We start from the raw sequence: 144179 nt of genomic DNA on the forward strand, positions 1-144179 counted from the left end.
TCGAAATGTATATAAGAAATACTCAAGTTAATAAAAAAAAGAAAGAAAATAGAATTTTTAAAAATTTTTTATTAGATATGTTTGTTTATAATATTTCAAATGTTATTCCCCTTGCTGGTTTCCTGTCCATAAACCATCCCCTCCCCTTCTCTTCTCCCATACGGGTATTACCCCCATACATCCCCCTTACTGCCCCCCCCCCATATTCCTCTGCACTGGGGGCCCAACATTGGGAGACCAAGGGCTTCCCCTTCCACTGGTGCCCCAACAAGGCTATTCTATGCTGCATATGCAGTTGGAGCTCTGGGTCAGTCAATGCATAATCTTTTGGTAGTGGTTTATTCCCTGGAAGCTCTGGTTGGTTGACATTGTTGTTTTTATGGGGTTGCAAGCTCCTTCAGTTCTTTCAGTCCTTCCTCTAATTCCCCCAAAGGGACCCCAGTTTTCAGCTCAGTGGTTTGCTACTAGAATTGACCTCTGTACTGGACATGCTCTGGATGTGTCTCTCAGGAGAGATCTATATCTGTCCCTTTCAGCATGCATTTTTTAGCTTCATCAATCTTATCTAGTTTTGGTGGAGATATATATATATATATATATATATATATATATATATATATATATATATATATATATATATATATATATATATATATATATATATATATATGGGCCACATGTGGGACAGGCTCTGAATGGCCTTTCCTTGAGTTGCTGCTCTAAACTTTGCTTCCGTATCCCTTCCTGTGAATATATTTTTTCCCCTTTTAAGGAGTGGGACATCTGCATTTTGGTCATCCTTCTTCTTGAGCTTCCTGTGGTCTGTAGATTGCATCTTTGGTAATTTGAGCTTTTTGGCTAATATCCACTTATCAATGAGTGCATACCAAATGTGTTTTTCTGTGACTGAGTAACCTCACTCAGGATGATGTTGTTGTAAAAATATAAAACATAAAAAAATAGGGTTGTCTTTTATCCTGCTTAGGTCTGGCACCTCAGTGCCCCAAGATATCTGCTAGATATCTTGGCAGAAACATATCACAACTCTGTGGTGGTGGCCCAGTGTCCCAGCTGCCACACACTTTCCCACACTCAAAAAAAAAAAAAAAACCAAAAACAATAAAAACAAAACAAAAAAAAAACAAAAAAGAACACACAACACAATAAACTTTTAGCCCAATTGATAAGATATAATTGCCCACCTAAACATACAAAGCCCAGTAGCATCCATCTCTTAGGAAGATTAATAAGAACCTGTAAATACACAGAGCAGAATCTTAACATCACTTGCCATGGCTTCTCTCTCTCCCTCCTGTCTCTTCCTTTCCATTCCAGTCTCCTCCTCTTCCTTCAAACTCTTCTCCCACCCATCCTTCCTTCTCATCCAATGATAGCCCTCCTTCTAGCTTGTTCCTGCCCTCACCTGTATTTTACAAATTCAATGGGGAGAAGGTTCTGGTAAAGTCACCTGATTCCTGAGTACTTTACTAGGCAGATGACCTTGGGGCAGTGGAATTAGCATCAAAATACAGATAACTTCAGGGCAAACCACCACAGGGCGATATCTTCATTACATTTGCCTATGAATTTCATGAAGTCATTGTTTTTCATAGTTGAGTAGTACTCCATTGTGTAGATGTACCACTTTTTTTGAATCCATTGGAGGGCATCTGGGTTCTTTCCACCATCTGGCTATTATAAATAAGGCTGCTATGAACATAGTGGAGCGTGTGTCTTTGTTGTATGCTGGAGCATCTTTTGGGTATATGCCCAGGAGAGGTATAGCTGGGTCCTCAGGTAGTGGAATGTCCAATTTTCTGAGCAACCTCCACACTGATTTCCAGAGTGGTTGTACCAGTTTGCAATCCCACCAACAATGCAGGAGTATTCTTCTTTCTCCACATCCTCGCCAACATCTGCTGTCACCTGAGTTTTTGATCTTAGTCATTCTGACTGGTGTGAGGTGGAATCTCAGGGTTGTTTTGATTTAGATTGCCCTGATGACTAAGGATGTTGAACATTTCTTTAGGTGCTTTTTTGCCATTTGATAATCCTTAGCTGAGAGTGTTTTGTTTAGCTCTGTACCCCATTTTTAATAGTGTTATTTGGCTCTCTGTAGTCTATTTTCTTGAGTTCTTCGTATATTTTGGATATTAGCCCTTTATCTGTTGTAGGATTGGTAAAGATCTTTTCCCAATCTGTTGGTTGCCATTTTGTCCTAATGAAAGTGTCCTTTGCCTTACAGAAGCTTTACAGTTTTATGAAGTCCCATTTGTCGATTTTTGATCTTACAGCATAAGCTACTGGTATTTTGTTCAGGAAATTTTCCCAAGTGCCCATGTGTTCAAGACTCTTTCCCACTTTTTTTTCTACTAGTTTGAGTGTATCGGGTTTAATGTGGAGGTCCTTGATCCACTTGGACTTACGTTTTTTTACTTGGTGATAAGAATGGATCGATTTGCATTCTTCTACATGCTGACCTCCAGTTGAGCCAGCACCATTTGTTGAAAATGCTATCTTTCTTCCATTGAATGGTTTTAGCTCCTTTGTCAAAGATCAAGTGACCATAGGTGTGTGGGTTCATTTCTGGGTCTTCAATTCTGTTCCACTGATCTATCTCCCTGTCTCTGTACCAATACCATACAGTTTTTATGACTATTGCTCTGTAATACTGCTTGAAGTCAGGGATGGTGATTCCCCAGAAGTTCTTTTATTGTTGAGTATATTTTTCACTATCTTGGATTTTTTGTTATTCCAAATGAATTTACAAATTGCTCTTTCTATCTGTATAAAGAATTGAGTAGGAATTTTGATGGGGATTGCATTTAATCTGTAGATTGCTTTTGGCAAAATGGCCATCTTTACTATATTAATCCTGCCAATCCATGAGCGGGGAAGATCTTTCCACCTTGTGAGATCTTCCTCAATTTCTTTTTTCAGAGACTTGAAGTTCTTTTCATATGGATCTTTCACTTGCTTGGTTAAAGTCACACCAAGATATATTATTTAGGACTATTGTGAAAGGTGTTATTTCCCTAATTTCTTTCTCAGCCTGTTTAACATTTGAGTAGAGGAAGGCCACTGATTTGCTTGAGTTAATTTTATACCCTGACACTTTTCTGAAGTTGTTTATCAGGTTCAGTAGTTCTCTGGTGGAATTTTTGGGTTCACTTAAGTACACTATCATATCATCTGCAAATAGTGATATTGTAATTTCTTCCCTTCTAATTTGTATTCCTTTGACCTCCTTTTGCTGTCTGATTGCTCTGTCTAGGACTTTGAGTACTATATTGAATAAGTAGGGAGAGAGTGGGCAGCCTTTTCTAGTCCCTGATTTTAATGGGTTTGCTTCAAGTTTTTCTCCATTTAGTTTGATGTTACCTACTGGTTTTCTGTATATTGCTTTTACTATGTTTAGGTATGGGCCTTGAATTCCTGTTCTTTCCAGTACTTTTATCATGAAGGGCTGTTGAATTTTGTCAAATGCTTTCTCAGCATCTAATGAAATGATTGTGTGGTTCTTATCTTTGAGTTTGTTTATATAGTGGATTACATTGATGGATTTTAGTATATAAAACCATCCCTGCATCCCTGGGATGAAGCCTACTTGATCATGATGGATGGCCATTTTAAAGTGTTTCTACTTGCTTGATTTCAGTGCTGAGTTTGATTATTTCTTGTGTTCTACTCCTCCTGGGTGTGTTTGCTTCTTTTTGTTCTAGAGCTTTTAGGTGTGCTCTTAAACTGCTGACATATACTCTCTCCTGTTTCTTTCTGGAGGCACTCAGAGCCATGAGTTTTCCTCTTAGCACTGCTTTCATTGTGTCCCGTAAGTAGGAATGTTGTATCTTTATTTTCATTAAGTTCTAAGAAGTCTTTAATTTCTATCTTTATTTCTTCCTTGATCAGGTGATCATAGAGTAGAGCATTGTTCAACTTCCATGTATATGTGGGCATTCTTCCCTTATTGTTATTGAAGGCCAGCTTTAGCCCATGGTGGTCTGAAAAGATGCATGGGATTATTTCCATCTTCCTGTATGTGTTGAGGCCTGTTTTGTGACTGATTATATGGTCAGTTTTGGAGAAGGTTCCATGAGGTGCTGAGAAGAAGGTATATCATTTGAGTTAGGATGGAATGTTCAATAAATATCTGTTAAATCCATTTGGTTCATAACTTCTGTTAGTTTCTCTATGTCTCTGTTTAATTTCTATGATCTGTCCATTGATGAGAGTGGGGTGTTGAAATCTCCTACTATTATTGTTTGAGGTGCAATGTGTGCTTTGAGCTTTAGTAAGGTTTCTTTTATGAATGTCGGTACCCTTGCAATATCATAGATATTTGGGATTGAGAGTTCATCTTGATGGATTTTTCCTTTGATGAATATGAAGTGTCCTTCCTATCTTTTTAAAATGACTTTAGTTGAAAGTCAATTTTATTTGATATTATAAACGCAACTCCAGCTTGTTTATTTGGGCCAATTGCTTGGAAAGTTGTTTTCCAGCCATTTACTCTGAGGTAGTGTCTGTCTTTGTTGCTGGGGTACGTTTCCTGCATGTAGCAAAATGCTGGGTCCTTTGGCAGCTCCGGTCTGTTAGTCTATATCTTTTTATTGGGGAATTGAGTGTGTTGATGTTGAAAGATATTAAGTAATAGTGATTGTTGCTTCCTGTTATTTTCATTGTTAGAGGTGGAGTTATGTTTGTGTGTCTCTGTTTTAGTTTCATTGCAAGGAAATTATATTTCTGTATGCTTTCTGTATGGTGTAGTTTTTCTCCTTGTGTTGGAGTTTCCCATCTATTATATTGTGTAGGGCTAGATTTATAGGAAGATATTGTGTAAATTTGATTTTGTCATGGAATATCTTGGTTTCTCCATCTATGTTTATTGAGAGTTTTGCTGGATACAGTATCTTGGGCTGGCAAGTTACTGGGGTCTATTTGACATCTGTCCAGGATCTTCTGGCTTTCATTGTCTCTGGTGAGAAGTCTGGTGTTATTCTTATAGGTCTGCCTTTATATGTCACTTGACCTTTTTCCCTTACTGCTTTTAATATCCTTTTTTGTTTTGTGCATTTGGTGTTTTAACTATTATGTGACAGAAGAAATTTCTCTTCTGGTCCAATCTATTTGGAGTTCTGTAGGTTTCTTGTATGTTTTTGGGCATCTCTTTCTTTAGGCTAGGGAAGTTTTCTTCTATAATTTTGTTGAATATAATTACTGGCCCTTTAAGTTGGGAGTCTTCACTTTCTTCTATACCTATTGTCCTTAGGTTTGGTCTTCTCATTGTGTCCTGGATTTCCTATATGTTTTGGGGTAGGAGCTTTTTGTGTTTTACGTTATCTCTGACAGTTGTGTCAATGTTTTCTATGAGAACTTTTGCCCCTGAGATTATTCTCTCTTCTATCTCTTGTATTCTGTTGGTGATGCTTGTATCTAAGGCTCCTTGTCTCTTCCTTAGGTTTTCTATATCTAAGGTTGTCTCCCTTTGTGCTTTCTTTACTGTTTCTATTTCCATTTCCAATTCGTTCACCTGTTTGGTTTTGTTTTCCTGTAATTCTTTCAGGGATTTTTGTGTTTCCTCTCCAAGGGCTTCTACTTGTTTACTTTTGTTTTCCTACATTTCTTTAAGGGCGTTCTTTATGTCTTTCTTAAAGTCCTCCATCATTATAAAAAATGTGATTTTAAATCTAAATCTTGCTTTTCTGGTGTGTTTGGATATCCAGTACTTTCTTTGGTGGGAGAACTGGGCTTTGATGATGCCAAGTAGTCTTGGTTTCTGTTGCTTAGGTTCCTGCGCTTGCCTCTAGCCATTGGGTTGTCTCTGGTGTTTTCTTATTTTGCTGTTTCTGAGAGTGACTTGACCCTGCTGTAGGTCTCTGTGTCTGCACTTCTGTAGGATTGTTTTCCTGTTTTCTTTCAACCTTTTCTGAGAATAGGTCCTCTGATTTCAGGTGTGTCAGTGCTCCTGGCGACTCTCTTTCAGCTCTAGATGCAGGCAGGAATCAAAGAGTCCTGCCCCTGATTGCTGTTAGGCCCTTGCACCCAGTGGGCACAGGTCACGCTATGTGATTCTCTCTTAGTTCTGGACTGTGGGCAGAGGGTAGTCTCCTCTGACTTTTTTAGGAGTATCCATACTTCTGAGGGTCCAGTTCTCTCTCCCATGGGATTTGGGTACAGGGAGCTGTTTGGCTGGTTCCGTTCAGTCCTGGGTACAGACCAGAACCACAGGTACTGGTGGCTGTCTGTTCCTATATCTCTGTGTCCAGAGGCAATGTGCAGTTTTTCCTTGGACCAGTGATATGGGGAGAGGTGTGCAGAGGTGGCAGTTTGTCTTGAGGTCTCAGGATGTCTGCACTCCTGGGTGATCAGCTCTCTTCCCCATGGGATTTAGGTGCAGGGAACTGTGGGATGGTGAAAGTTGACTTTTTAATACAATATATTTTTATTAGTGTTCCCCCTCCTTCAACTTCTTCCTCCCAGGTTCTCACATCCCCCCACCCAAATATGCATACTTTCTTGCTTTCTTTCATTAGATAGCAGGCATTTACAAATGACAAAATAGGCTGAAATGGAAAACAAACAAACCTGAATAGGACAAAACAAGCATAAAACCAAGGAGCTGCCCCCCCAAAAAGCACAAAAGTAATGTAGGCACAGAGACACACAGTACAAAAGATAGAAATATTATTAAAACACAGTTTGAAACTATAATATTTATCAAAAGACTCGTAAGTTAAGAAAATCGAAAAATGGAAAGACAAAACATTTATGAGACTACAACAAACACAAAAGCAAAAACAAAACAACAACCCCCAACCCTCCTAATTTTGTGTTGACCATCTACTGCTGGGCATTGGGTTTGTCCTTACAGTGGCCTGTATGCCCAGGAAGACTGTTGCAGAAGACTAACTTTTTATTTGAGAGTGGTTATCCATAGAGGATAGCTTCTAAATTAGGGATGTGAGATTGTGTCCACTTCTGTCAGCACTGGGGCTCTGTCTCGCTCAGACCTGTGTATGTCCTCACAGTCTCTGAATTCATATGAACATCAGCCCTGATGTGTTTAGAAGACCTTATTTCTTTGGTACTCCACATCTCCTTTGGGTCTCACAATCTTTTTGTCTCCTCTTATGCATGTTTTTCTAAACCACAGGGACAAGGGGATTAATGGAAATCATCATTTAGAACCAAGTGTTCCAAGTTCTTTCACACTCTGACCAAGTGTTCTGTTGAGCATCTCTGTATTTTTTTCCATTTACTGTAGCGGAAAACTCTGTTCAGTTTCCAAGGAATACGGATCTATGAGTATAGAAAATGTCACTAGGAGTCATTTGTTGCTATGTTCCTTCTTGGTTTTCCTGTAGGCCCCTAGTCTCAGGTTCTTGGCCAACTGGTCAGTGTTGAAGTTACATTGCATGGAGTGGACCTAAAATCCAATCAGATATTATGCCACTATAGTATGTAGATTACCATTGTAGTTTGAAAGGTCTGTAGCTGGGTTGGTGTTTACCTTTCTCCTTTGAAAGAACATAAAACCAAGGAACCAAAAAAAAAAAACCAAAAAATAATATAGGTAGAGAGAGATATTAGTTAGTAAATGTAGAAATCTTATTAAAAGACAGTTGGAAAGTATAATGTATACCTAGCCTGCCGAGTACCTTCCAATAATCTGAGATTGGGTTTTTGACATACAGAGAAAAAGTATGATACTCTGATGAACATTTGCACCAAGCACTTCCTGTTTTCTGAATGACATCTTGTTTCCCTTCATTCTGCTGCATAAACTGTGCTTACGCTTCAGAGTCTTTGGGAAAACTGAATACATGTGTTTCCTGATTTTTTTTCTCTTTCTAAAATTATATCATATGAGCTTTTCCTTTCCTCCCTCCCATAAACCCTCCATGCTCTCTCTCAAATTCATGGCCGTTTTATTTACTCTTTGTTGTTATAACACAGCACATGATTGTTACACACACACACACACACACACACACACACACACACACACACACACACTTCTAAATACATAAGTACGTACGGTGTGCTCAGGCTGTAAAATTTTACTTGTCTGTATGTGACTTCAGGCCTCATTCTTTGGTATTGGATAAGCAATTGTTGGCAGAAAACATTTCTCCCACTCATAAGAAGCCTTACTTTCCTGCTGTTCTTTATCTAGTCTTGTTTATTGCTGTTGTCCTAGTTCAGCTCAGGTTTGGCTCTCATGTTGGTGAGGCTTTCTATGTGCAGCTTCTGACATTCTTAGGAGGTAGTCACGTCTTAGCCTCTGGCTCTTACTTTTTTAATATCTTCTGCAATGACCCCCAAGACTCTCAGTTTACCTCACCAAAGTAAAAACTGAAACCACAAATGTTTTCTCAGTTGTATACTCCACAGTCAAGAAATAAACTCTTTTTAAAGCATGATAAAAATTCCAACTTTTGTCACATTATGTAATGTTAAAGCGGAGGCTTAAAAGTTAATCCAAGACGTGCTTTCCATTATAAATAGTTAGGAAAGCAGGGAATATACAAGGATCATAATGGGATGTAGTCAGTTTTATTTACTAGGACACATCATATTTTGTTCTAGTATTAGAACTGAGGGAATAAATGCCCCAGAAATTGCTTTTAAAAATGGTGAAGAATCCGTGTACTTCAGAAACGTGCCGGCTCTCATCACAGCATCTTGACTTAAATATAAATGAGTTAAAATGCAACTATCTATTCATTATAGATTTCTAGTATGTAATAATATAAGTCAAAGGGCTAAAATGTATCTATATAAATGTTTCATTTTTATGAGAGTTAATTATATTAATGAAAACACAAATTATTTAAATGAGACTTACTAGAAAATGAAATGTTTGATGTGTGTGTGTGTGTGTGTGTGTGTGTGTGTTTGTGGGTGTGCACATGTATGGAGGTCAGAGGTCAGTCTTGATTATCGTTCCTCAGGATCTATCCATTAGGCTTGTGAGACAGGGTATTTTATTAGCTTGAAGCTTGTTGACTCAACAAGGATGAGCTGTCTTCTGTTCGTTCTGTGTCCATCTCCTCAGCCCTGGGAGATACCACCATGACAAGCTTAAAAAAATGATTGTGTGTGTTTTTGGGATCCAATTCAGAGTCTTATGCTTGGAAGCAAGCATTTTACTGATTGAGTCATATCCCTGCCCAAATTTCATATCGTAAGGAAATAGTTTCTTGTGTCCAATTTTTAATGCTTTAATTTTATTTTTTTGTTTCATTTTTGCCTTTAAGATAAAAAATAGTCTTTTTTTCCTTTTCTTTTCCAGAGATGAGGACTGAACCCAGGGTCCTCAACCCCCAAAATAGTTTTTAATGCTTTATTTTATATTGAACTGACAGATATCACTGGTTGTTTTGTAATTTTTATTTTGTAAAGTATTAATAACATTTTTAGTATTGTCATAATAATTAATAACCCCCAAAATAATTAATAACCCAACTTTGCAAGTTCCCAAGTAAGATTTTCAATTTTATTTGACTAAAGATGTTTTAAAGAGTTTATTTTTAAAAAATAAGAAAATATTTTATATATACATCATAGTTCTTAAATATATATGTACTTATTTCTAGTATATATTTTATATGACTATATTTTTGTTTAAGTTGAGTGGTGGTCTGTTTGATTGGAGACATGAGTCAGCTGCCCACTCATTTATTTCTTCCAGAAATATGCTTTGAGTGACAATATTGAAAATTCTATGGATAAGTGTTATGAACACATATAAAAACAAGACCTAATTTTTTCAACATATGTTGAACAAATAAACTCAGAAAGCAACACAATTGAACAAATAACTTCAAAAAGCAACAAGGCAATGGGTTTACATTTAGTTTGGTCTGTGCTTGCATTTATTTCTGTATAAACCAGCTATGTCAACTACAACAACTATTCAACATCTTAGTTTAAAAGATGAAAGAAGGACTTTGACAGGTTCCTACCCTGATACCTCCTGATACCTGAGATAAACAGGTGTTCAACATGTAGTTACCATCACAGTCTTGCTGGTAGACATAATTAACTTTTATGCTCTCTTATTCTGAAAATGACCTGATTAAGTTCCTCAGAATATTTTCAAGATTCTTTTGACAAAATTATTTAATATTGAATAATAAACAATATTGCCATATGATATTGATTTATAGTTATTCATATCTAAATAGTTTAAGTTAATGAGAATTATATTTACATCTAAAAAGGCAGCTCTGGCTCTGAGAAAAAAAATATTTTAGAGTTAAAAAAGAGAGTTAGATTTCAGAAAGGGCAGGTCACCAAGGGATAGCAACCAAATACGGAAGATATATATGGAAGATATGGTAATAAGGCCAACCATATATCCTATCATATAGTAAGTCTGGACAAGACAACACAGTAGGGGGAAAATGGTTGCAGAAGCAGGGAAAAGCACCAGAGACAGCCCTCTCACCCTGTTGTTTCTATTTCTCCCCCTTTATCTTCCATATTACCTTCAGCAGCTGAGACTGTGTGCCTAAGACCTGTACAGGATAAAACCTGTCAAAATCTCACCATGGCTGAGGGTGAAGTTCTAGCCAATGAGTGGCTGCTATTGGCAAGTGATGACTATGGGGTGGGTGTCAATTTTGTTCAGAGATGTGGCCACTGAAAGGCTACTTATGTTCTAGAAGATGTTCCTGGTTCATGCACATACAAACAACACTAAATTCACTCAGTGGGTTTAAAAAAAGAACACATGAAGTTGGAAGGGCAGAGTAGTGGAGGGTTGGGGAAGGCATAGAGAGGTAAATGAGTTGGTGGATTTGATCAGAACACATTTTATACTTGTATGAAATTCTGAAAGAGAATACCCTGAGAATGGAAAAAATCTTAGTCTATGATATTGATGACTTTGACTCATTTCAAGATCTGAACACTATTCTTACTTTTACATTAAAAGAAACTCCAATGCTCTAAATGTGCATCCATAGCACAGAATCTTGTTCTTATTTATTTCTATTTATTTGTTTGAGACAAGAAGTTTCCATGCAACCCTGGCTGACCTTGAACTTGGAATCCTTCTACTTCAACTTCCTGGGTGTTGGGATTACAGGAGTGAACTATCTTGTCTGTGTAAATCAGAGCATTTTTCTGAAAGATTATTAATAAATGTTGAGATTTCTTGAAGTCTCTTCTGACAGAACTGACTTCTGACAGTGTCCTGGGCCCTGTGAGCCATTCTCTGTGATTCTGATGGGCAGGGGTGGGTTTTCAGCTTTGTAGTTTGCATCAGTACAATTGTCTTTTCTCATGTGTGTCCATGCGAAAAGATCTCTGGAAGATCTTCAATGCCTTTATTCCTTCATGGATAGTCCTTAAAGTATATTTTCAAAATTTCCCACTAACTGAATTTTTCCTGATCCTGTCTAAACACTTCATCGTGTTATGTAAATTTGGAGGCCTTTACTTTAAGGAAATGGGTCACATCATGGTTCACTGAAATGTTAAAATAAGAAGTGATTCCACCAAAACTTACATGAATTCTGCTACCTTTTAAGGATTCTGAACTGAGTAATCAGTAGGGACTCGAGGCGGTAGGACTCTGAGGAAGTCAGAAGCAAAGCTATTACTCATATGAAGACACTTAATATTTGCTTATTAATTTAAAAAGTCACAAACTATGTAAATGGAAAATGATAATGTAGATATTTTGCTCTCAGCTTTATGATCCTTCAACTAATTTATAGTTTAAATGTGTTCAAAACCTCTTAAAAGTTAGGCCTATTATATGGTCTACTGAGTTGGATAAGTCTCATAATCCTGGGACGTTAGGATGTTTCTCCAAGCAGTCTTAGCGTTCTTACTCACTGACCACAACTGTGTCTCCTTTTCATTTTTATTAACCATTTTAAAAGAATATTTGTCTCTAAGCTATCTTTACAAAATTTGAAAAATTTCAGGATCAGAATGGTAACTTTTTTCATATTTGAATGGTATTTTGGAAGAAATTAACCACAGGTCAGAATATACTTAAAAGTCAACTTGTTGAAATTTAGTTTTAAGAAACAGAAATTTCATGTCAATTTAAAATCAGGTTGCATTTTAGTTCCTGATGTCATATACACAATTACTCTAATCTGAGTAGAATTCATTTTGATACGTAATAGTTCCACTGTATCATATTCAAAATTACATTTCTGGCTAGAAGGCTGACTGAGTCTTCAAACATGCCATCACTCAAAGCTATCCATAATATTAATTTATCTGCAACATAATGTACAAATGATTTGTTTCAAAATTGTTTTGATACTATATTCTTATTAATTTAGCCTCTAGATATTTATTGATGTTATTACATAATGGGTATCATTTCAAGCCACAACAGCAATCTGTGATTTTAAAACTTTCCAAACAGCAAATCATGGTAATGTAGAATAATACATGAGCTTTCTGATTTATACATCTGTAAAATCCTACTGAGCAAGAATGATCTCCTTTCTATCTTCAGTGAGAAATTCTGAAATATAGAGAAATGAAATAATTTTCTCACAGGCATGTGAACAATAACAGGTCAAGAATTCAAACTCAAACAGATTTGGTGTCATTATAATTAAAACTATATTGGTTTGTTTATCACCCTTAGGTTTGTTTGATGTAATGTCATACATGTATATAACCCACTTTAACCATCCTCCCTTCCTATTGTCCCCTCTATCCTTCCTCTCCCACCCTGTGTGTTCCTTTTGGCTATCACATCCTTTTTCTTTGTACTGCAATCATATTTGTGAGAGAAAATGTGGCATTTGCTTCTTTAAATTGGCTTATGTCACTGTGGTGGTTTGAATAGGAATGGCCTCCATAGACTCATATATTTGAATGCTTAGTCATTACGTAGTGGAACTGTTTAAAGTGATTACAGAGATTAGGAAATGTGGCCTTGTTTGGTCTTTTTGGAATGAGTCCCTTGGGGTGGGCTTTGAGGATTCAAAAGCAAGCCCAGATTCTCTCTTTCTGTCTAATGATCAGGATATAGAACTCTCATCTACTTTTCCAGGAGGGTGTCTGCCTGTATACCACTGTGCTCCCTGCCGTGGCTATGATGGCAGTGTATCTCTGAAACTGTAAGCAAGCCTCCAATTAAATGATTTTTTCATAAGGCTTGCCTTGATCGTGGTGTCTCTTCACAGCACTAGAATAATGACTAGGATAGTCACATAATGCTGACACCTAGCTCCATCCACTTTCCTACAAATTATATGTTCTTTCCTCCTTCATGGTTGAATAAAATTCCATGTGTATGAATATAGCTGTTCATATCTTTATTTACACACACACACACACACACACACACACACACACACACGAATACAAGTATTTAGGAAGCCAAAAGACAGCATTGGATTCTTTAGAGTGAGAGACATGGACAACTGTGACATGTCCAGTGTGGGTACTGGGAACCTAATTCGTTTTCTGGAAGAGGATTAAGTTCTCTCAATTGCTGATCCATCTTTCCAGCTCCATTCATTAATCTGTCTATGGGAATCCAGGCTTTTGTGGGTAGTGTTGTCATAAACATTGGTATGCAAGGAAATGTTTCATATGCTGACCCAAGTAGAATTTTATTCATGAGTCTATAAGCTGATAAATGATACTAGGATACCTATTGATTATAATTAAAAATTTAAATGTGCTAGTGTTCATATTTTTTAAAAATATCTAGGTAAAGTATTATGTTGGCTTAGGAACAAAATTTGAGGAGGTGTCAAGCCATGGAGAATTGCTTTTAACTTATTAAATATAAAAATTTCATAATATCTATGTAAATTAGATAAAACGTTAAATTGCTATTATTCTTAAATTCCTGTTAAGAGATATGTATGTGGGAATGGGGCCTATTGGGACTACATTCTTTTCTCTCAAATTTACCGTATACCTAAAATTGCTCTCAAAATACACATGTGGAAGATGGATAGTGAATGTTAGTGTCAATTCGAACTGTATCAGAGACAAAAATAAACCCTTCAAAGATAAGCAATGACTTTCTGGAGATTTATACAGCCCAGGAAATTACAGCAAGAAATAGCACCCAGAATTCTGTCACACTAAAGTGAGACAGTTAACAGTGTGAGGAGACAGCCCATAGAATGGGAGGAAAGCTTCTTAGTTATTCATCTAAAAGATAATTGATATCTAGAATATGCACGAGAACTCAAAAACTATAACCCCAACAACTGACACAAAATCATCTAGTCAGGACACGAACATATGAATAACAGTTATCAACAGTTATCAAGAAAGTACCAATGGATACAAAATGTGTGAAGAAATCTTTAACATTCTTAGTCATTAAGAAATGCAAACCTTCCAAAAGACCCAACATGCAGCTGAAAGATTCAGATGCAGATATGTGCACTCAACCAATGAACAGAAGCTGCTGGTCCCTGTGGTTGAATTAGGGAAAAGATGGAGGAAGCGAAGGAGTAGGGCCACCCTGCAGGAGGACCAGCAGTCTCAGTTTAATCTGGACTCCTGAGTTCTCTCAAACACTGGATCACCAACTGGGCAGCATACACCAGCTGACTGGAGGCACCCAACACATGTACAAGAGAGGACTGCCCGATCTGGGTTCAGTCAGAGAAGATGCAAGAGACTGGAGGCCCCAGGGAGTTTAGAGGTCTGGTGGGGAGGGGGACGGGGACATCTTCATGGAGACAGGGGCAGCGGGGAGGCAGTATGGGATGTGGGACAGTCAGAGGGTAGACCAGGAGAGGAATAAAACCTGGAGTATAAAAAAATTAAAATAAATAAATAGACAAAATGAAATGCAAACCATATATGATGTTTAATTAAATCCCAGACAAATGGCTATCATGAATAAAACAATTAAGGAGTTATAGTGAGAAGGATATGGGGATTGGGTGGGAAGTGTGTGTTTATGTGGGAAATTACTCTGATACATTGTAAACTGTCATAATCACCATGGGGGACAGCATGGAGGCCCTTAAGAAATGAAAAGCAGATCTGGCACTGATGTAGCACACACACACACACACACACACACACACACACACACACACACACACAGACACACACACACACAAAATCAGGGGGGAGAATTTGTACAGGGAGACTGATGAACTTTCCACTCTGTGGATTTTAGGAGTGACAGTGCTCACCTCCTCACATGTGACTTATCTTAGCTAGTTTTCTGCCTGCTCATTCACATGAGTCATAGGATTTGTGTTTTTAGCAAGTAGACTGATATATGCATCTCGTTCCCTGCATTTTCACTTCTTCTCTGCTAATTTCATTCTTCACTTGCTCGATTTCTGCTTCTAGCATGTGCTCCAGCAGGCTCCCCGGAAGACAGCTCATGCTTCTCTCCCTTACTTGTAAGCACCGAGGGACACATGTAGTCAGGTAACTGTTCAAGTCAAGCCTAGAAATTGGAAAAGCACAATCAACACACGAAACAGCATGACGCCCATTCCTGAACTCTGACCTAGACACTGGTCTGGAGAATGGGGACAACAATGTGACAGTGGATAATGCCTGAAGATTGTGATTTTGCTCTGCTGGGGGAAAAGAGATGTATCATTGTTTTCTAACAAACACATATTTAGTCAATTTAAAAATTTTAACATTTTGGAATCATTCCTCCCTCTACTTTACCTTGATTTATAAGTTTTGTTTATTCTTAGTACTGAGGAGCAAAATCAGGGCTTCTCTGGTTCTAGGCATGTGCTAGACCAGCAAGCTGAAACACAATTCACATTTATTGATTGTTATGGGTCACAAATAAAATATTGGGACTGTTCAGAGAAAAAAATAGACAAGTAAAGAAGAAAAGAAAACTTTTCATCATCATTTGGGTTAACCAATTATTTTAGTTTGATGTATATCATTGAGAATTATTTTAAGTTCTTTAATTTTGTAAACTATTCTACTTGTTTTCTAGACATGGAATTTACGTCAGAGCTGCTACTGTGGCAAGGGGAAGGAACACCACCAAAGCAGTTGGATTTCAGAGTGGAGATCAGAATTAAGAATTCAAGGCAGAGCACCAGTGTTTGGTGACTTCTAAACTTTAGTAGCTTTTCATACCTTACTTCACTACTTGACACACATTCCATCGAGATAAATGTGACATTTGCTTCATTTACTCTTACTGGAACATTACCCAGTAGCAATTTAGAATCCAGCAGATTTTATTACATTAGTAATTTTTCATTATGTCTATGAATTAGCTGATGTTTCTCTTTCTGTGCAGCGTGGTCTTGTCTATCCCTGGGGCTTAGCCCATAGCGACTCTGCTCCTAATTGAACATTTAATGAAGATTGAAGGTGTCAGTTTTTCTTTCCCATGAATTACGTCAGTGGCTGTAAATAATGCTGTTTTTTCTTTCTTCATTTAATATCATATCACTGAGGATTAAATTAAAGTAAGAAGACACATTTAGACTGATATAAGTGATCTAGACATTTCTAGGTGCAAATTGGCTAACTATACTTCTAATATAAGGTTTTTCTCAATTTGGCCTAGAATATAGAGACAGATGTAGCAGTAGTTATTCCAAATGTTTTTAAAACTTGGATTATATTAAAAGAAGTCTTTGGCAAACCTTAAAGAAATAATGAAGTGACATTGATTGATATTCTCTCTACTTCAAGACTATCAGCTGATCTACTTAATAAAAATAAAAAGTAAATATTATATAAGCTAGTAATTTTGAAAGAATATTCAATATTAATATTGTAAGTTACCGAAATAAATATCTCTTGAAAAATAAAAACAAATATAACATGGCAATTTTACCCAGGTTAAAAATAATTGAAAATTCTGGATATGCACTGAAGACTTTTTCTAAAAAAATTTTTTTGTAATAAATGAATTTCTCCTAAGCTTGATAAATGGTAGGACATGAGTATATCTTAGGGTATCTACTGCTTGATAAAATACCATGAGCAAAGAGGAACTTACTAAGGAAGAGATTTTTTTTTTCATTTTAGAGCTCAGATCCCAGTCCATCTCTGAGGGAAGTCAGTATAGGAACTCAAGGAAGGACCCTGAGGAAAGAACTGAAGCAGAGGCTGTGGAGTACTGCAGCTTACTGGCTTGCTCCCTGAGAGCTTTCTCAGCTTGTTTCCTTACAGTACTATCTGCCCAGGGATGGAAACATCTACAGTGAGTTGGGCCTTCTCATAGCAATCGGAAATTAGGAATTACTAATTAGGACTTGCTTACAGGTAGAGTTTTTCAATAATTTATTTTTTTAATTTACTTGACATCCTAATCACAGCCCACCTACCTCCTCTCCTCCCAGTCCTGCTAATACAACTCTCCTATTACCCCTCCCCTTCTCTGAGGAGAAGGGGAATCTCCCCTTGGGTATCACCCCATCCTGGGATATCTAGTCCCAGCAGGATTAGCCATATCCTCTCCAGCTGAGGTCTAAGCAGGCAGTCCATGTAGAGGATCCAATAGCAGGCAGCAGAGTTCCAGACATCATGAAGTTCAATTGTTAGGGACTGATATGAAGACTAAGTTGCACATCTGCTACAAATGTGTAGGGAGCCAAGGTCTAGGTTAGGCATGCTGTTTGGTTGGTGATTCAGTTTCTGTGAGCACTTGTGGACCCAGCTTAGTTGATTTCAGAGGTCTTCTTATGGTGTCCTTGATCCTTCTTACTTGCTTAATTCCATTTCCACTCTTCCTCAAGAATCCCTTAGCTCTGACTAATGTTTGGCTGTGGATTTTTGTATCTTTTTCCATCAGCTGCTAGATGAAGCCTCTTCGGAGACAGTTATGCTAGACTCCTGTCTGCAAGCATGACAGAGTGATTAAGTATCATTAATAGTGTGAAGGATTGCCTCTCCCATGGAATGAGTCTCACGTTGGAAGAGTCATTGGTTGGCTGTTCTCTAAATCCCTGCTTCATCTTCATCCCTGTGCATCTTGTAGGCAACACACATCTTAAGGATTTGTGGGAAGGTTGATGTCCTATCTCCACTAGAAGTCATGCTGGGCTACAGGAGGTGGCTACTTCAGTCCCTATGTTCCCTACTAGAAGGACTCTCAGTTAGGGTCATCCCTGCAGCCTCCATGTTGCCTCCCCCATGTAAGGCATCCAGCTAATCCCAGGGAGGACCCCCTGACGATTTCTATTCTCACCCCCAGCTTTCTCCCGTCCTGCTCTCCAAACCTGGTCAACAGCCTTTTTCCTCTCTTTACCCTCTCTCCTACCCAGTTCCTTTTCTCCATGTACCTCTGAAGATCATTTTGTTTCCCCTTCTGAGTGAGATTCATATATCCTTCCTTGGGACATCATTACTACCCAGTTTTGTTGGGTCTGTGGATTGTAACATGGTTGTCTTGCACTTTAGAGCTAGTGTTTACATATATATATATATATATATATATATATATATATATATATATATGTGTGTGTGTGTATGTGTGTGTGTGTGTGTGTGTGTGTGTGTGTGTGTGTGTGTGTGTGTTTTGGAGCTGGGGACCAAACCCAGGGCCTTGTGCTTACTAGGCAAGCGCTCTACCACTGAGCTAAATCTCCAACCCCTAGTGTTTACTTATAAAGGAGTACAAACCACATGTGTCTTTCTGGTGCTGGGCTATGTCACTCAGGATGATATGCTTAAGTTCTTTCTATTTTTTCTGCAAATTTCATGATCTTTGTTTTTAATAGCTGAAAATTATTCCATTGTGTAGATGTACTGTACTTTCTTTTTTCATTTTTCAGGTGAGGGACATCTAGGTTGTTTCCAGTTTTTGGCTATTAAAAATAAAGCTGGTATGAACATAGTTGAACAAATGTCTCTGTGGTATAGTGGGGTGTCTTTTGAGTATATGCCCAGAAGTGGTGTAGCTGGTTCCTCAGGTGGAACTATTCCTCATATTCAGGAAAACACCAAATTGATTTCCAAAGAGGTTATGAGTTTGTACTCTGACTAGCCATGGAAGAGCATTCCCCTTAGTCTACATCCTTACCAAACTGCCACTTGAGATTTTATCTTAGTCATTCTGAGGGGCATAAGATGAAACCTCAGAGTTGTTTTGATTTGCATTTCCCTGATGACTAAGGACTTTTAACATTTCTTTAAGTGTGTCTCAGCCATTCAAGATTCCTTTGTTGAGCAGGCAAATGTACAGATCTTGAAAATACCATCTTGAGTGAGGTAACCAAGTCTCAAAAGGACATGCATGGTATGTACTCACTCATAAGTGGATACAGGATACCCATGCTATACTCTACAAACCCTCAGAGTATGGATAGGAAGGAGGGCAAAAGCAAGAATGGTTATGAATAGAAGGGTTATGAAAGGCAGATGGAGAGAAGGAACTGGGTAGGAGAGGGGATGGGGAGGGGAGTGAGACGTTCTGCGTTTGGTATAGGCAAGGGCAGGGCAGATGGACACATGGCCATGAGAATGAATGGGAATCTGTAACTGACAGGCTTAGGGTACGGAGATAGGGAATATCTCCAGGAAGAGACAGAGACCTGGAATAGGGAAGGCACCCAAGAATCAATGGGGGGGGGGTATCCTCACAGCATTGGAGATACGGAGAGTGGGGAGGCTGCCACTTGTGGCCAGTCAGAAAACATGGTGGAGTGATAGGGACACCAACCCACCCACAAAACTTTTGACCCAAGGCTTATCCTGTCTACAAAATTCCAGGGATTGGAGATGGAGCAGAGACCGAGGGAATGGCCAACCAATAATCAGCCCAACTAGAGACCCATCCCACAGGCAATCACCAATCCCTGACATTATTAATGATACTGTCTTATGCTTGCAGACTGGAGTCTAGCATGGCTGTCCTCTGATAGGCTCCATCCAGCAGCTGATTCAGACAGATACAGATAGTCACAGCCAGTGGATGATTAGACACACTTATGGAAGAATAGGAGGAAGGATTGCAGCCCCTAAGTGGACAAGAACTCCACAGGAAGACCAACAGAATCAACTAATCTTGATCCTTTGGGTTTTGGTAGACTGGATTTCCAACCAAAGAGCATACACTAATTAGACATAGGCTTCCCTGAACAAATGTAGCAGATATGCAGCTTAGTCTTCATGTGGGTCCCTAACAACTAGAGTGAGGCCTGTCCCAAAAGCTGTTCATGGGAGATATCTTATAGCTGGGCTGCCTTATCTGGACTCAATGGGAGAGGATGAGCCTAGCCCCAAGGAGACTTGAAGTGCCAGAGTGTTGGAATACACTGACTTGCCCCTTAGCTGCTCAGAGGAGAGTGGGGTTAGGAAAGGATTAACAGGAGGGGAGCAGTGAGTGAGGTATAAAGTGAATAAGTAAAAAATACCATGAAGCAAAATACCATGAAGCTGGATATTCATTGGCATCAGAAATTAATTTCAATAAGTATTCTAGTAAGTTCAGACTAAGAGGCAATGTTTTTGGATGGAGTCTTAGGGGAATGCAGAGATAAAGAGCAAGGATTGGAAGCAGAAGTTAGTGCACTTTACATTGGTAAAGAATTTATTTGAAACAAATTTAAGGCTTTCATTGGTATAATCTCTTATTGATTTAAAACTGAGATTAATATTGTTACTTTCATGTAAGCATTGTGCCTATACAATACATTTAAGAATAAAAGTCTTAGGCCCAGTCCTATAACTGTTTTTATTTGATTAACCAACACAAGTTAAAGGCCAGATAGCAAAGTCATAGTTGTGAGTCAATTAGAAATGGCCAACAGTAGTCAATGCTTAACAGTTCAGAAATATTTTATGTAGATAGATAATCATCAAGGGCATCAGAGGTCTACAGAGTATCATGTTTATGGACATTCCTTTATTAAAGATCATTTGACTAGAGACCTGTCTGCTCCTGACAGCACCCCTTCTTGGAATTCAAGAAGAAATTGAACATTAATGGAGTTGCTCCAATTGTGGCGAGACAGCCACTAGGCAAGAATTACCTCAATTCATCTACAGACAAAATACTGTCCAGAAAAAAGTCAAATTATGCAGAATAGTTGACTGATAATCTCTGCGAAGACAGGGTAATCAGCCTTTTAAAATTCTGCATTACAAAGGTTGGTCAGATGATCCTGAGCCAGAAGGCTGAAGACTGATGCTTTGACATTTTGAGAAATGGGGAACTGTCCAGGTGATCAGCGATCTCTACAAATTGGCTAAGTTTTGTGCGTCTCATATTTTCAGGTAATATTAACTGTTCCTGGATTTCTGACATGGTTGAAGACTGGTAGTCTCATAGGCAACCTAAGCTGTTCAGCATTGGGAAAAATAATGTAGATTTGAAAGGGTGATTTTTCAGATGACATACAATCTAAAACTAGGATATAAGTCAGGTGTAGAATTATATAGTCTTTTATGATAGATGGCAAGGTGCTTTAATTAATGGACAAAATTAATGGACTCAGTGTTAAGTGTATCTTATATTTCATAAATTTTAGAATGGTAATAGTTGTACTCAATTTATATTTGAGGGAAAAGAGTTTTTAACTGGACAAAACAGGTGAAATGTGGTTTGCCTTGGAGTTGTCTGTATTTTGATGCTAATTCTGCTTCCCCAAGAAGGGCTGCCTAGTTACTAGTAAGGACTGAGGTGACTTCAACTGACCCTTCTCTCCATTTTAACTTGTAAATAAAGGTAAGGGCTACTGATTGAGCAGGGGAAGGGAAGGTGGAGTGGAAGTGTGGTGAGAGGGGGCTGTCAACAGGAAAGGAGAGGTGGAAGGAAGAGGGAGCTGAAGCACATGGCCTGGAGAAACTTCAAGTTATAAGGGATCTTATAGCCAGGTGTATAGAGCAGTGTAGTGGTAGATCTGTTCAATCTAGGCATGAACTTGCATTCATATTAGTTTAGTTGTGTTTTCTTTGCACAGGCTTATTAGGGTTGGAGAAGTTACTGCAACACTTGTTAACCTTTTTGAGTTCTGTGGAGTGTATCTGGTTATTCTGTACTTTTTTCAGCTAATATCCACTTACTAATGAGTTCATACCATGCATGTCCTTCTGGGTCAGAGTTACGTCACTCAGGATGATATTCTCAAGTTCTATTTGCCTGCAAAATGCATGATGTTCTTGTTTTTAATAGTGGAGTAGTATTCCATTGTGTAAATGAACCACATTTTCAGTATCTGTTCTTCAGTTGAGGGACATCTAGGTTGTCTCTAGTTTCTGGCTATTACAAATAAAGCTTCTATGAACAACAACAACAAATAAAAACAAAAAAAACCCAAAACAAAAAGAGTTCTTGTATTTATTTATTAAAGCAGCTTCTTATTATGTAGGCCTGGGTGTTCTGAAATGCATAGATCAGGCAGACTTTCAACTTACACAGATCCATCTATCTCTGCCCCAAGTACTGGGACAAAATGTGTTTTACACTACAACTGGCTAACCTCTTCATTTTGAATTATTAAAAATATTTAACTGTTCAAGTTTAACAGCAATATTTTATAATATTTTGAGAAAGAAAATGTTTACGTCAAAGATAAAATAATATAACAGTCATACGAAGGGTAGAAAAAAGAAACAAAAATATATTTTCTTGCTTATGAATGGTATAACTACCTGGCTATACTGAAATCTTGAATATAAGGGAAACATCAGAAATATTCCAAGAAATCATGAAAGTAGGTCTAATAATAAACCAATTGTGAAAATAAGATGAATACTAATAAAACATTTAATAAAATATGAAGACAGAACAAATGGAAAATAAAAGATGCTTCATTAAATTAATTATTAGAATTATATTAAATATGAATAACTAAATAACTACAAGATAAAGAATATATTATAGGGGCATTAAATAAAAATAAAAATGAAAGCTTGGTGTGTTGGTGCACAACTTTAATTATCACATTCTGGTGTAGCAGTGAATTAGTTAAACCACTTTGTCTCTAGTGAGTTGCAGGTCTGTACCCTGCCCAAGAGCTCTCTGAATTTGCAAATGAAAGACATACATATGCCAACTAATTTTGATATACCTTGACTAGCTCAATGGTTGGGCATTTCTAATTTTCTCTGGAACCAACATTCATTTCTCTCTGGTATTTCTGACTTAACACCTTCTAAATCTATGTTTATATTTGCTGCACTGTTACCTTCTGGGCAGCCCCTTACCCTCACACACAGTAGGACTATATTCCTTTTCCACTTATATTGTTGGATGTTTTCTCTTCTGCAGCTATTAAATCTGATCCTTCTCTCTCCAAATCATGACGATTGTCCATCTCTCCTCTCTCTCCTGACACCTAACAATCTGTAAGTACCACTTCTGGCCTCTGTCATTCTGCCATTGCTGTGTCTGTCTTGGTAGGTCTTAGGTTCAGGTAGGTGATCACTGCAGGTATGATATGACTAGGAGCCATTTGCAGGGCAGATCCCCACAGTGCTTCATCACACATTAGTGACTATGAAAGAGGCATTTGAATATTAGTCCTACAAAAGGACTCCTGGGATGAATTAGTTCATCAGCAAGCCTCCTGGTTTACCATTGTCATGATTGTCAATTTGTGATAAACTTGGGTTTGTGGTGGATTTTTTTTCTATTTTTTTGTTCTATTTCTAGTACTGAAATGGTGCTGCCCAATGGTGAAAGAATGGATGTGTCTACTACTGCAAAGAAAAGAAGGTTGGTAAAAATAAGCACAATGCCAGACTAAAGAAGACTGGCAAAGATGTTTTTAATTGTACAGTACTCCATGTGACCATCAAAGTATAATCAGAAGTGCTTACAGAGGAAAGCCAGTTTTCGCCTTGTCCTTATGTTCTCAAGATCACACATTGAATAGGAAACAGCAGCAACAACAGAAAACTTGGTGAAATAGAAGTGATTAAAATCAGATAGAATTCCTTGGGATAAAAACTACACTAAGCAAAGTTTTAAAATGTGTTAGAGGACAGTAGCAGCTGAAGAGACAAGACAGAAGAGAGAATTAATGAGCTCACAGGTAAGGCATGTGACAATGTGTAGTCAGAGCAGTAAAAGAATGATTAGGACTAAAGAGAACTTGTGATTAATAGAGAAAGATTTACTATTTGGTTAGTGATATGGGGAAGTACATAAAAAGGTGGGAGAGGTAGAAACCTTATTCAATTAACTTAAACACACAAATTTTCAAACCTAAAGAGGGAAGCAAATGCACAGTATAGGAATGTCAAACGTTATTAGGCAGATGGAATTCAATAGGCCTATGGCAAATATAATCGAACCCACAGTGATGAAAGAAAAGGACAGTTTCCAAGCCTGCAAGCGAACCAGGAAGAAAAATAAACAAATAGTCATGTTCTAGGTAATCCAACTTCAGGCTTTTTAGTCATAACTTAGCACACTAGGAGGGAGTGTATAGCATTTTCACAGCACTGAATGAAAAATGAAGAAAGGAAAAATTCCACTATGCCAAATTTTCTTTTAAAAATTGAAGAGATAAAACCTTTATAGATAGAAAGAAGAAGCTGGGGTTGGGGATTTAGCTCAGTGGTAGAGAGCTTGCCTAGCAAGTGCAAGGCCCTGGGTTCACTCCCCAGCTCTGAAAAAAAATCAAATAAAATATGAAAACAAATATTAAAGAAAAAAAAAGAAGAAGCTAAGTGAATATGTTCCAGATGTATACTAGAAGAAATGCTAACAGAGGACCTTGAAATTGAAATGAGGAGATGGCAGTGAGTAAGAAGAAACAGTGGAAGGTGCCAAATATCACTCTATTTTTGGAACCCAATAGGAAAAAACAAACCATCTTGGGGACATCTATCTGCTATAAGATCCAACACAGCAAGTACCAACAAAAACAAATTCAGAATGACATAATATTATAGTCCAGAGCATAAAGCTTTCATATCTTCAGCATAAAGACTGTCAAAGAAAGTTGTAAAAACTAACAATTACATGGCCTCGGGTTATGTTTAGGATTAGATGTATTGATGATATATAATTGGCGCACCAATATGTCAAAGTCTGGTAAGGGATTAAAGATAGGGGCACTGGAGTGGCAGCTCCCCTGCTGTCCAGACACTGCCCGGACCTGATGGGACACAGTCAACAGTTCTCTGCACCTAAATCCCATGGGAGGGAGAGCTAAACCTTCAGAGGGGCAGACACACCTGGGAAGCCAGAAGAGACTACACTCTGCCCACATTTCTGACTCCAGAGGAAAACACCTAACACCATCTGGGACACCAGTGCATGGGGGCTCCCAGAAAAAGTGGCACAGGCCCTCCTGGTTGCCGCCCTCACAGAGAACTCAAAAGCAGTCCCCTACGAGCAAACTTGAGCCGCAGGACCACAGGTAAGACCAACTTTTCTGCTCCAAGCGACCTGCTTGGTGGTCTCAGGACACACAGAGGCAGAATTCCTCTGGGACCGGATACTTCCAGTTTTTAGCTGGAGCCCTAACCTTGCTGATCCTGGTCTACAGCTCACTGCTCCCAAATCCCTTGGGAGAGAGAGCTCAATGCTTGGACAGGTGGGCACTCCTGAGACTGCAGAGCGGAGAGACCACCAATACTGCCTACCCCTGCCCACATCCCTGGCCCAAGAGGAAACTGTATACAGCCTCTGGGAACCGGAAGATAGGGGCACTGGAGTGGCAGGTCCCCTGCAGTCCAGACACTGCCTGGACCTGAAGGGACACAGTCAACAGTTCTCTGCACCCAAATCCCATGAGAGGGAGAGCTAAACCTTCAGAGGGGCAGACATGCCTGGGAAGCCAGAAGAGACTACACACTGCCCGCATTTCTGACTCCAGAGGAAAACACCTAATGCCACCTGGGACCCGGGTGCATGGGAGCTCCCAGAAAAGGCAGCACAGGCCCTCCTGGTTGCCGCCCTCACAGAGAGCTCAAAAGCAGCACCCCACGAGCAACTTGAGCTGCGGGACTACAGGTAAGACCAACTTTTCTGCTCCAAGTAACCTGCCTGGTGGACTCAGGACACAGGCCCACAGGAACAGCTGAAGACCAGTAGACAGGAAAGACTACATGAGCGAAAGCAGAACACTCTGTTCCCATAACTGGCTGAAAGAAAACAGGAAAACAGGTTTACAGCACTCCTGACACACAGGCCTATAGGACAGTCTAGCCACTGTCAGAAATAGCAGAACAAGGTAACACCTGAGCCAACGTGATGGTAAGAGGCAAGCACAGAAACCCAAGCAACAGAAACCAAGACTACATGTCATCATCAGAGCCCAATTCCCCCACCCCTGCAAAGCAAACACTGAATATCCAAGCACACGAGAAAAGCAAGATATAGATTTAAAATCATATTTGATGATGATGCTGGAGGACTTCAAGAAAGACATGAAGAACTCCCTTAGAGAAATGCAGGAAAACATAAATAAACAAGTAGAAGCCTATAGAGAGGAATCACAAAAATCACTGAAAGAATTCCAGGAAAACACAATCAAACAGTTGAAGGAATTAAAAATGGAAATAGAAGCAATAACGAAAGGACACAGGGAAACAACCCTGGATATAGAAAACCAAAGGAAGAGACAAGGATAATAAATGGTAAAGCCCAACGTAAGGAGGCAAGGTACACCCTAGAAAAAGTAAGAAACTAATCGTCTTGGCAACGAAACAAAGAGAAGAAAAGCACATAATCTCACATCCAAATATGAATATAAGAGGAAGCAATAATCACTATTCCTTAATATCTCTCAACATCAATGGTCTCAACTCCCCAATAAAAAGACATAGATTAACAAACTGGATACGCAAAGAGGATCCTGCATTCTGCTGCCTACAGGAGACTTATTCAATATAGTTCTTGAAGTTCTAGCCAGAGCAATCAGACAACAAAAGGAGATCAAGGGGATACAGATTGGTAAAGAAGAAGTCAAAATATCACTTTTTGCAGATGATATGATAGTATATTTAAGTGATCCCAAAAGTTCCACCAGAGAACTACTAAAGCTGATAGACAATTTCAGCAAAGTGGCTGGGTATAAAATTAACTCAAATAAATCAATAGCCTTCCTCTACACAAAAGAGAAACAAGCCAAGAAAGAAATTAGGGAAATGACACCCTTCATAATAGACCCAAATAATATAAAATACCTTGGTGTGACTTTAACCAAGCAAGTAAAAGATCTGTACAATAAGAATTTCAAGCCTCTGAAGAAAGAAATTGAAGTTCTCAGAAGATGGAAAGATCTCCCATGCTCATGGATTGGCAGGATTAATATAGTAAAAATGGCCATTTTACTAAAAGTGATCTACAGATTCAATGCAATCCCCATCAAAATACCAATCCAATTCTTCAGAGAGTTAGAACAATTTGCAAATTCATCTGGGATAACAAAAAATCCAGGATAGCTAAAACTCTCCTCAACAATAAAGGGAGTTCTGGGGGAATCACTATCCCTGAACTCAAGCAGTATTACAGAGCAATAGTGATAAAAACTGCATGGTAGTGGTACAGAGGTAGACAGATAGACCAATGGAACAGAATTGAAGACCCAGAAATGAACCCACACACCTATGGTCACTTGATTTTTGACAAAGGAGCCAAAACCATCCAATGGAAAAAAGATAGCATTTTCAGCAAATGGTGCTGGTTCAACTGAAACTCAACATGTAGAAGAATGCAGATCAATCCATGCTTATCACACTGGACCAAGTTTAAGTCCAAGTGGATCAAGGACCTCCACATAAAACCAGATACACTCAAACTAATAGAAGAAAAAATGGGGAAGCATCTCGAACACATGGACACTGGAGAAAATTCCTGAACAAAACACCACTGGCTTGTCCTCTAAGATCAAGAATCAACAAATGGGATCTCATAAGACTGCACAGTTTGTGTAAGGCAAAGGACAGTGTAGTTAGGAAAAAACGGCAACCAACAGATTGGGAAAAGATCTTTACCAATCCTACAACAGATGGAGGGCTTATTTCCAAAATATCCAAAGAACTCAAGAAGTTAGACCGCAGGGAGACAGAAAACCCTATTAACAATTCACAGCTGAGGAATATTGAATGACTGAGAACCACCTAAATAAATGTTCATCATCTTTAGTCATAAGGGAAATGCAAATCGAAATAACCCTGAGATTTCACCTCACACCTGTGAGAATGGCTAAGATTAAAAACTCGGGTGTCAGCAAATGCTGGCGATGATGTGGAGAAAGAGGAACATTCCTCCATTGTTGGTGGGATTACAGATTGGTACAACCATTCTGGAAATCAGTCTGGAGGTTCATCAGAAAATTGGACATTGAATTACCTGAGGATCCAGCTCTACCTCTCTTGGGCATATACCCAAAAGATGCCCCAATATATAAGAAAGACACGTGCTCCACTATGTTCATAGCAGCCTTATTTATAATAGGCAGAAGCTGGTAAGACCCCAGATTCCCTTCAACAGAGGAATGGATACAGAAAATGTGGTACATTACACGATGAAATTCTCAGCTATCAAAAACAATGACTTTGTGAAATTCATAGGCAAATGGATGGAACTGGAAAATATCATCCTTGAGTAAGGTAACCCAATCACAGAAAAACACACATGGTATGCACTCATTACCCTAGATGCACAGAACACATGAAACTCAAGAAGGATGAACAAAATGTGAATGCTTCACTCCTTCTATTAATGGGGAACAAGAATACCCTTGGCAGGGAATAAGGAGGCAAAGTTTAGAACAGAGGCAGAAGGAGCACCCATTCAGAGCCTGCCCCACATGGGGCCCATACATATACAGCCACCCAATTAGATAAGATGGATGAAGCAAAGAAGTGCAGGCCGACAGGAATCAGATGTAGACCTCTCCTTAGAGACACAGCCAGAATACAGCAAATACGTAGGCAAATGCCAGCAGCAAACCACCGAACTGAGAACGGGACCCCCGTTGAAGGAATCAGAGAAAGGACTTGAAGAGCTTGAAGGTGCTCGAGACCCCATATGAACAAGAATGCCAACCAACCAGAGCTTCCAGGGAACTAAGCCACTACCCAAAGAGTATACATGGACTGACCCTGGGCTCCAACCTCATACGCAGCAATGAATAGCCTAATAAGAGCACCAGTGGAAGGGGAAGCCCTTGGTCCTGCCAAGGCTGGACCCCCAGTGAACGGGATTGTTGGGGGGAGGGCGGTAATTGGGGGAGGGTTGGGAGGGGAACACCCATATAGAAGGAGAGGGGGAGGTGTTAGGGGGATGTTGGCCTGGACACTGGGAAGGGGAATAACAATCGAAATAAATACTCAAGTTAATAAAGATAAAAAAATCTTGAAAAATGGTATTAAATACAAGTGTGCAGTTTCTAGTAGTTTAATAAAAAACCAACAAAGAAACAGCAGAGTTAGTTTGCACACTTTGACAAAAAAAGCCAGCATTTATTCACAGAAATTTCATCCAGTATTTGCAAAATACGTTCTCTTCTCAGCACACAAAGCATGCTCAGAACAGGCCACAGAACAAGTCTCAAAAAGTTGGGAAATTGTAATCATATTTTTATTAATCACAATACTATAAAGGCAGAAATTAAAAAAAAACCATGAAAATCTTGTGGAAATAGTTGAAATATGTGGAAGTAGTATAACTTACTCTCTAATATCAGTTAAACAAGGAATAAACCAAAAATGAATTAAAAAGATTTCTTAAGACAAATGACAGTGAAATTACAATGGGTAATTGCAAAATGCAGTATAAACAGGAGATGGATGTTACTACAAACAGTGACTGCCTTAAAGAAGCAGAAAAACTATATAAACTATCTATTACTGTGTTTCAGGAAGCTAGGCAAGTAAGAACGTACAAGACCCAAGTGAGGAGAATGTCAGACTTTATAAAGAGTAGGGAAGCAACCAAGACGATTGAGACTAAAGCAGTAAAAACTGAAAACAAGAGAAACACAGATGACTAATGAAAGAGCTGATTCTTTAGAAAGGTGGATGAACCTTTAGACTAGACTAAGAAGAGGACACAGGAAACAGAGCTGGAGTTAACAGAGAGACATTAGATGTGGTACCACAGAAATACAAGGAACCGTTAGAGAGTGCTGTGGTCAACCTACATCCGAAGAGATGGGACGACCTCGAAAAATGGAAAATTCCTGGATACATTACCAAGACTGAAATGAGGAAACAAAAACTATGAACAGATTAAGGCTGAGTAGTAATAGTGAGTCAGTAATAAAAGTCTTCCACTGAAGATCAGCTCATAATCAGACAGCATTTTTATTGCTACAAATAAAATATTTAGAGATTAACTAATAGCAACTCTATTACTAGTACTACTACTACTGCTGCTGCTGCTGCTGCTGCTGCTGCTGCTGCTGCTGCTGCTGCTACTACTACTGCTGCTGCTGCTGCTGCTGCTACTACTACTACTACTACTACTACTACTACTACTACTACTACTACTACTACTATTTCAAAAGTTAGGAGAAGAATTTCTCCAATCACATTCTATGAGGCCAATAGTTACATAGTATTATCAATTCCAGACACATCAACAACAACAAATTCTACCATAGGCCTGTGACCTTGGTGAACGTAGATGCAAAAATCCCCAATAAAATCAAGCAACCCAATTCCAACAGAATAAAAAGATTATTCACCAGGCTCAAGAAGGATTCATCTCAGCGATCCAAGGAGGTGAAATCAAGCATAATGCTATACACTAATAGAGCAGACAGAAACCGTGTGATTATCTCAGCAGGTACATAATGAGATAGCGCTTTCTCTAGCAAGACAGGTAATTACAAAAAAAAAAAGACTAAAAATCTCGAATATGCAAAGACATAGTGAAAATGAATCAGTATGCACTGCTAGAACTATAAATTAATGCAATCATTACACTAAGTAGCATAACTGTTCAAAAGAAAAGAATGAAATCTAATTACCTTATGGTTTTGCAACCCTGCTGTATGTTTGTACTCAAAGCAAATGAAGTCAATATTTTGAAGAAATGGTGAAATCATTACTGTTAGGTCTCCACTTTGGTATAGATGGGAGAGCTTTTCTCTACTGGGTTTTTATTGGGAGTGGGTGCTTTAGCTTGTACAAAACCATTAACATATGTGCATACTTTATGACCTTTACTACTTAAAACCAAAATTTTTATCGCAAAATTGAACATAACAGTTATTGGTGAGTATTCAAGAGAATAATACATTATCAGTATTTTTTCACCTAGTAAATGATAGTTGTAATTGAGTAATAAATAAAGGAGACATAGCTAAAACAGTACAGTGAGGGAGTTTTATGTAACTGAGTTAATAAAATTAATGTTGCCTTAAACTTGTATATTGAATCCACAAGAATATAAAACTAAATCTGAAGGAATAAAAATAAAAGTAGAAATGTAAGGAGTAGAAGAATGGTGAGCTCAAAGGCTGCTTAATTTTTAAAAGATTAATGAAGCTGATGTCTTGTAATATAATGAAATTGGAAAGAAAACAAGTTGCCAGTGTCAGAAATAAAACAGAAACAATTGTAGATTTTATAGACTTCAAAAAGGTGAAAGATAGTATTAGCAACAATATGATGACCAATCTGAGATTTTAGATGATATGAACAAGTATGGTGAATGGCAGAAATGATAAAAATGACATGGAGACATAAACACATTAATTTAATTAGTTACACTTAACTAGCACATAATTAAAAATAAATCTAAAAATGCTCTCATAAAATTAGGAATGGAGGAAAACTCTTTGGTTTGACACTAATTGCTATGTCTTGTGCAGATAACATTTAGTAACTAAGCTCAGAATTCTTTTATATACACTCATACATACAGTAAGAATGCACAGTCTTAGCAGTTTGTGGAGGATATAAATAGGGAAGGAGAAAGTGAAACTGTATTTGCTCATAGAAATGTCATACTACATGTTGAGGATCTTAAGAAATTTAAAGGATCTTTCAAACCATTAGGTTAGTTTGGCAAGGTTTCAGTCTTATATAGACTCATTACTTCTCTATGTAATAACACGTAGTTACAACGCAAGAATCTTAAAGTAATGAATGGTATAAAATGTGTGCATGTGGTATAAAACATGTTATAATGAAATAAAGGTTCTAAATAAGGAAAGAAATATAAAATATAATCAAGATTTCTAAAGCTCAAGAAAGCTGCTTAGACAGCATATTGAAAACAACCCAATTAAAAATTTATCCAGTTTTATGGTAGAAATCAACAGACCATATAATATTTATGTAGAAATGCAAGAACATTTTGAAAGTTGAACAGACTTTAAATTTTCTATTATCTGACGAGTCTCATAGTCAAAACATAGCAATCAAAACAATACATTTGCATATAGTTATGTATTAAAAAGAAATGGATATAAAACAATTTAATGGAGATGCACTTCACTAAATATTATACTTATATTTTAGTATTTCTACTAAAAATGTTGTACAAGGTTTTTGTAATATGATTGTTTCGTTTTCTATTGTAAATGCAATATTTCATTTATTGTATGAAGAATGAAATTTATTTTTGTATCACACACCACATGGTGGCGCTGTTGACTCAGGAATTGCTAAACAGAAGTGGCTGCTACAAGATTAGCAGCCTTTAATCTGCTGTATCCTTTTGTGTCTTCAGATAGGTATTCAGATATTTACCAGTGAGTAAATATGCTCTATGTTCTTAAGGGAAGAAATGGAGTGTTCTTTTCATTATAAATATTTATGTATAAGGAAGAGCAGTACCTATCATAGACCCCGGAAAACACTTTTAGTATTGTTAGATTTTGTTTGCTGTTTGTCCATCTGCTCCAGGACAAAGTGGGGAATATGCTTTTGGTGAAGGCTTGGCTTTGCCACTAATGTTCATTTTGAACACACACACAACGGTGTTTGGCTGTGTTCTGGTAGGAGAGGTGCTTCAGTGCAAGAGGTCAAAGCCCTTTTATATGAACACAGATTAGTTGTCACTGCGGACCGCTGGCACCAAGAACAGGATAGGGAAATCTAGCTCTGATGATCTCTTCACTGCCACCCCACTGTATTTTGCTAATAACTTTTTTTTTGGTTCTTTTTTTCGGAGCTGGGGATCGAACCCAGCGCTTCCTAGGCAAGCGCTCTACCACTGAGCTAAATACCCAACCCCGTTTTGCTAATAACTTATCATGGAATATTTTCTGTTCTGTGTAAGTAACACATTCTTCTTCTGAGACTTTGAATGTGTATATACATGCTTTGAAAATGTTTCATTGTTTATCTACCTCCTGTAGCTTATACATCTATCCCAAGTTAATATCTAAGTAACTATCAGCTTTTATGACCTTCCAACCCACAAGATAATGATGCATATGATGCATTTCTAAGTTTATGTCATACATTTAAATAAATGATAAGGCAGTCGTGGGTAGCGGGATATATATTAACTTTAAAGAAAGCAATGTTAATAAATAATGTGAAATGATTTCTGTTGAGGAAGTCCTTGAAGCAAGTCCATAAACTCCAGCAGGAAAGGTTCTTCATCTCCTGGACTGACTGACATACTTAGTTACACACTGGCTCTCAGATAGGACACAGGTGCCCAAACACTGTCTCATATAGCCCCAACTAATCTGGAATTCATTGTGTAGCCCAGGTTGACTAGGACTTCAATCTTCCTGCCTTGGCCTCCTGAGTATTCAGTTCACTGGTGAGTACTTCACACTCAGATCAAAAAATTACTTGGGAGAAATTGAATGGACAAATGCATCTTTGAATTTTTTCCTCAACATTTTCAAATGCTCACTTGTTAAGACTGTTAAGAGGTCCTGGGTTGAGAAAGTTGAGGAAGCCCTGACCTTAAATCGTAGGCAATCTTTTGGTGAGGACTAGTTATATGGAGGCCCTTGTTTAAAAACAAACAAACAATGACAAAAACAAAATCCGGATCTCTTGAGTATTTCTGGGGAATCACAGCAATAAGACCCAGTGTGGTCCAACATCCATGAAGCTGGTTCATGCCCTTGTAGTGTGGAAAGTTCTTCTTCATTTTCAAGACCATACGAGACTCTGTGAACTGTTTAGTCATCTTTTGAGGACTGATTACCAAGCTCTTGGTAGACCACCAATATCTAGATTGTACTCTTTTTTTGTGCTTTTCAAAACTATTGTTAGTGACAAGTAAATATATCTGTATATTTTGGCAGCACAAAATAACACCATTACAAGAATGTGTCTATCATTTAAAGGACATAATTACTTTCTTAACCAAATTGCTTATTTTTCCTTAAGTAACATATTCTAGATTACTTTTTTTCCCATGATAACTTAGGCAGTATGACTAAAATTGTTAGCCATATGCTTTGCTTTCCTGATTGCTAAGATCCTTGATCTGAGTTCTCTGGCTTTGGATCTGACTGTTCGCCATCCATAGGAAAGCACATGTAACAATCTGAGTAGAGTCGATTTTGGAATTTTCTTGATGGCATCCCATCCACTATGGAAATGTGCTTCCTCCTTCTCTGCCAAGTACACAGTAAACTATATCCTATTTTCAGACCAGAGATTCATCTGTTCATGTAGTAACAGAGGGAGTTCACAATCCCTAGGGTCATTTCTTTAAAGCTGGTTGAGGTATCCTGGAACTAAGATATACAAAAGATGAGCAGTGTAGCGTTGTGTTCTTAACATCATTGTCATACATGCAAACTTTGATTCTGTAATGACTCATTCTTATTTATTTATCATTTTGTTTAGGAACTATTGGTGGCTAAACCTGTCAATATTGTCATTGAATTTTTTTCCGGGTTTTTTTCTCCATCTTTAATAAATTGGGTATTTATTATTTACATTTCAATTGCTATTCCCTTTCCCAGTTTCCAGGCCAACATTCCCCTAACCTCTCCCCCTCACTTTCTATACAGTTCTTCCACTCCCCATCATCCCCCCATTACCGCCCTTCCCACAACAATCATCTTCACTGGCGGTTCAGTCTTGGCAGAAGCAAGGGCTTCCCCTTCCACTGGTTCCCTTACTAAGCTATTGATGGCTACCTATGCAGTTGGAGCCCAGGGTCAGTCCATGTATAGTCTTTGGGTAGTGGCTTAGTCCCTGGAAGCTCTGGTTGGTTGGCATTCTTGTTCATATGGGGTCTCGAGCACCTTCAAGCTCTTCAAGTCCTTTCTCTGATTACTTCAACGGGGGTCCTGTTTTCAGTTCAGTGGTTTGCTGCTGGCATTTGCATATGTATTTGCTGTATAATGGCTGTGTCTCTCAGAAGAGATCTACATCCAGGTCCTGTTGGACTGCACTTCTTTGCTTCATCCATCTTATCTAATTGGGTGGCTGTATATGTATGGGCCACATGTAGGGCAGGCTCTGAATGGGTGTTCCTTCTGCCTCTGTTCTAAATTTTGCCTCCCTATCCCCTCCCAAGGGTATTCTTGTTCCCCTGTTAAAGGAGGAGTAAAGCATGCGCATATTGGTCGTCCTTCTTGAGTTTCATGTGTTCTGTGCATTTAGGGTAATTCGAGCATTTGGGCTAATATCCACTTATCAGTGAGTGCATACAATGTGTGTTTTCCAGTGATTGGGTTACCTCACTCAGTATGATATTTTCCAGTTCCATTCATTTGTCTATGAGTGTCATAAAGTCATTGTTTGTGATAACTGAGTATTATTCCATTGTGTAGATGTACCACATTTTCTGTAACCATTCCAATGTTGAAGCACATCTGGGTTTTTTCCAGCTTCTGGCTATTATAAATAAGGCTGATATGAACATAGTGGAGCATGTGTCTTCATTATATGTTAGGGCATCTTTTGGGTATATGCCCAAGAGATGTATAGCTGGGTCCTCAAGTAGTTCAATGTCCAATTTTCTGAGGAACCTCCAGACTGGTTTCCAGAATGGTTGTACCAGTCTGCAATCCCACCAACACTGGAGAAGTGTTCCTCTTTCTCCACATCCTGGCCAGCATCTGCTGTCACCTGAGCTTTTGATCTTAGCCATTCTGACTGGTGAGAGGTGTAATCTCAGGGTTGTTTTGATTTGCATTTCCCTTATGACTAAAGATGTTGACCATTTCTTTAGGTTCTTCTCAGCCATTCAGCATTCCCTAGCTGTGAATTCTTTGTTTAGCTCTGAACCCCATGTTTTTGCTCTTTGTTATCTTCTTTTCTTTGTTTCTTTTTTTCCTTTTTTTTAAATTAAATTGAGTATTTCTTATTTACATTTCGAGTGTTATTCCCTTTCCCGGTTTCCTGGCAAACATCCCCCTAATCCCTCCTCCTCCCCTTCTTTATGGGTGTTCCCCTCCCCACCCTCCCCCCATTGCTGCCCTCCCCCAACAATCATGTTCACTGGGAGTTCAGTCTTAGCAGGACTAAGGGCTTCCCCTTCCACTGGTGACCTTATTAGGATATTCATTGCTCTCTATAAGGTCAGAGTCCAGGGTCAGTCCATGTATGGTCTTTAGGTAGTGGCGTAGTCCCTGGAAGCTCTGGTTGCTTGGCATTGTTGTTCATTTGGGGTCTCGAGCCCCTTCAAGCTCTTCCAGTTCTTTCTGTGATTCCTTCAATGGGGAATTCCAGTTCAGTGGTTTGCTGCTGGCATTCGCCTCTGTATTTGCTGTATTCTGGCTGTGTCTCTCAGGAGAGATCTACATCCGGCTCCTGTCGGCCTGCACTTCTTTGCTTCATCCATCTTGTCTAATTGGGTGGCTGTATATGTATGGGCCACATGTGAGGCAGGCTCTGAATGGGTGTTCCTTCTGCCTCTGTTTTAATCTTTGCCTAGAGTATTCCTTCCCAAGGGTATTCTTGTTCCCCTTTCAAAGAAGGAGTGAAGCATTCACATTTTGATCATCCGTCTTGAGTTTCATGTGGTCTAGGCATCTAGGGTAATTCAAGCATTTGGGATAATACCAATTATCAATGAGTGCATACTATGTGTGTTTTTCTGTGATTGGGTTACCTCACTCAGGATGATATTTTCCAGTTCCAACCATTTGTCTATGAATTTCATACAGGCATTGTTTTTGATAGCTGAGTAATATTCCATTGTGTAGATGTACCACTTTTTCTGTATCCATTCCTCTGTTGAAGGGCATCTGGGTTCTTTCCAGCTTCTGGCTATTATAAATAAGGCTGCGATGAACATAGTGGAGCACGTGTCTTTTTTATATGTTGGGGCATCTTTGGGGTATATGCCAAGAGAGGTATAGCTGGGTCCTCAGGTAGTTCCGTGTCCAATTTTCTGAGGAAACTTCAGACTGATTTCCACAATGGTTGTACCAGTCTGCAATCCTACCAACAATGGAGGAGTGTTCCTCTTTCTCCACATCCTTGCCAGCATTTGTTGTCACCTGAGTTTTTGAAATTAGCCATTCTCACTGGTGTGAGGTGAAATCTCAGGGTTGTTTTGATTTGCATTTCCCTTATGACTAAAGATGTTGAACATTTCTTTAGGTGTTTCTCAGCCATTCGGCATTCCTCAGTTGTGAATTCTTTGTTTAGTTCTGAACCCCATTTGTTAATAGGGTTATTTGTCTCCCTGCGGTCTAACTTCTTGAGTTCATTGTATATTTTGGATATAAGCCCTCTATCTGTTGTAGGATTGGTAAAGATCTTTTCCCAATCTGTTGGTTGCCATTTTGTCCTAACCACAGTGTCCTTAGCCTTACAGAAGCTTTGCAGTTTTATGAGATCCCATTTGTCGATTCTTGATCTTAGAGCATAAGCCCCTGGTGTTTTGTTCAGGAAATTTTTTCCAGTGCCCATGTTTTGGAGATGCTGCCATAGTTTTTCTTCTATTAGTTTGAGTGTATCTGGTTTGATGTGGAGGTCCTTGATCCACTTGGACTTAAACTTGGTACAGGGTGATAAGCATGGATCGATTTGCATTCTTCTACATGTTGACCTCCAGTTGAACCAGCACCATTTGCTGAAAATGCTATCTTTTTTCCATTGAATGGTTTTGGCTCCTTTGTCAAAAATCAAGTGCCCATAGGTGTGTGGGTTCATTTCTGGGTCTTCAATTCTGTTCCACTGGTCTATCTGTCTCTGTACCAATACCATGCAGTTTTTATCACTATTGCTCTGTAATATTGCTTGAGTTCAGGGATAGTGATTCCCCCTGAAGTCCTTTTATTGTTGAGAATAGTTTTAACTATCCTGGGTGTTTTGTTATCCCAGATGAATTTGCAAATTGTTCTGTCTAACTCTTTGAAGAATTGGATTGGAATTTTGATGGGGATTACATTGATCTGTAGATTGCTTTTGGTAGAATGGCCATTTTTACTATATTAATCCTGCCAATCCATGAGCATGGGAGATCTTTCCATCTTCTGAGGTCTTCTTCAATTTCTTTCTTCAGAGTCTTGAAGTTCTTATTGTACAAATCTTTTACTTGCTTGGTTAAAGTCACACCGAGGTACTTTATATTATTTGGGTCTATTATGAATGGTGTCGTTTCCCTAATTTCATTCTCGGCTTGTTTCTCCTTGTGTAGAGGAAGGCTACTGATTTATTTGAGTTAATTTTATACCCAGCCACTTTGCTGAAGTTGTTTATCAGCTTTAGTAGTTCTCTGGTGGAACTTTTGGGATCACTTAAATATGCTATCATATCATCTGCAAATAGTGATATTTTGACTTCTTCTTTACCAATCTGTATCCCCTTAATTTCCTTTTGTTGTCTGATTCCTCTGGCTAGAACTTTAAGAACTATATTGAATAAGTAGGGAGAGAGTGGGCAGCCTTGTTTAGTCCCTGATTGTAGTGGGATTGCTTCAAGTTTCTCTCCATTTAGTTTAATGTTAGCAACTGGTTTGCTGTATATGGCTTTTACTATGTTTAGGTATGGGCCTTGAATTCCTATACTTTCCAGGACTTTTATCATGAAGGGGTGTTGAATTTTGTCAAATGCTTTCTCAGTGTCTAATGAAATGATCATGTGGTTTTGTTCTTTCAGTTTGTTTATATAATGGATCACGTTGACGGTTTTCCGTATATTAAAAGATCCCTGCATGTATGAGATGAAGCCTACTTGCTCACCGTGGATGATTGTTTTGATGTGCTCTTGTATTCGGTTTGCCAGAATTTTATTGAGTATATTTGCGTTGATATTCCTAAGGGAAATTGGTCTGAAGTTCTTTTTCTTTGTTGGGTCTTTGTGTGGTTTAGGTATAAGAGTAATTGTGGCTTCATAGAAGGAATTCGGTAGTGCTCCCTCTGTTTCAATTTTGTGGAATAGTTTGGATAGTATTGGTATGAGGTCTTCTATGAAGGTCTGATAGAATTCTGCACTAAAGCCGTTTGGACCGGGGCTCTTTTTGGTTGGGAGACCTTTAATGACTGCTTCTATTTCCTTAGGAGTTATGGGTTTGTTTAACTGGTTTATTTGTTTCTGATTTAACTTCGGTACCTGTTATTTGTGAACAAATTGTCCATTTCCTGCAGATTTTCAAGTTTTGTTGAATATAGGCTTTTATAGTAAGATATGATGATTTTTTGAATTTCCTCTGAATCTGTTGTTATGTCTCCATTTTCATTTCTGATTTTGTTAATTTGGACACACTGTGTCCTCTCGTTAGTCTGGCTAAGGGTTTATCTATCTTGTTGATTTTCTCAAAGAACCACCTTTTGGTTCTGTTGATTCTTTCTATGGTCCTTTTTGTTTCTACTTGGTTGATTTCAGCTCTGAGTTTGATTATTTCCTGCCTTCTACTCCTCCTGGGTGTATTTGCTTCTTTTTGTTCTAGAGCTTTTAGGTGTGCAGTCATGCTGCTGACATATGCTCTCTCCTGTTTCTTTCTGCAGGCACTCAGAGCTATGAGTTTTCCTCTTAGCACAGCTTTCAATGTGTCCCATAAGCTGGGGTATGTTGTATCTTTATTTTCGTTAAATTCTAAGAAGTCTTTAATTTCTTTCTTTATTTCTTCCTTGACCAGATTATCGTTGAGTAGAGCATTGTTCAACTTCCACGTATATGTGGGCGTTCTTCCCTTATTGTTATTGAAGACCAGTTTTAGGCCGAGGTGGTCTGATAGCACGCATGGGCTTATTACTATCTTTCTGGACCTGTTGAGGCCAGTTTTTTGACCAATGATATGGTCAATTTTGGAGAAAGTACCATGAGGAGCTGTGTAGAATGTATATCCTGTTGTTTTAGGATAGAATGTTCTATAGATATCTGTTAAGTCCATTTGGTTCATGACTTATCTTAGTCTGTCTACGTCTCTGTTTAATTTCTGTTTCCATGGTCTGTCCATTGGTGAGAGTGGGGTGTTCAAATCTCCTACTGTCATTGTGTGAGGTTCAATGTGTGTTTTGAGCTTTAGTAAGGTTTCTTTTATGTATGTAGGTGCCCTTGTATTTGGGGCATAGATATTTAGGATTGAGAGTTCATTTTGTTGGATTTTTCCTTTGATGAATATGAAATGTCCTTCCTTATCTTTTTTGATGACTTTTAGTTGAAAATTGATTTTATTTCATATTAGAATGGCTACTCCAGCTTGCTTCTTCAGACCATTTGCTTGGAAAGTTGTTTTCCAGCTTTTCACTCTGAGGTAGTGTCTGTCTTTGTCTCTGAGGTGTGTTTCCTGTCAGCAGCAAAATGCAGGGTCCTCATTGCATAACCAGTTTGTTAACCTATGTCTTTTTATTGGGGAGTTGAGACCATTGATGTTGAGAGATATTAAGAAATTATGATTATTGCTTCCTGTTATATTCATATTTGGATGTGAGGTTATGTTTGTGTGCTTTTCTTCTCTTTGTTTTGTTGCCAAGATGATTAGTTTCTTCCTTTTTCTAGGGTGTAGCTTGCCTCCTTATGTTGGGCTTTACCATTTATTATTCTTTGTAGTGCTGGATTTGTAGAAAGATCTTGTGTAAATTTGGTTTTGTTATGGAATATGTTGGTTTCTGCATCTATGTTAATTGAGAGTTTTTCAGGATACAGTAACCTGGGCTGGCATTTGTGTTCTCTTAGAGTCTGTATGACATCTGTCCAGGATCTTTTGGCTTTCATAGTCTCTGGCAAAAATTTGGTGTGATTCTGATAGGTCTGCCTTTATATGTTACTTGACCTTTTTCCCTTACTGCTTTTAATATTCTTTCTTTATTTTGTGCATTTGGTGTTTTGACTATTATGTGTCGGGGGGTGTTTCTTTTCTAGTCCAATCTATTTGGAGTTCTGTAGGCTTCTTGTATGCCTATGGGTATCTCTTTTTTTAGGTTAGGGAAGTTTTCTTCTATGATTTTGTTGAAGATATTTACTGGTCCTTTGAGCTGGGAGTCTTCACTCTCTTGTATACCTATTATCCTTAGGTTTGATCTTCTCATTGAGTCCTGGATTTCCTGTATGTTTTGGACCAGTAGCTTTTTCTGCTTTACATTACCTTTGACAGTTGAGTCAATGATTTCTATGGAATCTTCTGCTCCTGAGATTCTCTCTTCTATCTCTTGTATTCTGTTGGTGATGCTTGTATCTATGGCTCCTTGTCTCTTCTTTTGGTTTTCTATATCCAGGGTTGTTTCCATGTGTTCTTTCTTGATTGCTTCTATTTCCATTTTTAATTCCTTCAATTGTTTGATTGTGTTTTCCTGGAATTCTTTCAGGGTTTTTGTGATTCCTCTCTATAGGCTTCTACTTGTTTATTTATGTTTTCCTGGAATTCTTTCAGGGATTTTTGTGATTCCTCTCTGTAGGCTTCTATTTGTTTATTTATTTTTTCCTGTGTTTCTCTAAGGGTGTTCTTCATGTCTTTCTTGAAGTCCTCCAGTATCATGATCAAATATGATTTTGAAACTAGATCTTGCTTTTCTGGTGTGTTTGTTTATTCCGTGTTTGCTTGGTGGGAGAATTGGGCTCCAATGGTTCCATGTAGTCTTGGTTCCTGTTGCTTGGGTTCCTGCACTTGCCTCTCGCCATCAGATTATCTCTAGTGTTACTTTGTTCTGCTATTTCTGACAGTGGCTAGACTGTCCTATAAGCCTGTGTGTCAGGAGTGATGTAGACCTGTATTCCTGTTTTCTTTCAGCCAGTTATGGGGACAGTGTTCCGCTTTCAGGCATGTAGTTTTTCCTTTTTACAAGTCTTCAGCTGTTCCTGTGGGCCTGTGTCTTGAGTTCCCAGGCAGGTCGCTTGCAGCAGGAAGGTTTGTCTCACCTGGGGTCCTGAGGCTCCAGTTTGCTCGTGGGGTGTTGCTTATGAGCTCTCCGCGGGGCAGCAACCATAAAGATCTGTTCTTCCCTTCCTCTGAGGTTCTGTGCACCAGGGTTCCAGATGGTGTTTGGTGTTTTCCTCTGGAGCCAGAGATGTGGGTAGATTGTAGTCTCTTCTGGTTTCCCAGGCGTGTGTGCCTCTCTGAAGGTTTAGCTCTCCCTCCCATGGGATTTGTGTGCAGAGAACTGTTTATCCGGTCAGTCCCTTCAGGTTCCGGTGGTGTTTCAGAGGCAGTGGAAATGCAGCTCCTGTGCCCTTATCCAAGGGAGCCCAGTGGCCGTATACAGTTTCCTCTTGGGCCAGGGATGTGGGCCGCGGTTGGCAGGGGTGCACAGTGTTGGTCGTCTTTTCTGCTCTGCAGTCTCAGGAGTGCCTACCTGTCTCAGCGGTGAGCACTCTCTCCCACGGGGTTTGGGAGCAGTGTGATTCTTTTTTTTTTTTTTTTTAATCTTTATTAACTTGAGTATATCTTACATTTCGATTGTTATTCCTCTTCCCGGTTTCCAGGCCAACATCCCCCTAACACCTCCCGCCCCCCAAAAATCATGTTCACTGGGGGTTCAGTTTTGGCAGGACCAAGGGCTTCCCCTTCCACTGTTGCTCTTACTAGGCTATTCATTGCTACCTATGAGGTTGGAACCCAGAATGAGTCCATGTATAGTCTTTGGGTAGTGTCTTAGTCCTGGAAGCTCTGGTTGCTTGGCATGGTTGTTCATATGGGTGAACCCCATTTTTACTAGGTTTATTTGTCTCCCTACAGTCTAACTTCATGAGTTCTTTGTATATTTTGGATTGGTAAAGATCTTTTCCCAATTTGTTGATTGCCATTTTGTCCTAACAATAGTGTCCCTTGCCTTACAGAAGCTTTGAAGTTTTATAAGATCCCATTTGTCCATTCTTGATCTTAGAGCATAAGCCCTTGGTGTTTTGTTCAGGAAATTTTTTCCAGTGCCCATGGGTTCAAGATTCTTCCCCACCTTTTCTTCTATTAGTTTGAGTGAATCTGGTTTGATGTGGAGGTCCTTGATCCTCTTGGACTTAAGCTTTTAACAGGGTGATAAGCATGGATCAATCTGCATTCTTCTACATTCTGACCTCCAGTTGAACCAGCACCATTTGCTGAAAATGCTATCATTTTTCCATTGGATGGTTTTGGCTCCTTTGTCAAAAATCAAATGACCATAGGTGTGTGGGTTCATTTCTGGGATTTCAAATCTGTTCCACTGATCTATTCGCTTGTGTCTGTACCAATACCATACAGTTTTTTTTATCACTATTGCTCTGTAATATTGCTTGAGTTCAGAGATAGTGATTCCCCCAGAGTCCTTTTATTGCTGAGGATAGTTTTAGCTATCCTGGGTTTTTTGTTATTCCAGATGAAGTTGGAAATTGTTCTGTCTAACTCTCTGAAGAATTGGATTGATATTTTGATGGGGATTGCATTGAATCTGCAGATAGCTTTTGGTAAAATGGCATTTTTACTATATTAATCCTGCCAATCCGTGAGCATGGGAGATCTTTCCAACTTCTGAGAACTTCTTCAATTTCTTTCTAAAGAGACTTGAATTTCTTATCATACAGATCTTTCACTTGCTTGGTTAAAGTCACACCGAGGTATTTTATATTATTTGGGACTATTATGAAGGGTGTCATTTTCCTAATTTCTTTCTGAGCTTGTTTCTGTTTTGTGTAGAGGAAGGCTACTGATCTATTTGAGTTAATTTTATACCCAGCCACTTTGCTGAAGTTGTTTATAAGATTTAGTAGTTCTCTGGTGGAACTTTTGGGATCACTTAAATATACTATGACATCATCTACAAGTAGTGATATTTTGACTTCTTCCTTTCCAATCTGTATCCCTTTGATGTCCTTTTGTTGTCTGATTGCTCTGGCTAGAACTTTAAGAACTATATTGAATAAGTATGGAGAGAGTGGTCAGCCTTGTCTAGTTCCTGATTTTAGGGGGATTGTTTCAAGTTTTGCTCCATTTAATTCAATATTAGCTACTGGTGTGCTGTATATGGTTCTTACTATGCTTAGGTATGGGCCTCGCATTCCTGTTATTTCCAGGGCTTTTATCATGAATGGCTGTTGAGGCTTGTCAAATGCATTCTCAGCATCTAATGAAATGATCATGTGGTTTTCATCTTTCAGTTTGTTTATATAGTGGATTATGTTGACGGTTTTCTGTATATTAAACCATCCCTGCATCCCTGGAATGAAGCCTACTTGATCATGGTGGATGATTGTTTTGATGTGCTCTTGAATTCAGTTTGTCAGAATTTTATTGAGTATTTTTGCGTCAATATTCATAGGGGAAATTGGTCTGAAGTTCTCTTTCTTTGTTGGGTCTTTGTGTGGTTTAGGTGTAAGAGTAATTGTGGCTTCATAGAAGGAATCAGTAACACTCTGTCTGTTTCAATTTTGTGGAATAGTTTGGATAGTATTGGTATGAGGTCTTCTATGAAGGTCTGATAGAATTCTGCACTGAACCCATTTGGACCTGGGCTCTCTTTGGTTGGGAGACTTTTAATGACTGCTTCTATTTCCTTAGGAGTTATGAGTTTGTTTAGATGGTTTATCTGTTTGTGGTTTAACTTTGGTACCTGGTATCTGTCTAGGAAATTGTCCATTTCCTCCATATTTTCAAGTTTTGTTGAATATAGGTTTTTGTAGTAGGATCTGATGATGTTTTGAATTTCCTCTGATTCTGTAGATATGTCTCCCTTTTCATTTCTGATTTTAATTTGGACACACTGTTTGTGTCCTCTGGTTAGTCTGGCTAAAGTTTTATCTATCTTGTTGATTTTCTCAAAGAACCAACTTTTGGTTCTGTTGATTCTTTCTATGGTCCTTTTTGTTTCTACTTGGTTGATTTCAGCTCTGAGTTTGATTATTTCCTGCCTTCTACTCCTCCTGGGTGTATTTCCTTCTTTTTGTTCTAGAGCTTTTAGGTGTGCTGTCAAGCTGCTGACATATGCTCTCTCCTGTTTCTTTTTGGAGGTACTCAGAGCTTTGAGTTTTCCTCTTAGCACAGCTTTCATTGTTTCTCATGAGTTTTTGTATGTTTTACATTTAATTTTCATTACATTCTATGAAGTCTTTAATTTCTTTCTTTATTTCTTCTTTGATCAGCTGATCATAGAGTAGAGCATTGTTCAACTTCCAGGTATATGTGGGCGTTCTTCCTTTATTGTTATTGAAGGCCAACTTTAGCCCATGGTGGTCTGAAAGGTTGCATGGAATTATTTCCATCTTCCTGTATGTGTTGAGGCCTGTTTTGTGACCAATTATATGGTCAATTTTGGAGAAGATTCCATGAGATTCTGAGAAGAAGGTATATCCTTTTGATTTAGGATGGAATGTTCAATAAGTATCTGTTAAATCCATTTGGTTCGTGACTTCTGTTAGTCTGTCTATGTCTCTGTTTAATTTCTGTTTCCCTGATCTGTCCATTGATGAGAGTGTGGTGTTGAAATCTCCTACTATTATTGTGTGAGGTGCAGTGTGTGCTTTGAGCATTAGTAAGGTTTCTTTTCTGTATTTAGTTGCCCTTGTTTTTGGGGCATAGATATTTAGAATTGAAAGTTTATCCTTGTGGATTTTTTCTTTGATGAATATGAAGTGTCCTTCCTTATCTTTTTTGATGACTTTTGGTTGAAAATTGATTTTATTTGATATTAGAACGGCTATTCCCGCTTTCTTCATCAGACCATTGACTTGGAAAGTTGTTTTCCAGCCTTTTCTTTGAGGTAGTGTCTGTCTTTGTCTCTGATGTGTGTTTCCTGTAGACAGCAAAATGTTGTGTCCTCATTGTGTATCCAGTTTGTTAATCTTGTCTTTTTATTGGGGAATTGAGTCCATTGATGTTGAGAGTTATTAAGGAACAGTGATTGTTGCTTCCTGCTATATTCATGTTTGGATGTGAGATTATGTTTGTGTGCTTGTCTTCTCTTTGTTTTGTTGTAAAACAATTAGTTTCTTGCTTTTTCTAGGGTGTAGCTAGCCTCCTTGTGTTGGGCTTTGTGGAGAGCTGCAATAACATTCGCCATCACAAGATGGCGCTGGCTTCCACTGCGCCCCACGTGGAAAGCCGGGATAGCATTTGCCATTACAAGATGGTGCTGGCTTCTGCCACGCCAGCCCGAGTTCCTTTCAGGAAGTTAAGTGTGTGCGCATGTGCGAGAGTGTCTTCGTGCCAGGTCTTTGCCCACTCCGGGGAGTGCCTATGAGATCATGGGTAAGTGACCAATCAGGTGTGGATGCGCCGCGCTAGGGTGTATATAAGCCGCGCCATGCTAGCGCCCCGGGTTCCCTCTTTAAGATACAATAAACGCTTTGCTGCAGAAGGATTCGTGTGTACGTGCATGCATTCCTGCTGGCGAGACGATAGCGAGGGACATCTGGTGCCGAAACCCGGAAGAAACGCCACACCATCTCCAGGCACCAAGTGGGCCCTCCGTCCGCGGAGAGGATCCAGAACTGCAGTGTCTAGAATAAGCTCTGAGAGATATGTTTGGTCTTGACCTCTTTCACTTCTTTCCCCCACTAGAAGATACGGCGGAGGCTTTTGTTATTGTTTTAGCAGCCTTCATTCTTTCTCTTTTGGTTTTTGATTTTGTGGCTGCTCCTAGGCACCATCAGAGGTCGTGCCTACAAGATGGGAAATGCCGCCCAACAATAATAGCAGGACAGAGAGTGCTAGGGGAGTTACAAGACAGCATGTCAGAAACAGGGTGGGATAAGAGATTAAAGAGCTCAAAGATAAAAGGTGCAAGTAAGAAGACAGACCCTTCCAAAGACTTTAGATCTGAGGGAGTGAGAGATTGGGCAAAGAACGCCCTGGGAGAGAAACAGAGAAAGGAGAAGAAAGCTTTGAAAAGGGAAAGCCTTTATCCGGTAAAGGAGTTAGAGACTTTAGAGCTTGATAGTTCAAAAACAGATGAGCTTAGCTCCTCTGAAGAAGAGGATCTAGAAGATGAGGCAGCTCGCTATGAAGAAGAAAGATATGGGCCTAGGTGGAGAGCCACTGTGAAGAAACCGAAAGTTATGAATCCTTTGTGGGCAAGACTGGTAATTTTGTTTAAACTTCACAGAGTCATACTGATCAGATTTGATAGAGGTAGATCGCCTGAAAAACTTATTCAGGAGAATCAAACAAAAAGATTCACTTCCATACCATTTGTGAATGTCAGTTGTGCTGCTCAGATATTCCATAATATATCTCAGTATCTTACAGGAATTTGGTTTCAACACGTTGATGGACTAGTCCAGGAATTGAGACAATCCATCGCCCATATCAACTCCACTAGAGTGGATGGTCACCGAGGAAGTGGTGGGAAAGGGGAAATCCTACCTCTCTGCTGACTCCTATTGGAATGTGGGTCCCTTTTGTGGAACACCATCTAGTTTTTCCCCTTTGTCTATTGTCTGTCCTTGGTGCCCCAAGCTGTCCATGTATGTCAGGTTATGTCTGTGGTTTTTGTTTCTTGTTGTTTAAATGTTTCATGTTTCATGTTCAAAAGAGAAAATGGTAAAAACTTTATCTGCCAGTCGTTCACACCTTGATTTGGTTTTAACTTGTTTCAAAAAAGGAACAAATGAATAAAAAGCAGTTTCAATCAGCACTTGGAGCCCTGTACCTGTAGCCAGGTGTCTAGGTCAGCTGGAGAAGCTGCCCAGGGGTGAGCGTCTGCATGAGCTGATTATTAGACTCAACAGATGACAAGGTGCTTCTCTTAAAATCATAGCTAAAAAGGTAAAAATGGTGCTTGGTCTAAATATTAAGGATATGAGTAGCCACTTCAATTTTGTTTCTCATTGGTTTTAAATGTATAAACATGCTCTACATGCCTTGGTCATGGGTTATTGGCTTTTAAGTTATTAGATATGGTTAAAAAGGTATAACATTGGTAACAGAAAATTGGCTTAAAACTGTAATTTGGATAAAGTCATTCTAGACAACATGTGACATGGGCCAACCTAGGGAAACAGGTCTAAATTGAGGTAATATTTTTATGGAATTCTTATTCTAGAAACCAGGCTTCTAAAAGAATTTAGGACAATGTCTCTTTGTTGAGGTATCAGAAACCGCACCATCGTGCCTTCATATGTAGGAATTGGCAGTCAAACTTTGTAGCATGAAGGACAGACTCGGTGTTTTGGAGACTGGATTTTAGAGGCTAGTTTGTTAGAAGTTGAGTTTTGCTTTCCAAAGTTGTGTTTTGCCCTGAAGTTATCTGTATTTTGATGCTAATTCCACTGCCCCAAGAACAGCTGCCTAGTCACATACTCAGGACTCAGGTGACTTTCCAAAATTGTGGCTGTGCTCTGGTGTTACAAGGAGAACTTAAAGATTGTGATTAAGGATTGCCAGTGTTACATTGACTAACTCAAACTTATTTGTAATTAAGAAAAAAAATCAAACAGGTAGAGATTTGAAAGACCCCAGCTTAGCAGCAGTAACGCCATTTTGCAAGGCTGGACTTAAGATGACTGGTTCAGGGAAAGGTTAGAACACTGATTACACAGCGGCTGCCAAGCAGGATGTGTTTGGTTGAAGGCCTGGCAACAGGACGACTTCGGTTGAGCACCTGACAATGAAAAAAAGCCCCGGGAGAGGTCCCACACCCTGGTGGGGGGCCAAGTCAGCCATTATGTTTCAAGAAGGTAGCTAAGAAACTTGCCCCCGGGCTAAACCCTTGCCACATTAGAATCCACCAATTATATCCCTGTAACCATGCATCTGCTTCTGTATGCTTGCTTCTGCTCCCCAGAATCCTATAAAAAGCCCATCCTTGGTTCCGTGGGGCGCGCCAGTCCCCCGAGTGACTGAAGCGCCCGCAGGTGCCTGTGCCTGTGTATCCCGACAATAAACCAAATCCTCTTGCTGATTGCATCCTGTGGTGTCTCGGTCTGGTCTTTGGAGTTGGAGGGTCTCCATCCCGAGGGAAAGTTCTCCCTGAGAGCTTTTCAGATTGTTACAGGATTTACGAAGGATTGATGAGGTTTTGAAACTTGTGAGAGTATTACAGCCAGTTTGCTTACTCCAACTGCCATTTCAAGATAGATTTAGAGGATTGTTTTTATGCAATTTATTTACGTCCTGGCGATTGTGTGTTTTCATTTCGTGAGCTTGCTTATAATTTTAGAGAGCCCATAAAGTGATATCATTAAAAATTTTACAAAAGAATGGCTAACAGCCTTGTATTATGTAATTTTGTCGCTTCTTCAATGTTAGAAGTTAGAACTTTAAATCTTTCAGTGTATATGGAAATTTTTACTACAAACTTTTGCTCTCAAAATGAGCTTTAATATTTGGGGAGTAGCTGTTAGACTACTCCAGAAAAGAATATTTGAAACTAATTTTAAGCTACTAAGGATATGTTAATTGGCTAAGTACCTCACCTTACCAGAGGACTTAGGTCCTTGTTTGTTATCCACATTGGAGAAAAAGCTTCAGTTGTGTTAATACAGAATTGTAGGCTAGAGTCATGGAAATATTTTAAAAAGAAACCTGCTAAAACATATCTTATTCCAAACAACAGTAAATTGGTTATTACAAAATACTGATATTTGGCCTATTACATATACAAAATTTTCAGGCAAAATTGATAATTTTACTCTTTGCATGCTTTTGTACTTCCTGTATATTTGTGCATGCAATCCATAGGAAATGTGCTTACTGTATTTATAGGTGGTTCATCTAATGAAAAGGCTACATGTATGATTGGATCACTTGTTTATTCTCGAGTTTCTACTGCTTCAGCACAGATTATTAAATTCCTTGCTTTAGCCACTGTTTTTAAGATGTTTAAAAAAATCAAGCTTTCAATTCATATACTGATAGCCAATGTGTGGCTTGTGGTTTACAATTGATTTCAATTTCTTAATGCTTTACTAGAGACAAGTTTTCTACATGAAATCAGTGAGTGATGATTTCAGTGTGAATTGTCTGACAACTCACTGTCCTTTCAGTGCTCTGGCTCAGACAACTAAATTAAACCTTAGACTCATACCTAGCTTTAAAAATGGTAATGGAGTTGATATGAAAAGAGGAAGACTCCAGTTGCTTACTTTCAACACCCAGCCTCACCCTGCCAGCTCAGGGATTTCTAGTAAGACTAAAATTGGACAATATTTACAAGATTTGACATTTCTAATTAATGCTTATGTTTAGGTAAATAAAGTTTGTGAAGAGCTAGAGAGATGGCTTAGTGGTTAAGAACACTAAGTACTGTTCCTTTATAGGACTTTAAGAACTAAAACTGGATTGCCTAGACCCCTTAACGAGGGAGGACAATGATACTAGACAGTTTATATCTTAATAAATAAAAAGGGGGAGTTATCACTGTATGCTAAATAATGCTCCTTTTATTTCAATTTTAAAATTTGGATGCCAAGGAACCCTTGAGTGTTTATGGCACCCTACAACTAGGCATACTTCTGCCTAGGTGAAATAGAAAGATGCACGTATTGGCATGATCCTGTCCAGATATTTTATATGGGGAAGAGGGAATATTTGTGTTTTTTCTACAGGATGCTACAAGAGTGTGCCAGCTGCCAGAGGTGGTTGCTGAGACTTGCTGATCCTGGGAGCATGAAGATTCAGCTCTTGTGGTTCGGGTCCCTGGAGTCATTCCTCTGCCCTGAGAGGAAGATGGAAGATCCCCCCTCATTCCTGGTGACTCTTGCTGCCTTGACTGGTGTTGTTAGTTTGCAGTCTGTAGCTTCACAGGAATGCCATCTGCGTGAAGCTGCTGTGGACTGGGGAACTCTGCCCTGGTTGTGCAGATCTCAGACATGGTTCCCTTGCCTGCTGGTTGTTCCATAAAAGAATGGTGATCCTGAACTCTCCTAGGAAAGACCTTGTTATTTTCGCTGCTATTGTAGCAGCCATTACTGCTGCAGCCATTGTGTCTGCAGTGTCTAGAGTTACCCTCCCCCAATCTATTGTTAGGCAAGCACAGTGGGTAAAGTTTCTGGAGTAGTTGCTAACAATTGGGAATTCTAAATTTTATTATAGGAGCGGCTTGACTACGGCCCTTGGTGGTAACAGCAGAGGAGAACCAGATGAGGTGCCCACTACTTATCAGGAGTGGATCTGTTTGGTGCAGCCCTATGCTGTGGATTAGTGTTCATGCTATGGTTGGTTTGCAAACTCAGATCTCAACAGAAACGTGGCAAGGTCGTTATCACTCAAGCACTTGTGGCCATTGAACAAGGGTCCTCCCCTGGAATTTGGTTATCTATGCTCAGGAATTAGTCAGTATCTGAGTTCTCTGCTCTTGCACCCCATGGATCTGTGGATCCATTGCACTGGGATGAGAGAGACTCAATGATTCTTTGATCAGCCCTTCTACATCGCTGAGGTTTCCTCATTGCACGCGATAGGGTGATTGTGATTTCCCCACTAACTCATTTTCTGGCTGGCCTCTTTTGTAGAGTTCGCCCTAGGTCGTTTAGCAGTTACTGTCATGCAGCACTGCGGTATCCAGAGACAGGCAACTTTCCTCATGCACAGACCAATTTAAGACACGGGGCCCGGTGGCGATAGGGTTACCCTACGACGGATAAGGCTGTGACATAGAGGAACAACCTAAGACAGGAGCCACAGCAGATGGACGTAACTGCAGGGACCTAGACCAGTCTCATACTAGTAAAACAATAAGGGGGAGATGTGGAGAGCCGCAATAACATTCGCCACCACAAGATGGTACTGGCTTCCACTGCGCCCCACGTGGAAAGCAGGGATAGCATTTGCCATTACAAGATGGCGCTGGCTTCTGCCGCGCCAGCCCGAGTTCCTTTCAGGAAGTTAACTGTGTGCACATGTGCAAGAGTGTCTTCATGCCAGGTCTTTGCCCACTCCGGGACGTGCCTATGACATCATGGGTAAGCGACCAATCAGGTGTGGATGCGCCGCGCTAGGGTGTATATAAGCCGCGCCATGCTGGCGTCCCGGGTCCCCTCTTTAAGATACAATAAACGCTTTGCTGCAGAAGGATTCGTGTGTCCGCTCGTGCGTTCTTGCTGGCAAGACGATAGCGTGGGACAGGGCTTTACCATTTATTATCCTTTGTAGTGCTGGATTTGTAGAAAGGTATTGTGTAAATTTGGTTTTGTCATGGAATATCTTGGTTTCTCCATCTATGTTAATTGAGAGGTTTGCTGGATACAGTAACCTGGGCTGGCATTTGTGTTCTCTTAGGGTCTGTATGACATCTGTCCAGGATCTTCTGGCTTTCTTAGTTTCTAGTGAGAAGTCTGGTATAATTCTGATGGGTCTGCCTTTATATGTTACTTGACCTTTTCCTTTTACTGCTTTTAATATTCTTTCTTTGTTTTGTGATTTGGTGTTTTGAATATTATGTGACGGGAGGAATTTCTTTTCTTGTCCAATCTATTTGGAGTTCTGTAGGCTTCTTGTATGTTTATTGGCATCTCTTTCTTTAGGTTATCGAAGTTTTCTTCTATGATTTTCTTGAAAATATTTACTGGTCCTTTGAGTTGGGAGTCTTCACTCTCTTCTATACCTATTATCCTTAGCTTTGATCTTCTCATTGTATCATAGATTTCCTGTATGTTTTGACCAGTAGCTTTTTCCATTTTCCCTTTTCTTTGACAGTTGTGTTGATGATTTCTATGGAATTTTCTGCTCCTGAGATTCTCTCTTCTATCTTATGCATTCTGTTGGTGATGCTTGTATCTACAGCTCCTTGTCTCTTCCTTTGGTCTTCTATATCCAGGATTGTCTCCTTTTGTGCTTTATTTATTGCTTCTATTTCCATTTTTAATTCCTTCACTTGTTTGATTTTGTTTTCCTGTAATTCTTTCAGGGATTTTTGTGTTTCCTCTCTATAGGCTTCTGCTTGTTTATTTGTATTTTCCTGCATTTTTCTAAGGGAGTTCTTTATGTCTTTCTTGAAGTCCTCCATCATCTTGATGAAATGTGATTTTAAATCTAGATGTTGCTTTTCCGGTGTGTTTGGGTATTCAGTGTTTGCTTTGGTGGAAGAATTGGGCTCTGATGCTGATACCATGTAGTCTTGGTTTCTGTTGTTTGGGCCCTTGTGCTTGCCTCTTGCCATTACGTTGTCTCCGGTATTACCTTGTTCTTCTATTTCTGACAGTGGTTAGACCGTCCTATAGGCCTGCGTGTCAGGAGTGCTGTAGACCTGTTTTCCTGTTCTCTTTCAGCCAGTTATGGGAACAGAGTGTTCTGCTTTCAGGTTTGTAGTCCTTCCTGTCTACTGGTCTTCAGGTGCTCCTGTGGGCGTGTGTCCTGTGTCCACCTGGTAGCTTGGTGCAGAAAAGTTGGTTTTTACCTGTGGTCTGGGGTTTGAATTCACTCCTTGGAACTGGGTTTCAGGTCTCCATGATAGCAGCAACCAGAAGGGCCCGACCCGCCTTCTCTCTGGTCCCTGTGCACAGGGTCCCACATGGCACTAGGCATTTTCCTCTAGAGTCAGAAATTATATCCAACATATACAAAGAACTCAAGAAGTTAGACTGCAGGGAGACAAATAACCTATTAAAAAATCGGGTTCAGAGCTAAACAAAGAATTCACAGCTGAGGAATGGCAAATGGCTGAGAAACACCTAAAGAAATGTTCAACATCTTTAGTCATAAGGGAAATGTAAATCAAAACCAACCTGAGATTCCACCTCACACCAGTCAGAATGGCTAAGATCAAAAGCTCAGGTGACAGCAAATGCTGGTGAGGATGTGAAGAAAGAGGAATGTTTCCTTCCTTGTTGGTAGGATTGCGGACTGGTACAACCATTCTGGAAATCAGTCTGGAGATTCCTCAGAAATTGGACATTGAACTACCTGAGGACCCAGCTATACCTCTTTTGGGCATATACCCAAAAGATGCCCCGACACATAACAAAGACACATGCTCCACTATGTTCTTAGCAGCCTTATTTATAATAGCCAGAAGCTGGAAAGAACCCAGATTCCCTTCAACAGAGGAATGGATACAGAAAATGTGGTACATCTACACAATGGAATATTACTCAGCTATCAAAAACAATGACTTTATGAAACTAATGATGGAACTGAAAAATATCATCCTGAGTGAGGTAACCCAATCACAGGAAAACACACATGGTATTCACTCATTGATAAGAGTCTATTAGCCCAAATGCTTGAATTACTCTAGATGCACAGAACACATGAAACTCAAGAAGGATGACCAAAATGCAAATGCTTCACTCCTTTTTTAAACGGGGAACAAGAATACCCTTGGGATTCAATAGGGAGGCAAAGTTTAGAACAGAGGCAGAAGCAACACTCATTCAGAGCCTGCCCCACACGTTGTCCATACATATACAGCCACCCAATTAGATAAGATGGATGAAGCAAAGAAGTGCAGGCTGACAGGAACCAGATATAGATCTCTTCTGAGAGACACAGCCAGAATACAGCAAATATATAGGCAAATGCCAGCAGGAAACCACTGAACTGAGAACAGGACCCCCGTTGAAGTAATCAGAGAAAGGACTGAAAGAGCTTGAAGGGGCTCGAGACCCCATATGAACAAGAATGCCAACCAACCAGAGCTTCCAGGGACTAAGCCACTACCCAAAGACTATACATGGACTGATCCTGGGCTCTAACCCCATAGGTAGCAATGAATAGCCTAGTAAGAATATTAGTGAAAGGGGAAGCCTTTGGTCCTGCCATGACTGAACCCCCAGTGAAGGTGATTGTTGGGGGGGAGGGTGGTGATGGGGGAGGATAGGGAGTGGAACACCCATATAGAAGGGGAGGGTAAAGTATTAGGGGGATGTTGGCCGGAAACCAGGAAAGGGAATAACAATCGAATTGTAAATAAGAAATACTCAAGTTAATAAAGATGGGAAAAAAATTAAAGAAGAAATGTGGGCAGAGTGTAGTCTCCTCTGGCTTTCCAGGCGTGTCTGCTCCTCTGATGGTCTAGCTCTCCCTCCTATGGGATTTGGGTTACAGGAAGCTGTTTGACTGGGTCCCTACTGATCAGGGCGGAGTCTGGACCATAGCATTCTTGCATCTTGAGTGCCCCTATCTTCCTGTTCCCAGATTCCCTATATAGTTTCTTCTTGGGCCAGGTATGTTTGCAAGGGTGGGCAGTACTGGTGTTCTCTCCTGCTCTGCAGTCCCAGGAGTGCTCACCTGTCTGGGCTGTGAGCTCTTTCTCCCACGGGGTTTGCGAGCAGGGAGCTGTTGGCCGGGATCATCAAGGTGGTCATTGTACATTTTAAAAGTCATTCTATGGCTAGGATCTGGTGGCTCACACCTTTAATCCCAGCACTTGGGAGGCAGAAGCAGGTGAATATCTGTGAGTTCAAGGCCAACTTGGTCTATAGAGCAAGCTTCAGGACAGCCAGAGCTATATCTTGAAAAACCCAAACACCAAAAGAAAACAAAACAAAACCAAGCAACAAACTAAAAAAACGCACAAATTAAGAACAAACATTCAACAACAAAAAAACCCAATAACAACAAAATGTCATTCTATGTATCTAAAGCCACATGTTACAATTTTAGTGTATAAATAATGATCACAGGAAGAAATTAGTTAGGTAATGTATGTTCTGGGTGTATTGGCTGGACTGTCTCTGGTCCCAAAATTGCCCTGTAAGGTACCCAGGAAGCTGGCACGATACTTAGTCCAGAGTTATGCAAATTACTAAATCTTAAAGGAACTTGACAGGATAAATTAGAGTTCAGCAAACATAAATTAGTAAGAGATGAAAGATAGCTTTTATTTAATTAGCAGCCTTAGGGGATGAAGATGAAATAAATGGCAGATGTTTGTGTTCTTCCTGAATGAGTTAAATACATTTGATGATTTAAAATGCAGAACAACATCAACTTTATAACTGGTAACCTGCACAACAGTTCCTGCTGGTTAAATAATCTCTTAACATTCATGTCCTCATATAAGTTGGAAGTTTAAATTAAACCCATAATTTGTTAGTTAATATATGCCTAATATGTGTTTGGGGTTATTTTTGTGGGGATTGTGTAAGGTGAAGCATGTACAATACAAACTGAGCTAATATTCAGCAAAGAAGTTAATAATTACATGTCTATAAACTAATTAATGCTCAGTTCAATAAAAGAAAAACACAGAATTGGCTTTGTAAAGCTAATACCCCATAGTCATGGCTCATAGTCACCTCTTAATAAAAAGTATTGAATATGGTGGCAGATGGGAATTTGAGTTTACATTTTAAGACATATCCATAAAATCTCCCTTGTATCACGCTGCATACTAATGTCCCCTGCTATGCTTTAAATCAAGTAAATCCTAAGCTCAGTAATTCTATCCATTCTTCTAATTTTCTAATTATTCATTTTCTAGTTTTTCTATACCTACTATTGGTGTTAACTATACAGTTGAATTTTATTCTAAACAGTAGTTCAGAAAATGACCATTCAAATCATTCCTTTTGGAGCATAGGCCTCAGTGGAGAAGGTATTATTTCCTACCTTGTCATAATGTCATCAAGTTCTAGTGGGTACAAGTAAGCATGAATCATGAAAAATCAAATGTCTGAATGCTCGTAAAGTCTTTGATATTAACATCTTGTTTTACTATATTTTATCTGTAGTAAACACCACAAGTAATTTCTTTTACCATGCCTAATTCCTCACCCTGAGGAACTAACAATTTATCTTTATCACCCCTGAGAGATAAAGATGAGATTTACTTTTTAAGGATGTTAGAGAAGAAATTTAAACATTAAAAAGTACTTTATGTTATTTGAATTTTGGAACTATTTTTGCATTAGACACCACTCTTTTTCTTTTGTGAACTCCAGATATGAGTATAAATTGTGGCATATCTATATTTAGAATCCAGGCAACATGACAGGACATAGAACATCTTAAAATACTCACGTATGGCATCTGTGTGGGAAAAGACACTTTTCCGGCCCTACTGTTCTTGGTTATGTGTTCATTCCTTTAGAGGAATTTGGTTCATTGTTTCTCCACAGTGCTGTTCTTCAGCTATGAAATTAGATAATTCTCATTTGTAAGCTCCACACTTCCTCCTTTGCTTAAAACTCCTTTCTTCTACCAGAAATCCCTGTAGACATGTTTTTTTGATATTTTTCCTTTCCACCCAAATTTTTACCCCAACTAGCAAAATTCTAGGGCCCTCTCAGCTGATCTGAGAAATCCTAGGCGGCAAATACTGTCAGACATTTTGTGGACAGGTCTCTGTTCTCTGATTTCTGTAGTGTCTAGAATTAATGGCAGTGGAGAGGATATACTGAGGGAAAGCCACCTCCTATTCAACAGAACTATGTTATCAAACCAATTACTGATTAATATTCCAACCTTGTCTCTCTACCACTTTGTCTGCTGGTCATTCTCGATTACACCAACGAATTTGAACTCTTAGACATTGTTCCTTCTCCAGTGCTTCCTTTTCTCTAGCTCCCGAGATTTTAAGGATAGAGTGGGTAATACTGGGGCAGGCAGAATAAAACAATCCTATTTGATAAATATGCTTTCCAGTTTCTTTTGTTTACAACCTGGTGAAAGTCTTTCATTTTTAGAGCTGTACATAAGTTATTTTAAATGTTCCAGAATATATTTGGGACAACATATCTTTCCTATATTTCTTTTCTATTTTCTTTTTTAGATATTCTCTTTTCTTTTCCTTTTTTAAATTGGATATTTCTTTATATTTGAAATGTTATTCTCTCTCCTGGTTTCCTGTCCATAAGCACCCTATTTCCCCCCTTCTTCTATAAGGGTGTTCACCTCCCCATTCACCCCCCATTACTGCCCCCCACAAAACCCTACACTGGGGCTCTTACATTGGCAGAGCTAGGAACTTCTCCTTCCACTGGTGCCCAGCAAGGCCATCCTTTGCTACATACACAGTTCGAGCCATGGGTCAGTCCATGTATATTCTTTGGGTAGTGGTTTAGTACTTAGGAGCTCTGGTTGGTTGGCCTTGTTCAATTTTTTTATATAAATTTATTATTAGATATATTTCTTTACTTACATTTCAAATGGTATTCCCCTTCCAGGTTTCCTGTCCATAAGCCCCTATTCCCTCCCTTCACCCTCCCACATATGGGTATTCCACCTATACATTTTCTTACTGCCCCCCATCTCCATATTCTCCTGCACTGGGGGTCCAACCTTGGCAGGACCAAGGGCTTCCCCTTCCACTGGTGCCCCAACAAGGCTATTCTCTGCTACATAAACAGTTGGAGCCCTGAGTCAGTTCATGTATAGACTTTTGGTAATGGTTTAGTCCCTGGAAGCTCTGGTTGATTAGCATTGTTGTTTTTATGCAGTTGCAAGCTCCTTCACCTCTTTTAATACTTCCTTTAATTCCCTACAAGGGGGTCCTGTTCTTGGTTCAGTGGTTTGCTGCTAGCATTGACCCCTGTATTGGACATGCTCCGGATGTGTCTCTCAGGAGTGATCTCTATCTAGTCCCTTTCAGCATGAATTTTTTAGCTTCATAAATCTAATGTAGTTTTGGTGGTTGTATATATGGGCCACATGTGGGGTAGGCGCTGAATGGCCTTTCCTTCAGTCGCTTCTCTAAACTTTGCTTCCATATTCCCTCCTATTGATTTTCCCCCTTTGAAGAAGGAGTGGGAGCATCCACATTTTGGTCATCCTTCTTCTTGAGCTTCCTGTGGTTTGTGGATTGCATCTTGTAATTTGAGCTTTTGGGCTAATATCCACTTATCAGTGAGTGCATACCAAGTGTGTTTTTCTCTGATTGAGTTACCTCACTCAGGATGATATTTTCTATTTCATTCCATTTGCCTATGAATTTCATGAAGTCATTGTTTTTGATAGCTGATTAGTACTCCGTTGTGTAGATGTATCACATTTTTGAATCCATTCTTCTGTTGAAGGGCATCTGGGTTCTTTGCACCTTCTGGCTATTGTAAATAAGGCTGCTATGAACATAGTGGAGCATTTGTCTTTGTTGTATGTTGGAACATCTTTTGGGGATAAGCTCAGGAGAGATATAGCTGGGTCCTTAGGTAGTAGAATGTCCAATTTTCTGAGGAACCTCCAGACTGATTTCCAGAATGGTTGTACCAGTTTGCAATCCCACCAACAATGGAGGAGTTTTCCTCTTTCTCCACACCTCGCCAGCATCTGCTGTCACCTGAGTTTCTTATCTTAGCCATTCTGACTGGTGTGAAGTGGAATCTCAGGGTTGTTTTGATTTGCATTTCCCTGATGACTAAGGATCTTGAACATTTCTTTATGTGCTTTTTGGCCATTTGATAATCTCAGCTGAGAGTGTTTTGTTTAGCTCTGTACCCCATTTTTTAATAGGGTTATTTGGCTCTTGGAAGTCTAATATCTTGAGTTCTCTGTATTTTGGATATTAGCCCTCTATCAGATGTAGGATTGGTAAAGATCTTTTCCCAATCTGTTGGTTGTTGTTTTGTCCTAATGAGAGTGTCTTTTGCACTAAAGAAGCTTTGCAGTTTTATGAGGTCCCATTTGCCGATTCTTGATCTTAGAGCATAATCCATTGGTGTTTTGTTCAAGAAAATTTCCCCAGGGACCATGTGTTTGAGACTCTTCCCACTTTTTCTTCTATTAGTTTGAGTGTGTCTGGTTTGATGTGGAGGTCCTTGATCCACTTGGACTTAAGCTTTGTACATGGTGATAAGAATGGATTGATTTGCATTCCTCTACATGCTGACCTCCAGTTGAACAAGCATCATTTGTTGAAAATGCTATCTTTCTCCCATTGGATGGTTTTACCTCCTTTGTCAAAGATCAAGTGACCATAGGTGTGTGGGTTCATTTCTGGTCTTCAATTCTGTTCCACTGATCTATCTGCCTGTCTCTGTACCAATACCATATACTTTTTATGACTATTGCTCTGTAATACTGCTTGAAGTCAGGGATGGTGATTCCCCCAGAAGTTCTTTTATTGTTGAGTATAGTTTTCACTATCCTGGATTTTTTCTTATTCTGAATGAATTTGCAAATTGCTCTTTCTATCTGTATAAAGAACTGAGTAGGAATTTTGATGGGGATTGCAATGAATCTGTAGATTGCTTTTGGTAAAATGGCCATTTTTACTATATTAATCCTGCCGATCCATGAACATGGAAGATCGTTCCATCTTCTGAGATCTTCCTCAATTTCTTTCTTCAGAGACTTGAAGTTCTTGTCATACAGATCTTTCACTTGCTTCGTTAAAGTCACACCACGATATTTTATATTTTTGGGACTATTGTGAAGGGTGTCATATCTCTTACTTCTTTCTCAGCTTGTTTATTCTTTGAGTAGAAGAAGTCTACTGATTTGTTTGAGTTAATTTTAAACCCCGACACTTTACTGAAGTTGTTTATCAGGGTAAGTAGTTCTCTGGTGGAACTTTTGGGGTCACTTAAATACACTATTATATCATGTGCAAATAGTTATATTTTGATTTCTTCCCTTCCAATTTGTATCCCTTGACCTCCTTTTGCTGTCTGATTGTCTAGCTAGGACTTCGAGAACTATCTTAAATGAATAGGAAGAGACTAGGCAGCCTTGTCTAGTCCCTGAATTTAGTGGGATTGCTTCAAGTTTCTCTCCATTTAGTTTGATGTTAGCTACTTGTTTTCTGTATATTGCTTTTACTATCTTTAGGTATGGGCCTTGAATTCCTGATCTTTCCAGGACTTTTATCATGAAAGGGTGTTGAATTTTGTCAAATGCTTTCTCAGCATCTAATAAAATGATCATGTGGTTTTTATCTTTGAGTTTGTTTATATAGTGGATTACATTGGTGGATTTCCATATATTGAACCATCCCTGCATCCCTGGGATGATGCCTACTTGATCATGATGGATGGTTGTTTTGACGTGTTTTTGGATTTGATTTGCAAGAATTTTATTGAGTATTTTTGTGTTGATATTCCTAAGGGAAATTGGTCTGAAGTTCTCTTTCTTTGTTTGGTCTTTGTGTGGTTTAGGTATAAGAGTAATTGTGGCTTTATAGAATAAATTTGGTAGTCCTCTATCTGTTTCTATTTTGTGGATTATTTTGGACAGTATTGGTATGGGGTCTTCTATGAAGGTCTGATAGAATTCTGCACTAAACTCATCTGGTCCTGGGCTCTTTTTGTTTGGGAGATTTTTAATAACTGCTTCTCTTTCTTTAGTAGTCATGGGTTGTTTAAATCGTTTATCTCTTCCTGATTTAACTTTGGTATGTTGTAATTGTCTAGAAAATTGTCCATTTGCTCCAGATTTTCAACTTTTGTTGAATATAGGCTTTTGTAATAGGATCTGATGATTTTGTGAATTTCCTTAGATTCTGTTGTTATGTCTCCATTTTTATTTCTGATTTTATTAATTTGGACACACTCTCTGTGCCCTCTGGTTAGTCTGGCTAAGTGTTTATGCATCTGTTGATTTCTTCAAAGAACCAACTTTTGGTTCTGTTGATTCTTTCTATGGTCATTTTTGTTTCTACTTGGTTGATTTCAGCTCTGAGTTTGATTATTTCCTGCCTTCTACTCCTCTTGAGTTTTTTTTTTTATTCTTTCTGCCCTAGAGCTTTGAGGTATGCTGTTAAGCTGCTAATATATGCTCTTTCCTGTTTCTTTTTGGAGGCACTCAGAGTTATGAGTTTTCCTCTTACACTACTTTCATTGTTTCCCATAAGTTTGGGTATGTTGTACCTTCACTTTCATTAAATTCTAAGAAGTCTTTAATTTCTTTATTTCTTCCTTGACCAAGTTATCATTGTGTAGAATGTTGTTCAACTTCCATGTCCACATAGGCTTTCTGTTCTTATTGTTGGTATTGAAGATCAACCTTAGTCTGTGGTGATCTGAAAGGAGGCATGGAATTATTCTATCTTTCTGTATCTGAAGAGGCCTGTTTTGTGACTTATTATATGGTCAGTTTTGAAGAAAGTACTATGAGGTGCCAAAAAAATGGTATGTCCTTTTGTTTTATAATGGAATATTCTATAAATATCTGTTAAATCCATTTGGTTCATAACTTCTGTTAGTATCTCCATGTCTGTGTTTAATTTTTGTTTCCATATCTGTCCATTGATTAGGGTTTTGTTTCCATATCTGTCCATTGGGTTGTTGAAATCTCCTACTATTATTGTGTGAGGTACAATGTGTGCTTTGAGCTTTAGTAAGGTTTCTTTTATGAATGTATATGCTCTTAGATTTGGAGCATAGATATTAAGGATTTCAGAGTTCATCTTAGTGTATTTTTCCTTTGATGAATATAAAGTGTCCTTCCTTTTCTTTTTTGATGAATTTTAGCTGAAAGTTGATTTCAGTTGATATTAGAATGGTTACTCCAGTTTATTTCTTCAGATCATCTGCATTTCTTTTCTGTTTAAATGGTAAACATTTTCTATATAAAATCAAGTTTATGGTTTAAACTATATATTTTCATAACTTTACCAGATTTAAATTTCCTTGTATTTGTTTATTTCTGAAAAGAATGCATCTAAGTTGATTGATACACATTTTCTTTTTAAAACTGTAAGGCATCCTCCATAATTTAATGGTCCAAGAAAACTTGTGTTTGCTACAATTACTTAGCATTCCTGATTACAGCTTTTAATACTTGTAAAGAAAACTTATGTCAAAACTGATCCAAATAAATATATTTAAAACAGTTTTTGTAAAGTACTGCATTTTGACTAAATATATAAACACTTTTCTTACAAACTAATGGGATTAAGATTTTCTTTTAAAAGCCAGTCACTCAATGACACATATGTCTGTCCATCTTAGTGTAATGATTGCTAAACGGATGCTCTTTCTTTGTTTGTCTCATTTATAAAATGTTTATACATATAAATAATTGTTTTATCTGGCTAGTGCCTGTTATCTCCGTGTCTTGTGATTTTTGAATATTCTCTAGTGATTAATATTTTCCTCTTAATATTCCCACTTACCTCTTTTAGCACACTCATGGGCTGGCCATATATTCTCTAGTGCAGTCTGCAAGGTAACACAATGTTGTTTTCCTTTGTTGACATTTTGGTTAGCAACACATAATGTTACATTTTATTTTATTTTTAATGGGAAAGAGTAGTAGGAGTTTAAACAAAGTTTGCCATAGGCAATGGCATGGGCTATGTTGAGGAGTGCCCTACATTTCTGGTCTCTTCAGAACTGCTTTGTGAAAGGCTTCATACATAGATATCTGATAGCTGAAGCTATTTGAAGGACTTGCTTTGGTGATCTTGATTCTGAAATCTCTCTCTAGAGCATTTGCTGAATCTCTGGAGGTGGGAATAGTGTGGAGAACCATAATCTTTTTAGAGCCCATAGATTTATATCCTCTAAGCTTCCTATATACTGCATTATTTTTCCTGTTTTTAAACAGGCAGAGTCAGATAATTTGGAGTTATAGACAGATATAAAAAGGAACTTTTGCTCATGCCATACATCTTCTAAAATTTTGTTGAGATTCTGTGTTTTCATTTTATATTTAGTATGTTAGATTTTTTGGTTTTTAGATTACCCGTTATTAATTTTCTTTCTTTTTTTTCTTCATGAGAATATTTTTATTGGACATATTTCTTTTATTTTTATGCTTTGTATCTTTTTCCTCTCCATCTTTATTAACTTGGGTATTTCTTATTTGCATTTCAATTGTTATTCCCTTTCCTGGTTTCCAGGCCAACATCCCCCTAGCCCCTCCCCCTCCCCTTCTATAGGGGGTGTGTGTTTCCCCTCCCCATCCTTCCCCCATTACCGCCCTCCTCCCAACAATCCCGTACACTGGGGGTTCAGTCTTGGCAGGACCAAGGGCTTCCCCTTCCACTGGTGCCCTTACTAGGCTATTCATTTAGTGCACTTTATCTAGCTACCCAAAATGGTGGGAACCACCTAAATATACATGATAGAAGTTTACGCTCTAGCACAAAAGAACACAATTGAATGACAGTTCTTGATAGGATAACCCTGAGAGAGATACTTGCACACGTCTCTTTCCCCTGTAGGTCATCTACCCATTGAAATAACTTAGATTATGGATAGGGAGTAAAACAAGGCAGCTGGATCAAAATATTCCTCAAAATATAATTGTGTATAAGTGAAACATCAAAAAGGTATATTTTATCTGAGGGTAGAGTTGTTTATAAAAGCCTGTAGAAGCTTTTGCTGAGGGACAAAAACACTGTTGGATTTGAGTGAACCAAAGAACAACATGTAGCTTGCTCAGGCTAGGGTGCAAAAGCCCCAATTATTGAGCCTGTTGTTAAGGTTTTAACTTTAATCTGATGCTTCTACAGTAAGATGCTATTTGAGTTGATGGCTACTTTTAATAAGGTGACCAATGCAGATTCATACATATAGAAAGCATCAAGGTAGTTACCTGAATATGGGGTGATTTTCTAACACAAAGGATGTTATTTTTAAAAGTCATTCTGCTTACATTATTAGATCCTAGTAGAGAGAATGAGCACACTGGCAATAGAACATTAGGTGACCCTGAATCTAGAACATCTCATTATGAGCTAGTTTCTGTTAGATTGACTAAATGAGGTGCTCATTATAAAGAAACATATGGAACTAAACTCAGTAATGAACAAGGCTGTGGACCACAAGAAAGGTGGTTCACAGAGGTCTCAACTTCTATGAAACTGATTGCTGTTACACTGACACTGCTTTATCCATTCATTATTGTGGCTGTAGTAGGATGCAAAGAGGTTGTGAGTCATGATAGAGGGGAAGATGAGATTTGCTTCATAGGTTGGTTGACTTTAGGTGTGATGCTCATGACAGTAATTACAGTTGCATGACAAACACTTGTGAAAGCATTTCTGAACAATTGTGAGGCATGGAAAGCTATTCCAATCTACAAAAATAGATTGGGAATAAAAACCTGAAGTCATAGTTTGTAGAGACTGGTTCATGCAGCTGGATAGGGGAATCAAAGAAGATAGGGGAATCAAATAAAATTTGAACTGGAAACCTTTCAATCAATATAAGAGATGGTCATGTAAATTGGATGATTACTGAAACTGAATTCATCATATACCATGAACAAATTTAAGTTCAGGAAGTGAAAAACCAAGAAGTTAAGTAGGTGAACCAAGTAGTTTTTTCACTGGTCAGTAAACTGCTATCATAAGGTACTTAACCCTACAAGCAGAACTTCAAAGATAAATATGTTATATATGTGCTCAGAAACAGTTCCAAGAACCAATATAGACTTAGCTGGGGCAGAATATTAGTTTTACCATCACAGACTGATGATACGTTCCAAGTTTTGTCTTTCCTTGTACCATTAAATAGTAAGTAAATTAGCTCATTTTCAAGCATAAATCAAAATTACTTAAACATATTTAAATAAATTATCATACTGTTGAGAATATTTATATCTGTCAAAATCAAACAAACAAAGCAAATAACTCCCCCCCAAATCCTCATAGACACTGTGATTCCACTTTTTTCTATTCTTCCCTTGGGATATCCAGACTCCAAGTCACACCAGGCAGTTGTTCACAAGGCAAGGAAGGTTGGAGTAAAGTCCAGAAAAGCAGAAATGTGGGACAGAATCCTGGTATGGCATGGGGACTGGGTGGGGTGTTGGGGTGGATGTCAGTATTACAATATTAGAGTTGCTTTAGAAGCTATTTGATGAAGCAGCTCTTTTAAATGAAGTTCAATGAAAAAGCTTGTGATTTGTTCAGGATGAACATGGACTATAGAAACCTTGGAAAGTGGGAGGGGTTTCTGAATTTTTATTGGCTCAAACTGAAGGTTCTGAGGATACCTCATTTGCATGGAGAGGTGTACCAGGAAGGTGAACCTATAATTTCACCAAGGATTACATGACATCCTCTAACAGAGTGTGGGAGTTGGGGCTCCCCAGATAAGGTAAAGAAGAGAAATCCGTGTAGAGAAAGTAAATCCTCCATTTTGCATCAAGCTCAGGGGAGCTATCTGAACCTGGTTGATTTTGACCTTAAGTAGGAGGGTTTTCCAACAAGACATTATGCATTTATACTCCTGGAAATACTTTGCAATGAGATAGATGCTGAATTTAGTGGTCATGTGTAGTAGATGCAGTCAATGGCATACATTCCCAGTGGTGAGAATACATTGATATTAGAACCAATAGATGAAACTAGAATGGGCTCTTGCTGTTGTTTGTTAGAGGCGGTATAATTGTTAAGACAAGGAAGCTATCGGGAAGTGTCGTGCCCAGATCATGAAAAATCCAAAGAGACCACCAGGAATCAAAACTCAGTGCAAGTACATGAAAGTCTTCAGGTAGGCCTGGCTTACTATAAAAGGGGCTCTTTGCCCCCTCCTCACTCTCTTATTCTCTCTGACTCTTTTCTATCTGACCCCTTTCTCCCTCTCTCCCCAACCCTTCTCACCCTCATGTTCCTCTCTCTCTCTCTCTCTCTCTCTCTCTCTCTCTCTCTCTCCCTCCCATTGCATACTATCCTGTCTTTACTCCCTTCTCAACTCCCCTTTCCATGTCCTGCTGTTGCCAGATAACTGTGGGCTGGAGCCTAGAAGGAATGAAGACTAACACTTGAAGTTGGACTAAGTGTATTTTGTATTGTTCTAAGTTTAGGTATGGCCTCTATAGACTCATATGTTTGAATAAGCATATTTGGGGCCTAGGAGTAGATTATAGTGGTTTGAATATGCTTGGACCAAGGGAGTGGCACTATTAGTAGTTTGACCTTGTTGAAGTAGGTATGACCTTGTTGGAGAAAGTGTGTCATTGTTGGGGTGTGCTTTGAGACCCACCTCCTGGTCAAGTGGGAGCCAATCTTCTGTTTGCTTTAAAACAAGATTTAGAACTATCAGCTCCTGAAGCACCATGACTGCCTGGATGCTGCCATTCTTCCTGCCTTGATGGGAATGGACTGAACCTTCAAACATGTAAGCAACCTCCAATTAAATAATGTCCTTTGTAACAGTTGCTTTGGCCATGGTGTCTGTTCACAACAATGGAAACTCTAAGACAGGACCTGAGGTTAGATTTCTTTTTGAAACAAAGGATTTGTTTAGCTCACTGTTCTGGGAAGACCAAGGGCAATATCTTATGTCTAGTAAGGACTTTGTGGGTGGATAGTATGCAATGGCAAAGGCAAGCAGATAAGGAAGACAAGAGGGTGAGCCTGGCTCTTTCTATTTACTTACAACACATCACTAACATTGTAGCTATTGATATGAATGAAAGAACCCTTTCATGAGCTCATGAAAGCCACCAAAAGAACTGTGAATGCATTCTAATTATGATGTCCCGAGGATCCTAACCTCTGTAGGGATTAAAGTATCAGAATACACTCCAAATAAGACAAAAACCATCAAATAATTCCAAAACCATCCGTGCAAACTCCAAACTCTACATGTCCATGTCTGATGTTAAAGATCTTCAGAGCTCAATTCTTTTTATTATTGTTGACTATAGAAGAATTCTCCTGGGCTGGTTCCACTCACCATTAACAGCTTTCCTCAGTAGATATCCCGCAGCTCCGGCATTTTGAATATCTTGGGGTCTACAAGGTAACTTCAACTTCACATTTTCTTGTTGCAATGTGTGAGATCCACATATAATCTTCTGGGCTCCTGAAAGGGCTGGGGTCACATTTCCTGCTCTGCTTTTTGTATTAGTCTAGGCTCTGGTTAACTCCACTCCACTCCACTGCTGCTACATTCTTGGAACTGGCATCTCCAATACACTGGGTTCTTCTATTGTAACTAAGTTTCACCTCTAGCCTCTCATAGGCTCTCTTCATGGTGCCAAGCGTTTTAGTTTCTTTGCATGACCCCTTCAGTCCTGGGCCATCAACTGCAACTGAGGCTACACCTTGACCAGTGGCCTCCCTGGTCTCTCACAGTGCCAAGTTTCAGCTATTCTCAATGACCCCTTCATACCTTTTAAGCAAGCACCACCTGGGTGATTCTTACACATTACCAAGTCCAGTTGCAGCATGAGATACAACCTTGGCTATCTCTGGAACACAGTTTCTTTGTGCTTTCAGAAAACACTTCCCGGATTTCACCTCAGTGATGTGCTTATTTCTTCTTAATTACCCCTAATTTCTTAGCTTCAGGAAACTTGCATCAATTGCCCTTTTCTTCTTGACACTAAAGCCAGAGCCACATGGCTGAAGTTGCCGAGTTCTGCTGCTTATTGGAGCCAGAAAAAGGGCCGCCTTCTATTACATTATCACCACCTTTATGTTTTTCAATTCTTTCACTGCCTAAGCTTGGCTGTCTTAGAAGTTGCTATGTAAACTGACTGATCTGCCTACCTATGTGTCTTGATTTCTGGAATTAAAGGTATGTACCACCACTCCTGGACCTAAGCTTTTTTTTTTTTTTTTTTTTTTTTACTTAGAACTTTCTTTGTAGCATGCTGGCCTTGAACTCAGATCTACTTGCTTTTGTCTCTTTGGATTAAAGATGTGCACTACCATGTCTAGGTCTGAGCTTTTTATGGCTACTATTCCTCAAGATCTTGATCAAAAGCCTGTGTCTTCCAGCCTCAAGATCTGGATCAGGTTGTGTGCTTTCCATGTCTGGATTGTAGTTAAATTCAGATTCAAAGTCCAAATGAAAACAATACCAAGTAAAAATGCCTAACAAGATATAACTATTCTTTGTTCAAATGCAAACATATAAACAATAAGCCTAGCTGAGTGGGATCTTGCTCTGAGATCACTACTCTCTTAGTCTGTTTATCTCTTCGAATATAAGATTCAGCTCCATTGCCCTTTCTGGTGCCTTTTTATTATTTGAACGACATATTTTGTATTTTTTCTCTCTAAACTTGCAGCATAACATCAAAACACTCTTCATGATACTAAACAACAGCACAGAGTCAAAACTGGATTGTTTTGAGACCCCCCTTTGTCAATACAATTAATTTGACTCTCTTCACCTTAGGGTCAGGTAGACTCTGTGGACCATGGCAAAAAGCAACTACAGTCTTCTTCGAAATATCACAAAGACAGTCTCTCAGCCACATACAAATAATCTTCTTCTCTGATACTGTTGTGCCAGGAAACATTCATGAACCCCAAAAGACCACTAAGGAGCCAATTCTGATATAATCCCATTAGAGTCTCTTTCAAGCTCAAGCTTGGGCTCCCTACCAATCCTGAAATGGCAGGAAGGCACAACATTTTGGTGTATTAGCTGGGAAACCCAAGGCCTCCAAGACCCAACTCAGAGGGTCTCAGTAGTAGTCTGTCTGAGTCTGTGAGCATGTCCATGTATTCATGTATGGTATTTCCTGTCTGGGCATTTGTCTGTTCATAAAATCTGAGTGGTGCCATACCTGTAATTCTGTTCTGAAAAAAAAGGCCCTGTGATGGGTTGCATATGCTTGGTCCAGGAGGTGGCACTATTAGAAGGTGTGGCCTTGTTGGAAGAAGTGTGTCACTGTGAGGGTGGGTTTGGAGACCCTCCTCCTAGCTGTCTGGGGATGATCAGTCTGTTCCTGGCTTCCTTTGGGTGAAGGTGTAGAACTCAGCTCCTCCTGCACCAAGCCTCCCTGGATGCTGTCATGCTCCCATGCCATGCCTTGCCTTGAAGGTTATGGACTGAACCTCTGAACCTGTAAGCCAGCCCCAGTTAAATGTTGACCCTTATAAAACTTACATTGGTCATGGTGTCTGTTGACAGCAGTAAGACCCTAACTCAGACAGGCCTTAAATCTATATCCATGGCTTGACAGATTAAAGCAGACTTGCCAGGGGACCTCAGCCATGTAGGACCAGAAGACATTCTAAGTTTCAGTCTGGAGTGGGTGTGAGCTCAGAGAGCCAAGGACACCCACCAATCTGGTTATTTTTACAGACCAAAAAGAAGGGCCAAGTTTCCTTTCTTGTCTAAGAGCATCACTTTCTGGTTGTTTTTAAGATGATGGGTTGTAGTAGGTGTTGTAGGTGGCCTGTTTGGAATTTTACTTGCATTTTTCTTTTTTGTTTATGTTACTGGGCAACTTTTTGATGGACTTTTAACATGGGATGGACACCTTCAACTCTGCTATGTTAAAACTAAGGGACAGAATCTTTCTGTCATCTTAGGAAACCTTTTTCTATGTTAAAACTAAGGGACAGAATCTTTCTGTCATCTTAGGAAACACTTTTCTCCCCAGACAACAGGCAGCCCTACCTTTGTCAACCCCTCAGGCAGAATGGCAGCTCTGCCATAAGCAGCCCCACTGCAGGCAGGGGAGAAGAGACCTGTTGCAAGGACAGGAAGCTGCAGGGGGCTGCCTTTTGTGTCTGAGACTGTGAGACATTTGGTGATCAAGGAAACCAACTTCACTATTGTCCCTTTGCTACTAGTGACATTTATAACTGGAGAACTCAGAACTCCCTCTTTTCAGTAAATAATCTCTTGGAAATAGTCCTCTTCACCCAACATCACACTTGGGATGACTGCTTACAGCTTTTGGAGGCACTCCCAATCGCAGAAAAAGAGAAAAAATATTTAGTCAGAGGCCAGGAAGCTGGTTCCTAGCCCCACAGGGGAACTCACGGGAGAACTCATCAAGCAACCATTGATGTTTGCTTTCCCTTAAATGTATCCAGACTGGGACTTCAACACAGCTAATGGAAAGGAGAAACTCTAAGTCTTACTGCCAGTCTCTGTTGACAAGTCTCAAAGAGGCTGTAAGGCAGCCCACCAATTTGGTCAAAGATAAATAAGATGTTAGTCAGAGAAATAAAGTTCTGCAGTTTCTTAGAAAGGGTTATAGAGACATTCCAAAGTGAAAACCGCAGTAGGTCTAGCTTTATCAACCAAGCAGTACCATATACTAAGAAAAAAACCCAAAAAACCCCAGAAAACAACAACAACAACAACAACAACAACAACAAATCCCAGGGGGTTGAGAGGTTAAGAGATAAAAGTCTGAGAGACATGATAATGGCAAAAGAATGTTTAATAAAAGAGAAAGAGCAGGGAAGACAGATGACAGAGCAGAGGCAGAGGCAACAGGCTTGTGACCTGGCAAAGATAATGTTGGCTCCCAGCACCAGCTAGTTATGTTAAAGGACACAGTAGCCTCCCAATTAGATTCCAGGCTAGAAAGTCTCACCACTTGCTTGCTATTTTCTATAAAACCTTGCCCCAGCGAGAGATCATGGTTTCTTCACCAAAACCATCCTGTGGGTTGGTGGTGAATTAAACCCAAACGTGAGCTTGTAAATAAAGACCCTAGTATGATTGCATCAGATTGGCTCCTGATTGGTCTTTTGGGGTTTGTGAATGCTCTCTCGTACTACAATACCTCCAGAGCCAGACTCACACTATTCTAATTACTCTCAGCAACAAAGTCTCCCATATTCCCACTGGTATAGCACATTAAGCTCCAGTTAAAGCATTCCACTGCTTGACAAATCCAAAGTACCAAAATCCACATTGTTCCAAACAAAAGCATGGTAAGGCCTATCACAACAATACCCCAGACACTGGTACCAACTTTTGTCTTGGGTTTTTTATTGCTGTGAAAAGACATCATGACCAAAGTAACTCCAATAAATAATAACATTTAATTGGGGTTGACTTACACATTCATAGGTTCAGTCCAGTACCATCAAGGCAGGAAGCACAGCAGCATCCAGGCAAGTCATGGTGCTGGAGGAGCTGAGAGTTCCTGTTCTGAGCCAAAAAGAAGAATGGCTACCACTTGACTAGGAGGGGGATCTCAGCGCCCATCCCCACACTGACATACTTCCTCCAAGGCCACACCTACTTCAACAAGGCCACATCTCCTAATAGTGCCACTACCTGGGCCAAGCAAACTCAAACTACAATAAGTACCTTGTTAAATTAGTGAAAAATGAATTGACATAAAATTTTTACTATCAGGTCAAGAAGTATTTGCCTCTGTCTCTACTATTTAGGACATGTTTCTTGTATGCATTATCCAATATTATTGTATTGTGACATAACATTTCCTTCCATAAAGTTTATGTTTAATATACGCACGATTATGTTACAAAAAGAAATCACCCAAAACATCTTGGAAGGTTTTAAGTTTATGAATTTGTGTATTCTGCCACTTGTGACCACATAAGGCCAGTGGTCCATGGGTTGTGTGTATCAGCATGATTGATTTTGGTTTTTGAATGGGGTTACTTTGCCAGGGATCACATGTGTTATACATTTGTTATCATCGTCCCCACCATGCTAAGTATACCTTTTTTTTAGAGTGGTGTGCCAAAATCTCTTGAAAATCAGGAAGAGTTAGAACTCTTTTTTACACTTCATGGTTAATGAAGAAATGACTAGAACCTAGCCGATTTGCCGAAATGTTTGAATTATTAGTAAGTACACACAATCAGAAATAATGTCCTAAAAATGTGATCTGTAGGAATCTAGATATCTCGGGGATAAAGAGTCTTGTCCATTCTGCCAGACGATCTATCTGTGCCAGCAGAAGTACTTGCTGTTCACATGGAATGGGTAGTACAGGAGGAAAGTGGTGATTCCTAACCAACCCGAAAGCACCTGAAGTTATAGGGACTGAAGTTTGTTCCACTATCATTTTTCTTAGATAATGAGACAAATCAAATCCAGGAGGGGCTACACTTAGAGTAAATTTACCTATGAAACAAGTGGATGCACAAGAGACAAGTGGGCACTACAGTTTACTAACTCATGGTCTATTTACTGGAATGGGCTTTTCCAAGGGAATGATATTTTCTGGGAAGCTTACACATGAATGTCCCTTGCAATTGTCTTCAACCAGTGGAACTTCCCTTGGTTTGGTTAGAACACCTTACTAGAGCATTCCATGTCCTTGTTCCATGTCTAACTCCTAGTCAGTGTGTAAGTTTAGGCCTATCTGTTAATTTAAGGCATCTCTGAAGTACTACCTTTTCTGTAGGGCATTCTTAAAGAATGATTCAGACCTAATGTATAAGAAGTATATCTTGACTACTCTCACCCTTTAGAGCTGTTGCTCCAAAGTAAAATCTGTAAAAAGCATTTGCACTTAGTTCTCTGAGAATGTTTACTAGAGACCTTGCGTCAGACTTAATTTGCCTTAAAAATTATAGACAATGATATATTTACCTTTGTTTGTTTCTTTTGAGACAGAGTCTTTTTATGTAGCTCAAGTTGGCTATGAACTGTCAATTTTCATGTTTCATAAAGTAAGCAGACAATAGATATAACACCAGGTAGAGCATGATGCTAATTAAGAATGAACTGTCAATTTCCTTGTTTGATAAAGTAAGTATATATTAGGTATAACACTAAGTAGAGCATAGTACTCATTAAAAATCTATAATTCTATTGTCTCAGTCTTCCAAGTATTGTGAATACAGATATTTAATACCACGTCTCACTGAGGGGTTTGCCTAGATTTCATTACCCAATATATACATGCATTGGATAATCATGTTATGTTCTATAAATTGTGTAATATTTTTATGGCAATTTAAAAAAATTACATGGCATGTTAAAACTGGCTCAGCTCCAAAAAGTAAATTGAGCAATTGATTTTCTAGTAAATGTAAGATTGTAAGCAATCAGAAAGTTAATATAGTCCTACTCACTTGATTATCCTTCTTTTGCCTAAGAAGGAGATTTATTAAAGAACTGATTCAGTCTATGGCTTTACCATTTGGAGCATGCCTGATCTTGTCTAAAAAAAATTGATTGAATTTTCTAATTCCTAACCAATTAAAGAGTGCTCTTTCAGGGTAGATGTCTTTTACTTGTATTCAATGAATTTTATTTTATTACTATAATTGACATACTACTAAGTAGAATATGAAATCATTAATAAGGTACAATATACCAAAATTATTGCAAGATGAATCTATTCCAATGAGATTTCACACATAATTATGTGGCTAGTTACCTCTTTGACAGAGTTATGGCTAGATTTGTTCTAAGAGACAAATCACTGAATGTTCATCAACTAGTCAGACAAGAAGTCATCTTGTAAAACACATTAGCATTATGTTAGTGCATACCATTGTTGACCTCAACATTAGGACTGCATTTATTATTTGCTTATAAGTAGGAGTTACTGTCTTCTTATATGCTTTTGATTTAAGTACACTAAGGTCATGTGATTTGGTAGTTTATTAAAGTTACTAGAAGTATGTAGCAATAATGTACTGTATATTACAAAAAAAGTAGGAAGGACAAAGGGTTTTGAAAATGTTTGCCATAAAGAAAAGATAAAGGTTTTAGTTGGTAAATATGCTCAATTTTAATTAAATATTAAGCAGTTGTATACTTATAACAATGTTTATATATTATATATTCTTACTTATAGATTAAAATAAATAGAAAATGAGATTAAATTGATACATAATTAAGAATCAAAACTTGTGCAACCTTGTGAAATAATTATACACATACAGATTCTACATAGTCACATCTACTACATAATTCATTGTTTAAATGTAATAATACTGTAACTGCATAGCAAACCAAATTTCCAATATAAGATGACATATAAGTAACGCTATTATTTTGAAGTAGGATAAAGTACAAAAGCCTTAGAATGCAAAAGCAGGACACAGTTCAGCTAATGTCTCAGCAACACTGAGAAACACCTGGCTGTGTGCAGCCAGGAATATTTTATCTTTTCCTGTTTTACATAGTGCCTTAGTTTCATTTTCTGTTGCTGTGATAAAACACTGTGACAAAAACCACCCAAAATGTGAAAAGGTTTATTGTGGCTTACAGTTAATTGCTGGAGTCTATTAGAGCAGGGAGGTCAAGGCAGCAGGGGCTTGAAGTGGCTGCTTATATCATCCACATGCAATGGGGAAGCAGAAAGTGATGAACACTGCTGTTGCCCAGATACCTTCCTCCTCCCACTGCTTAAGAATTAAGCCGCTCAGGATTCCAGTCAGGAAATGATTCCACCCACAGTGGGTAAATCAAGATTGTTTTTGAAAGCCCAAAAGCTCATTTCTCAGGTTAGTCTAGGTTCTATTAACTTGACAGGCAGCTAACACAGATAGTTACTTACTAAAAGGGAAAGGATCTTGACTGAATCCCCACACTATCAAAAGTCAACCCAAGACAATTTGCTGTTAGAATGGCTCAGATTAGCTACAGTATGAGGAGAAAAGGGAATACTCATCCATTGCTGACAGGAATGCAAACTTGTACAGTTACTATGGATATCAGTGTGAGAGTTCCTAAGAAATTTGGAAGTCCATCTACCTCAAGGTGCAGCTACACTACTTTTGGCCATATATTCATAGGATGCTCCATCCTTGCTTAAACCATGTTTATTGCTGCACTATTAATAAAAGCCAGGAACAGGAAGAAACCTAGATGTCCCTAAACAGAAGAATTTAGAAATAAAATGTAATACATTTTATAATAAATTTTATAAATAAAATGTGATATATTTACAAAATAGAGTATTGCTCAGCTGTTAAAAAGAATGGCATCATGAAACTTACAGGCAAATAGATGGTACTAGAATAAATCTTCACAATTGAAGCAACACAGACTCAGAAAGATAAATATGTATTAACTTGTTAGTGACTATCCGCCAACTAAATATTAGTCAAATAAATAATAAAAAGTTCAATTTGTATATCTAAAGAGGTTGGGTATAGAGGAAGGGTTAAGAGAGGGACATGTGGATCACTCTGGGAGGGGAAAACAAAATAGATTTTACATGAGGATTGAGGGCAGCTGGGGACAGGAATGGGAGGATCAGGTGGGGAGACAGAAGAGAGATTTGGTTGTAGGACAAAATGAGGGGAGAGATGGCTGGAATTGAGGGGACATTTATGAGATGATATGGAAATCTAGTGTAATGGAAACTTTCTAAAATATATGAAGGTGATCCTACTGAGGTCTCAAAATTGTGAGGGATGTGGTGTGTCAGTTGGCCATTTCTTGTCATCTAACAAGGCTTCCAGTAATGGGACTAGGTTGTATTAAACTGATTTGTAGGCCAAGGGGTTCCATTGAAATCCCTAATCAATGAAGAGTGATGCTAAGGCAAAGGGATGCTCTTGCAATAATGACAGTGGGACCTGCTATCAAGGACAGCACACATACTACTGTTTAAACATGGAGATGTTCATCTTGTGCCCATATGGAGTCTTCTCCCTTACATACTTATGTCTTCAGTACAGAAAAGTATTTTGCAGGTTACTGAAAGAGAAGTATGGATACCAACACAGCCATGAAACATTTAAAAAAATTTTATTGGATATTTTATGTATTTACATTTCAAATGTTATCCCCTTTCTTCCCTCTCCCGTCCACCCTCCCCCTTCCCCTGCTTCTATGAAGATGCTCCAACTCCCACCCACCCACTCCCACCTCAACACCCTAGCATTCCCCTACACTGGGGAAATTAATCTTCGCAGTACCAAAGACTTCTTCTCCTATTGATGCCAGACAATGCCATGTGCTGCTACACATGCAGCTGGAGCCATGGGTCCCTCTATGTGTACTCTTTGGTTGGTGGTTTAGTCCCTAGGAGTTCTGGGGGATCTGGTTGGTTGATATTGTTGTTCTTCCTATAGGGTTCCAGACCCCTTCAGTTCCTTCAATCCTTTCTCTGTCTCCTCCACTGGGGTCCCAGTGATCAGTCCAATGGTTAGCCGCAAGTATCCTCATCTATATCAGTAAGTCTCTGGCAGAGCCTCTCAGATGCTCCAACATATAACAAGGAGATATGCTCCACTATAATCATAGAAGCTTTATTTATAATAGCCAGGAGCTGGAAAGAACCCAGATGTCTCTCAAGAGAGGAATGGATAAAAAATGTGGTACATTTATACAATGGAGAACTACTCGGCTATTAAAAACAATGTTTGTATGACTATCTTCATTTGGGTTTGTTGAAAGAAAACTGATTTTTTGCTTTTTCTGGGGCATAGTTTCCTGTCTTTTGTTGGAGTTTTCTATCTATAATCCTTTGTAGTGCTGGATTTGTGGAAAGATATTGTGTAAATTTGGTTTTGTCATGGAATGTATTGGCTTCTCCATCTATTGAGAGTTTTGCTGGATATTGTAGCTTGGACTGGCATTTGTGTTCTCTTAGGGTCTGTATGACATCTGCTCAGGATCTTCTAGCTTTCATAGTCTTTGCTGAGAAGTCTTTTGTAATTCTGATATGTCTGCCTTTATATGTTACTTGACCTTTTCCCCTTACTGCTGTTAATATTCATTCTTTGTTTTGTGCATTTGGTGCTTTGAGTATCATATGAAAGGAGGAATTTCTTTTCAGGTCCAATCTATTTGCAGTTTTGTAGGCTTCTTGTATTACATGGGCATCTCTCTCTTTAGGTTAAGGAAGCTTTCTTCTATAATTTTGTTGATAGTATCTCCTGGCCCTTTAAGTTGGGAATCTTAGTTCTCTTCTATACCTATTACCCTTAGGCTTGGTCTTCTCATTGTGTCCTGGATTCCATGATGTTTCGGGTTAGGAGTTTTTGCTTTTTGCATTTTCTTTGACAAAATATTGTGTCAATATTTTCTATGGTATCTTCTGCTTCTGAGATTCTCTCTTCAATTTCTTGTATTTTGTTGGTGATTCATGTCTATGACCCCTGATCTCTTTCCTAGGTTTTCTATTTCCAGGGTTGTCTTCCTTTGTGATTTCTTTATTGTTTCTATTCCCATTTTTAGATCAAGGATGGTTTTGTTCAATTCCTTCATCTGTTTGATTGTGTTTTCTTGTAATTCTTCAAGGGATTTTTGTTTCTCCTCTTTAAGGACTTCTACTTGTTTACATGTATTCTCCTGTATTTCTTTAAGGGAGTTATTCATGCCCTTCTTAAAGCCCTCTATCATCATCATGAGATGTGATTTTAAATCCAAATCTTGCTTTCCCATGTGTTGGGTTATCCAGGACTTGCTGTGGTGGGAGAAGTGGCCTTGGTTTCCATTGCCTAGTTTCTTGCACTTGCCTTTTGCCATCTGATTATCTCTGGTGTTAACCGGTCTTGCTGTCTCCGACTGGAGTTTGTCCCTCCTGTGGGCCTGTGATCCTGTGATTTTTGGAGTGAGAACACTCCTGGGAGACCAGCTTACTCTGGGCAGGATTTGGATATGCAGAGCTGTGGGACAGCCTTAGCTCTGGGTGCATTTGGAGACTGAAGGATCCTGTCTAAGGCTACTCCATGGTTTCTGTTCCCTGTATGCTCCTGGGGGGTCCTGCTTTGGACAGTTATTGGAATGAAAATTGTGGTCTCACCTCTGGGCTTAGGAGTGAGAGCACTGCTGGAAGGCCAACTCTCTCCAGGCAGGTTTTGGTTCTGGAGCTTGTGGGACAGCCTCTGGGTGCAGATGGAGACTGGAAGGAGTCATAAAATCTTTGACCTAAAGTCTGTTCTGTCTGCAAAATATGCTAGGACAATGATGGTACAGAACTTGTGGGAGTAGTCAACCATTATTTGATTTGACTTAAAGTCAACCACACCACGAGAAGGATCCCATTCTTGACACTGCTTGGTTGGCCAAGAATCAAAGAGTAGATATCCCAGATAAAATTAAATACTACTGGTCTAAAAAAAAGTATCAATGACTCCTAATGATAGGATATAATATTCATAGATCAGTGCTTTATACATCATCAGATAAACTTCCTCCTGTAGCAGATGGGAATAAATTTTATACTCTTAATTTGAGAATATAAATATGATTTGTTTGGGGGTGTTTGCTGCATTAAAAATGGTAAAGCAGGAGTTCTGGGCATGAGAGGATGTATGGTGGCCTAACTAGGTCAGCGTCAGGTTACCTAGTTTCTTTTTTGCCATCCTCATATTTTTAAGCAGAATCTCTTTCTAAATCTGCAGCTCCTTGATTCAGCTAAGGTGGCTGGAAGGAAATCTACGGTATCTGATGTCTCCTCCTTATCAGCATTGGAATTAAAACCTGATTGTCTATTGTTTTTGACTGGCAGCTGGATTGGGCTTCTAAAGACAGAATTTGTATATGCCTATAGTGGTCTTGGTAGTAGAAAGTTTAGGGATTATAATTTGCAAACACTGGGTGATCTGTTTTAGGGTTATCTACATTACTCACTAATAAAGTCCTCAATAATCACTTCTAAAATTATAAGAACAGGGGTTAGTGAGAAGGCTCAACTATTAAAGTAGTCGTATGCAAACACAGGGACCTGAGTTCAATACTTATAACTAACATAACAAAACAAAGCCAAAACCAAGCATCAGGAATGATGTGTGCTTGTAATACCAATACTAGATAAATAAAGACAGGCACATCCCTGGGATTTGTTGGCCAACCGGCTTAGGCACACAAAGACCCTGCCACATAAAACAAGGTTGACAGTGCCTGAAGAATGACACGTGTGACTGTCCACCAGCCATCACATGCACACACATACATGTACATACCCACCCTCTAACTAGGATGCATTTGTACAAACACACACACACACACACACACACACACACACTGAAAGAGAGTGGGTGTTATGACTAAATCAGTGGCTTAGGGATATGTCACATGTATTGCAAAGGTTAAACTCAGGATGAAAGTTTTGTTCTATTTTTTTTATTACTAGGGCTTATGTCCAGTCATTGCCTCTAATATTGAAATGTTTCTTCTCCTGTTTTGCATATGTTGTAAAAAAGAAAGCTGTTAGTAACTTGAAAAAGAACTTTCAACTGCAACCCTTTCCTCTAATAACTTGAGTGAAAACCAAGACTGCTCAGAAACACATTGTTTTTCAAGTTTCAAAGACTAGGATTGTTCATGTTAGAAATAGTTTTAATGACTTTGATATAAAACAATTTATTAAGTCCATAAACAGATACTTCCAATTGTGTGTTTCAAGTTGATCAAGTTTTTGTTTTGTTTTGTTTTTGTAAGACATACCAAGCAAGGTCTCTAAAGATAACTGAGATTTTGGATTTGACCACGACATGCATGTAGAGAACAATAACAAGAGTCTTCTAAGGGGTGTTAGAATTACAATTGCATCTCTTAAAATATCTAAGAATTAGATCGATCAAATTGCATCAGACCTTTGTCTTTTCAGATGAGTATTTGAAAAGTACTAACACAACACTTGTATAATATAGTGTTAATAATTGGTGACATTTCAAACTTAATTTTCTTTCATTCTCTGGTAGAAGTGGAATCCTTTCTTCCTGTTTGTTAAGCCATGTAAAGGAAATGTTTATGTGTATGTGGTTTGTGGAGGGAGTTGGCATAAGCATCATGAATAAAAAAATGTAGTTTAGAGTTCTCAAAAGTGAAAGCCACTACATTTTAAAGAGGAAAACAAATTCTAAGCTATAGATCACAGAGACAGAAATAATATTACAGCCTCTATAGTTGTATTGCTATAAGAAAGAAAGGTATACTCACTGTGTGTGATATGTTGTCATAGAGGATAAAATGCTGGAAATGTGTATGGAATAATATTTATCAAACACCCTAATTAATTACAGAGAAAAATTTTATCTGTCATATTGCTTAAAAGAGTTTAATAACACCAGAACCATCCTATGTGCTTCATAATGAATGAACACAGTTAAGGAAAACCCTAATATAGATTTTGCTGCTCTGTGGTAACTCTCATTACCATATTATATTAGTTTTATCTAGGTTAACAACAGGGTAACGTCCTTTATTGCTCCACTGTGGCACTCTAAAGAAAATAATTATATAAGCCACTCGGGAGCAGATTGCTCTTTTCATTTTAATAAACCAACATGAGGAATGCTTGAGGTCTTGACAAAATGTGTCCAAGTCAGTAAATCTCACCTTTGATGCTTGTGTATAAGTAAGCATGAACGTATTTTTCCAAGAGTCTTAAACAAGAAAGAGCATGGTGGGTTCCTGGGTCTGAATAGCAGGTGTCAGGGTTGGGCAGTACTTTGCACTCAGGAATGTGAGTTCTAATACAGACTCTTCTGAGGTTTGATGAGTAAGGTGAAATCACTTTGAGATTTACTGTTTTTATCTAGACATGATAATCTTTGAGGCTTTTCTCAGCATTTTACAGTCAACTTTATTGATCTTAATGGAAATAGGAATTGGATTATTTTTATTTTGTTGTTATTGTTTTTAATCCTGGTTTATTTGTGAAAACAGATAAAAATGAATTGTTAAGGTGTGATTACTTGCTTTGTGAGGTGTTTGCTAGCTTTTGGGGTTATTTGCCAAATATACAAGAAAGTTTTCTGTGTTCTTATTATAGAAAAAATTTGAAGTTCATGAAATGTTCAGAATAACTAAGTACAGCTTCAGAGTAGAAGAGTAAAGTTAACTTGATGGACTGTGCCATGGAGTTTTGAGACTAGTGAAGAAAAGCCAGTCCTGGAGGATTTGGACATCACATTGGAACCATCTATAGTTATTTAGGGTGAATAATTGTTAAAGTTCATGACCATCTATCATCAATATAAGATCAATGGAATGAATTCCAGTTAAGCAGAGGTACTAAATACTCTCACCCAAAAGTTTTGGCCCTGTTGGTCTTTAAACCATTTAGGCAGAGAGCATGTATTAACTTGCAAAGTTGTATTTTAAAAACATAATATTCCTGTTTTTGCCTAGTCTATAGAATTGCTACAAGTTTTTAAAAGAATCATCTTTTTCCTCTTTCCTGTCTTTTGAGATAAGATCTTACTGTAGCACTAGGTGGCATTACAATAACAATTCTCCTGGAAAAATCCAGGAATCTGGATTTTATTTCATATTTAATGACCAACAACAAAAATTTTAGTAAGTTTTGAATCGAAATTTTTTTTACAACACTTTCGATGCTCAAGTAAAAAGAGTATATTATGATCAGAGACCTGCCTTTATGGACACATTGAAGTAAAAAAATAAGAAAATGATTTGAGAATGGTTTAGATGGGACGCATACTTATATCTGAATCTGTATAGAGGAATCAGATATTTTAGCAATTTATTTTTCTAGGTACAGTGCTTATATTAGTTTGGAATGTGGAAAAATGTGCACATATACCAAAATGTTAGAAGAGGGGGAGGAAGATGTTAGAGAAGGAAGATGAAGTAGAGGAGGAAGAGAAGGAAAGAGAAGGGAATATATTAAATGTAAAGATGCTCAGATAAAGAGGAAAATAACAGAGCTGGTGTTTCTGTTGGAAAGAAAAACAAATTAGGCATACTTGGAAGCATTTTTTTGCTGAACTCTGCTCATTGAGCAGCACAGAAGTGAAGGGAATTGTTGCTGTAAAATTTTAAAAATCGACCCTTGTCCTGGTTACTACTAGTTCCCACTCCCGAGGATCCGTGCACTCTAGCTGTTTCTGTTTCTGCTTTTACACACAGTCCCCTTGGCAATTGTTTCCACACCCGAGACTCACATAGTGTTCCTCTGGCCATGCTAGCCCCAAGCAATCTATAGAATAACACTGCTTTCTGTCACAAACCCTGTTCATACTCCCAACACCAGTAAAATCATCATCACTCAACAAACTGGAACCCAACAACCAGATTTATGTGTTAATACTCAATGTACAGTACATCTACACAATTAACTTACAACTAATTGATAATATATAATTGTCCACCTAGACACACAAAGCCCTGTATACATCCATCTCTTAAGAATATTCATAACAACCTTTAAAGGTACAGAGAGGAGTCTTAATATCAGCCTTCAAGTTCTCCCGCTGCTTCCCTTCCTTCCTCTAGTCTCCTCCTTTCTCTAAAACTTTTCTCCTGCCCAATCCTGCTTTCTTGTCCAATGACAGGCCTTGTTCTATCTTGTACCTGCCTTTACCTGCATGATGACCTCATCCTACAGGGAGCAATCATGTGTGCTGTAAACTGAACTTAAGGAAGCAAGTGATGGCTGAACAAGCACTACTGAGCTCTCTCTCACCTGGAGTTTGCCCTGGAGTTGTCTGTATTTTGATGGTAATTCTGCTGCCCCAAGGATGGCTGCCTAGTCATGTACTCAGGACTCAGGTGACTTCATTAGAACCTTCTCCCAACTTAATTTGTAAAATACAGGTGAGAGCTGGTACAGGACAGAATGAGGCCTGTCACTGGATGAGAAGGAAGAATGGGTTGGAGAAAAGTTTGAAGGAAGAGTAGGAGATGGGAATGAAAGAGGGAGGAGACACAGAGAGAGTAGCCATGGGACAACGTGGAAGCTGATGTTAAGATTCCTCGCTGAACCTTTACAGGTTATGAATGTTCTTAAGGATTGGATGTGTACAGGATGTGTAAGGATTGTATGTTTAAGTGGGGAATTATATCTTACCAATTGGATCAAATGTTATTGGGTTGTGTGTTCTTTCTTGTGAAGAATTAAATTTGGGAGAGTGTGTTGGACGCCTTGGAATTAGAATATATATTTCTTCCCTGGTGGTAGCCTGCCTTGGGAACTGGATGGGTAGAGAGATTGGTGCCAGGCTCAGAGAGAGGCCTTTGGCCGCATGATATGGGATGGAGAAGAGCAAGTGAGACACTTTGCTGACTGAGATTAAGATATCTATCAGATATCTTGGGGCACCCTGTGCCGGACCTAGAACAGGTAAAAAGACTGTTTTATTTTTTATATATTTACAGCAATAGATAGGTAACCAGCATAATGGGCAAAAATCCACTAGAAATCCTAAGAGTTGAGAGAAAGCTTTACTTTCTAAGTAAGAGGAGGCCCGCCCCATGTTGAGTCACATGATGTCTCAAGTGCGGGAACTTTAAACAAAGAATCACAGAAGCATACTGTGCACGCAGGCTGTAGGTCCCCTGCTGTGAGATAGGTAGTTACAGCTCAGAGATTTAGAGATAAAGCTGCTTTTTCAAGAAAGTCTTTCAGGATACTCATATTCCTTCTAATGTGGACTCCACGGGAATTTTGGGTTGAAATCCTAGTTAGACAAGCTACTTCTTAATAACAGGTATTATTAGAAGGTGATTAAGTTTGTTTTTAAAAAGAAGACAGGACAGAGATTACCTGAATCATATGGGGATTTTCATCCATGGTTCAGAACTTAGATAGGGAAAAATTAGTCACTGACTCCAAGTAGAGTATTGTGATATTTACAAGCTATTAAGGTTAAATAAAAATCTGTGGCTCCAGGTGGAGAGCTTAACAGATGGATATATTTTGAGCTAAAGTCCTGGTTTGATATGTTGCTTATTCATATTAGAATTGTTAGAAGGTGTTTAGTTTGTTTTATGAATTACCCCCCTAAAGGCCATATGGCTCGTTGATGCCAGCTATCAAGAGTTAGTGGTTATTTTTGATATTTACCGCAACAGGAAGCCCAGATTCTCTTAATGTGGGCTTAATTTGGGTTAATTTCCTGATAGTGCAGAGTACAACAGTCTATCAGGCTCATTATTTAACAGTATTGTTTAGCTTACTTCCTTTTTTAAAGAATTATTTAATCTTCATAATGGGTGTGACTTTGAGTTTTATGGTTATATTATTATTGTGGGAGAGAGTGCAAGATACAAGCTTTTCTGGTTACAGACTAAGGAACATAATATTTTGGGAGAAAGATTTTGTCTTTTTGTTTTTAAAAAGTGTCATTAGGCTCTGGAAACCTCACAGAGTCATACTGATCAGATTTGAGAGAGGTAGACATCCTGAAAAACTAGATTCGGGAGAATGAAACAAAAAGATATCTCAATTCTAAACTTTTGTCTTGAGAGTTGTATTTTTGCAGAGTGCCTACTTGCATTCCTGGTCTCAAGGACTTTCAGCTGGGTCCAGTCATGACACATCTGGCTACAACATTTGCTTCATTCTTCCTACCTGCTACCCCTAAGGATATCTCAATGCCCATGTACAGCTTGAAGAAGTTACGAAGAAGATGTTTCCCAAATTCCCTGGACTTTTGGGGGCTGAAAGTGGTTATTCTAAAGTTGTTTTTATGAGAAATTTAGAAATGATTGTAATTTAACAGGGTGGAATGAGTTATACGGTCATAATCTCATTTGGTAGCTAGGTTGGGATCATATCTTTGGTTTCGTGTAGAATTTATTTGTCAAAAAAGTTTAAAAGTACAAGGTTTAGAGCTAGTCCTTCTGTCAATGTCATTACAAACTTCTGAGTTGATTACACATGTGAGTTAAGGGCCAAATAGCAAATTCATGGCTCCACATTTGTTAGAATACTTTCAAGATAATAGATAGTGAATGGTCAACAGTCCAGATTGCCTTATATAGATAGATGGTTTTCAAAAATGTCAGAAATCCACAAAATATGAGATTTAAAGTTATTTATCGGGGGCTGGGGATTTAGCTCAGTGGTAGAGCGCTTACCTAGGAAGCGCAAGGCCCTGGGTTCGGTCCCCAGCTCCGAAAAAAAGAACCAAAAAAAAAAAGTTATTTATCTTTTGTTGAGATTACCAAATATCTGCTTCTAACAGTTCCCCTTTGGCAGATTTAATGAAGAAGTTGAACATCTCTATCTCCAGGTGAGGCAATACTTTGTGGCTAGGCAGCCACTGGACAAAACTGCCTGTTTCATCTGCAGACTAGTACTGTTCAAAAAAGGACAAATTATGCAGAACGGTTGACTGATAAGTTCTGCCAAGATAGGGTGATCAGTCCTTCAAAAATCTGCATTTCAAGAGTCTGTCAGTTGATTTTGGTCCAGAAGGCTGAAGTCTGGCACTCACATGTTGCTAATAGAGGACTGTGCTCATGGAAACTTGTCTGTTAGGCTTCCTATGTGTATAGATACTTGGTCATTCTCAGATTTCTGACATGGTTGAAGACTGGTAGTCTCATACAAACCAAGCTATTCAGCATTGAGAAAGATAATAAATTTGAAAGGGTAGTTCTTCAGATGGCATATGATCTCAAATGAAGATATAAGTCAGGTATAGAATTACAGTCTTTTAGGATAGATGACAAGGTGCTTTAGTTAATGGACAAAATTGATGGACCAGGTGTTGATTGTATTGTATGCTTTATAAAAAAATAAATTGTAGAATGGTAATATGAAGTTGAGAATTGCTCTTTAAGGTCTATAAAATATTTTGTTCGAATTTTGTTGGAGATTGCATTGAATCTGTAGATTACTTTTGGTATGATGGCCATTTTCACTATGTAAATCCTAACTGTTCATGAGTATGGGAGATCTTTCCATCTCCTTATATCTTCTAAAATTTTTTCTTCATTGATGTCAGATTCTTGTCATGTAGATATTTTACTTGCTTTCTTAGAGTTACACCAAGACATTTTATATTATTCATGGTTACTGTAAAGGGTTTTTCCCTAATTTCTTTCTCGATCAAATTATCATTTGTATAAAAGAAGCCTACTGATTTCTTTGAGTTAATTTTGTAGCCAGCACCTTTGCTGAAGTTCTTCTGTTTCTTTTTTTCACTTTAAAAATCTTTTTACTAGATATATTCCTTTACTTACATTTCAAACGTTATTCCCCTTCCCGGCTTCCTGTCCATAAGCCCCCATTTCCTCCCTTTCCCCTCCCCCATACGGGTATTCCCCCTATACATCCCCCCTTTTTTCCATCTTTATTAATTTGGGTATTACTTATTTACATTTCGATTCTTATTCCCTTTCCTGGTTTCCAAGCCAACATCCCCCAGATCCTCCCCCTCCCCTTCTATATGGGTGTTCCACTCTCCATCCTCTCACCATTACCACCCTGCCCTCCAACAATCATGTTCACTGGGGGTTCAGTCTTGGCAGGACCAAGGGCTTCCCCTTCCACTGGTGCTCTTACTAGGGTATTCATTGCTACTTATGCAGTTGGAGCCCAGGGTCAGTCCATGTATAGTCTTTGGGTAGTGGATTAGTCCCTGGAAGCTCTGGTTGGTTGGCATTGTTTTTCATGTGGACTCTCAAGCCTCTTCAAGCTCTTTCAGTCCTGTCTCTGATTCCTTCAACGGGGGTCCCATTCTCAGTTCAGGGATTTGCTGCTGGCATTCTCCTACGTATTTGCCGTATTCTGGCTGTGTCTCTCAGGAGAGATCTACATCCGGTTCCTGTCGGCCTGCACTTCTTTGGTTCATCCATCTTATCTACTTTGGTGGTTGTATATGTATGGGCCACATGTGGGGCAGGCTCTGAATGAGTGTTCCTTCAGCCTCTGTTCTAAACTTTGCCTCCCTATTCCCTCCCAAGGGTATTCTTGTTCCCATTTTAAAGAAGGAGTGAAGCATCTGCACTTTGTTCATCCTTGAATTTCATGTGTTCTGTGCATCTAGGGTAATTTGAGCACTTGGGCTAATATCCACTTATCAATGAGTGCATACCATGTGTGTTTTTCTGTGATTGGGTTACCTCACTCAGGATGATATTTTCCAGTTCCATCCATTTGGCTATGAGTTTCATAAAGTCATTGTTTTTGATAGCTGAGTAATATTCCATTGTGTAGATGTACCACATTTTCTGTATCCATTCCTCTGTTGAAAGGCATCTGGGTTCTTTTGAGCTTCTGGCTATTATAAATAAGGCTGCTATGAACATAGTGGAACATGTGTTTTTGTTATTTGTTGGAGCATGTTTTGGGTATATGCCCAAGAGAGGTATAGCTGGGTCCTCAGGTAGTGGAATGTCCAATTTTCTGAGGAACCTCCAGACTGATTTCCACAATGGTTGTACCAGTCTGCAATCCCACCAACAATGGAGGAATGTTCCTCTTTCTCCACATCCTCGCCAGCATCTGCTGTTACCTGAGTTTTTGATCTTAGCCATTCTCACTGGTGTGAGGTGAAATCTCAGAGTTGTTTTGATTTGCATTTCCCTTATGACTAAAGGTGTTGGACATTTCTTTAGGTGTTTCTCAGCCATTCAGCATTCCTCAGCTGTGAATTCTTTGTTTAGGTCTGAACCCCATTTTTGATAGGGTTATTTGACTCTCTGCTGTCTAACTTCTTGAGTTCTTTGTATATATTTGATATAAGCCCTCTATCAGTTGTAAGACTGGTAAAGATCTTTTCCCAATCTGTTGGTTGCCGTTTTGTCCTAACTACAGTGTCCTTTGCCTTACAGAATTTCTATAGTTTTATTAGATCCCATTTGCCGATTCTTGATCTTAGAGCTTAAGCTATTGATGTTTTGTTCAGGAAAATTTCTCCAGTTCCCATGTATTTGAGATTCTTCCTTACTACTTCTACTATTAGTCTGAGTGTATCTGGTTTGATGTGGAGGTTCTTGATCTACTTGGACTTAAGCTTTGTACAGGGTGATAAGAATGGATCGATCTGCATTCTTCTACATGCTGACCGCCAGTTGATCCAGCACCATTTGCTGAAAATGCTATCTTTTTTCCATTGGATGGTTTTGGCTCCTTTGTCAAAATCAAGTGACCATAGGTGTGTGGGTTCATTTCTGGGTCTTCAATTCTATTCCACTTGTCTATTTGCCTGTCTCTGTACCAATACCATGCAGTTTTTATAACGATTGCTCTGTGATAGTGCTTCAGTTCAGGGATAGTGATTCCCCCTGAAGTCCTTTTATTGTTGAGAATAGTTTTAGCTATCCTGGGTTTTTTGTTATTCCAGATGAATTTGCAAATTGTTCTGTCTAACTCTTTGAAGAATCGGATTGGTATTTTGATGGGGATTGCATTGAATCTGTAGATTGCTTTTGGTAAAATGGCCATTTTTACTATATTAATCCTGCCAATCCATGAGCATGGGAGATCTTTCCATCTTCTGAGGTCTTCTTCAATTTCTTTCTTCAGAGTCTTGAAGTTCTTATTGTACAGATCTTTTGCTTGCTTCGTTAAAGTCACACCGAGGTACTTTACGTTATTTGGGACTATTATGAAGGGTGTCATTTCCCTAATTTCTTTCTCGGCTTGTTTCTCTTTTGTGTAGAGGAAGGCTACTAATTTATTTGAGTTAATTTTATACCCAGCCATTTTGCTGAAGGTGTTTATCAGGTTTAGTAGTTCTCTGGTGGAACTTTTGGGATTACTTAAATATACTATCATATCATCTGCAAATAGTGATATTTTGACTTCTTCCTTTCCAACCTTTATCCCTTTGATCTCCTTTTGTGGTCTGATTGCTCTGGCTAGGACTTTGAGAACTATATTGAATAAGTAGGGAGAGAGTAGGCAGCCTCGTCTAATCCATGATTTTAGTGGGATTGCTTCAAGTTTCTCTCCATTTAGTTTAATGTTAGCTACTGGTTTGCTATATATTTAGGTATGGGCCTTGAATTCCTATTCTTTCCAGGACTTTTTGTGGGGAGCGGGTGTGGCCGCAGTCCCAAGATGGTGCCCTGGACTGCAGCTAAGTCTCATGACTAGCACCTGACTTCCTCACATATCTGAAACTAGCCACATCCATTGTGAGAGCTTCTCAGACGCACCATGATGCAAGATCAGGCCATGTGACGTGTACCTATGAACTGAGATTATGAAGTCTGGACTGAGGAGCCAGAGTTGAGAGAGGATATAAGGGAGTGTGCTCGGGGGCAGAGGAGGAAGAAAAGAGAGGAAGGGGAGAAAAGAGAGATTGCTGCTTGCATGAAGAAAGAAAGTTTCCTGAATAAACTGCTTTGAGAAGAACATTGTGGTGTCACTCCATTCTGCAGGACGGAGACGGAAGCTACAACTTTTATCATGAAGGAGTGTTGAATTTTGGTCAAATGATTTCTCAGCATCTAATGAAATGATCATGTGGTTTTATCTTTCAGTTTGTTTATATAGTGGATTAAGCTGATGGTTTTCCTTATATTATATCATCCTTGCATACCTGGGTATTAGCGTACTTGATCATGACTGATGATTGTTTGATGTGCTCTTGTATTCGGTTTGCAAGAATTTTATTGAGTATTTTTGCATCGATATTCATAAGGGAAACTGGTCTGAAGTTCTCTTTGTTGGGTCTTTGTGTGGTTTAGGTATAAGAGTAATTGTGGCTTCATAGAAGGAATTTGGTAGCGCTCAGTCTGTTTCAATTTTGTGGAATAGTTTGGATAGTATTGGTATGAGGTTTTCTATGAAGGTCTGATAGAATTTTGCATTGAACCCATCTGGACCTGGTCTCTTTTTGGTTGGGAGACTGACTGCTTCTATTTCTTTAGGAGTTATGGGATTGCTTAAATGGTTTAGTTGTTCCTGATTTAACTTCAGTACCTGGTATTTGTCTAGGAAATTTTCCTTTTCCTTCAGATTTTCAAGTTTTGTTGAATATAGAATTTTGTAGTAGGATCTGATGATGTTTTGAATTTCCTCTGTCTCTGTTGTTATGTCTCCCATTTCATTCCTGATTTTGTTAATTTGGACACACTCTCTGTGTCCTCTAGTTAGTCTGGCTAAGGGTTTATCTATCTTGTTGATTTTCTCAAAGAACCAGCTTTTGGTTCTGTTGCTTATTTGTATAGTCCTTTTTGTTTCTACTTGGTGGATTTCAGCTCTAAGTTTGATTATTTCCTGCCTTCTACTCCTCCTGGGTGTTTTTGCTTCTTTTTGTTCTAGAGCTTTTAGGTGTGCTGTCAAGCTGCTGACATATGCTCTCTCCTGTTTCTTTCTGAAGGCACTCAGAGCTATGAGTTTTCCTCTTAGCACAGCTTCCATTGTGTCCCATAAGCTTGGGTATGTTGTACCTTCATTTTCATTAAAGTCTAAGAAATCTTTAATTTCTTTATCTCTCCCTTGATGTGGTTATCATTGAGTAAAGCATTGTTCACCTTCCATGTATATATGGGCGTTTTTTCTTTATTGTTATTTAAGACCAGCTTTATCCCATGGTGGCCTGATAGGACACATGGGATTATTTCTATCTTTATGCATCTGTTGAGGCCTGTTTTGTGCCTTATTGACATGGTCAATTTTGGAGAAAGTAGAATGAAGTGGTGAGAAGAAAGTATATCCTTTTGTTTTAGGATAGATTGTTCTATAAATACCTGTTAAGCCCATTTGGTTCATGACTTCTCTCAGTCTGTCTATGTCTCTGTTTAATTTCTGTTTCCATGATCTGTCCATTGATGTGAGTGGGGTTTTGAAATCTCCTACTATTATTCTGTGAATTGCAATGTGTGCTTTGAGCTTTAGTAAGGTTTCTTTTATGTATGTAGGTGCCCTTGTATTTGGAGCATAGATATTTAGGATTGAGAGTTCATCTTGTTGGATTTTTCCTTTGATGAATATGAAGTGTCCTTCCTTATCTTTTTTTTGATGACTTTATTTGAAAATCGATTTTATTAGATTTTAGAATGGCTACTCCAGCTTGCTTCTTCAGATTATTTGCTTGAAAATTTGTTTTCCAGTCTTTCACTCTGAGGTAGTGTCTGTCTTTGTCTTTGAGGTGTGTTTCCTGTCAGCAGCAAAATGCTGGGTCCTCATTGCATATCCAGTTTTTTAACCTGTGTCTTTTTTGGGGGGAATTGAGTTGAGAGATATTAAGGAATAGTGATTGTTGCTTCCTGTTATCTTTGTATTTGCATGTAAAATTATGTTTGTGTGTTTGTCTTCTCTTTGTTTATTTTGCAAAATGATTAGTTTCCTGTTTTTTCTAGAGTGTAGCTTGCCTCATTGTGTTTGGCTTTACCATTTCTTATCCTTTGTAGGGCTGGATTTGTAGAATGATATTGTGTAAATTTAGTTTTGTCATGGAATATCTTGGTTTCTCCATCTATGTTAATTGAGAGTTTTGCTGGGTACAGTAACCTGGGTTGGCATTTGTGTTCTCTTAGGGTGTGTATGATATCTGTCCAGGATAGTCTGGCTTTCATAATATCTTGTGAGATATCTGGTGTAATTCTGATAGGTCTGCCTTTACATGTTACTTGACCTTTTTCACTTACTGCTTTTAATATTTTTTCTTTGTTTTGTGCATTTGGTGTTTTGACTATTATGTGACTGGAGGAGTTTCTTTTGTGGTCCAATCTATTTGAAGGTCTGTACATTTTTAAATATATTTGTGGGCATCTCTTTCTTTAGGTTAGGTAAGTTTTCTTCTATGATTTTGTTGAAGATATTTACTGGTCCTTTGATTTGGGAGTCTTCACTCTCTTCTATACCTATCATCCTTAAGTTTGATCTTCTCATTGTGTCCTGGATTTCCTGTATGTTTTGGGCCAGTAGCTTTTTCCAGTTTACTTTATCTTTGACAGTTGTGTCAATGATTTCTATGGAATCTTCTGCTCCTGAGATTCTCTCTTCTATCTCTTGTATTCTGTTTGTGATGCTTGTATCTACAGCACCTTGTGTATTTTTTTGGCTTTCTATATCAAGGGTTGTCTCCCTTTGTGCTTTCTCTATTGCTTCTATTTCCATTTTTAATTCCTTCACCTGTTTGATGTCGTTTCCTGTAATTCTTTCAGGGATTTTTTTGCTTTCTTCCTATAGGTTTCTTCTTTTTTGTTTGTGTTTTCCTGCATTTCTCTAAGGAAGTTCTTTTTGTCTTTCTTGAAGTCCTCTATCATCATGATCAAATGTGATTTAAAATCTAGATCTTGCTTTTCTGGTGTTTTTGGATATTCAGTGTTTGCTTGGGTGGGAGAATTGGGCTCCCGATGATGCCATGTAGTCTTGGTTTCTGTTTCTTGAGTTCATTCGCTTGCCTCTTGACATCAGGTTGTCTGTCATGTTACCTTGTTCTGCTATTTCTGACAGTGGCTAGCTTGTCATGGAGGCCTGTGTGTCAGGAGTGCTGTAGACCTGTTTTCCTGTTCTCTTTCAGCCAGTTATGGGAACAGAGTGTTCGGCTTTCAGGCGTGTAGTTGTTCCTGTCTACTGGTCTTCAGCTGTTCCTGTGGGTGTATGTCCTGAGTTCACCAGGCAGGTCACTTGGAGCAGAAAAGTTGGTCTTACCTCTGGTCTCAGGCCTGAAGTTGCTCCTTTGTGCTGGGTTTCAGCTCTCTCTGTGAGGGCCGCAACCATAAGGGCCTGTCCCGCCTTCTCTTGGGTTCCTGTGCATAGGGGGCCCAGATGTCACTAGGCGTTTTCCTCTAAATTCAGAAATGTTGGTAGAAAGTTGTCTCCTCTGGCTTCCCAGACATGTCTGCCCCTCTGAAGGTCTAGTTCTCCCTCCCATGGGATTTGGGTGCAGGGAGCTGTTTGACCAGGTCCCTTCAGATCCGTGCACAGTCTGGTCTGTAGGGCACCTGCAGCTTGAGTGTCCCTATCTTCCTGTTCCCAGAGGCCCTATACAGTTTCCTCTTGGGCCAGGGATGTGGTCAAGGGTGGCCAGTATTGGTCTCTCTTGCCCTATAGTCTCAGGGGTGCCCACCTGTCTGGGCGATGATCTCTCTCTTCCACGGGTTTTGGGAGCAGGGAGCTGTGGGCCAGGATCAGCATGGTTTGGTCTCCAGCTAGAAACTGGAAGTATACGGTCTCAGAGAAATTTTGCCTTTGTGTGTCCTGAGTCCTACAGGCCTGTCACTTGGAGCAGTAAAGTTGGTCTTACCTCTGGTCTCAGGCCTGAAGTCGCTCCTTGGGCGTGAGTTTCAGCTCTCTGTGAGGGCAGCAACCAGAAGGGCCTTTTCTTGTGTCCCTGTGCACAGGGGGCCCAGATGGAGCTAGGCATTTTCCTCTAGAGTCAGAAATGTGGGCAGACAGTAGTCTCCTCTGGCTTCCCAGGCATGTCTTCCCAGTAAGCTTCTTAAGAGTAGCATCTTTTATACCTGTCTGGAGTTCTGATCTTGTCTGAGCTCCCCTCACAGCCCCCTGAAGAGTCATTCAGAACATACCACTCAGAAACACTCATACACGCTGACTTACCGAAAGGTATTTTCAGACCTTGTACCTCCTTGTGAAGAATTCTTAAGAGTTAGGATGACTGTAAGGAAGATAGGGACAACAAAAAAGGAAGGGGTAATCCCAGACTGTACTTTATGCTTGCAGTCAAGGAAGAGAACATCCTTCCAGAGGTCAGGGTCCCACATGTTCCCTGGAGATATCTAGGGGGACAAAATGATGCCTTTTTTTCCAAATTGGTCTAAGTCATGGGTTTTAACATTGAGACTGAGTGTCAAAGACTGGTTTTCTGTTCCCTAATCTGGGGTTCCTTGATTATGGGGAGGGAGGAAGTCCATAATAACAAGGGCAAATGAAACAAGACAAACAAACAGATATGACTGAAGAGGTCAAAAAATCTGTACTAAGCAGGTGCCTCTCTCAGGTCACTCTGAGGCTGTTCACCTGTTTGTAGTCTGAGGGAAAGAAAGGTCATCAGGAGATATCCCAGTACTGCTATCTGAGAGACCAGATTAGAGGACAAAGACAGAGAAGACATAGAGGAGAACCATGCTCATACTGGACCCTAAACTGAAAGTGAAGTCTGTTAGTTGCTTGGGGAAAATGGGCAATAAAACACTAAAGGGCAAACTCATTGAACAAGCAATCAAAGGGGGGCACAACAGCAGTGCCTCAAGGAGAAGAGGTGTTCAGGCCAAACTATGGACACAGTCCTTGTGGCAGCAGGCAAAAATACCCCCCCAAAGGAAGTTTACAAGCAGTCAAAAAACAAGGATAAGGAAGTAGTTCATAGACCATATTGGAGGCCAGATGTTGCTTTCTGTCCTGAACAGCCTGCCCAACCATATTTATCCTTGTGGGTTGGTGATGAGGTGGTGTTGAATTAGTGACTCAGACTCCAGGAGAAGGTGAGTATGCTGCTGCAATCTTTTTTTATTAGTTCTCAGGGGAAACACCCTTTATATTCTCCACCCATATCCCATTGGTTCCAAGCAAGTACATTTTCCTAGTGGTAGTTTCTGATTGACTGTCACTGTCTATGTCACCAATCTTTAGACTCTTGGGCAGTCTTCAATTTGGTCTTTAAGTGGAAATTGCCTCCCTGGCTGCATGGCCCCCAACATTTATGTGGATGTGGCCACCACTTCATCAGCGAGCTCTGCTTTTTCTTCTACAGTCTTTATGTTGCAGACTTTGGGATACTCTCTGAATCTAGTGTCCAAATCTTGGATGACTTGTCCAATGGTGGACTACATCTGTTGTGAGGTTTTCACTGTAAGCTGTGCCCTTATTCCCAGAAATAATGACTCTGAGGCTTTATTATATTTACAAACACCTTGGCCATAGCTTTGGCTCCTTTTCCGACTAGCTTATAACATAATACCCCATTTATTCTAATCTAAGTTCTGCCACTTAGCTGGTTACTTCTCCTCAGTTTTCATGTCCCTTGGGTGAATTTTTTTGTGCTTGGTTCTATCCCTGATTTCTTTCTGCCTACCAGATGTCCCATTTTCTATTATACCCTTCCTATATGCCATAGGATTTTTATTGACAGTGATATATTCATTTAGTAAACAAGAGGTTCTCTCTACATACAAAACTGAAAAGTTTCTGTAAATAAAGATTACCATCAATGGGGCAAAATGGCAGCCTGCAAAGTAGGAAAAGTTCTTCAACAATCCTACATCTGACAGAGAGAAAATATCCAAAATATATAAAGAACCATAGAAACGAGACACCAACATACCAAATAATCAAATTTACAAAATGGGTTACAGATCCAAGCAGAGAATTCTCAATAAAGGGATCTCAAATGGCCAAGAAGTACTTAAAGAAATGTTCAATATTCTTAGCCATGGGGAAATGCAAATAAAAACAACTCTTGAAATATAAGCTTACACCTGTTAGAATGGCAGTGTTAAAAAACACAAATGACTCATGCTTGCTAGGATATAAAGCAAGGGCAGAGTCCTTTATTGCTGGTGGGAGTACAAACTTATACAGCTCCTTTGGAAATCAATAGCGAAGTTTCTTAGAAAATTGTGAATTGATCTACCTCAAGATCCAACTACACCACTCCTGGACATATACTCAAAGGATACTCCATTATACCACAAGGGTACTTGCTCAATTATATTCATAGCAGTTTTATTTGTAGTAGCTAGGAACTGGAAATAACTTAGATACCGCCCAACTGAAGAATAGATAAAAAATGTGGTAAATTTAAACAAGGAGTATTGTTCATCTGTTAAAAAATGACGTCATGAAGTATGCAAGCAAATAGATGGAAATAGAAAAAGAATTTATCTGTGTCATTTACTTAATGTCATGGTTATTTTTACATCATTTTTATCTTAACCCATTCTAAGATTCAGTACCACTCATGTTCCCTGTATGTAAATAAATATTTCATTATTTTCAAATGTGGGCAGAGTCAGATTTTTGTGTCACTTTGGATAAAACCTCCAAGATTATTAATTTTTAAAATATGATTTCTCATGTTAAAACTTTATCAATTTCAATGTCTAAAACCAATTAAAAAATTAAGAACATACATAAGTCTGTGATTCCTTCTCCATATCTTTCCTGTCCTTTCTGCCTCTGTTAAAACTTAGGAGCAATGCATGAGGCCATGCAAGCTTTCTAGCCCTTACTTCTTAGGTACATCCTTTCCCCTTAGTATACAGCCAAACATGTTTTGTCCATTACTTCCATAATTAAAATCAAAGTATATAATAAAAATAACCTTAAATCATTGTTATCATCATTAAGTATACCAAATCTCCCACATATGTAAAAGGATGAGTGCATTACTTACAATAACTTAAGACTTGAAACAATGTAAATATTTTAATTTATAGAAATGGATGCTTTGCCTTATGTTAATCAATGTAATATTAATACCATTTATAATAATATTTCAAGGATGAGTTCATAGTAAGTAAAGTGAGGAAATCCCAAAGTAATCAATACAACCCCACTGATTAAAATATATGGGCAGGTATCCACAATAAAAATATTAAGAATACTGGTCTCTTCTGATTCATGCCTGGGATCATCAGTCTCTTCCGATTTTTGCACATGTAATCATTAGGCTCTTCTGATTTGTCCATGTAAATGCTGGTTTCTTCTGCTTGGACAATGTAAATATTAGACTCTTCTGACTGATTACACTGGGATGAAGGTTATTATTGGAAGGATGTTTCCAAGCATGGTAGGTGCCATGTTTTTAGTGTGATCACAAGAACCCTCCATTAGTAACAACAACAACAACAACAACAACAACAACAACAACAATAACAACCATAAAAAGGAACTTGGACAGCTACTACAAGGTTTGTAACTGATGTTTGAAGTAGCCTCCTTTATTCATCTTTCAATGGTTTTCAGAATTTGCACATTCTAATTTGAAAACAAAGACCTCTTCCTAAGCTTTATGTTTTTTTTTAATTACCTTAATGATGTTGCTCTTCCATTTAATGGGCAAAATTTACACAGCCAATGTACTAAAATTCGTAAGTCTTAAATCTCTTTGCCACTCAATTGAGTCCATTATTAAAAAGTAGCATGGTACTGAGAAGGGAAAGTTTAAATGTTGGAGTTATAGCTTGTATAAAGGAAGATAGACCCTCAGTAATAACAGACAGACAGAAGTGATAATGGCCACTTATTAGTCTATTCAATGAGTAATAAATTCATACCTCTACGTACTAGCCTCTAAGCTAAAGTGTGATAATAAGGATTTGAAAAGGATAGAATTTTGGTCCTTGTAGACTACCTGGATGACATCACAGAAATTGAGTAGTTTCTTTAATGGCTGAAGCATTTTCTGAGACTCAAATGGGAAAATAAATCAATAGCTGACAGGCTTGTAGTGAGGTATGTCAAGATCAGATGGCCCCCAAAAGCTAATTCTAAGCTTCTTTAGAAACAAGAGTTTTTGAACTCAGTGATAGTACCACCGTTCAAATCCAAACAGAAAATAATTAGAAAAATATAGGACAAAGTGTTATTGACTCACAAAACCACATTACTCCAGACTGATAGAGGTTATGGTATTTATTGTGTTAGACAAATTTCCTGTCACTTTGATAAAATGTGTGAAGCAAACCATTTAAAATGAGGACAGATTTTGATGTGGTGGCCATACCAGAATCTGTGGACAACTGATTTTTGATAAAGAATCCAGAAAATACTCCGGAAAAAACAGCAGCATCTTCAATCAATGGTGTGGGTCAATCGTGATGTCTTTATGATATTTTCAAGAATAAAATAGATCCATATTTATCATCCAACCAAAACCTTGAATCCAACTGGGTCAAAGACCTTAACATAAAACCAGACACACTGAACCTAGTAGAAGAGAAAATGGTGCATAACCTTGAATGTACTGGTAGAGGAAACAACTTCCTGAATAGAACACCAAATAGTCCAGGCAGTAAGATCCAGAATTAATAATCAGGATTTCATGAAACTGAAGCATTTCTGTAAGGGAAAGGATACCATCAACTGGACAAAAAGGCAGCCTACAAAATGGGAAAAGATTTTTTTACCAACTCCACATACAATAGAGGAGCAAAATATAAAATAGTTCAAGAAATAAGAGAGCAAAAACAAATAATCCAATTAAAAATGGGGTAGAGATCTAAACAGGTGACTCTCAATAGAAGAATCTTACGTGGCTGAGAAACACTAAAAGACATGTTCAGCATCCTTAGCCATCAGGGAAATGCAAATCAAAACTACTCTGAGATTCTATCTTATACTTGTCAGAATGGCTAAGATCAATAAAACAAGTGAGCTCATGGTGTTGAGGATGTGAAGGATGTGAAGTAAGGGGAACATACCTCCATTGCTGGTGGGATTGCAAATTTAGACCCAGTGGAAATCAAAAAGTTGGGATTCAATCTACCTCGAGACTCATCTATTATCACTCTTGGGCATGTACATAAATGATGCTCCTTATTACCATAAGGACACTTGCTGTGAGCTGTGTTCCTTTTCTATTTATTCATAATAGCCAGAAACTACAGGATCTAGCATAGAGAGTAACAAATAAAGAATGCAACATCCACCAACAAACACAAAACCAGACATTTCACCAAGAAGTGCATAAGGCATTCTAACTCCAGATGCCACAGTCCCAATGAGAACACACAACAGTGACACTCAAAACAATATGTATCTTTCAGAAACCTGCAACTCGATTACAACAGATCCCAAGAAAAGCAATTTAGCTGAAGAAGACAAAGACTTCAAGATAGCAATTATAAATATATGCAAAAGACCTTAAATTAAAAATGTTATGAGTAAATGCCTGAATATAGATCAAAAGTAGTTGAGTGAAATTTGAAAAATGAAAGATATAGGTGTAGAAATATACCAAATAGAAATTGAAATTGAAAACTTAGGGTGTCAAATAAAAACCTCAGAGATGAGCCTTATCAACAAAATGAGAGACATAGAAGAGAGAATTTCAAGTCCCGAAGACAAGGTGGAAGAAATAGATAGCTCAGTCAAGGAAAGCGGTAAATCTAAGATAAAGTCAGGCCCAAAACATTCAGGAAATCTGAGACACCATGAAAAGACAAATCATAAATAACAGTGATAGAGGAAGAACAAGAAACTCAGGTCAAAGACAGAATGTATTTTTAAAAAATCACAGAAGAAAACTTTCCCAATCTAAAGAAGGAAATGTCTATCCAGATAGAAGAGGCACGGAAAACCCAAATAGACAGGACCAGACAAGAAACCACTGCAACACATAATAATCACAACAGTAAAGGTACAGAACAAAGAAAGGTTATTAAAAACATCAAAGGAAAAAGGACAGATTCACATATGAAAGCAGAACTATTATAATAGCACCTGACTTCCTGGTGGAGACTCTAAAAGACAGAAGGCTCTGGATAGATGTTCTATAAACTCAGAGAGGCCACAGATACCAGTCCACATTACTTAGCAAAACTATCAATTACAATGGACTGAGAAAGAAAACTGTTCCAAAATAGAACCAAAATAAGCAGTATCTATCTCTTAAGTCAGCTCTCTACAAAAGGTACTAGAAGAAAAACTTTGTCTGAGGAGATTAACTGTATACTAGAAATCCAAAACACTAAATCAAGGGGTATGTGGAGGGCAGCTTTCACCGCACAGTAAGCAGCTGCAGCTACCATTTTAATATCTGACATCACAGACTTCAAAAGAAACCAATCAGAAGATAAAGGGATAGACACAGCACATACCTTATAGGCAAAACTGAATGAATATTGCAGTTCTAAACATATATATATATATATATATATATATATATATATATATATACATATATATACACACCAGAACAGGGGCACTCAAATTCATAAAAGAAATACTACTCCAGCTAAAATCATATATAGACTCTCACATAGTAATAGTTGGTGACTTCAATACCACATACTCACCAATAGACAGGTCACCCAGGAAACAAAACAAATAAACAAACAAAAAAACAAAACAAAACAGAAATGCCAGAGTTAAATAACATTAAAAATCATATAGAACTAGTAGACATGTACAAAATATTTGACTCAAGTACAAAAAGTGTATTTTATTTTCAGGAGCTTTATAAAACATTTCCCAAAATTGACCAATCAAAATGATTATGCTTCTTTTAAAATCGGACCTTATCATGCCTATTCTCCACTACCCTTTAGAATAGACAAGAGGATGCCTTAGTTGACCAAAAGTCATTTGCTCATATGGAAGAAAAAGATACTTCTCTCTAGAAATTCTTCTTTCATCTGTTGTCACCATACTTGTTGGAACCTGATAAGCTTAGCTTGCACATCACCAAGGATGGCTTCTTGATATAATCAATGCCTATCCTCATGGTCCTGGCAAGAAGGGCTCTTTCCTATCCTAGGAGCTCTGGATATTATCCTTGGAAATGACAAACACCCTAAGCTTTGCTGAGTCTCTAATGGCTGCTGTCTACCCTAAGTGTTAAGCAGGGCTAGAGGTTTTTAGTTTTAAGTACCATTAGTCCCTAGCTTCTTTCTCTTTCTTAGTTTGCTTCGCCTAGATTCACTGAAGGCTTTAAATAGGCTTAGTCAAACTCTATTTATGTTCATTTGTCTCAAACTTGTATCAGAAGAGTGGCATTCTGGGCACAGGCCCATAGACCTATAATTGGAAGGCGAAATGCCACCTGCTCTATTCTCTTAAATGGTGAAATCCTCAAATCAGTCTTTTCTGACAAATCCATTTGCTGACCCACGTTTAATCCGGTGCTAACTTTGCCCCTCTGAAAAGTTTTCTATTGGTCTCTGACAACATATTTCTTACTTCTTTCTTATGAGTCACTCTCATTAGCTCAGAGAAGTGGCCTATTTACTCTTAATATTAAATATAGATTCTGCTATTTGTAGATCTAATACTGACTTTTCAGCTAATTCTAAGTTACTTTGTTTTAATGAACAATTGTCTTTATAATATGTTCTTGAATTTTAACCAGTATACTTTTCCATGAATATTTTTTAATATATACTATGTGATGACATAATTTTAAATGCTAGAAATGTAGCAGTGGAAAAACCTGCACCGATCCAGACTCTGGTGAAATTTGTACTCAGTTTATAAAAAAAGCAGAAAATAAACATGTAATACATTAGAAATTATAAGTTCAATTTCTTCCCCTGCTTGATTGTGTTTTCCTGTATTTGTTTAAGGGATTTATGTGTTTCTTTTTGAAGGACTTCTGCCCGTTTATCTGTATTTCTTTAAGGAAGTTACTGATGTCCTCCTTAAGGTCCTCTATTATCTTCATGAGATGGGATCTTAGGTCAGAATCTTACTTTTCAGGTGTGTTAGGGTATCCAGGGTCTGCTGTGGTGGGAGAACTGGGGTCTGATGGTGCCAAGTGGCATTGGTTTCTCTTGCTTTTTTTGTTCTTGTGCTTTCCTGTCACCACTGGACTAAGCCAGAGGACCCCAATGGAAGAGCTGGGGTAAGGACTGAAGGAGCTGAATGGAATTGCAACACCACAGGAAGAACAACAGTATCAATTACCTGGGCCCCTCAGAGCTCCAAGGGACTAAACCACCAACCAAGGAGTATGTACGGGTGGGTCCATGGATCTAGCTACATATGTAGTAGAGGACTGTCTTATCTGGCATCAGTGGGAGGGGAGGCACTTGGTCCTGTGGAGGATTGTTGCCCCAGTGAAGGGGGAAGCTAGAGGGGTGAGGCAGGAATGGGTGAGGGATCACCCTCTTAGAGGCAAAGGGCGGGGGGGGGAAGGATGTGGGGTTTGTGGAGGGGAGACCAGGAAGGGAAACAGCATTTGAAATTTAAGTACCATTATTTTATAAATAAAATAATTAATAAAAAGAAATTGTAAGTCCCATAACAAAATAACCCAGGAGGAAATGGGCACTGGGAGCGGGAAATTAAGGTAAGGCCAGTTAGTGTTTTCCATAGTCAAGCAGGGGAGGAGCTGCTTGGGAGATGCACAGCCAGAGCTTAAATAAGATGTATGGTGCAGAAAGCGGAAGTGATAAGAAAAGAGCCTTGATAAGCACAAGTCAGTGTGTGGGCTGTGTTGTGGGCAGTAAAACCCCGACATTGGTGATCTGGTGGAGGCTCAAGCTGAATATTGTCTCTCAGATATGTGTGCTTTTACAGTCCTTGAGTGAGTGAGACAGAGTTGGTAAGTTGGAATTATCCAGAGGGAGGTGAAAACCTTTGTTTTGATTCATGTGTGAGATCTGAACAGCAGAGTTGCTGGTACTCTGTCAGTTGATCAAGGTCTGTTCCAATGTTGGAGCCATGTGCAAAAAGGGCATGAGTTGTTGTGCCGTTGAGAACAGGCCTGGGGACATCGAGTTTTCTTGCATCCATAAATAATTTCTGGAGTCACATTTGTAAACTTTCAGATGAGTCACCAAGTTCCAGACAAAGCAATGGAAGGATAATGAAATCACCACTGATGGCTTAGAAACATTGTTCAGGGAAAATAACCTAAACTCCAATTAAAGGATGCCAAACCTAAGGAGAAAATTCTACCCGTTATGTAAGAGCGAGGATTGCCTGTTTCCAACCACTTCTAAATATGTGGGCAGACTGCCTGTAATTAATTACCGCTAAGTCGGCCAGCATTTGCCCATACTGCACCCACCCACAACAGCCTCCGCACAGCTGGGGGTCATCGCGCTGACCATTTTTCCGGGAGTATTAAGCAATTTGTCAGAGAACAAACATCTGTGAAGATGCCTATGTTAGCTAAAATACATCTTAAGTTCTACAGAGTATGCTGCCTCTCTCCAGACCTTGTCATGACTGCTTACTTCCTACATCATTTGAAGTAAAGCAGCACTGGCAGGAAGAATCGTAGCTTCAAATGCAACACTGTGCAGTGAATCAAAAGCATTTAAAGGCACATTACTCAAGAACAGCAACATTGCATTTTTGCACATATTGACAATAAAGTAGAAGTGACAAACTAACTATTTGTTCTTCACACAGGGAGCAATGAAGATTTAAATTTTTTATAAATTAAATTTCTGTATGTACAGTATGTATTTAATTGATTAGCTCCATAATCATTCTGGACTCCCAAGTCAGTCTTCACTGATATAGTGGTATATTTCCCTTCTGTATAATATACTGTATTTTGGTATTTACTTTTTACAATATTAAAACATTTACAACTTATATTACACATGATTTCATTTTATTATTTTATTTAAAACGATGTCAAACATTTTCTTTGATCCTGTTTAAAATACAGTTGTAGTTCTAAGCTTATAAAATATCAAATGATTGTGTGCTCCAGTGCTAAATTCTTCACTAGCTCTCTGCTATTCTCAAAATAAATTTATGAGTTCTTTAGTAGATAATCTTGATCCTCTAGATTTTTTGGTATAATTTCTCAAACATTTGTTAAGATTTACATGTGAAATCTTCCCCTAATATTTATTAAGAAGTAATTTTGAATATGAGGGTGCTGGTTTAATTGACCCATCAGTCTAATGATTTAACCACCAAATAGAATATTGAGAGGCAGTAGAAACTGAGAAGTAGGGCATGGCTACAGGAAATGGGCCAGTAGTGGTGACCCTTTTGTGGGTGTATCTTGCCCCTGGTCTTTTAATTTCTCTTCAGCTCAGTTGTAGATAAACAACTTTCCGATGATACACGCTTTTGTCATGTCATACCTCACTGTAGGTGCTCAGAAAGTACTGTGGACTGACCTCAGAGACTATTAACCAAAACAAGTATTTTCTCTATTATTATTATTATTACTACTACTACTACTACTATTATTATTATTATTATTATTATTATTATTACTATTATTTTGATACAGAGTTTCACTACATGGCCTTGACTGTCCTGGAACTCAGTATGTAGGCCAGACTGGCCTTAGTCAGAAGATCCACCTGCTTCTGTTTTCTGAGGGCTGGAGTCAAAAGCATGTGCCACCACATCAGGATCTGTTCTCACTTTAAATAGTTTGTGTCACATATTGTATCAAACTGACAGTAAACTTGTCCCACACCGTTATACCATAATCTCTACCAATCTGGAACAATGAAGTTTTTGTGAGTTAATCATGTTTTGTCCTAGGTTTCTCTAATTATTTTCTGTTTGGATTTGAAGAGTTGTACTATCTTAACTGGGCTCAATACTCTTACTTCTTTCCAAAGAAGCTTAGAATTAGCTTCTTGGGTCATCTGATCTTCATACCTCACAAACACCTCAATTTCTCTGATGAAGTCCAGATAGTCAATGAGAAACAGGATACTATCTTTTCCATATCTTGATTATCAGCTTTTAGTTTAGATTCTGGTACATAGAGGTATGAGTTTATTACTAATTATATAGATTAATAAGTGGTCATGAACACTTTTCTTGTCTGTGTATTATTACTGTGGGGCTATCTTCTTTGATATAAGATTTTTCTCCCACAGTTATAAACTTTCCCTTTTCAGTACTGTGCTGTCATTCTTATCAATGAACTCACTTAAGCTGCAGAGTGATTTATGACTTACAGTTTTTAGTACTTTGATTAGTAAATTTTGCCAATAGAGAGATACTAAGGTAATTTTTTTTTTAAAAAAGGAAAGCTTAGAAAAAAGTCTTTGGTTTCAAATAGAATGTGCAAATTTTGACAACCATTCAAAGCTGAATGAGGGAGGCTGCTTTTAACAATAGTTACCAGCCTTGTGGTAGCTGTCCATATTTCTTTCTATTGTTCTTACTAATGAAGGGCTTTTGTGACCACACTACGAGCATGGCACCTACCTGGCTTTGAAACATCCTTCCAGGAATAACCTTCCTCCCAGTGTAACCAACCAGAAGAAACTAGTATTTACATGCACCAAGCAGAGGAGACTAGCATTAACATCAGTCAGAAATGACTAGCATTTTTATGGACAAATCAGAAGACACTAATATTTACATGTTTACACACTCATGGTATGGGTCTCAATCTGAATCTGCTGTGTTTCGCCACTCCCACAATGTCTGTGTCTGTGTAATATTACAGGAGATATACAGTTCAGCCTCCACCTCCCCCTTTGCTATGAGTCTTAGCTAATGTTACGCTTGTAGATTCCTGGGAGTTTCCTTTATTCTGGGTTTCTAGTTTGTCTGTAAGTTGCCCCACACCACTGCAGTTCCAGTTGTCTCTCCAAGTACTCATTCCTTCCATCTTCCCCTAACCTGATCGATCGATCGATCTATCTATCTATCTATCTATCTATCTATCTATCTATCTATCTACCTATCTACCTACCTACCTACCTACCTACCTACCTACCTACCTACCTACCTACCTACCTACCTATAGCTTTTAATATTCTCTCTTTCTTCTGTATGTTTAGTGTTTTGATTATTATGCACTTGAGAGACATTCCTTTCTGGTCCAATCTATTTGGTGTTCTCTAAGCATCTTGTACATTTATTAGCATCTTCTTTAGGATAAGAACAGTCTCTTCTATGATTTTATTGAAAATACATTTTGGCTTTTGGGCTTCTCCTTCTTCTATTCCTATTACTTTTAGGTTTGATAGTGTTCCAGATCTTCCTGGATGTTTTTGGTCATTCAGGAGATCTTTAGATTCAACATTTTTACCACTATATTACTTCGTTTTATAGTATCACCTCTCGTATTCTGTTGTTGATACCTGTTCACTTACTTAGATTTCTGTCTTTAGGATTCCCCCAATTTGTGTTTCGTTTCTTGCTTCTATTTCAATTTTCATGTCTTGAACAGGTTCATTCATATTTTTCATCTGTTTGTGTTTTTGGACTTCTTTAAGGGGTTTGTTTATTTATTTCTTATTTAAAGACCTCAATCGTCTTCATAAGATTGGTTTTAAGATCATGTTCTTGTGCTTCAGCTTGGAGTACCCAGGGCTTGCTGTAGTAGGATAACTGGGCTCTAGTGATGCTATGTTGCCCTGACTGTTGTGATTGTGTTATCGAGCTTCTCTCAAGTCATCTGGGTTTGTGTTATAGGTTTAGGTGCTGGTTTTTTAGTTTATTTTGTTGGATATTTGTTTTTTGAATGTTTTCCCTCTTGGTTTCTATCTTCTCTTTGGTGTTCTGGCCTGAGTGCCCTGTGGTTTCAGTGAGCAGCAAGTCTTCAGACCTGGTACTGTGTCTCCACTGGGGTTTTGGTGACTTCTGTGCCATCTGGGGTTTTAGGTATCTGCATTGCCCCTAGGATCCTAAGGCTCTGGGACTTGGCATGGTTTCTGGAGTTCTGGGGACTGGTGTGGTCCCTGCTGTTTCAGGTACTTGTGTGGACATTGGTACCAGCTTGGCCTCTGGGTTTCCTAGTACTTTCCTGGTCTCTGTTAAAGCAGAAGTCTTTTTTTATACTTGTGGACCAGTTTATGATGCCAAAGGGATGCGGTGCTTTGGTGGACTGATGGACACGATCTTAGGAGTGTTAGAGGCTGTAGGTGATGTCTTAGCTGGGGTTTGTCTTACTCCTGTGTCCCCTGATAGAGCAGGAATAACTAAGAATTTTTACTTTGTGTAATAAAAAAAAATACAAAAACCAGAATAGCCATCAGGTGGCGATGTTGAACAAGAAATGAGAGCCCACAGCAGCCGCAGTAGTGTTTCATTTGGCTAGCAATTTAGGAAAGGCACATTGAAACTGTTAAGTCATAAGGAAACAAATACTGGAGATGGAGAGGGACGAATTACTAAAACGGCTCCATCTACCTCATTTCCTTAGGCCATTTGAGTTTTTGAAACATCTTGCAAATAGATGAATGTGTGGTTTTCTGAAACTGGAACGATGGCAAGGCTTGAAGACATAGAGACTACAAGCTTCCTGTTGTGTTAAGGACCCAGTGGGCAGGCTAGACAGGAGAACATGAGGACAGAGGTTCCTCTCTTTGTACAGTTTGCATCTGTCAGCTTCTCCAGTGGGTAAAGCACCTCCAACGGTTTGGCAGAAAATAAGTTTGGACTGCAAGAGGCACTGACTGATTTATATAAACGAGAAATCAAAAGCTCGAAAAAATGGGGCATAGTGATTCTCTAAAAAGAATAGTTCTGTGTTAGCAACCAAGAATGTTTGCAGTAATTTTAAATTTTTAAATCTTTTATAAACCATAGGTCACATAGTTAATGACTATAAAGTTCCTTTGAAGCCTGTTGGATTAAATCAACTTTGTCCTTCAGAAGAAATAACCTTTGGAAATGGTACTACAGAGGGAAAATCTCACATATACTTTCTGTTCCATCAAAACACACAATGCCAACTGGGACTTTCAAAACACTTTAGGAGATACCTAAGAGGAAGGGAGATCAGGAAATCTAGTTGGAGGTAAAGGAAGCTCTCTGGGGACTGCACAACCACAGCAATAAAAATAAGAAACATGAAAGAAGTTCAGTTTGGAGCATGTTTGGGGAAAGAGCTCTGTGAAGTTTAGTGGTATTATTGAATTGGACAGGGATCTTGTTATTTACATAAAATGGGATAACGGATTTTTCTTAACAGTGGGCAATCTATATCCCCTTTAACATCAATCCCTCACATGCATTCTGGCCTCTGGGCCTTCCCTAATGCTGATTTTCAGTCTTTTGCTTGGTTCTCTAAAAGGAAATAAAGGAAAACAAGAATGGGAACTTGTATGAGAAGGGGCAGGATACAAAAGGGGAATGGGAAAGGGAGGGGATTATTATCAAAGACAAGTTTTGACCGTCCTGGGTTCCTGACTAGGGTACAGAAGGTCGAACTCATGCCATGTGTGTTCTGATTCTGGTGCTTCCTTGAGCTGTGAGCTTCCTTTTATTCTTTTCATTGAAGCTACTAGAAATGTTCCTGTTTCTTTATGTTACTGACTGTTTTAGTTGTTTCTGTTGTTAAAATATACTCTAACAAAAATAGCTTAAGGGAAAAAGGATATTGGTTCCCAGTTTTAAGGTACAGTCTGCCATGGTAGAAAATTCTGAGAAGAGGGAGCAGAAGGAGATGTCACAGTGTGTCCAGAGACTAGAAGCAGAAAGTGGGGAACTCAGCCCACTCAATTTCTTCTCTCTCTCTCTGTCTCTTTGTGTGTATATTTTGTAGTTTTTTTTATTATTTTATTTCTAGAATTTTTTAATTCTTAAGAGTTTCATACATGGACACTGATTACTTTCTATATTTAAAAATATTTATGTTTTTTTTTTGCATGAGTGCTGTGTCACAAGGTATACCTGTATGTCAGAAGAGGACATCACATTCCATTGCAGATGGTTGTGAGTTACTATGTGGTTGCTGGGGATTGGATTAAGGACCTCTGGAAGAGAAGTCAGTGGTCTTAATCACTTCTCAGATCCTTTTTTTTAAAAATGCATCCCAGGACCCATGCCCATGAGACTGTGCTACCCACATTAAGGGTGGGTCTTTCCTCATAGTCATGGCCAGAGGTGAATCTGATCAAGAGGCTAAGAATTGACTCCCTAAAGTTTCTCCTTTAACCTTCACATTCAAGCTATGAAATGCACACATGTACACACACACACACACATACACACACACACTAAGTATACAAATAAGCAAAATCTACTTAGTGTTTTGTTTTATTTTTAGTTATTTTGATACCTGAATTAATCTCCCTTAGAAATTTGGCTTCTTCTGGCTTTTCAGGGATCTCCTTGTCTCTCCTCCTGAAGTTTTAAACATCTCTGACTCATCTTCAACTTTTGCTCCATGATTGCTCACATGGGTAAGTTGCTTTTTCCATCTCTACGTACATTTACAAAATGAGTATCTTTTTGGCTAATCTCCCTGTTCTTTGCTGGTAACCCTCAAATTCATGTTCTGCACTAACCTTCCCAGTCGTATGAACCTAGATATGGCAGGTCCTCATGAGGACCCCTGTGGTCAAGTCTCCTCTCACTAGCTGGACTTTCTCATGGAATCTTCCTGGTCTCAGCTTGATTCCTCTCTTCTTCTAAACTCTAACCCATTGTTGTCAGTTAGTCTTAGCAATTATGTCTGCACATGTTGCACTCATCTAGTCTATTCAAGCTTTTTTGTTACTATTTGAAAATATTACAGTAGCTTCATAATTGGATTTTCTTTAGTTCATGTTTGACTCTTCATTTAAACTACCACCAGGCTCAACTTTCTAAAAGACTACTTTGATTTCATATAACACTTGTTTTCCTGAAAATTTTAATCCATGTTTTAAAGTCAAATATGGGCCGCTGAGATGGTTCAGTGGATAAAGGCATTTGTCTCCAAGCCTGATGTGTTCAATCCTAGGACTCACAGGGAGGAAGGAGGAAAGCAACTTCTGTAAATCGTCTTTTAATCTCCACAAATTAGCCATGACATGTGCTGGATAACTCATACAACACAAATGCATACAAATTGAATAATAAATGCCAAAGAAAAGAAGGTTAAAAAGATTTATAGCTCTTCACTTGGAATTTAATATTATTCACAATTTAGCCCTAATTGGCTTTTTTGGCCCTAACACACATAACCTTCAAACACTTTGTATTATAATACTTGTATCTCCCACATTATATAAAGACTCAATTCTAATACCAATGGAATCATGATCCTAATATATTTTAGTACCTAAGGTAATGTGGATTAATTCATATTTGTTACTTTTATAAAGTTATAAGTCTGAAACTAGTACAAGATTCTAAATAATTAAAGACTTATTTTTTTTCTCATTAACTTTCATGAGGAAGCTATGTCAACTACTGTTCTAGGCATAAGAAGACAAGAAAATAAAGACCAACATTTGCTTTTGAGGGAAATAGAGTATACATGAGGTACTGAAGGAGAGAAAGCTATTTTTGAAAGACAAGAATTTTTGAAGCAGTGTGTCTAGCCATTGCCTCTAATGAAACATTTCCTTTCTTAATCCAAATATGAATTCTGATACAATGAATGGACTTTCCTTATTTAAACCTTCAGGGCCTGTGCTAGACTGATTTTTTCACTGGGACTGCATTATTTTTTTCTTTTTAATTTTTTACCATATGCCCCAGTTTTACAGGGCTGAGCATTTCCTTTCTAACACCACTGATGTTCTAACATCCGTTGATATGCATGGACTTTCTTTGTTTTTTATTTTTACACATATTGGCAAACAGACACTTTAAGGATAAGGGTTTCACTAATGGATGGTCAAACTTCAAAATAGACAATGAAGAACTGAAATGATGCTCAGAAATTTCAGGAGAACCCTTTCCATTAATTTAATGTCCAATGTCCTCTACCATTGTTTCCAAAGCAACAGTGGATTTTTCCCCCTTCGTGCTTTTATTCCAGAAAGAAAATTCACTGGGTGCACCTCTTTCTACTTCCCATTAATGGGCTTGCTGACATCCTTCTCTTTTGGTGTCTGTTCTCAAGGACAGAGGGGAGATAGACCCTATTAGTTAATGATGTGACTCACATCCCAAATAATAAGAAAGAGAGAAAAGAGAGCCAATCTGACCCTGCATCATACTACCTCACTGGAAGCCATTCATCTCTGCCTTACAATGGCTCCATGGCAGTGTTCAGTTGGTTGCTTTGCCACTAGAACTCTCTCTTACAGCCTTTTTGAAAGTAACATCATTTCCCTCCTTCTTGCTTTACTAAAGTATAATTTAAATCTGCATCCTGTTAGTTTGAATATATGAACAAATACAGCTGTGAAAAGATCACAGAATCAGGGCAGTTGCTGTGTCCATCACACCCTGAAGAATTTTTGTACCTCTTTTGTTGTTGTGGCTGAAGAGCACTCAACATGAGATCTAGTCTCTTGAATTTTTAAGTGCACAAAACTACATTGTCAGTGAGGGGCAGTGTGTTCTGCAGCTCATCTCTAGAGCTATTCATCTTTCATAATTGAAACAGGAAATTCATCAAACAAGTCATTTCCCCCCTCCCACAGCATCAGCAACTGTGATTCTAGGTTCTGCTTTTACATGTTTGCATATTTTCCAGACTTTTGAGATGAAGTGGAATTAGGAAATTGCTTTCTCATGACTGCCTTAATTCACTAGACATACTGTCTGCCAGACTCAACTGTGTTGCTGCAAATGCAAGATTTCCTTCACATTTTAGGTAGAATTCTAATCTGTTGTATGACTCTTTCACATCTTTTGCCATTCATCTGTTGGTAGATACTTGGATTGTATGTTGGTGATAGGGAACAGTACTGCAAAGAACAGAGTATGGTTTACTGAGTTACCAATCTGGTTTTCTGTGTATATTTATTCAATAGTGACATCACCACTTCAGATTATTCTATATTGATTTTATGAGCCACCATATTGTTCTCTGTGACAGCTGCAGGATTTTATATTCTCACCAATGGGGGAATAAAGGTATTATGGTTTAGCATGAATAACTGCAGTAATCTAAATAGAGTAAAAAAGAAAAGTGAATTTAATAAATATTTTAAAATTTTAAAAAGTCCCATTACAAATACTGTTGATTTTCTACTTGTAGTTAAAGAAAAGTTATTATATACAACTTCAACTATTTTAGTACAGATTATAGGATCAAATATTTCTGAATGTTTTTACTAATAGCCATTTTGCAATAATGATTTAGTTATCTTATTTCTATAGCACGTTAAATCAATCTTTTGTACTTCTGTTGTTTATTTGTGTTGTGGGTCAGGGTGTGCCATTCATAGTATATGTGTGGAGATCAAAGGAAAACGTTCAGAAATCTGTACTTTCTTTCTTCCATCTTGGTTCCCGGGTCTTGAACTCAGTTTCAGGTTGGTCAAGCACATTTGCCCACCGAATCTTCTTACCAGCCTCTTAGAACAATTTTAATAGGCAAAACTTACCTAACGATCTTGTGTGTGCAAGCTAATATTGTTGCCAATGGAGGGAAGCATTAGTTGTTTTTGAGTACTTAGGATTCTGCATTCTAGATGTTTGCCATTAGCTGAGTACTGTCATAAAATTAGGGGCAGAAAGCAAACAATAGACACAAAGCCAATGCTATTACTTCATCCTGCTTCCTCTCTCTTAGGAAGTATATGATCAAGCGTGAATACTAAGGGGAGTTGGTCAAACCTGGGCATGGAGGTATGAATTGCAGTTATAAGAAGTGTGCCAGTGAATCTGGTAATGAGTGGGTAGTAGAGGATTGAGTGATTTACCATGCCTGTGATGTTACTATAATGTAGCTATTGTCTTTATTAAAGACTAAATCAAATTTCAAATATTGATAACTTTATTTTATACTATATAAGTGGATACATAATTATATTTAATATTCTGTTTGGTTAATCGTAGACTAGCATATGTCCTCATTAGATTATTTTGTATGTAAGCTGCATGAAATCAAATCCTTATTTTATGGTATATTGCTGTATAAATTTTGAAAAAAATTTCTTGTCTTTCCAGATCACAAAATTACCTTTAAAAATAAAAACAGGAATAAGTCACAGTTCCGAAAGTTTTTTGTAGGATTCAGTGCATGTACAGGACTTTGTACATTCTGGCCATGACTATTCAGATTACTGATGTGCTGTATGTGGCTACAAACTCAGTTTCTGCATTTTTTAAAATTATGTACAGAGATCTTAGAGTGTATTCCCGAGGCTTGTCTACATATTTCTTTATTCATGCCTGTTGTACAGGGGTGTGATTTGGTAGCGTATTTGCTCTGAACATGTAGTCAAAATTATCAATCCCATCATGTAATGGTGTCATCATATATTTTGAGAGCAAACAATTGTTAAATAAATATTTAGCCAATTACACATACCTGGTTTTCCATTTTGGTAAATTATTTATGCCTTCCTTTTAGACATGAGAATTGAAACTTTGGTAGTAGAGGTTGGTTTTGTTTTGTTTTGTTTTTTTATTTTCTTTGTTTTTTGTCTTTTCATTTTGGAATGTTAGATAGCAATCATACTGCTTGCATCTGTAAAGTACTCAACATTGTTTTGTTTGGGACACAAAACCATGCCAGGAAGTTTGGTAAGGTAGAGCATATTGAGACCCAGAGACTTGGTGGGCACACATCTGAGGCTTAGGTGGCTCCCCACTCCCTGCCGGACTCCTGACTTGAAACAGGTGTCATGCTCTTCACATAAAAGAAACACATCCTAAGGCTACCTGGGCCCCAAACAGAGTTCTTCATGCTAATGAGATACCTACAGGCCCAAAGGGCTTAGCCACTAAGTTTCACTTCCCAGACACTCCTCCATGCAAAAAGTATTTAATCTCAGGCCCACCCTGAGAAGTAGGAAAGGTACATCATGCATCCATTTTTCACCATGAACAACCCATAAACTCTTTAGAACCATGGACTGTCTATATCATAAAGATCTGTGTTGAGCAGCCATGAAGAAGGCATTGCCTACAGAACCACAGCTTAATTCTCCAGTTGAAGGCCTCTCTGTGCTCCTAGCCACAACCACCAATTCTATCTCTGCAAAGCTAAGGACAATCACCCATTGGACAAGCTGGAGCTCCCCTCTTCCCCCCAGCAGCAAGCTAGACACTGTCCCCTGCCTGTGGGGCCCCACTCCATTTTCTCTGCTCTTCTACAACTCTCAGTGGCACTTGGATGTCCAAAAGTCTGAGAACCCCAAGTCCCCAGACTCACAGCAGGCCTGGGGACACCAGACCCAGCTGCTTAAGCTTTCTCACACCTCACACTGCACTTTCCCACCCTGCTTGCCATGTGGGATAAGCTCAGTCAAGCTCCCCATATTCTGCCTCTCCAAGAGGCCACACCTAGCAGCAGAGTGAACACGGACCTACAGTTTTGTCCTCAGCATCTCAATGAACAGTGTAGAATATTTCCTTATAGGAAGAAAGCACAATTATAATATGTATTACATGCACCTCAAAATTGTTATATGAGAGGTTTTCTACGGGAATGAAACAATGGTGTAAGGAGAGTATTCTTATGTGCAAAACACAGATGCATGTGATTACAGAGCACAAACAAAAGCCTCAGAAAGCTCCTAGTTTCCACTTCATGTGAGCAAAATTATGCCTCGAATAAATGTATATCATGGTTTTGTTCCTTTTTTCAGAAGACCTTTTGTGGTTCATGGAAATTTGAACTTCTGGTAAGCAATGAATTTCAGCAAGCACATTTCAGGGTAGAGCTGAGAATATATTGTAGGAATGATAATTTTGTTAGTACATTAAAATGTATGTGCAAAAGTGTGTAGGCTGATGTACCTGGAGTAGATCTAAAAGCTTGAAATATAGAAGTAATGAGAACTCATTTAGAGAGCAGATGATTTTATTGCAAATATGGTGAAATTTTAAAAATAGAATCATTTAAAAATTGTAATCTTGGATAACTAATTTTAAGGCATATGTACACCCCAGATATTGCATAGCCTATGTTATATTAAAAAATATCGGGCTGGAGAGATGGCTCAGGGGCTGGAGAGATGGCTCACGGGCTGGAGAGATGGCTCAGCGGGCTGGAGAGATGGCTCAGCGGTTAAGAGCACCCGACTGCTCTTCCAGAGGTCATGAGTTCAATTCCCAGCAACCACATGGTGGCTCACAACCATCTGTAAAGAGATCCGATGCCCTCTTCTGGTGTGTCTGAAGACAGCTACAGTGTACTTATATATAATAAATAAATAAATCTTAAAAAAAATCTTTTTCTGAAATTCAACCTTAAATGGGTCTTTTGTATTTTTATTTGCTAAATCTGCTTTTTCACGGAATTCTTAAACTTTAGAAAAGAGATTAATTGTTGTTCAGCATATTTAGCATCATTTGATAGAAAAGTTTATTTGCCTGATAAAGTAGGACCCATGAGCCCTGAATATGTACTTTTTTAAACCTAGAATAATAAAATTCAATAAAATAAAGAAGTATGAACAAATCTTTTAGATCATCATAATATTTAGGAAGTAATAGTGTATGGATAAACATGAAAGCTGGTAGGCTATGAACAGAATATATCAAAGGAAAGTTTTACAATCTAGCCATATGTTAGGGAGTTTGATATTAATATGAGTGATCTGGTTGGCTAAATTGAAACTATATTCACAAAATATATTTTTCTCATTGGGGTAATAAAACCCACTTCCTACCAAAAATTCTTTTTTTATCTTTAAAGTTACTATTTTTGATTTATATATATTTTTTAATTTTGTAATTATATTTATATACAGAAAATTTAAGTGTACATTTAACCCAGTTTAGTGGCGAGTTCTTTAGCCTTTGTCTTTTCCAGTTTGGCAATGCGAGCCACAGACTTAGGACCCAGGACATTGCCTCCCCAGTGGCAGCGGATCTCGTCTTATCGGTCATTATAATTGGTCCTAATAGTTTCCACCAGCTTAGCCAGAGCACCCTGTCTTCCAAGTTAACCTGTGTGAAAGCAACAGTGGTGCAGGGCCTTTCCCTTGAACAAAGGGCAGGCAGGAAAACCACCAGCTCAATGGGGTCTACATCATGGTCAATCACCACCAGCCGAGCCTTCTTGTTCTCCACCAAGGTGGAGACTGTATTGACCCCTGCTCGGAGGACAGGTGGTCTCTTAGTTGGGATGTCCCCTTTGTCACCAGCTTTCTTCTCAGAGCGGGCCAGCAGCCTTTGCTTCTTCTCCTGTTTTGTCTCTGGCCTGTACTTGTGGGCAAGCTTAAGCAGTTGAGTCACTGTTTGCCTATCCAGGGCCTGGGTGAACTGGTTGATGGCAGGAGGTACCTTGAACTGCTTATAGAGGATGGCTCTTTGCCACTGCAGCCTGATGTAGCGGGGCCATTCGACGAAGCATGTGAGATCTCTTTTGGGCTGGATGTCCTGCCCAATGCCGAAGTTCTTAGGGCTTTTCTCAAACAAAGGATTGACCACCTTTTTGGCCTCCTGTTTCTTGACCACGGTGGGGGCCGGGGCCACCTTCTTCCCCTTGGCCTTCTTTCCTTTGGAAATCTTGCTTGGCTGGAGGAGAGAGAAAGAAGAGGGAATTGTGGGTGATAAGTAAGTGGCCGCGGAGATCGTGAGAGTCTTGATTTATATTTTTAATTTTAAAACTTACATTTATATTTATTTTTAAAGAAGGAAGCTCAATTAAGGAACTATTTCTATGAGACTGGGCTGTGGGCATGTCTGTCAAACATTTTAAATGGAAAACAGGTAATTTTTATACAATATATTTTGATTATGATTTTCTCCCCTCCAACTACTCCCAGATCCTCTTCAATGTCCCACACAAATCCTCCTCCTCCTCCTTCTCTCTCTCTCCCTTCCTTCGTTGTCTTTCTTTTCTTTCTTTTAATTCTTTCTTCATCCCTCCCTCCCTTTTTTCTTCCTCCCTCCCTCTCTCCCTTCTTTCATTAGAATATAGATGTCTAAAAATAATTAAAAAATAAAATAAAATAAAAACAACAAACTAGAATAGGAAAATCAAACAAAAGAAAAACAACCATATTCTTTAGATTGTACTGTACTTTGTTCCTTCTGTTTCCTTTTACCAAACTCTCCCATTTTTTGTCACTATTCTTTACTGCATGCATAGTGTATATATGTAAACATATGTATGTTTCTAATATAACCTGTTCATTCTACATAACTTATATGTATGTTTTAAGGGTTGATTGTCTGATACTGGGTAACTAATTGGTGTGATATTCCCTGGGAAGACGCACCTATTCCAATCTTAGCTTTCCTCAGTTGCTTGTAGCACTTTTCATCTATGGTCTTGGGGTTTTGGATGTAGTCTTTGACTCTTGGAGGGAGCACCATCAACCCAGATAAACATTCTCTCTCTCTCTCTCTCTCTCTCTCTCTCTCTCTCTCTCTCTCTCTCTCTCTCTCTCTCTCTGTCTCACTCTCATGCACTTCTGTATTTATGAAACTACATACAATATGTTATTTAAAGATAAGTAGTTAATACTGTGATTCCTTGTGGCCATGTTCAGACATTCTTACCCACCTACCTCCTTGTTATTTTACTCACCTTTCTCCTTACATTCTGCTAGTCCCTACTTTTTCCCTATTTAACTCTCTTTCCTTCCTCGGGATTTATTTTCATGATCAGAGCACTTGTGGCATGTTATTCCCCTCTCCATTGCATCTGAAGCTCCCTCTCCTGTCCAAGATCCTACTTTCTTTCTTAATTTTTTTCTTTTCATTTACTCCATGTACTCACATTTATTTGAAGATCTGGAGCTAGCAACTTGCAATATGAGATAACCTGTGTTTGTAGGGGTCTCTGCGATCACCACAGCCAACAGAGTAATGATCTGCTAGGACAAGAATGTAGTTCAGGTCAGCATGACTCAGTGGTCGGTGCTGCTTCAAACATCAGATGTCTGAGCCCAAGAGGTTTATTTTAGACATGTTTAAGCGCAGCTCAATTTGATGATATTTCTTTCTAATGATAATTAACTCAGTCTCATGTGCACAATAAAACTTCAGATATGGCTACATTGAAACTCTTTGTAAAGTACATGAAACAATTTCCATAAAGATGAATTCTATAGATTGCCAAGTTCATGATAAGGGTCTCAGGGAGATCCCAGTGTGATATTATACAGACACAGTGCAAAGGTCGTCAGGTCATGACTTCTTCATATCCTCTGGGTTGAAAACAGGTTATACATGTCTTCTTTTGAAGAAATAACCTTTTAGGTTTAACATTCTCAGTTCCCATAGTCCTTATCTATGAGTACATGGACCTCTTTGTCTTTCTGTGTCTGACTTACCTGACTCAATATGATCCTTTCAAATTATATCCATTTACTTGTGAACTTCATAATTTGATTTTTCCTTACAGCTGAGTAGTATTACGCAGTGTGAACACAACATATTTTAAACTTTCATTTATTAGACCGAGGACACTTAGGTTGATTATATTCTTTAGCTATTGTAGGTGGAAGAGCTGTGAACATGAATGAGCAAGTATCTGTAGAGTATGATGTCAAGTCAATAGAGCATATGCCAAGGAGTGGTGTAGTTGCATCATGTGGTAGAGCAAGTTTTAGCTTCTCTGTTTCTGTTTTTCAGGAAAACAAAATATATTATACTAATGGATATAGATACAGTAACTCATGTAGATCCATGACCGAGAACCGGTCTCTTGGAAGGGTGTAACCAATACTTTCCTTGGGTAATCATGGATCCTCTACCCCATGTTTTCTTCGTAAAAACATTGATGGAAAAACTCCTGCGTCCTGATAAGTCCAACTACAGTGGTCAAACAAAACATGGCTATACCGAGCCTTTCCTCAGTACTCAAGCCTCATGTGTCATAGACTTAAGGGATGTCAGCACTCTGCCAATCCTAAAATTATAACCTGTTTGCTTAGTTTTCGCTTTTTAAGAATTCTTCACATTGAATTCCATAATGGCTGCACCTGTTTGCAATACCACCAACCGTAAATGAGGGTTTCCTTTTTCTCCTGTCTCCACCAGCAATTTCCGTGGGTTGTCTTGCTTTGATCACTTATAACTGGAGTACTTTTGTCTATTATTTTATTCCAATTATCTTTAAAGTTAAGATGTGTTTCTTGTAGACAACATTTTGAAAGATTTTATGTCTTTATTTAGCGGATTGAAACCAGGTATCCTTAAGACTTATCACTGAAATGTTTACATTAATTTAGGTGAGGGTTTGGGTGACTTTTGATATTAGTTTTGCATTATTAGTGGTATTTAGTGTTTTAATAATTACAGTTTCATATTTCTTGCCACAGACTCTGTACTATGTTTATTCCTCTCTTCAGCCAGAAATGGTGCTTTGTGTGTTTGTATTTTCTTTAATTTGTTTTATTGGATATAAATGTTTTACACTGTTTAGGTCATAGAAAGTTTGTTCCTCCTTCAGTTATAGGAAATAATTCTGTTGGATTTATTAGGATAGGGTAGCCATCACAGTATATTAGGACTATTTTTGTTGGAATCAATGATTTTATTTTTAAAATGGTAAGAGTTACATGATTTAGAAAGCTATATGAGTCCTAAATACTTTTTTATTAGATATTTTATTCATTTACATTTCAAACGTTTTCCCATTTCCTGATTTCCCCTCCAGAAACTTCCTATTCTATCCTCCTCCCCCTGCTTCTATGAGGGTGCTCCCCCACCCACCCAGTCCCACCCACTCCAGTCTCCCAGTCCTGGCAAACCCTTACACTGGGGAATCGAGCCTTCATAGGACCAAAGGCCTCTTCTCACACTGATGTCCAACAAGACCATCCTCTGCTACATGTGCTACTGGAGGCATGGGTCAGTTCATGTGTACTCTTTGGTGAATGGTACCTGGGATCTCTGGGTGGTATGGTTGGTTGATACTATTGTTCTTCCTATGAGGTTGCAAACACCTCCTTAAGTCCTTTTTCTAACTCATTTATTTGGGATCTTGTGCTCAATCCAATAGATGGTTGCGAGCATCCACCTCTGGATTTGACTGGCTCTGGCAGAGCTCCTTATGAGACAGGTATATCAGATTCCTGTCAGCTTGCACTTCTTGGCATCAGTAATATTGTCTGGGTTTGGCGTCCCAGGTGGAGCAGTCTCTGGATTGCCTTTCTTTCAGTCTCTGCTTCAAACTTTGTCTCTGTAATTCCTCCTGTGAATATTTTTGTTCCCCCTTCTAAGAAAGACTGAAGCATCCAGACTTTGGTCTTCCTTCTTCTTAAGCTTCATGTAGTCTTGTGAATTATATCTACATATTCTGATCTTTTGGGTTAATATCCACCTATCAGTGAGTTATACCATGTGTGTTATTTTTGACTGGGTTACCTCACTCAGGATGATATTTTCTAGTTTCATCCATTTGCCTAAGAATTTCATGAAGTCATCGTTTTTAATAGCTTAGTAGTACTACATTGTGTAAATGTATTACATTTTCTGTATCCATTCCTCTGTTGAAGGACATCTGGGTTCTTTCCAGCTTCTGGCTATTATAAATAAGGCTGCTATGAGCATAGTGGAGCATGTGTCCTTCTGACATGATGGAGCATCTTTTGGATATATGCCCAGGAGTGGTATAGCTGGATCTTCAGGTAGAAATATTTCCAATTTTCTCAAGAAACACAAACAATAGAGGAGCGTTTCTTTTTGTCCACATCCTCACCAGCATCTGCTGTCATCTGAGTTTTTGATCTTAGCCATTCTGATGGGTGTGAGGTGGAATCTCAGGGTTGTTTTGATTTGCATTTCCCTGATGTCTAAGGATGTTGAACATTTCTTTAGGTGCTTTGCAGTAATTCAGTATTCCTCAGTTCAGAATCCTTTGTTTAGCTTTGCACCTCATTTTTAAATTGGGTTATTTGGTTTTCTGGAGTCTCACTTCTTGAGTTATTTGTATATATATCGAATATTTGCTCTCTATCAGATGTAGAATTGATAAAGCTCTGTTCCCCATCTGTTGGTTGCCATTTTGTCCAATTGACAGTGTCCTTTCTGTTATAGAAACTCTGCAATTTTATAAGGTCCCATTTGTCTATTGTTGATCTTAGAGCATAAGCCATTGGTGTTCTGTTCAAATTTTTTTCTTGTATGTGTTCAAGGTTCTTCCCCACTTTTTTTTTATTAGTTTCAATGTATCTGGTTTTATGTGGAGGTCCTCAATCCAGTTGGACTTGAGCATTATACAAGTAGATAAGAATGGATCAATTTGCATTCTTCTACATGCTGACCTCCAGTTGAACCAGCACAATTTGCTGAAAATGCTTTTTTTTCGCTGAATGGTTTTAGTTTCTTTGTCAAAGATTATAATATGTTCATGGGTTCATTTCTGGGTCTTCAATTCTATTCCATTGATCTACCTGCCTGTCTCTGTACCAATACCATAAAAAATTTTTTTATCACTATTGCTCTGTAATCAAGCTGAGATCAGGGATGATGATTTCCCCCAGCACTTATTTTATTGTTGAGAATAGTTTTCTCTATTCTGTTTTTTTTGTTATTCTATATTAATTTGCAAGTTGCTCTTTCTAACTCTGTTAGAATGTAGTTGGAATTTTGATGGGGATTGCATTAAATTTATAGATTGCTTTTGGTAAGATGGCCATTTTTACTATATTAATACTGCCAATCCATGAACATGGGAGATCATTCCATCTTCTGAGATCTTCGATTTTGTTTTTAGAGACATATGGTTCTTGTCATACAGATATTTCACCTGCGTGATTAGAGTTACACCACGGTATTTTATATTATTTGTGGTTATTGTGAAGGATGTTGTTTCCATTATTTTTCTCAGCTTGTTTTTCCTTTGAATAGAGGAAGGCTACTTATTTGTTTGAGTTAATGTTATATCCAGCCACTTTGCTGAAGTTTTTTAATCAGGTTTAGGAGTTTTCTGGTGGAATTTTTGGGGTTACTTAAGTATACAATCCTATCATCTGCAAATAGTAATATTTTGACTTTGTCCTTTCCAATTTGTATCCCTTTCATCTCCTTTTGTTGTCTGATTGCTCTGACAATGAATTTGAGTACTATATTGAATAGATAGGGAGAAAGTGGACAGCCTTTTTTAGTCCCTGATTTTAGTGGAATTGCTTCAAGTTTCTCTCCATTTAGTTTGATGTTGGCCAGTGGCTTGCTGTATATTGGTTTTATTATGTTTAGGTATGGGCCTTGAATTCCTGATTGTTTCAAGACTTTTATCATGAAGGGATGTTGAATTTTGTCAAATAATTTCGCAGCATCTAATTATATGACCATTTGATTTTCTTCTTTGAGTTTGGTTATAAAGACAATTATGTGGATGAATTTCTTTATATTGAAACAATCCTGAATCCCTGGGACGAAGCCTACTTGATCATGATAGATGATCACTTTGGTGACTTCTTGGAATCAGTTTGTGAGAACTTTTTTGATTATTTTTGCATTAATATTCATAAGTGAAATATGTCTGATGTTTTCTTTGTTGGGTGTTTTTTTTTTGGTTAGTTATGAGAGTAATTGTGACTTCTAGAACAAGTTGGTTGGTGTTCCTTCTATTTCTATTTTGTGGAATAGATTGAAGAGTATTGGTATTAAGTCTTCTCTGAAGGTCTGATAGAATTCTGCATTAAACCCATCTGGTCCTGGGCTTTTTTTTCCCTATTGGGAGACTTTTAGTGACTGATTCTATTTCTTTAGGGGTTTTCAGACTGTTTAAATAGTTTATCTTATCCTGATTTAACTTTGGTACCTGGTGTTTGTCTATAAAATTGTACATTTCATCTAGATTTTCCAGTTTTGTTGAATATAGGCTTTTGTAGTGGGATCTGATGATTTTTTAAATTTCCTCAGATTCTGTTGTTATGTCTTCCTTTTCATTTCTGATTTTGTTAATTGGATCTGGTTAGTTGGTTTTCTCAAAGAACTCCAGGTTTTTCTTGATTCTTTGAATAGTTCTTTGTGTTTCTACTTTGTTTCTAATTTCAGCTCTGAGTTTGATTTTATCCTGCTGTCTACTCCTCTTGGTTGTATTTGCTTCTCATTGTTCTTGAGATTTCAAGTGCGCTTTGAAACGTCTAGTGTATGTTCTCTGCAGTTCCTTTTCAGAGGTACTCGTAGGTATGAGTTTTCCTCTTAGTACTGCTTTCATTGTTTCTTATAAGTTTGGGTATGTTGTGCCTTCATTTTCATTTAACTCTAAAAAGTAATTTCTTTCTTTATTTCTTCATTGAGCAAATTATCATTGAGTAGAGATTTGTTCAGCTTCCATGTGTATGTGGGATTTCTGTTTTTGTTTGTTTGTTTCGTTGTTGTTATTGAAGACCAGCCTTAGTCCATGATGATGTGATAGGATGCATGGAAGTATTTCAGTCTTTTTGTATCTGTTAAGGCTTATATTGTGACCAATTATGTGGTCAGTTTTGGAGAAGGTACCATGAGGTGCTGAGAAGAAGGTATATTCTTTTGTGTTAGGTTGAAATGTTCTATAGATATCTGTTAAATTCATTTGGTTCATAACTTCTGCTAATTTACTGTGTCTCTGTTTAGTTTCTGTTTGCATGATCTGTCCGTTGATGAGAGTGGGGTGTTGCAGTCTCCCACTATTTTTGTGGGAATTTCAATGTGTGCTTTAAGCTTTACAAAAGTTTCTGTTATGAATGTTGTTGCTCTTATATTTCGAGCACAGATCTTCAGAATTGAGAGTTCATCTTGGTAGATTTTCCTTTGATGAGTTATGAAGTGTCCTTTGTTATCTTTTTTGATAACTTTTGGTTCAAAGTCGATTTTATTCAATGCTAAACTTGTAATCCAATTTGTTTCTTGGGACCATTTGCCTGGAAAAAAATTTTAACCTTCTATTTTGAGGTAGTGTCTTTCTTTGTCTCTGGGGTGTGTTTTATTTATTCAGGAAAATATTGGGTGCTGTTTACTTATCCAGCCTGTTAGTCTATGTCTTTTTATTGGGGAATTGTGTCCATTGATGTTAAGAGATATTAAGAAATAGTGTTACTTCCTGTTACCTTTGTTGTTAGAGGTGGAATTATGTTTGTGTGGTTATTTTCTTTTGGGTTTGTTGCAAGGAGATTATTTTCTTGCTTTTTCTAGAGTGTAGTTTCCCTCCTTGTTTTGGGGTTTTTCCATCTATTATCCTTTGTAGGGCTGGATTTGTTGGGCGATACCCGACAAATTTGGTTTTGCCATGGGATATCTTAGTTTCTCTATCTATGGTAATTAAGAGTTTTGCTTAGTATAGCATAGTAACCTGGGCTGGCACTTGTGTTCTCTTTGGGTCTGTGTGACAGCTGCCCAGGATCTTCTAGTTATTAGCATCTCTCTTGAGAAGTCAGGTGTAATTCTGATAGGTCTGCCTTTATATGTTACTTGCCCTTTTCCCCTTACTGCTTTTAATATTCTTTGTTATGTGCATTTGGTGTTTTGATTATTGTGCGATGGGAGGAATTTCTTTTCTAGTCCAATCAATTTGGAGTTCTCTAGGCATCTCTTTCTTTAGGTTAAGGATGTTTTCTTCTATAATCTTGTTGAAGGTATTTATTGGCCCTTTGAATTATGAATCCTCACTCTCTTCTTTACCTATTATTCTTAGGTATTCATTGTGTCCTGGATTTTATTTCATTGTTGTCCTGGATTTTGAATGTTTTGAGCTAGGACCTTTCTGGTTTTTGTATTTTCTTTGACTGTTGTGTCAATACCTTCTATGGTATATTCTGCCCCTGAAATTCTTTATTCTATGTCTTTTATTCTGTTGGTGATGCTTGCATCTATGTTTCCTGATATCTTTCATAGGTTTTCTATTTCCAGGGTTGCCTCTCTTTGGGATTTCTTAATTGTTTGTGTTTCCATTTTTAGATCCCGGATGATTTTGTTCAAATGTTTCACCTGTTTTGTTGGGTTTTCCTGTAATTCTTTAAGGGCTTTTTGTGTTTCCATTTTAAAGATGTCTACCTGTTTACCTGTGGTATCCTGTATTTCTTTAAGGGAATTATTTATGTCCTTCTTAAAGTCCTTTATCATTATCATGAGATGTGATTTTAAACCAGATTCTTCTGTTACCAGTGTGTTGGAGTATCTAGGACTGGCTATAGTGGTAGAACTGGGTTCTGATGATGCCAAGTAGCCTTGGTTTCTGTTGCTTAGGTTGTTAAGTTTGCCCAGTTATTTCTGGTGTTGGTTGGTTGTGCTCTCTCTGATTGGATCCTGTCCTTTCTGTGAGTCTGTGAGCCTGTGAGCCTGTGATTTTAGGTGTGTCAGCACTTCTGGGAGACCAGCTCTCTCCAAGTAGGATTTGGATAAGAAGAGCTGTGCTACAGAGTCAAGTCTGGGGCACAAATGGGGACAGGAAGATTCTTCTCCCCAGTTGATCAGTGTTTCCTGAAACATCTGGTCTCCTGGCTGGTACCTCTTTGGCCAGTTGTTGGAGCAAAAGTGTTGGTCTGAACCTGTGAACTTAGGAGTGACAGCACTCCTGGGAACCAACTCTCTCTGGGCAGTATTTGGGTATGTGCCACAGGGTTAACTCTAGGGCCAGATAGAGACCTGAGTCCTAAGTTCTCTTCTAAAAATCTGCTCTTACATTGAATCTAGGTTTGGTTTTAACCACATACATCAAGAGGCTAAAACCACCTGGATCTCCAGTTCTGGAGGATATGATGCTCCCTTCTGACCTCCAATTACACTGCATATGATGGGTCAGAGTAGCTACTTCTGGTTGCACACAGTGACTTTGCAGAGGCTCCAGAGGCCAAGACTTCTGAGGCACCTGCAGAGAGAGAGAGAGAGAGAGAGAGAGAGAGAGAGAGAGAGAGAGAGAGAGAGAGTCTGGAGGACAAGAGCTGGGCACCAGTTCCATGCAGTCTACTAGGCTCTGGCAAGTTATGACTTTCAATACATTGCTCCAGGCTCTTGTAGCTTCTAAATTCTTTACTTAGAAACTATTATTATGATGATGTTCCCTGTATATTTTACTTCCATTTTCTTTCTTCAAGGTTTTAGTATACTCTATTATATATGCTTAAAATTTTATCTATGATAGAATGGTAATTTTCTTTTATGGTCTTATTAAGTGGTATTTTGTATGCTTCTTGTATTTACATTTGTATGGGCATATATTTTCTTAGTTTGGGGACATTTGCTTATATGGTCTTTGTGAAGATCTGGTCTATACCATTTACTTGGAAATTTTCTCCCTCATATATGTTTACGTAAGGGGAGGTTCTGACACTAAGGTCTAAGGTCTTGTTCCTCAATTGGTTCCTGACTTGTTAATAAAGAAGGCTTGGGGGCCAAGTGCTGGATGGAAGGTACAGGTTGGGTTTCTGGGTCTTAAGAAGAAATAGAGATGTGGGGAAAGGAGAAGGGAACATTTCTGCCATGCTTTGGAATGAGCAGAAAGCAACAGTCATGAAAGGCCTTGGGGCATCTTGGGCCTGGGGCCTCCACTAAGAACAGGGTCCAAGGATGAGGGCAGGATGGGGACTGTAGCAGTAAAAGGAAGGGGTTTTGGCTAGCTGATGAAAGCCACAGAGTTTAGGGCGAAGGGAAAGATGGAGATAATAAATTGATAAAGGCAAACATTTCCAATCCAGAGGCAAGTTCTAAAGGTAACATTGAAGTGTGTGTGTCTTTTACCTGTTGATTCAAGGGTCTTGAGAGTAGGTTGGTAATGTGACCCCTCCAGTAGCAAAGGCAGGTAGGGGATAGAAGCCATGTCAGTGCTGACAGCACTGATTCTGGAGTTCAGCCAGGAGGAACACAAAGGGAGCCTGGAGAGGCTAGCAGTGCAGTTGCAGCTCCTAGGCTAAGGCAGTAGTGTGATTTTTAAAACTACATGCAACATGCATATAATTCAAACAAATTTTTAATAGTGTTCCTTATTTCCTGTGTTTTTTTCCTGTGTGTTAGCTATATTTCTATATTTCTTATTTATTTGGTCTAGATTCTCTTTTATTTTTATGTCCTAATATTTTATCTTCTTCCTGATCCATTCAATTTGTAAGACTTTCTTTAGGGCTTTCCAGTTCAGTTACTGGATTTTTCAACTCCATCTTTACTTTAGTCTGAGTCATTTTCAATGTTTTTGCTTTCTGATTGAATTTCATACTCCTGTCGTGCTTGTCTTTGTCATGTCTGTTAATCTTCTGTTTATGTTTTCTTGGGTATTACATAGGCATTTATTCTCTTTTTTTTTTTTTTTTTTATTAACTTGAGTATTTCTTATATACATTTCGAGTGTTATTCCCTTTCCCGGTTTCCGGTCAAACATCCCCCTCCCCCCTCCCCTTCCTTATGGGTGTTCCCCTCCCAACCCTCCCCCCATTGCCGCCCTCCCCCCATAGACTAGTTCACTGTGGGTTCAGTCTTAGCAGGACCCAGGGCTTCCCCTTCCACTGGTGCTCTTACTAGGATATTCATTGCTACCTATGGGGTCAGAGTCCAGGGTCAGTCCATGTATAGTCTTTAGGTAGTGGCTTAGTCCCTGGAAGCTCTGGTTGCTTGGCATTGTTGTACTTTTGGGGTCTCGAGCCCCTTCAAGCTCTTCCAGTTCTTTCTCTGATTCCTTCAATAGGGGACCTATTCTCAGTTCAGTGGTTTGCTGCTGGCATTCGCCTCTATATTTGCTGTATTCTGGCTGTGTCTCTCAGGAGCGATCTACATCCGGCTCCTGTCGGTCTGCACTTCTTTGCTTCATCCATCTTGTCTAATTGGGTGGCTGTATATGTATGGGCCACATGTGGGGCAGGCTCTGAATGGGTGTTCCTTCAGTCTCTGTTTTAATCTTTGCCTCTCCCTTCCCTGCCAAGGGTATTCTTTTTCCTCATTTAAAGAAGGAGTGAAGCATTCACATTTTGATCATCCGTCTTGAGTTTCGTTTGTTCTAGGGATCTAGGGTAATTCAAGCATTTGGGCTAATAGCCACTTATCAATGAGTGCATACCATGTATGTCTTTCTGTGATTGGGTTAGCTCACTCAGGATGATATTTTCCAGTTCCAACCATTTGCCTACGAATTTCATAAACTCGTTGTTTTTGATAGCTGAGTAATATTCCATTGTGTAGATGTACCACATTTTCTGTATCCATTCCTCTGTTGAAGGGCATCTGGGTTCTTTCCAGCTTCTGGCTATTATAAATAAGGCTGCGATGAACATAGTGGAGCACGTGTCTCTTTTATATGTTGAGGCATCTTTTGGGTATATGCCCAAGAGAGGTATAGCTGGATCATCAGGCAGTTCAATGTCCAATTTTCTGAGGAACCTCCAGACTGATTTCCAGAATGGTTTTACCAGTCTGCAATCCCACCAACAATGGAGGAGTGTTCCTCTTTCTCCACATCCTCGCCAGCATCTGCTGTCATCTGAGTTTTTGATCTTAGCCAATCGCACTGGTGTGAGGTGAAATCTCAGGGTTGTTTTGATTTGCATTTCCCTTATGAATAAGATGTTGAACATTTCTTTAGGTGTTTCTCAGCCATTCGGCATTCCTCAGCTGTGAATTCTTTGTTTAGCTCTGAACCCCATTTTTTAATAGGGTTATTTGTTTCCCTGCGGTCTAACTTCTTGAGTTCTTTGTATATTTTGGAAATAAGGCCTCTATCTGTTGTAGGATTGGTAAAGATCTTTTCCCAATCTGTTGGTTGCCGTTTTGTCCTAACCACAGTGTCCTTTGCCTTACAGAAGCTTTGCAGTTTTATGAGATACCATTTGTCGATTCTTGATCTTAGAGCATAAGCCATTGGTGTTTTGTTCAGGAAATTTTTTCCAGTGCCCATGTGTTCCAGATGCTTCCCTAGTTTTGCTTCTATTAGTTTGAGTGTGTCTGGTTTGATGTGGAGGTCCTTGATCCACTTGGACTTAAGCTTTGTACAGGGTGATAAGGATGGATCGATCTGCATTCTTCTACATGTTGCCCTCCAGTTGAACCAGCACCATTTGCTGAAAATACTATCTTTTTTCCATTGGATGGTTTTGGCTCCTTTGTCAAAAATCAAGTGACCATAGGTGTGTGGGTTCATTTCTGGGTCTTCAATTCTATTCCATTGGTCTATCTGTCTGTCTCTGTACCAATACCATGCAGTTTTTATCACTATTGCTCTGTAATACTGCTTGAGTTCAGGGATAGTGATTCCCCCTGAAGTCCTTTTATTGTTGAGGATAGCTTTAGCTATCCTGGGTTTTTTGTTATTCCAGATGAATTTGCAAATTGTTCTGTCTAACTCTTTGAAGAATTGGGTTGGTATTTTGATGGGGATTGCATTGAATCTGTAGATTGCTTTTGGTAAAATGGCCATTTTTACCATATTAATCCTGCCAATCCATGAGCATGGGAGATCTTTCCATCTTCTGAGGTCTTCTTCAATTTCTTTCCTCAGTGTCTTGAAGTTCTTATTGTACAGATCTTTTACTTGCTTGGTTAAAGTCACACCGAGGTACTTTATATTATTTGGGTCTATTATGAAGGGTGTCGTTTCCCTAATTTCTTTCTCGGCTTGTTTCTCTTTTGTATAGAGGAAGGCAACTGATTTATTTGAGTTAATTTTATACCCAGCCACTTTGCTGAAGTTTTTTATCAGCTTTAGTAGTTCTCTGGTGGAACTTTTGGGATCACTTAAATATACTATCATGTCATCTGCAAATAGTGATATTTTGACCTTTTCTTTTCCGATCTGTATCCCTTTGATCTCCTTTTGTTGTCTGATTGCTCTGGCTAGAACTTCAAGAACTATATTGAATAAGTAGGGAGAGAGTGGGCAGCCTTGTCTAGTCCCTGATTTTAGTGGGATTGCTTCAAGTTTCTCTCCATTTAGTTTAATGTTAGCAACTGGTTTGCTGTATATGGCTTTTACTATGTTTAGGTATGGGCCTTGAATTCCTATTCTTTCCAGGACTTTTATCATGAAGGGGTGTTGAATTTTGTCAAATGCTTTCTCAGCATCTAATGAAATGATCATGTGGTTCTGTTCTTTCAGTTTGTTTATATAATGGATCACGTTGATGGTTTTCCGTATATTAAACCATCCCTGCATGCCTGGGATGAAGCCTACTTGATCATGGTGGATGATTGTTTTGATGTGCTCTTGAATTCGGTTTGCCAGAATTTTATTGAGTATTTTTGCGTCGATATTCATAAGGGAAATTGGTCTGAAGTTCTCTTTCTTTGTTGTGTCTTTGTGTGGTTTAGGTATAAGAGTAATTGTGGCTTCGTAGAAGGAATTCGGTAGGGCTCCATCTGTTTCAATTTTGTGGAATAGTTTGGATAATATTGGTATGAGGTCTTCTATGAAGGTTTGATAGAATTCTGCACTAAACCCATCTGGACCTGGGCTCTTTTTGGTTGGGAGACCTTTAATGACTGCTTCTATTTCCTTAGGAGTTATGGGGTTGTTTAACTGGTTTATCTGTTCCTGATTTAACTTCGATACCTGGTATCTGTCTAGGAAATTGTCCATTTCCTGAAGATTTTCAAATTTTGTTGAATATAGGTTTTTATAGTAAGATCTGATGATTTTTTGAATTTCCTCCGAATCTGTAGTTATGTCTCCCTTTTCATTTCTGATTTTGTTAATTTGGACACACTCTCTGTGTCCTCTCCTTAGTCTGGCTAAGGGTTTATCTATCTTGTTGATTTTCTCAAAGAACCAACTTTTGGTTCTGTTGATTCTTTCTATGGTCCTTTTTGTTTCTACTTGGTTGATTTCAGCTCTGAGTTTGATTATTTCCTGCCTTCTACTCCTCCTGGGTGTATTTGCTTCTTTTTGTTCTAGAGCTTTTAGGTGTGCTGTCAAGCTGCTGACATATGCTCTTTCCTGTTTCTTTCTGCAGGCACTCAGCGCTATGAGTTTTCCTCTTAGCACAGCTTTCATTGTGTCCCATAAGTTTGAGTATGTTGTATCTTCATTTTCATTAAATTCTAAAAAGTTTTTAATTTCTTTCTTTATTTCTTCCTTGACCAGGTTATCATTGAGTAGAGCATTGTTCAATTTCCACGTATATGTGGGCATTCTTCCCTTATTATTATTGAAGACCAGTTTTAGGCCGTGGTGGTCCGATAGCACGCATGGGATTATTTCTATCTTTCTGTACCTGTTGAGGCCCGTTTTTTGACCAATTATATGGTCAATTTTGGAGAAAGTACCATGAGGAGCTGAGAAGAAGGTATATCCTTTTGCTTTAGGATAGAATGTTCTATAAATATCCGTTAAGTCCATTTGGCTCATGACTTCTCTTAGTCTGTCTACATCACTGTTTAATTTCTGTTTCCATGATCTGTCCATTGATGAGAGTGGGGTGTTGAAATCTCCCACTATTATTGTGTGAGGTGCAATGTGTGTTTTGAGCTTTAGTAAGGTTTCTTTTACATATGTAGGTGCCCTTGTATTTGGGGCATAGATATTTAGGATTGAGAGTTCATCTTGGTTGATTTTTCCTTTGATGAATATGAAGTGTCCTTCCTTATCTTTTTTGATGACTTTTAGTTGGAAATTGATTTTATTTGATATTAGAATGGCTACTCCAGCTTGCTTCTTCTGACCATTTGCTTGGAAAGTTGTTTTCCAGCCTTTCACTCTGAGGTAGTGTCTGTCTTTGTCTCTGAGGTGTGTTTCCTGTAGGCAGCAGAATGCAGGGTCCTCGTTGCGTATCCAGTTTGTTAATCTATGTCTTTTTATTGGGGAGTTGAGGCCATTGATATTGAGAGATATTAAGGAATAGTGATTATTGCTTCCCGTTATATTCATATTTGATGTGAGGTTATGTTTGTGTGCTTTCATTCTCTTTGTTTTGTTGCCAAGACGATTAGTTTCTTGCTTCTTCTAGGGTATAGCTTGCCTCCTTATGTTGGGCTTTACCATTTATTATCCTTTGTAGTGCTGGATTTGTACAAAGATATTGTGTAAATTTGGTTTTGTCATGGAATATCTTGGTTTCTCCATCAATGTTAATTGAGAGTTTTGCTGGATACAGTAATCTGGGCTGGCATTTGTGTTCTCTTAGGGTCTGTATAACATCAGCCCAGGATCTTCTGGCCTTCATAGTTTCTGGCGAGAAGTCTGGTATGATTCTGATAGGTCTCCCTTTATATGTTACTTGACCTTTTTCCCTTACTGCTTTTAATATTCTTTCTTTATTTTGTGCGTTTGGTGTTTTGACAATTATGTGACGGGAGGTGTTTCTTTTCTGGTCCAATCTATTTGGAGTTCTGTAGGCTTCCTGTATGTCTATGGGTATCTCTTTTTTTAGGTTAGGGAAGTTTTCTTCTATGATTTTGTTGAAGATATTTACTGGTCCTTTGAGCTGGGAGTCTTCACTCTCTTCTATACCTATTATCCTTAGGTTTGATCTTCTCATTGAGTCCTGGATTTCCTGTATGTTTTGGACCAGTAGCTTTTTCCGCTTTACATTATCTTTGACAGTTGAGTCAATGATTTCTATGGAATCTTCTGCTCCTGAGATTCTCTCTTCCATCTCTTGTATTCTGTTGGTGAAGCTTGTATCTACAGCTCCTTGTCTCTTCTTTTGGTTTTCTATATCCAGGGTTGTTTCCATGTGTTCTTTCTTGATTGCTTCTATTTCCATTTTTAATTCCTTCAACTGTTTGATTGTGTTTTCCTGGAATTCTTTCAGGGATTTTTGCGATTCCTCTCTGTAGGCTTTTACTTGTTTATTAATGTTTTCCTGTGCTTCCCTAAGTGTGTTCAGGTCTTTCCTGAAGTCCTCCAGCATCATGATCAAATATGATTTTGAAACTAGATCTTGCTTTTCTGGTGTGTTTGGATATTCCATGTTTGTTTTGGTGGGAGAATTGGGCTCCGATGATGGCATGTAGTCTTGGTTTCTGTTGCTTGGGTTCCTGCGCTTGCCTCTCGCCATCAGATTATCTCTAGTGTTACTTTGTTCTGCTATTTCTGACAGTGGCTAGACTGTCCTATAAGCCTGTGTCAGGATGCTGTATACCTGTTTTCCTCTCTTTCAGTCAGTTATGGGGACAGAGTGTTCTGCTTTCGGGCGTGTAGTTTTTTCTCTCTACAGGTCTTCAGCTGTTCCTGTGGGCCTGTGTCTTGAGTTCACCAGGCAGCTTTCTTGCAGCAGAAAATTTGGTCTTACCTGTGGTCCCGAGGCTCAGGTTTGCTCTGGGGTGCTGTCCAGGGGCTCTCTGCAGCGGCAGCAACCAGGAAGACCTGTGCCGCCCCTTCCGGGAGCTTCAGTGCACCAGGGTTCCAGATGGTCTTTGGCTTTTTCCTCTGGCGTCCGAGATGTGTGTGCAGGGAGCAGTCTCTTCTGGTTTCCCAGGCCTTTCTGCCTCTCTGAAGGTTTAGCTCTCCCTCCCACGGGATTTGGGTGCAGAGAAATGTTTATCCGGTCTGTTTCCTTCAGGGTCCGGCGGTGTCTGTGGCAGGTGTCCTGCCGCTCCTGGGCCCTCCCCCACGGGAGCCCAGAGGCCTTATACAGTTTCCTCTTGGGCCAGGGATGTGGGCAGGGGTGAGCAGTGTTGGTGGTCTCTTCCGCTCTGCAGCCTCAGGAGTGCCCACCTGACCAGGCGGTTGGGTCTCTCTCTCACCGGGTCTGGGAGCAGAGAGCTGCTGCGGGCTGGGATCCGCGGGTTTGGGACTTCCGGTAAACACAGAACGTGCCCGGTTCTAGAGAAATTCTGCTTCCGTGTGTCCCAAGCTCACCAGGCAGCTTTCTTGCAGCAGAAAATTTGGTCTTACCTGTGGTCCCGAGGCTCAGGTTTGCTCTGGGGTGCTGTCCAGGGGCTCTCTGCAGCGGCAGCCGGCATTTATTCTCTTTAGTAATTTCTCCTTAGTATTATTGGACCGTCATGTGAACATTGGGACTGGGCTGGTATACTGAATGGACTTATTTGTCCATGAGTGGAGATTGGGAGTAGATCTGCCTGGGCACAGAGGGTAGTGTGTGTTGTGGGAATTGGTCTTCACCAAAACTAGAGCTTCTTTGTAGTCCAGTGGGAGAGGCCATTTTATGCCAAGACACTGTATATGGATCTCAGACTGATCTGGCAAGTTGAGAGAAAGCATGGATACTATTCAAGATATACCTTGGAAGAGCACATGGGAAGTCTGGAAACTGAATAGGGTGACTCAATGCAATGGAGAAGAAAATTGTAGGCATTTGCTGGTAGAATGGATTGTGGCAGAAGTTCAGAGGTTGACTGAGTTGCAGGCAGAGGTAGTCTGATTGTGCTAGGGCATGGGATACAAAATTTCTTTAAATCATCTTTACCCCAAACCTTTTCTCTAATAAACTTATTACAAAGAATGCCAAGACATCCATTTTGTTTTACCTGAGTACAAGTTAACTGGTGGAATTGAAATGACACTTGACATAAAAGAAACAATATAATGAAAGAAAGACTATTTACAAAATTGGAATGACTTTCTTTATTTTTTTAAGATTTTAAGAATTTTAAGAAGTGTCAAAATAATTAAAAAAACACTTGCTAAATAAAGGACTCTTTAGTAGATAGGTTTTATGAGTGAGTGAGTACAGGAGCACTTTATATTTAATTATATGCATTTGTGTTTCTTCTTGAGTGAAAAACAAGTGCAATTAAATCAGAATTGCTCTATTTTCTAAAGAATTTAAAAATCATATCAAGTGTCACTGATATTATTATACAATTTGTAACTGTAGTTTGTGAACATTCCAGAGGGAAATGCATGAGTCAGAATTTGGATGAAGCATTCAGCAGGATAAAAGTTAATATGAAATCTTTTAATATATTTATGAGGATTACAAAATTAGCTTGAGTATTTTGTTCCCCCTTCTAGGAGAGACTGAAGCATCCACATTTGGTCTTCCTTCTTCTAGAGCGTCATGTGGTCTTTGAATTGTTTCTTGGGTGTTCTGAGCTTTTGGGTTAATATCCACTTATCAGTAAGTACATACCATGTGTGTTATTTGTGACTTGGTTGCCTCACTCAGTATGATATTTTCTAGTTTCATCCATTTGCCTAAGAATTTCATGAAGTCATTGTTTTTAATAGCTTAGTAGTACTCCATTGTTTAAATGTATTACATTTTCCTTATCTATTCCTCTGTTGAGGGACATCTGCGTTCTTTCTAGCTTCTGGCTATAATAAATAAGGCTGCTACAAACATAGTGGAGCATGTGTCCTTGTTATATGTTGGAGCATCTGAGAGGCTCTGCCAGAGCCTTACTGATACAGATGAGGATGCTAGCAGCTAACCATTGGATGGAGCATGGGAACTCCAGTGGAGAAGTTAGAGAAAGGACTAAAGAGCTGAAGGGGTTTACAACCCGTAGGAACAACAATAATATCAACTAACCAGACCCCCCAGAGATCCTGGGGACTAAACCACCAACTAATGAGTACAATGGAGGAGCTCATGGCTCCAACCTCATATGTCGCAGAGGATGGCAATGTCTGGCATCAATAGGAGAAGCCTTTGGTCCTGTGAAGGCTCATTTCTCCAGTGTAGGGGAATGCCAGGGTGTTGAGCTGGGAGTGGGAGTATCTTCATAGAAGGGGGGAGGTAGGGAGGAGGGATAGGGGGATAACATTTGAAATGTATATACATGAAATATCCAATAAAAATAAAAATATTTTCTACAAAATTAGCTTGAGTGTTGACTGTAGCAGTAAATATTAAAAAAAAATTACCAACCCATGCTAGGGCTGGCTTCTTTAGGCAACATGGCATGTGCTGAGTATTGTCATCACAATCAGCAGAGCATCTCAACTACTAAACTCCCAATCTCCATCCCACTCCACCAGGCTACTCTCTGATCCTGGCAGCAGCTGCCCTCTTGCAATTCTCTTGCTGTGGACTCTGCTCATATTCTCAATATCCACCCCCTGTGGTTATAGTCACAACTGCCAGTAACTTGTTTTTAGTTTTACTGTTGTCAAAACTCAATAAGCTTGTAATTTAGCAATCAGATTTATATCTTAAATTCTCATTCCACAAAACATCCACACAATAAACTTACAACCAATTGATAATGTTATAAACTGCCAATCTAGATAAGACAAATTGTCCTACAAAAATCAATCTCTTATGAAATATTCATAACTACCTGTGATCCTTTAAGGCCACACAGATCTGGGTTGTCTTCCTCCTCTTCTATCTTGGTTCTTCTTCCTGTTTTCCTCTCTCCCACCTTACAAAAGCTCTGTCGGGGCTGGGGATTTAGCTCAGTGGTAGAGCGCTTACCTAGGAAGCACAAGGCCCTGGGTTTGGTCCCCAGCTCCGGAAAAAAAAGAACCAAAAAAAAAAAAAAAAAAAAAAAACAAAAAGCTCTGTCAATGCCTTACCTTTTTATTGTCAAATCACAGGCCTTGCCTTATCTTGTGCCTGCCTTCACCTGAATAAAGACAACAGTCTACAGTTGACAAGATTTTTTCAAGAATAGAAATAAATGTTCAAAATTCTTTTTTGAAATGAGCATAAAATTTATGTACAATGGCATAAAAGGTATATAAATTGAACCACAAAGATTTCAACTGACACACATTCATATTCATCAAACCCATACTGTAGAAAATTACTATGCTTATAAATATTCTTATGCTAAGTATAGATCTGAATTTTTATAAATACTGTGTTTCTTTGCATTCCCTTAAAGATGTTTCTCTTTATCGATTAGATTAAGTTGGTAAATTAGAAATGAGTTGCATTTGATTCTGCCTATAGTGCACTTTTCTCTAGTTCACAGCTCAGGTAACTATGAGGTCAAAGTGAGATGGGCACAATTTTATGAATGGGAATAGTTGGTCCAACCAGCTTTTTCTCTTTATTCTATGACCCTGAGAAATTTACCTGACCTCTATTAGTCTATATTTCCTAATATGTGAAGCAGAAATACAGGTATTATGGAAAGAATCAATGAAATTGAACATATAAATTATGGAATATAGTATCAATTTAGAAGAAACATTTAACAAATAGAGTTTCTTTTCTTGTTCATACTTAGAATTTGAAGCGGAAGAAAGAAGGTAGGTGGAAGGATGCTATGTGATGGATGCCTTCCTACTCAAATACTTTCTGATTTCCTTTCAAAAAAATAGCTTAGCAGGAACATTAAAGGGTGAGTAAAGAATAGGGTAGGGGGCTTATGGATGAGACACCGGGAAAGGAAAAAATATTTGAAGTGTTAATAAAAAGTACCCCAAAAATAGGACTGAGATATGAAGAACGTGTGGCCTAATAATTGATAATGAAACCTAGTACTCCAGATCCTCCAGGAAGAACCTGAATGAAAGAAAGGAGAGACATGTATGATATGAGACTTTAGATGCTGCCTCAGAATTCCAGTGTTGTTTACAAAATATGAAAAATGCTAAGGCTTCTGATTTCTAAAATCAAAGTAGGTGAATCATAGTAATCAATTTAGGTACTGAATTCTGAATTGTAAGTGTGCATTGCATATGATCATTGACTTGATTAAAATGTCTTGAACTTAGGTGACTAAAAGGGATTAATTTTATGGAGGCTTATTTAACTATGTCATTTCTCTCATTAGAGAGGGATAGAATGAAGCAATTTGGGAACACTTTGACATTTAGAATTTGACATTGATTTTGACATAAAATGCCATGAATCTGTGGCATGCCATTGTCCTGGCTTTTAATCCCCAAATTGCACTAATTGTATGGGGGAAGATTCTTGTGCTGGAAAGCCAAAGAGAATGAGTTTCCTTTAAATAAACAATATTTCCTGTAACATCAGTAATTTCTTGAGCTGTCATTTAATCTGTCTTAAAATAAATTCTGGTAAGACTTCAGAGATTGAAGAAAGCCTCATAGATTTCTGTGGCAACTAAGCAAAAGAAAACAGAAGCAAATAAAAATGATGCAATTTGCTAAGTCTCAATTTTGATAAGCGAAAGAACAGAGATAGCAAGACATGTCATTTTATATAACCCAATTCAATCATTGTCAAACATACCTTGAAGTCCCTGTCAATTTTTATAATAAAACACTGCTCTCCCAGTCAATATTTCCTTTTTACCAACATATCAAATTCCGACTTCTATCACTTTATAATGTTTTGAACATTCCCTGTTCTTTTGAAAAAGCTGTCACTGATGATTTTCTGGCAGTAGTTCTCACCCCCTGAAATATTTGTTCTAGTCTGAAATACCTCTGATCCACTAAGGATTACCCGGTGTGTTTCACAAATACTGATTATCAATGCCACTCATTTTTATGACTCACCTTCAGTTCCTAACACTGAAGGAACGGATCATTAACTCATCCAACAAATTTCCCCCAAAGGTTGGTTCTACCCACTTGTCCTTCACTTAATTGCCAGGAAGAAACAAATACCATACTAAATGATATCTTGGACTAGAAAAAAAAAACTAGGTTTCCAGCAGAGCATATTTAAAAGAATGATTAATCTTTCTGAATTTGATAGTCAAAACATTTTGACACTAACTGGCAGTTTTAATGATGGCTGTAATTTAGCTGATGGGTTCATTAATAAAGCTCCAGGATGGCTTTCTCATGTTGAATGCTGTGATCACTGCAGGTAAGGGTACTGGGAACAAGGAATGCATTCCTTAGAACTTGTGTTCCATGCTGTCAGTGATCAGAGCAGAGGCCTATGTGCAGTGAATTTCTGATACGCAAACAGAGAAGTTCTTATCTGCTGGGAGCCCTGGGTCCTATCTTACCAATGGAATGTCATGTAACTCTTCAAAATAGCTCATGTGCCACTTACACACTACTGTAAAAATTTGAATTCCTTGTAATAAAGGAGACAAAACTCCAAGTGTTATTAAATCAGCAAAGTGTGAAACTTTTCTAAACCCCATTATAAAAATGGGTACTCAGTACCGTTGCAGTTTATGCACTAATGTAGGATGGTGCAGTGTATTATTTGAGACATAAAGATTAAGAGGCTTCTGTGACATGAAAATTTTAACCATCTTAAGTAAAAAGCAAGAATATAATGCCAAACAACATTTAATCAGGTCTACCTCATAACTCCTGATAGTGTTACCTGGAGAGAATCAGTTGGTCTTCAAGAACTTAGTCATTGTTGCTTTATCAACCTAAAGGCACAGTTCAAGTTGCATTTAGGGACTGATAGAGACTTACAGTTAATACCTTAATATGCAGCTAAACGATGTCCTGTTTTTCAGTATGGCGAGAAACAGAAACTGATATGAGTGAATACACATAGTAATATTATTAAAACTTTACTGATTATATATTAATATCATGTTTATGTATAATGAATAAATAGCCTAACATCCAAAAAGACAAGCTAAACACCTTTCAATTCATATCTATTCTTCTATAGCACAAGAATCTTAACTGGAAACCTCACATCCTAGGGTACAAGTTCTGTATCCTAGGATTGTGCCAGAGTTTAAATATGAAGCTGGGTATTATGTCACATACTTTTATGTACCCAGCACTCAGCAGGCAGAGGCAGACAGATCTCTGTGGGTTTGGGCTAAAATGATCCAGTGAGAGAGTTTTAGCACAATAGTCTAAGATCTCATAGTGGGATCTTGTCTTAGAAGAAAAATAAATATTTCCAAAAGATTCATGAGTTGAATACATGATCCCCAAATGGTGACTCTGTTTTGATGGGTGGTACAAATTTTAAGAAGTAGGATATATCTGGAAAAAGTAGGTTGTTGCGGATAGGACTGAAGTTTATCTCCAGTCTCTAGATCTTTCTAGTTCTCTGCTTCCTGTTAATGATGAGGAAATGTTCTCTTGTTACCATGATACTTTGCTTCTACATGTGGCCAGAATTAGCAGAACCAACTAGTATTGACTACATTTACTGGAACCATGGGTTAAAATAACATTTCCACTTTAATTTATATTTGGTGTTCTATTACAGTGATGCTTTGTCAGGCTTACAGTCCCCCCTCCTCCCACACATTAGTCATAGAGCCAAGATACAAAAAAGCAAGTGGAAGTTATATAAGATCTTCTGGGTGGTAGCACTGAGAGATGATGTTCACATTATCTTTGAATGTGCTTCTTTATGGTTTTTCTTTTTGGCTTTTCAGTTTAGAAAATGAGGATAAAGTTCCCTGTGACAGAGAACTATCACAGACCTTAATATGTTCCCCAAAATTAGGATTGCTTACATGGACTGTAGTAAGAAAACAGAATGAACAGTTTTTTATACAGCTATGTTTTTCTTAATTAAAACAAACCTAATCTTAGCCCATATCAAAGAACATAGGAAGCAATTCCAAGGCTGTCATTAATAATCTCCCTTTCTGTCTAACTCATCATCAATAAATACCAAGTAAAGTGAAATTTTTCTACTTTTTATTTCTGACTTGTAGCCTGTTCACTGTTTTCTATTTTTCTTCCCTTCCCTCACCACCTATTTGCAATGTTCAGTATCAATTGTCAGCTTGGCATAATCGAGAATTTCCTGGGAGACAGGACTCTGGCCAAACTTGTGGGAAATTATGATGATTAGGTTAGGTAATGTGGGAAAGTCCAGCTATAAAGTGCCAGGACTATTCCCTGAGTTTCAGTTCTGGACTGCATAAAAGAAGAAAGTGATCTGATCAAAAGTGTGCATTGCTCTTTTTCTTCCAAATATAGATGTAATGTGACCCTACTTCCTTGATTCCTCTGCTGCTATGATGGGTTAATGTATATGTTAGAATAATTTTTTTCTGAAGTTAGCTTTTGTCAGAGTATCTTTTCAGAAGAAAAGAAACTATATAAAGAATGAGGAAATTCATCTTCTACCTTCTAATGTATGCTGCACATACATGCATACATATATGCATGCACAAGTACACATGTGCACACATATATGCATGCACACACAATCACAATATACATGTACAAATTCACATATGGGAACATGCATGTCCACACATATGCACACATGCATACATACCCACACACAATTCCATACACACATGCATGCACATACATGTGTATACACATACACACAAACATACATAAATGTATACACACATATACAAACATATACACATGCACAAGATGTTTGGCAATAGTTAATAACTATTGTTATAATTTTTGGCAGACGATACTTAGATTATTGAGTTACAGAATACTTTCAAATTCAGAATGCATCTCAATAGATACCTTAATAGAAGTCTGTTATTGGAGCAATGACCTCACAGGCAGAACCATAACTAATTCCATCTGGTAGTCTTAGGCAAGGAGGTTCCAAGAATAAAGTGAAGAGATCCTATTGAATCAAGTCATAAAGCATAAGTAGAGAAGGCAGAATAGCCGATGGAAGAAAATGAGGAATATAAAAGTTGGTGATACATTTCTGGAAATGAAGTTCAACATGGGAAAAGGGGAGAAAAATTGTGCTATGTGTCTCGGATCCCTGAGGATATTCTGTATCTGGCTATGGTCCTCTGTTCATACTTCTGGAGTGGTTCGACATGGTGCTGAATGGAATGCATAATTTTGCATTCTAAAACTATTTCAAGTGAGTGATGAGAAGTAATTCAAAGAGCAAGACAACTAGGTGACATGGGAATGTTCATTCAGTGAAATGTATACAAGAAAGGATGCAAAGTTTGTGAAGGTTCCGTATTCATTTGAGTTGGGCCACAGGGAAAGGAGAGATCTGGAAAGAGAGAAAACTGTACTTATCATATAAGTAAGAGTCCCAAAGTTTGTCTTGGCATTGTTAAGATAGATGGGAAATTGTTTAATCCAAAAAATCAATTGAAGAAACTTAAAATTGCAACCTTACTAAAAATCTGAGGAAAAAAAAACCAAATTACATCTGGCTAGAGAAGGGAGGGAATTACATTTTATATTTAGAAAATTAGACTTACTGCACTTGGTTTCTGATTATACCTTCCAGCAAATATCAATATCAAGAATAGGAGGAATTCAGAAGTAAATGGTAGCAAGATTTCACACAGGTACAACACTGAATGGCTCCCTTCAAGCCAACTCCCAAACAGACAAACAAAGAAACAAAGTCGGAAAACCAAACAAAAACAATAGCAAAAATAAGACTTATGATATCAAATTTATTCTTACTGGAATCTGTTAGAATGCACATCCTAAGCCACACTGTCAGATAATAGCTGAGCACAGCCAGGGAAGGAACTGAAACATTAATTTGCTGGGAAATGCATGTTAAATGTGCTCATTTAGTCTTTAATTTCTCTTACATAGGTGGTCTTCAGCTCCAGAGAGTTTGCAGTAAACAATGCGATGAGTGGTTATTAGAGTCTAAGAGGTTTGATTTTTCTTTGCACTCAGCTTTATTGCCATTCTGATTTGCTCAACCTCATGGAGGCAACAAAACAATGTTCGATTTGATCCTTTATGCTCATGTTCATAAAAGTATAACATTTCAACAAAGCTTTTATAGAAACCCTGTTATGTTTACTGCCTAACCGGAACAGAATACACCAGTCTCCAATTTTATTCAATGACTGATGTCATGTACAACCACTTTCTCACAATCACTACTTACCATGGCCAGTTAAAAGGGCCTCATGAGTATCTTCTCAGGCAGAGACTGTGTCACGATAAGTTTTATACAATAGTTTGACTAGGTCACTGTTCTCCAATATTTGCTTAAATATTATTGCAATTGTATTTCTGAGTGTGTATTTAAATCATATTAATTTATGAACAACTTTAGTGAGTAACAGAAAGTACCTTCACTGATTTCGATGGTCTTAATGGAACTTTAGGTGTTGGGGATGGCATTCTTATACACAACAAAAAGATTTAAAAACAGGTAGACTTTAACTATTTTCTTTGAGCTAAGATATCAAAATTTGGTATTGACTAGAATTTACATCACTCATTCTTCTGCCCCTCTTATATTTAGATTTAGACATCATCAACTCTTTTGTGTGCTTACATATTATCTTGTAATCTTGGGGACTGTCCATCTTCCAAATCATTTAAGCCAATTCCTTACAATAAATCTTGTTTTATTTCTATATTTCTGTTTTGTTTTGCTCTCTGCAGAGTCTAGAATAACATAATTGGATACTAAAAATTTAAATGCTGCTCTAGTGATTACTAACATGTAAAAGAAATTTTGTAGTGAAGCAGTGAGTAGAGTTTGAATGAGTTTTGAGGAACCAGATATGAAGGAGGAACACTGTTGAAAACAGCTGAAAAGGTAATTATGACTACATAGTAACAACAAAGAATATTTATTTGAATATTTTTCTACTGATTTTCAGATGTAGAATTGAATAACAAAGTTAAATATTTGTTTGAGTAGCTTTCCAAAGAAAGTGAATTTTTCCCTGAATATTCAAAGTGAGTTATGAAAAAAGAATGAAGTTAAGGAGGACTAGTGAAGCAAAGAAGATTCAGAAATTTGAAATTAGGAAAGCTTTCAGCCTATTTCATGAAGTTGGAAGAGTAAGCAAGCTAATCTTCAGGAGTATGTGGTGGGATGATCATTTGATAGTGAGCTCTTTGACAGGACTCATAGACTCAGTCATTTCAAAAGAAGACAGGAGTAGGGACACTACTGGGCGACCCTGAATACTGCCATTTTGAAATGAAAGGAGCAGAAATACCAAGAAGAAGTGAAATAGGCCAGAGGAACTCATAGGCTGGATGATGGATCCACTTCGAACTTAATAAGTACTATTCTTAGAAAACAAGGGAAGACCCTGCCAGTTATTCACATTTTGCTGGGTTATTTCCTGAAATTCATCAGGCTATATGATTTCTGTGTTAAACTGTGTGGTCTCTAATACTTACTGAGCTATATAACTAGAACTGGCACCTCAGTAGATCTAAAACAGAGAGAAGCTAGCTGTATAGTCAAGATTTATGAGCTAATTAAATCAGTCTTTCTAGGGTTTAGGTTTGCCTGTGACCCATTGTTCCTCCCATCTTAATTTTCCTTTTGGAATGAGAATGCCTTCATTGGTGTATATTATCACAGTTCACTGGAAACACATACTTTGCCTGGTTTCATAGGTTCATAGCTAAAAGCAATTTATCTCCCAAAGAAGTATATCTCGAGTCTTAACTACATTTTAGACAATATTGAGAAAAGAAATCAAATGAGTTCATGCTGGAATGGGTTAAAGAATTAAGGCATTTGAAGACTTTAAGATGTAACTGATTATTATGTATACAAAAGGGACATACATTTAGGAGGCTAGAGGAAACAGTTATGGACAGACAGTTCCCTATATCTAGCCTGAAGCCCTAATTTCCCCTAATATATATTTAGCATATAACTAAATTTAAGTGAGTGCATGAGGGTAAGTGTTTCATGATGGTTATGTCCTTATGAAGATTCTGGGGAGCTAGTTCTCTCTGATATTTAAGGATAGAGGAAAGTGGCTATAACCTAAGAGGACAGCTCTCATTTGGAACTGAATCTGCTGGTTCCTTAACCTCAATCTTCCCAGCGTTGTACCTGTTCAGGAAGAGTTTTCAAACCCCCAAAGACCACCAAGGAGCTGATTCCGATGCAATCACACTAGGGTTTTATTCAAGCTCCACCTTGGGCTTGCTACTGTCACTGACAGAACAGGATGGGAGGATGAAGCCCTGATCCCTATGTGGAACAAGTTTTTACAGGAAATGGTGAGCAAGTGAGGGGGTTTCTAGCCTGGCAAGCATCTAATTGAATCACTACTGTAAGTCTACAGGTAAATGCTCTGAAGCAAAACTGTGAACAAT

General features: G+C 38.6%; 1 protein-coding gene across 1 annotated transcript; it reads right to left on the bottom strand.

Moving 5' to 3' along the window:
- Positions 1–15228: 15228 nt before the first annotated feature.
- On the bottom strand, positions 15229–116637 carry Rpl7a-ps12 (ribosomal protein L7a, pseudogene 12). Its single transcript, XM_063282757.1, has 3 exons — positions 116596–116637; positions 115560–116128; positions 15229–15421 (listed from the first exon to the last, which is right to left on the bottom strand). Exons 1-3 carry the CDS (start codon positions 116635–116637, stop codon positions 15229–15231), a joined length of 804 nt encoding a protein of 267 aa, XP_063138827.1.
- Positions 116638–144179: the final 27542 nt, after the last annotated feature.

Source organism: Rattus norvegicus, chromosome 2, assembly GCF_036323735.1.
Source record: "Rattus norvegicus strain BN/NHsdMcwi chromosome 2, GRCr8, whole genome shotgun sequence".
NCBI lineage: Eukaryota > Metazoa > Chordata > Mammalia > Rodentia > Muridae > Rattus > Rattus norvegicus.

What these genes read in the sequence shown, in the direction of transcription:
- Rpl7a-ps12 (XM_063282757.1), bottom strand. Translation starts at nt 116,637, where the DNA reads ATGCATGCAGTAAAGAATAGTGACAAAAAATGGGAGAGTTTG. An exon ending in ACAAAAAATGGGAGAGTTTG is followed by an intron (nt 116,129 to 116,595) that starts GTAAAAGGAAAC and finishes ATATAAATCAAG; the next exon opens with ACTCTCACGATCTCCGCGGC. An exon ending in CATGATGTAGACCCCATTGA is followed by an intron (nt 15,422 to 115,559) that starts GCTGGTGGTTTT and finishes TCCAATTTCTAG; the next exon opens with GCTTGACTTGAACAGTTACC.